We start from the raw sequence: 126,417 nt of genomic DNA, 5'->3' as shown, positions 1-126,417 counted from the left end.
AGGGAGCCTTCATACTTTTGCAGGTCAGGCCTCACAAAATGGGAGCTTGAAACAGTATCTTCTAGCTGTTGTCCAAAACCTTTTAATCCTCACAGATGACAAATAAGCTATGCTGGGAAGCTGCTGCTATTGTAGAACATGCTTTTTTTTCTAGGCTATGGAGAGGTAACATTCATCAGAGGCTGCAGCACCAGGAAAAGGCCATGAACTGTTCCCATCAAACAAATATGACCAGTTCTCTCATCGCTATGTCATTTCACTTGATCACATGTGAATCTTTTACAGTTAATAAGGAGCCAACTCATTTATTGCACATCAAAGGGAAGACAGTTGCAGTCCCAAAGGGAGGTTTTCTGCTTGTATAGTAGTCACAGGCTGGGTTGTTTGCAGATAGGCAGAAAGGGGCCTTAGTAGACTGTTGTCTTTAGATGCAAGTTCAACAATGAAAGCAGAAAATGCAGGGATGAGTGATAGCCAATGTGGATTTGTCAAGAATAAACTGTCAAATTGAGCTCATTTTCTTGTATTACCAAGGTAACAAGTTTTGGGGCTAAGGGAGAAGCAGTCATTGCCACCTCTGGAGTTCTGCAAGACTTAATTAAAAACAGGAAAAGAATATTACAAAAAAAAACCAACTAAAAGAAAGATTGTTTGGCTGTGCTTCCTTTTTCTGGAGTCAACATAAGGTACTCTGAGAGCTCTTCACCCTTCCCCGATGGTGCAGTCATTCTGTAAGCAAGTCAAAAGAACTGCAGAGCTTGCTTCTGCTTCTGACAGTGATACTGCCAGAAGACTTTTCCTCCTCCCCCACCATCTTCCCCTTGTCTTTGATATAACTAGTGAAATCCACATGCAGAATGACAACCTTCTGACTTCTCAGCAGCCAGCCCTTACAAGCCTTTTCAGGCAAAATAACTTGGCAACCCTCTGAAAGCTGATGTTATACTGGACAGCAGGATCTGCAGAAGTAGTGCTCCTTAGTTTGGAAAACGCCTTGAAAACAAAGTGTGTTATAAAACCACCACCTTAGGAACTATGTGTGTAACAGCAAGCATTTTGTATGGAGTGTTTGCCAGAAAAAGTGAGGCTGGCTGCTTTGGGAAGCAGTGATGCTTTCTGCCGTTCTGTATCTGCGGGCTTGCTTACTGATTGTAATGGGTTTTGTTTTTCAAAGGTGTCTTGCCTGTGTACACCAGGAGGTGTTTAGTGTTCATTCACAAAACATCACCAGCTCTATGCTGTGTTATAGCACAAACCTATATCCGCAGCCTTCTGCAATGAATATTTATTCCACATTCATTTTGTAGAATAACTGTTCATTGCAGGAGGTTGGGGATATAGGTTTATGAATGAATAAATAAATGAACATAAATGTTCATTTATTCTTTCAGCACACTGGGACTGGGCTGTAGATCTGAATACCAGAACATGTATGCTGTGTGGCTCTTGCAGAGACTGAGGTTCCACACCTTGCCTGCTCTCAGATGCCAGCAGCAATAGCAGGCCCAGGTCTCCTACAGGCAGCTCACAACTATGTGGCCCTAGTTTGATGCTCAGAGTAGCTCCTCAGTGCAAGATCTGGTTGTCAAGTACAGGTGAATTCACCTTCCTAAATTAAACAAATTCAGTCCCAGTACAAAACAAATCCTTAACTCATTGCTTTTTGTTACATGAGCAAAGGCCTCACTTCAGTGAAATGAATTCTTCTGTAGTATCTCAGGGCTGTACTTCAAGCACTAAAAACTGCAGAGTTTGAATGTCCAATGCTCCTTTATCCAGTACAGCTCAGGCTTTGCATAGCACAAAGCACCACTGCTATCTCCTTCAGTCATAATTTTGTCAGGGACCACTGAAGTGTAATCCCTGCTGACTTCACCATGTCAGAAAAGAGTTGACGTAGTATTTGACTGAAGAGATGGAGCTATTTCTGAGGTGACTTGGATGTTCTCACTATGAGCTGGCAGGTTGTAACAGATGAAGCTGTATGAAAGTGGCTGAAGTTGGATCTGTTCAGCTGTAGCCGATCATGAATGTGATTTTTTGCACCTCTTGAGCTGTTAGGGTTATTTCAGGGGTTTAGATGTCTGCTGCAAGCTTTTTCTCCTCAAAATGCTGTTGAATATGAGGCCTTTGTAAAAAGAGTTAATCTAAAGTGCTGAGACTCCAAAAAAATAAAATATCAAATATCAAATGAATTCAGAAAACTGGTGGGTACGGTCTGTGAAGAGATGTCATAAAGTATAAAAGAGATCAGAGACCTGATGAAAGAGCTGGGGGCAAAGTCCCAGTAAGAAACTACCCTGCTGCAAGGGAAACAAAGGGAGCGTAAGTAGAGACCAGTAAAGGGGATCAAGAGCTCTTTGACGTCTTGAGGCACAGAAAGGAAAAATATGAAACATGGGATGGGTGTTGGAGCATTGTAGACTACATGTGAGCTTCCAGGGGACTTAAGGCAATATCACCCAACTAGAGATGGAAGAAAAAGCTAGAGAATTACAGACCTGATGTCCAATATACCTATGTAAAATCTTAAAAGAGCGAGCTGCTGACCAGTTATTCTCTAATCCCCTACATAAAGCTATAAATTTGTAAAAAAAGAAAGCTTGGAACGGGTTTGTTCATGTCTTGCTGGGGACAAATCGCATCAAACTAATTTGATTCCATTCTTTGACAGGATAACTAGCCTCACAGCTACAGGGGTCAGCCCTAGATGTGATATATCTTGACTTTGGTAAGTCTTCTGGCACTGTCCCAGAAGATGTCCTTATAAGTGAGCTGAGGAAGCACAACCTATTTAGACTGACAATACGTTGAGTTCAGTGTCAGTCAGAGAGCTTTCTGGGGAAATCTTTGCAGTGGCTGCCCAGGGTCCAGGTCTATTCAGTATTTCAATCAGCAGCTTTAGAAAATTGCTTTGCTATGAAATTTCCTGTTAATATCCAAGTGGAGGGGTGGCCCTGAGAGCACCTCTAAGGGTAGGTCCAAAATGCTTGATAGAAGAAATAGTCCAAGCCAACAGGATGAGTTTCAGCAGAGAAGCAGGCAATGACCTGCTGTGGAGCAGCTGGCATGAGTACACAAACGCAAAGTGAGATTCAACAGGCAGCAATCCAGCAGAAATGACTTCTTGGAAGCTGGAAGAGGAGAAAGTGGAGAACCTGAAGGCCTTTACCACATGCAAAATGCTCTTATGACAAGGCTAGTACCAGTTGTTTTCCGTGTCTTTGTGCATGAAACAAGAAGGAAAAAAATAGAGCACTGTTGAAGCTTTTGTGTTGAGATTTTCCCCCCACTACCTGTTTTCCATGCACCCAAGTTGTACACACTCTTCTCACAAAATGTGACCAGTGTTTCTGTAATGCAAGCATATTTTCTTAGACAGCAGACATCTTCTTGGTAAGGTATTTATAGCTTCAGGAAGGCGTTTATAATGTCACATCTTACACCATAAAAAAAAACTTCTTTGAATGGCTTATTTCTTTAATGCACCTAGATTCCATACCAGTTTCAAAGTACTTCCTAGACCTAAGTTATGTTTTTTTATTGCATTCTTCAAACTGGGCCAATATCTGAGTGCATGCCCAGCAATGAGTAGAAGGTAGATCACAGTTTTTCCTTCAGCCACAGCTCCCACTCGACACGTAGCAACAGCAGTGGTGTTGTGTGGGACATAGGTGAATGCTCACATTGAGGTGCAGCAGGAACATCTGATGAGCTCATCAACCTTAAATCATGCCCATAGGCTCCATGTCTAAGCCCATTTTACCACCCAAGGCCAAGTGTGGGGAAGGGATGAGTATACCAGTACAGCATGGAGAGGGGGATGAGGGGTTCTGATGTTGGCAGTGGGGGTGCAAACATGAGTGACCCTCTGGCTGCCTGCTGGGATGCCCCATGGGTTTGGGGGACTTGTGTGACCCTGCCAGTACATCCTGCCAGACAAAGCACAGAGCTCTGGGTGAAGGGAAGGTGGGGAGGGGCTGGTGGGGGATGGATAGATCTACTCATGCTGTTAATCATCTATGTATTTTAAATAACTCATTTAAATACTAGGAGGTGTAAAATCCTTAAACCCATCCCGCTATAGAGGCAAGTTGGGAGCTCTGTCTGCTGGGCACTAAGCGGCACTGGCACGCACTCTGCTATTAACAAGGCGGCTGCTGCTGGCACATGCACACTGATGACAACGGTCATTAAAAACATTTTTTCCACGTAATACTCCACAGGTTATTCTTGGTGACAAGTGCTTTCCATCTTGTGGCCAGGGCTGAGCAACTGCTGCTCCCGCTCGTGCCAGCTGGCTCCTACAACAAGGTCAGGGCTGCATCCGCTTCCTGGCAGAATTAACCCCCAAAAGCTTTTGTCTGTTTCTTTTCTCCCCAGAACAAGGCAATTCCGGGTGAATGATATGAGGAATGACCTGCCACCACTTAACACCAAAGTGTGATGAGGGTGGGTTGAAATTTCCTAGCTTTGAAAGGTGGCATGTACAAGCAAGACCAGATCTCCCAGATGCCTTTCTGTTATCATCTATAGCTGTCCTATTGCACTGTTGAGAGGTGCACAATGGTCATTCCTCAAAGATCCTGTTACCTACACTTTATCTCAGCAGTGCCCAGGTACAACAGTACTGACTGTCCTCCAGAATGCTTTCCCAAAGCAAAATGCTGTGCTGGTAAAGACATGCAGGTGGGCATTGTCCCACCACAGCAGTGGGCCAGGGTGGCTGAAGCCCAAGGGACACATGGAGCTGATGGGGGCTTCTTCTCACAGATGGTAAATGAGGTAAGCTTGTGTTGCTACTTTGGGACGGAGAGTAGTGGAGGAATCCTCCCATACCAGGGACAAGTGAGCTAACAAACCAGTCCAGCAGCCCCAGCCATGGAATCAGAGGAAATGTGCATCACAGAATGTTTCTGTGTTTAACCTGTGCTTGTCCAGAAGAGGTGATAAAACCCAATCCAAGAGCTGTGCCTCCTCTCTAGCTTGAAACCTTTGCTCAACAGCTCTCACAAGCATGTTGTTCTCACTGTACCATACCACAGCTGGTTCCTGATGCCTGCACACTCCTCTTACTCAGGAGGAGCTTGCTGTGGAATGGTGCTTTTCCATCCTGTATCTATGACTTAGCACTTACGGGGACTGTGATGCTTCTCTGCAGCGGTCGTAGCGATCCAGCCCCAAAGGGTCACAACCCACACGCGCCACCCCAAGCTCCTTTGCTGAAGTTCAAGCAATGGGTCCTTTCCCAGAGCTGGGGCTTGTGTGCTTCCCTGTGGGTCAGGAGCAGGCATGATGGCCACGGGTGCTGCAGGCTCAAGGAGAGCATGAGCTGGCTGACAGGGCAAGGGGTGGGCAGTGACCCCACAGCCCTGCAGTGAGATGGGAGCGTGCGGACCCAGTGGGGCAACGGCTCTGTCATGGCTCTGCCCAATGCTGGCTGCCCCAAGGGAGTGATGTGCAGCACAGCATCCCCACCTGAGCACACTGCAATGTACCATGACATGCCCAAGCCCCAATATCCCCTGGCACCCCCACAAGGAGCCCCCATGCTGGCAGGCAAAGATGGAGCCCAGGGTTACAGGCTGCACACACCCCTTTGCTGCAGAAAGGCACATGGGGAGGGTTCTAACTCAAGGCCCACTCTACAGAGCACTTTTGTGGTTAGGGGCCCAAATACAAGTGGAAAAAAGCAGTCAGTGGTGATACTTCGTGAGGAGGTAGCATGGTCCCAGCCAAACCCAGGACACAATTCCCAGCCATCTTGAGGGGAATGAGTGAGTGACTCTTTCCAAAACTCTTCTTTACCCAAAGGCTGATTTTTCACCAGCATCCATGCAGTGCGGCATCACTTGGCTGGCAAAAGCCATGGGGTGCTGGTGGCAGCAGTGGTGGGAAGGCATCCAGAGGTACTGCACCATGCATGATGGCCCTGAAACTATGCCCCCATGCCATTTCAGGCCTCCAGGATGAGGCAGCTGCTTTGATCACCTTGGATTTTCCCTCCTGATTTCAGGACACTTTATTTATCCTCAACCATAGAAGCAATGAGGCATCATCAAGGAGCAGGGATGGAGGCAGAAAAGTAAGTGGCTGCTGCCTGAAGCACGAGGGCTGCCAAGAGGCTGTTATAGCAGTCTGCCATGGGAAGCTGATGGGAGGAACAAAGGGGATGGAGCACAAACAACAGAAATAGCAGCAAAATCTCCTCTTGCCAGCCAGCCAGGGACAAATGCTGTCAGTCCTCCCAGAGTACCAAGCCAGATGGAGAAAGTAGCAGGGGAAGCAAACCACAGAGAGCCACTGCAACCAAGTCCAGGCACTTGCCCAAAGGAAAATGGGGGCAAGCAGATGATAGCTAGAACCAAAACATAAAATCCTCAGGAAAAAGAAACAAAATCCCTCAAAAGCACCCAACCTGCTGTGGTTTTGTTGTTTTTTTCCCATCTTGCATATTTTTTAATGAAGTAAAAAACAAAAATCAAAGAAAGAAACACTCCACGGATGCTGTCCCCTGGCACAGACTGCCCTGGTGCATGGAAGACAGCAGGGTCCCCATGCAGTTGGCACTCACAGGAGCCAGGCCTCCCCCTGCATCACCCCCCTGCAGTCAGCTGAAGAAGGAAGCAGTTGAAAAGCACATTGTGGATACAGCACAAGCAATAGAAGAACGGCAGGGCAGCACCCAGGCTGGGCTTTAACCGGAGGGCTCACACGGGTGACATAAGAGCTCAGCAGACTTTATATGCCCAAATTAAACGCAACAATGATAACAACCTCCCCTTAAGAGCTGCGCTTTAACCTTCACAGACAGTGCTTGGAGCTTTTGTCAGTTTCAGTGTTCCACGTGTGAGCTCTGGAGCCCCGGTTGGTGGCGGCAGCAGCTGCTCTCTGTGGCTGTTGGCACAGACAGAGGCAGAAGGATCAGCAAGCTCAGTGGGAGCCTGGCTTTGGGGTCTCATGCCCATCTTTTCCAGGCCATTTCCCAAAGGCATGGCAAAGGGAGGGTAAGGAGCAGGAGGTGGGATGCTTGTTGGCTTCAAACCCAACAGCTTCCACCCACAGTCGGCCTCCACTGGCAAAACTCCTGCTGCTCCTCTGAGAAGGATCCTTCTTCTCTGCCTTAAGTGTATGCACATTTATATAGAGATAGACATCTGATAAACATTTAATATGAAAATAAATATTTCATCTGTGTGTTAAGGACCATCATCATTCCCATCTAGTCATCTCCTGCTATAATGTTACATCTCTTCTTGTCCATGACAGAGTTGTTACCATTGCTTTTTCCCTATCTTGTGGACACCTCCTCCCCGCCTTCTGGGGCAGCAGCAGACAGAGGCAAAGCTTCCAGCAGCCTCTTTCCTGCTTGCTGCCTCCAAAGTCTGGCTTATTATAGGGAACTTTATGAAGAAAATGTTTCCCCTTTCAGCAGCTGTTTCTTGATCGAAGAAATTACCTTCATTTTGAAAATACTTTACAAAGAGTGAAGTTTTAACATCCTCTTCCAGGGCTCTCAATTAAGAAATATGTTTCTAGATATCACTATTTTTATAGATATAGGCATAGTTTTTATTTATTTTTATTACCAACCCAACATTTCTATTTGCAGCCATTGATGTAATTCATGACACACTTTCGTGGTGGTTTGTTTGTTTGTTTTTCCTTAAAAAGAAATGCACTTCAAATGAGAAGGATGCCTCTTTGTCTATCTGGTGTTCTTAACGGTACTCAAGATGATCGAGAAGTCCTGACACGGGTGGCAGTTTTTAAGCCCATGCCTTTCAATGGCCTCAAGACCACCAGCGAGATGAGGGTGCTGTGAAAACCGGGGTACTAAAGGAGTGAAAGGACAACCACACCACAGCTCGGGCAGGCTGGTGCTGGGAACACATGGGCACACTGTCCAGGTGTTCCTGAATTCATTTCCACCTCTGAGCAGAAGGACTGCGCAGCGAACCCACCGCCACCACCATTCCAAGGAGCTGGTGCTGCTTTCCTTGGACACCTCTCTCCTTGAAGGGGAGGCTATTCCTGGGTAGCCATTTATTTCTCTATCAGTTGAAAATGAACATAATTTTTCTCTCCCTGCAATATCACAAGCTAGAAGTTAATTATACAAAGAGAAATGCCATAGTCAAAATATACATGGTACGTATTATATTAGAGGGCTGGGGGGGGGGGGAGGGAGGGGTGTCCTCCTTTTTTCTTAGCCCAGGCAGGTGATTGAGATGCTACATGCTCCAGCCTTTGTCACTAAATGTGTGTCTGTGTGTCTCTGTATTAAAAATATATCAGTCTTGTGATGTTCTTGGAAAGAAATGGAAGGCGGCAGGGGAGGGAATGGGCAATAGTGAAAAAGTTCTTTGACTGTGTCATATTCTTGTGTGGCTTCAGAAAATACACATGTTCAATTCCAGCACTGACGGCAGCTCAAAGGTTCAGAGTTTAAATTTTTAACATTTTTCTGTTTAAGTAGTAAAAAAGGGAAAAAAAATGAACTCGAGCAGCGGCTCCCCCCAAACTGAAAAGCAACGAGCAAATGGAAAGAGAAAAAACCCACAAATTCCTCATCAGACTTCTGCAATTCCCAACTAGTGAAAATAAGAAAACATCTCCTTACAGCAGAGGGGTGCTTGGGAGGAAAGGAGACAAGCCCCTGTGGGGAGATGGCCTTCAGAGATGGCTGAGGCTAGGTCATCTCACTGAGCGGGGTCAGTGGCTGGGTTTATTGTGGTTTGTTTTATTTCAACACTTGCCATTGTTGCTTCCTTTCCTTTTGTATCATTTTGGGTGGGTTTTGTCTGTTTGGTTGTTCTTTCACGTTGTGATGGGTTTGCCCTTCTTGGCACCCAGCTGTGTGACCGCCTGGGCAGTGGCAGCCTTCGACGGGCAGCCGTCGCCTCCCATGAAACCATGCTTCCAGGACCGGTGTCCAGTGAGGTAATGGAGGAGGGGTGTCCCTCCCCCTGGAGGCACCGTCCTTCCACTGCCTAAAACCCCTTGATGTAGCAATAGGCCTCCAGGGTGGCGAAGAGGATGTACAGCAGCCAGAGGCTGACGAAGAGAAATGTCGTGGCCAGCTTGCACCCCCGGGGGCCACCCAGCTCCCCCCCGAGGTGGGGCCGCCGGCGGTAGAGGAGGACACTGATGCAGATGAAGGCGAAGATGGTGAAGAGGGTGACAGAGAAGGCCAGGGTGCCCGCTGACACCTGGAACTCCTGCCCCTGCGACGCCCAGTAGATTGCTGCCACTGACCATGCTAGCCCGATGCCCAAGAAGACGTTGACAGCATTGCTGCCTGTGACGTTGGTGATGGAGGCATCGGCATACAGATCCTGAATGGCTGCGGCTTTGCTGGCGAACGTGTCTGCGGTTGGGGGAGGAGGGAAGGAGAAATCACTGGGGGTCCAACAGGATAAATGGTCAACCCTTCATGTCTGGGACACAGACCTCTCCTGATGCACAGCCCGCCTCCTGGGTCCAAGGACCCCATGTTGCCACCAAGCGGGGCACAGACCTTGCCTTGGGACAGGGCTTTGTAGAGCCCCTTCCAGCCTGAACCCCATCCCATAACAGAGCTGCTCCCCTGCATGCAGGAGAGCCACCAGAGGACTTTCCTTGCACCCCATCCCCTGCCCGCGGCCACCCCACCTGGTACAGAAGTGCCAAAGGCGACAAAGATGACGGCAGTCACTGAGTCCTTGAGGCCAATGGTGCAGCCGAAGTGGGAGGCGAGGTCACCGATGACAGCTGTGAGCATGCCAATGATGAGGATGGAGACAATGAAGCAGGCCCAGCCGTTGCAGTACTCAGTGGGGGGCACGCAGGCAAACAGCACCTTCCAGAAGACGGTCAGGAAGTGCATCACATAGTCAAAGCAGGATGGCAGGCGCTCCTCACCAGACTCATCCTCATCCTCATCACCTGCTGCAAACAACATGGAAGAAGAGGTCCAGCACACATGATGGGGCAGGTCAAGATTACAGCCCCCCACCCCAGGGCTCTAGGGATGCTGCCCTCATGGGGCAAGGTGGCATGGTGCCAGCCATGGCAGTGGACTCAGGGCATAGCAGGTCCCTCAGTGATGGGTGAGGCTTGTTAAGAGGGGTGCCTCCCAGAACACCTCAGAACCTGCAGGGCAGGGGAGACGCACAGGGATGTGTTGTACCCACAAAGGGACAGCCCTGTCCCCATCCACAGGACGTTGCATAGGAATTAGTTAACCTGTGGAGGTCACTGCTGAGGGGCACCATGAAATTATTGTTGTCCAATAACTTTATGCCAATATCAGCCCAAAATACTTATTTCTGGGGGGTGAAAACCAGCAGAAAGCTATGGAATTGGGAAACTGGAGAGACCTCTTGGTCTTCCTGCTCCACAGCACGGGCTGGTCACCAGCAGTGCCCCAGCAAGAAATTTCGCATCTCTGTGAGGGATCAGCAGCAGTGTTGCAGGCTCTTGGAGGAGTCTCCTTCTTAGCCTGGGGCAAGGTCATCCCCAAGGATGGAGGCATTGCCAGTCTTTGTGCTGATACAGGATAATGGAAGAGAAAGCAGGAAGGGAACACAGGGCAGATGGCAAGGGGAGGAGAGAGACATGAGAAGAGAGAAGCAGGCCTGGGAAAAAACATGGACCTGCCTATAATGTCTGCTCCACAGCTGCATGGCTCTGGAAGGGGTGAGCTCTCCCAGGCTCCCTGGACAACAGCTGGCAGGTCTCTGGGCTTTTCCCTCCACCAGCAGCTGCCTCATGGGAAAGTATTTCCTATCCGCATGTGGTAACCCTCTCCACTCCCAGAGACTCTACTGGCCACAGCAGACAGGACATCTTCCACCAGCAGGAGCTACCTGAACAGGACAACACGAGGCAGGAGCCAGGAGCCCAGTCAGGATGAGAATATGCTGCCTATACACAGCCCTTCAGACCACCGAAGCAGCAGGAGCACCACCAGCAAACGTAAAGTCTTTGAAAACTGGCCTTCTGGATGTCTCTGTGCCCAGAGATGGATCTCCTGAGCTCCTGGCTAATGCATCTGCAAAAGTCCAGTATACTTGGAGCAGAAAAGCTCTTTGAACTGGCTTTGCTGACAGCCACAACACACGCAACAGCTGAGCATCACTGACCAGGCAGATCCTGTCTCCTCAGCCTAGACAGATCTCACCTCAGGCTGAATGAACCCTACAGATGCTGGTGTGGGTTTTCTGATGTCCCCTCACCTGCGCTGACGGTAATGGCCTCCATGAACTGGTCCCTCCAGGAATGTGTCCCTACAACCAAAGCCAGGTTTGTCTTCTTAATCAGCTTGTCCACAGTGTTCTGTTGGGGAAAGAAAGATGCACAGCAATAAACCAGCTGCTAGCCAGCAAAGCTGATCTTGCAGTCCTCGGTGGTCTCACAGACCCTTCCCAAACCGTGGAAGTGCCACAAGTACTCCCCTACCAGACAGCTGAGGCTGTGACTGGAGTTGGACCCACCTTCTCCCTGGACAGGCTGACTCAAACCTCACCAGTTTGCCACCCCTTAATCCTTCCTCACCAGTTTGCCACCCCTTAATCCTTATGAGGCTCCTTACCTCACCCCTGCCTCACCAGAGACAGCTTTGTTCCTGCACTCTCCTGCACGCTGGCTGCTTCTGCTTCCAGCAGGGGTCCCTTGTCTTCCTCCCGTCACCTCTCCTGTCACCAGCTACTTTCCCGGCATTTCTTGTAGGTTTCCCCTACCCTTTATTCCATCACATACTCCCTTTCCTCTTCCAGCATCCCTTCCCTGCCTCCTCAGTCCTGATCTCCATGGCTGCTCTTCAGTGCCACATAGCTTTCACCTCCTGGAGGACCTCTAGGACAACTACTGACCTTGAACTCGTAGGACTCCTCAATGATGACCTCTAGTTTGGGATGCTCGCCGAGTATTGGCTTGCCCATCTCTGCAATCCTCTTGGCTTCCTCCTCTTCAACTGTCAGCTTCCTCTCAGCCACCTCTGTGAAAGCAAGGTCAACACAACTTTAGACAGCAGCTCTGGAGCATCGGGGCACCATGGAGGCTTCTGCAGCCCCTTCACAGCTTGCCAAACTCACACAGCAATATGGGGGCAGTGGTGGGGTGTTGGACCACAGAAATAAAGGGCCAAGAGTTTGGAATCTCAGTCACCAAAACCATACACAGCATAGTTTTAATTTATTAAAAAGAAACCCAAATAGCTGTTTCTCTAGCCTGCATTGGTGCTTTTGGATGGCGTACACCCTCCCAACAACCCTGCAGCAGCCACATCTTTGGGGAGACCAAGGTACAAATTCATTCTGCCATTTGGCACAGTTGTCCTTTAAGACAGCTTTAATGCCCTGGCTTCTTTCCTGATTCCAGGATCTTTTTATTCCCCTTTGATTAGATCACTATCGGCACCCTGTGCCACTCAGTGCTTGATCTAACATTCAGACAGACACACACAGTCACAACCACAAGAGCACATTCCTAATGAACAATGAACAGGAAGAATTCAGGAAGCAAGTGGGGATTTTCTTTCGTATCACTGCATGTTTAGTTTCTTCTGGAGGAAACTAAACCAGGACTCCAAGTCAGCAGCATGCCGAGATGGCCCTGTGTCAGGCTCATCTTGCTGCTGCCCCAGCAAACCCAGCCTAGGGAGGTTCTGGTTGTGTGGACAGGAAGGAGCCCCCCAGCTATCATGAAGGGTGTCCTGGCACTGTCCCCAGCCCCAACCTAGGTCTGCTTTCCCATACACCCAAGCACAGGCACATGCAACGGTCTCTCTGAAAAGCCTTGACATCCCAAGAAAGAAGCTAGATTTCCCAGATTTGCTTTCCTGTGCCTGACCAGTCAGGGTATATGGAGCTGCAACACGGGACCCAGCTGAGCCTGAGAGCAGAAGCTGCAGCTCTCCAGAATGTGGGGAGTGGAGTATCCAGAGGCAGAGCATCTTCTTGTGGCTAAGCAGAGGTCAGATGTTACCCAAGGTTTACTGTAGAGGTTACAAACACCCCAGGTAATGCCTAAGATGGGATGAATCCCTTGTGGGCTCCAACAGACCTCATACTCCACACTAGATATCACAGAAATTATGAAGTTCCAGTGAAATCCAGTTAAAAACTCTGCCTTCTCTCCATCAGTCCAGCTAGATTGATTGCAAAAACTGTAAGCCTTGCCTGCAGAGTTTATAAGATATAGAACTCCTGTGGCAGGTGACATTATTATAGCCATCACAGAAGCAGAAACCGCTGCATCCATCATTTGAAATCAATGACTTACATCAAAACCATCACTGCCTAGCTCAATGACAGTGTACTTCGGATTTAGGAATCCCAAGTTTACAAAAAAATGATAGATAGGGGAGCACAGCACCTGGAGGAGAAGAAGACAGGCAATGCAGGATGCTGAGGGATGTGGGACAACTGCAGGTAAAGTCAAGCAAGCACAGAGGGGAGGAGGCAGCTGAGCTGGAGAAGTGCAGAAACAGGGTGAACTTGGACAAAATGGCCTGCCTTATGCTACACTCAGAGGTATGAAATGATGGTTATCAAGATTCACTTGGGCAGGTAGTTAGATGAAATCTGCATCTCTTTTTCCAAGACAGAGATTGACAAAGTCCAGTCTCTGCCTCTACCTGGAAGTGTATGAAGATGACAAGCTGTACCCATCATTGACAGTGCCAGTGTTAGCACATATAGCACATACGTGCTTGCTGAGCTGCCTGAGCTTCCCCATAACCTGTAGCTCAGGGGAGGGAGATACCCTCAGCGCTGCAAGGCCCAGCTTGGCAGGTGAGCTGAGCACATGTTGACGTGTGCTGACAGCACTGAGCTGAGCTAAAGCAGCCAGCCCAGCAGGGCTGCAGAGCCCAGATGTGGTGATGGCCTGGCTCACCACTGCCTGAGCTGGGAAGTAACTGCATCTGGAAAGCTGCTGTCACAGCTGGCGGCTCAGTCCCCTGGGCTCTCGCCCACTGGCTGCAGTTGTCTGGATTCAGAGGAGCCGTCCTGAAAACGGAATATCAGGCAGAATTTCCTCAGCTTAACAACTCCAGGAGAGCCGGTGCAACAAAACCTCAGTCCCTATTTCAACTGATCTGACAAAAACCTTTGGCATGGTAAGACAACATGGAGCCTCATGTAAATATTAACTATCTAGGCAAGGCTGAGCTGCAGGCAGGTCTGTAAGCACACACAGTGCAGAAAGCTTTCTCCTCACTGTAGGCAGAGGTATCCAACACAGCTTTACTCCAGAATCTGGCATCTCACTCGTGCTGGTTTATGTACCTGTGCCAGGCAGGACATCACACGACTTGAAACCCTCCTCTGTGGAGGAAGGTCTCCTGCATCTCTTATTACTGTGACCAGGTCCAAGGCTGTTAGCCATGCTGCATGGGAAGGCCTGCAGGATGTTCAGCTGCTAGCAGGTGGTTTTGTTGTCTCTGCAAGCCACATACATATCAGCTACTGATTTGATGAGCATGGCAATCACTTGCCAGGCAGCTCTTAGAGTAAATTAAGTAATACATCCATGTCCAAGAATGGATAGATTGCTCTTGCAGCCTGAGGCTGGATGCATCATGAGTATGGGCCCAGGCACTGCACCAAAGTGAAGGTGCTGGCACTTACCACAGCACTGAAGGGCGGTGGGACTCGTGCTATTTCAGAGAGCACCTTGCCAGCAGAATAAGCACCACCAGAGGTACCTTTAAGCCCTAAATAGGCCACTTGTGGTGAAGGGACAAGCTGATCAGCCTGCTGACAGCATATCCACCGAGACATGAATAATGGAGACCCTGCTGTCACCAAGCAGCTCTTCTGCAGCAAATACAGTGAACTGGGGCACAGAGAGAAGACACACAATTGCCCAAGAAGCCACGTCAAGGATGTCCTATGGGGGCAGCTGACTGAATGCCACTGCCAGGCTACACCTTTCAAAGTCAGCAGCAAACCACAGGAGAACAGGCATAGGCAGAGCGTTCAAATGGGTACCTTGGGGAAATGTTAATAGAGGAAGCTTGCAGATAAAGCAAAACTGAGGTAATTCCTTCATGCCCCATTGAAAAGAAGTCACAAAAACCTAACAAACTTCACAGGTGCATATAAAAATATTTAATCTGCCATTGTATTTTCACTGAGCCTCTCTCCTAACGTAGGAGATAAACAGATTAAGGCTCACGTCAGTATTGTGCTCAAGCACTCATGCAAGTGAGATGTAGGTGCCAAATACCAGGCTAATGATGGTCCTCTGAAATTAAGGCAGTGGTATTTGTGGCAGGAAGGACAAGCTCAGGAGCCCAGTTGACCAATCTCTTGCCCCAGCCTATATTCACCCTACAGTTAAGGGGGAGACCTAAGCACCTCCAAAGAGCAGTACAAAGCACCTACATGAATCAACCACTTCTCCCCACCTACCTTTTAGGACACCTGAGCACTCTGTAGCAAGAAGCAACGCCAACCTCTGCAAAACACTAAACCCAAATCAGAATCTGCTCCAGGCTTGCTCGATCTATCTGTTTCGATGGGATGCTGAGGACTGAGTTGAGCCCCATATGTGCAGACACAACAGCTGATAGGGAATCAACTCTTGTAACATCTCAGTGGCAGGGCACACTCCCGATGCTCCTGCCTTTCAGGGAAGAACTTCAGCCAGCATCCACATGCACTAGCCTGCCTTTGGAGCCACAGGAGGCCACTTCAGCAAGCGTGGGGCATGCTCTCACATCGTGTATGGTAGCCACAGGGCCCCACCTCCTGAGGGACCAGGTGGTAGGGCCAGGGACTCGGAGGGCTCTTCCAGGAAGCAGGGATAGGTCCTTGGTGAGGTGTGTCACCCTCCCCCCCCAGTGCAGTAGCCTGTAAAGGACACTACCAAGGGCTGTGATAAATAAAACACAAGGGGAGGGGAGAGACAGATTTTTATATTCGGAAGGTCAAGTCTGTCAAGGTGAATGCTGCCAAGCTGCAGCTTAATTATTAACTAGCCTGATTTCTGTTTGTATCAGCATCAGTACCTGCTTTTCAACGCAGATTACACCCCAGGAACTTGGGTTGACAGGATTCCATGCTAATTAAGCCTGATAAGGTCTGGCTATGCCCAGCAAGAACAAGAGCTTGCCAGGACATTCTGGGCTGCTGCCACTTCCTCCCCGAGAAGGGGAAAGTGGTGAGAGAGGGGTCCCCTACATCCCACCTACTCTGGCATATAGGTGTGTGCTATCAGTAAGTGCTAACAACCTATCAGGGCTACAGGAGCACACACAGGGCTGCTGTGCCAGGTGCTACACCAAGGTACTCTGCTCCTCATGCCAGGGAGCCCACAGGTTAGAAGAGATGCTATAAGCAGGGGAGACAACATCTGGTAGGATCAAAGGCTGGGTGGGAGGAATGAGAACGAAGTCTGCTTTGGGCCAGGCTGTAGCAATGGCCACAGCTGACTCTAGCACCTACCTGCAGGAGGCAAGCAGAGGGTTTTGGTTAAACCATTCTGTGTCCTCACTTTGCTTCTTTCAGGGTCAGTTCAGACCCTTAAAACTGGGACAGATGAGGGGGCCAGCAGCCCCCAGTTACAGTCCTACCACTGCCAGGCAGCGCTGGGCACATCCCTGCTATGCTCACTGCTCAGCTCTCTCAACAGCACAATGACTTACACAGCGCAATGACTTACACTTGCAGCGCCATCCAGAGAATTGATCTGAAGCCGTTTTCAAAGTGCTTTCAGACCTACACATCATAGGCAGTTTCTTGGGCTTGAAATGCTGTAAGCAGATCTCCTCCTCCTTTTATTTCTCCCAGGAGAATGGAGAGCACTGAGCAGCATTCCCACATCATGCATTGCTCCTGCAGGGTACTTACTACATGGATGCTCGCCTGTTCAACCTCCTTCAGACCAGAGGGACCAAATTGGAACTGGACATTGCATGTGGCCTCCAGGACACATCATATATCAAAGTTAGATAACGTGGCCACTGCACCCTTTGAGCTGAAACAGGCAATGGGAAGTCCCTGTAACATCATCAGAGAGGTAGATACCCATCACCTAGGCAGTGCTGCAAGAATGCCAGCCACAGACCAGTTTGTATTTCCTGTCACTTGCTAAATAAATCGGATTAAAACCAGCAATATATTCATTGAAGATTGCTATGAGAGCCATTTCACACCCCTCAATCTCCATCCATTTCTAGAGAGAGCATGTATCTGCGTGAAGGTCACCCCTTCTGGGGACTGAGCTGCTAGGAAGAAATTAAAACAACAATTAAAATGGGAACTTTTTGTTGCTGCTCAATAAAATATAATCCTGGTAAACAAAGTAAGCAGTGAGCATGAATGAGTTCCTCTCTCCAGAGCGCTGTCAAGCTGTCAGTCACAACTATGGAAGACTGCTGGCTAAAAGACATTCTGGCTTTTGAGGTTAGCATATGGATATGCCCTTTGCTGAAACACATGCGCATGCACAAGCACCGCCAGCTTGGGCTGCTTTCTAAAAAGGGACGAATCTGCTTACTTAGCCCCGAAAGCTATTTTTGAGACATGATACATCCACTAAACATGCCCCAGCATCCTTAAAGCTAACTGGGAAATGCTGCACACTCATGAGAGGGAGGCTAAGGCACAGGGCTGGAAACTGCACATTATTCCACCACTGGCTCTGCCTTGAAATTGCTGTTGACACAACCATCCCCAACGGGCCAGTCAACTGGCATCACTGCTCCCCAGCCTTTCCCACTGTGGACCCAGAGGTTTTAATACAGAAATGAAGAAACATATTTAGAAATACTTTCTTTGATGTGTGTGAATACATGGAAATGGAAGTAGAGCAGCATCTACCATTTAGGTAATTCCTCATTGCTTTAAAGATGTGGACTTCCTGAGCCCAAGAACTTGCAAGCAAAGACTCTACTCGGACTTTCAGTGACTTTTGCAAAGGTTGGGAAGACCACCAGAGCAGCTTGTTCACTGCTGGCAATAGCAGGGACAACTGGAGCAGCTATGGATTTTGGTATCAAATATTTCCCTGTATAAAGAATATACAGAGAGATCATTGCCAATGACAAAACAAAAGGTTATGCAACAGAGGAGTTAAAAAACCCAAACAGGTTTGACTCTCAAGTCATTCCACAGCCATTCAATACCACTGTGGTTCTCTGCAGTCCCAGCAGCAGATACTGGACACTTGGCCGACCAAGGCTTTCAAAAGCTTTGCACAGCCTTGCAAGTCTGGCTTGGAGAGCCTGTTTGGAAGAAGCAAATACTGAGCTGAACCTGTGCCAAAGGTACTCCCCTGCCCAGTTACTTTGCCTTGTGCGAAATTCATAGCCCTCTTTCCCAGGGAGGGTTCTACAAGGCAGGGGCGCAGAGCCAAGCTCTCCCATTTACCTCCGAATAAGGGCTTCTGGGACAAGAGGGGCATTTTCACTTGGGCTTGTTCACTGGTGCACCCCAGGGCTTCTGCCAAGGAGATGGAGCCACTGCAATGACCTGGGCCTGAGCCACTTGTGGCCCTGTGGGGGCTGCAGAAGAGGTGCCATGGGAGGGTGAATGCCCCAGGGCTGCAGAGGAGAGCCAGGGCACCCAGCATTCCCAGGGACACAGCCCTGGGGAAAAGGGACACTGCCTGGGAAAAGCTGTGGGAGCAAGGGGACGAGGAGCAGGACTGACAGATGATGCAGGGGTTTTTACCCAGATTCCTGTGTGCCTGTGTAATCTAAATCTAACATGACACAGACTAAACGAGGACATCACTTCTCTCCCCGCTGATTAGCTGTGATTGCTGCTGAGTGACACTCGCTCCAGCACGTGCCTCTGTGGCCAGCGAGTTCTGCTCACTGGCCGGCTGCTGGCTTGAAGCAGGAGCCAGGGCCAGCACCATGAGCTCAAACTTCAGGCCAAGCACACACTGCATGAACAGAGGGCACACCAGGGCAACCCAGCAAGGGGGGCACCCCAGGGATCCTCCTCCCAGAAAAGACAGAAGCTTTTCTTTATTAACTGGAAAGTCCATAGCTGGTGACCAAGTCCTCCAATAAGAGCTGCCGAAAGCAATCAGGGTTGGATCACAACAGAGGGAAGAAAGGTATGTTATTGTAATAGAAATTATTTGATTTCTGGGGTTCTGATCAAATTAGGCAGCTACTGAATTAAAGCAATGAAATTACTGGGAAGGAGGCTGTGCTCAACTTATCTCCAGTCCTCCCAGACCTGAAGAAGTAACAAAAGAAAATGTCCACAGTTCCAGTAAGTTCTCTGTAAACACCCTAAGCTGGTATTTGGGGAGCTGGGGATTTCTGCCTGCCACTAGCAATTTCCTAATTAGCCCAATATCCAGTGGGTTCAGACCATTCCCTGCACAGCAGATTTGGCATCCTCCAAAAACAAGCAGAGACTGAAGCTAGGGTGGCAGATGCTGTTCCTCTGATTTGCAGCACAGCTCAGGCATGATGAACGCTTTGGGTTCCAGCTCTGTTTGCAAACCTGTCAGACTCAAGCTCCTCCCTGCACCCTGCTGCATGCCCTTATCTTTTGACAAATGTTTCTTTAGTGCAAATTCAACTGTAATCGTATCAGGAATTGAAGGAATAAGAAAAATACAGTTGGCATACATCGCACTGCAGTGGGATCAAGGGAGACTGGCGTAACTGGGATTTCAGGCAAGGAAGGGGAGACTCAGTATAAATGCATGTAAAATCTTGCCACAGGGAGAGATGAAGAGTGCAGAACTAGAGCTGAGGGTGAGGAGGGAAATGATGCTGGTGCTTGTCATGCCCTGGCAGCACTGCCCTGTCGCTGGTCACACTCCTGGGATCCCCATGGATGGGAGTTGGGGAGCACGTGGGTGTATGCACTAAGGGGTGACACATGGCTTAATCCTCTATGGGAAGGGGACACCGTCACAGCCCTGCACCCTTGCCCACCCCAAGCAACACCATCCTGCACCCCAGCAGAAAAGCACAACCCAAGCCCCAGAGCTGCCCAAGGAGGGGGTGGAGTCATGGCCCCAGACCAGCCAGAGCTCCATGATCTGCTTTGCAACCCTGCCTGGGTCATTTCCTAAAGCCACAGGGAAGAATCTGGAATATGGGAAATACTCTTAGATGTCAATCAATCACTGTCATTTCTTAATGCATTGCTCTTAACTAGTTCCTGCTGGACACAAATACCGTGAGCTGGGATTGTCTACAAATCAAACACAAACACAGGGGCTAACCAAAGGGGACAAAAATAGAGCCAGAGCAGGCAAAGGAAAGGAGAAAAAGCACTTACCTTGGGTGAGCAGCAAGGCTGTAGGGAGAGAAGAAAATAAGACAGGGAAAGAGAATAAAAGAGGGAATAAGTTAATATCCAGGGGGAAAAAGCTGTTTTGCAGATGATCGCTGTCAGTGAACAATGGACATGGTGCAAGGCAGCGTGTGAGCTCACTGGGGCTGCATGTTGGGCACAGGCTGGGGAGCAGACGCTGCAGCAGTGAGATGGGGAGGAGGCTTGTGAGCACCAGGGTGCTGGCCCCCAAAGTCACACACACCCCCTAAGTGAAGGCAGAGGGATGGGATGCACGTGGCGATTAGCGAGGAGAGGAAGGGAAGAAGGGGAGGGGAGTGGTTATGCTTGCCATCGGGCCCAACACAACCCAAATTGATCTGAAGGCATAGAGCAGGCCCCAGCTCAGCCAGAAGTACGTGGCTGTGGTGGGGCTTGGCACAGTTGGGGAGCCCTGGTAAACCAGAGGATGACTGAGAAGAGAGGGCAGCCAGGCGCTACTGGCAGCTCACTGCAAAGACCATCATCAGAGGAAGGTGTTGATAAAATGGGCGCTGGCCTCCAGCGTGGAACAGGGCGTTCCCCAGGATGCCCTAGCTCACCTATGTTTATGCCACACACACAGGTACCAGTCCCAGAGGGTCAGGGGGAGAATAGGCACACATCACTGCTTTGAGTCTTCCTGGCTGTCTTTGCTCTGTTGCTGGCCTGCCCGACAGTGCTGCATGTGCTGTGCAACCGTAATCGCAGCAGGATGCAACTGCCACCCAGGAAATGTGACCACATGGTCCCGTGAGTTAGGGAGGAAGGAAGGAGAATAGGCAAAGGTCCTTGCAAGGGATGGACCTTACCCTGAATTTCCACACCGGCACAGTCCAGCCCGCCAGCTGCCTTGGGCAGTGACCTCCTGGCCCTCCCCTGCCTTGATTTCTCCATTCCTCAGAGCTGTCACAGAAACCCAACTGGCTGGATTTCTCTTAGGCGTTGCCCCTAGAAAGCCACAGCCTCCATCCCAGTCTCTAACTAACTACAGAAGGGTCTGTTGAGGAAAAAGTACCAAACTTCTTTAAGAGGTGCCATGCACCAGCTCTGTGCCTTACTTCTGACTTTTACCTGTCTTTCAAACAGCAAACTAGTCCCTAAAGAGTTGGTTGTGTGCAATCACCGTCTTGTAATTAGTAACACTATCATGCACTTCTAGTCTCAGAAGCTTAAAACTGTAGAAAGACTGAGTCAGTATTAACAGCCTCATTTGACAGATAGTAAAGCAAGAAAAGAGAGGCTAAAGGGAACATTTTGCAAACTCAGAAATGGGCTGGAGTCCAAAAGAGCTCATTTTCCCAGACTTGCCAGTTCAGGCCTCTGAAAAGCAGGCACTTTTATACAGATACACCTAACTGTATCTGTGCTGTTTGAAAGTGATTTCCTAAGCGATTTGTCAAAGGTTGCACAGCACATCAGCAGCAGAGCTGGGGAAATTCCAACTTCCCTGCTCCATTGAGCAGCATCCAGGAGCGGAGATTTTCTTCCAGCCTGTGGAAATGCATTGGCTTTGTCAAGATCTTCATCCATCTATCCACCTCCCTAGCTGGAAATACCGTGGGCAGTCCGGGAAGTCTGCCTTGCACAGATGGCAGATGGAGGTGCAGTGAAAAGGGAAGGGACAATGAAGAGGCTCCTTGCCGAGTATCCTTTCTATTTCAGGGTCGCTTCCTTTGGCGAGTCCAAAACTTTTGGGAGAACCATTCACAGATGTGTTCTGCAGCATGTACAGTGCCACAGAGCCATAAGAAGCAATAGGATGCTTGCTCTGTCCTCCACACGGTTGCGCCTGGAAGTCTGCTCCAGGTTTGTCACTTCCCCTTGTGGCATGAGTCTCCTTCTAGCTCTATCCTGCTGCAGCTCTATGCTGTCCTGTGGCTTCCTCACTATTCTGTGGTCTTCTGGTTCTCCAGACAATGTAGGGAAATTTAATTTGCCTTTTGCAATTACAGGCATTAGTACAACGGGTCGAATTGGTGTTCAAATTTAATATAATGAATTATTACTGGGCCCCTAAGCTACTGTGGTTATTAAAAAAAATGTATCATTGGTTTCTCATGTTCTTTAAAACCATTATTCTAGTGCTCTGGGATTTGATTTTATTTTTTCCCTCATTTGCTTTTCAGCCTGCAAAAGAACTATTTTTCTCATTTTCACTTATGATACATGAATATTTGAAGAAGCCTATAAACCTATGAACGAAACATCAAGAATACAGATGCAGAAAGCCAAGGGATTATTTTATCTTTATATTTCTGTGTGAATGCTGTGCATGCAAGCAAGAAAATGATTTTCCAGACAAAAAATTTCTTCCTGCACATACATCTGCTGATGTGTCCTTAGCTCTGACATGTAATATTTCTCCGATCTGTAATGTTTCCTGTAGTCCATATCAGGATGCTGTACCTGTACCAGTCCTGCTGACAGTCCCCGTGCTGTTCGCATCCCACAAGCCTCCCTCCGCTTCCCCTCAGCCTGGGCTGTGCTCCTCTATCCCTCCCCAGGGCACCTCTCCCGCTCCTGCACTCCTGCTCTGCATGACACACTTCCTGTGGGGCTAAGCCAGGCCACCTCATTGCTGTTGTCATCTCAGGTAGTTCCAAAGGCTTGACATGCATAGTCTTACAGGGAGCTGCTAAAATTAGTTCCACAATCAAATCCAAAATAGCAGTTCCAAGTATCCCTTACCTAATCCTTGCATGACATGAATGCAGACAAACCTGCATACCCACAGACAAGGTAGATGGCACTGACTCTCTCAGAAGACCCAAAGCCTTCATCTCTGGTTCCCAGTTTCATCCTTTACTGGGATTTCTCTGCCCTGCAGGCCTGGTTTTCACCAGGTGAAGCCAAAATTGCATGCACAAACTCTGCTTCCCCTACTACCCCTGGGACTGGCGAATTTAGACCTGAACTTAGCTACTAAAAGCTATTTACTAATAAAATATTTCATCTGCATGTTTTCAGTGTACTTTGGAGCCATATCCTGCTCTGACACCTGCGCTGGTGTGTGTTAAGGGGCTGAATTGCCTCCTGCTTTAACTCTACCAAAACCAAAGAAGGTTAAACCAAGAGGAACCAGGCTTGGGAAGGGAGCAGAACAGCCATTGGGGGCAATCCTGTAGTTTACAGCAACCCAGTGTGCTAAATGTGTATCTCAGCCTTTTTCATAAATACCTTTTTTCTGCTGTTTACCTTGCAGAGATTTGACCATGCATGCACTGCATGCTTTATTCTGGATTAATTCTTCATTAACATAAATCTTTTCTAATCATTATCCCTAAAGGCTCCAGGAAGCCAATGAGTAATCAGTGGATCCTTGTTAAAGGCCTGGAATTTACAGAGTGAGGCTGAAATGAGGAAGAGGAGGCTGGATTTTGATGAGACCCTCAGTGACACAGCAGGGCGGTCACAGGCAGCCAAAGGCAAGGAGAATACATTGCTTACACTTTGCACACACCCAAAGGAGCTCAGTGACCAAGCAAACTGTGGGCTCAGTTCCCCAGAGAGGTAAGGTTCCCCCATCTTCCAGACGTAACTGTCCACAGGCTCTGCCTCCACTCACTGAGGTGAGCAAACCATTTCCCTAATGGACTGTGAAGAGCTATAAACATGGTTTTTATAGGCTAAACAACACAGAGATTTTGCAGCATTAACCTTAATGCTGTTATTATTGCAGACTCCAAGAGACTCTTCTCCATCAGGAGAATCAGCAGAGTTCAGCTTAATCATAGAGCTGTAAGCAAATTATTAAACCTTCGGGAAGGAGGTAACAGCAGTCTGACATTTCTTTGCTATTCCCATCAGCAGCTGATGGAAGAAGGAAAATGCTAAGAAGCATCTGCCCACATTTCAGAAAACTGCAGCGCATGTGCTCATGTATCGATGCTGCTTAACTTTTACAGGCACTGACCTTTGTACCAAGTCACATCATTCCATCAATATTTGATACAGATAACTTGCTGGATCAATCCAAGCTAGGAATCTTTCTTCATCTGCAGTTTAATCCTCACTCTGTGACTCCTAGCCACATCCTTCCTCTGGAGCACAACACCTTCCCATCAGGGGTGCTGAGACTGTGTTAAAAGGAGCTGTGTTGCAAGATATGTCCAGAGCAGTTGATTCGTGCTAGGAGGGCTGAGAGGACTTCAGACAAAATCTTCTCAAGCCAGGTCATGCCAGCAAGCTGTTCAACAGTGCTCACCAGCCATCTGTGCTCCAGTTTCCAGTGAAGTCGTATCTTGTGGGAGACATGCTTTCTGAAGCAAAATTTTGCATGAAGGATGTTGGTCCCTTTTACAAAGCACAACCATCAAGACTCAGCCTTCATGCACCAGCTCTGAGGTTGAACTGTCCACTGCTGTGCTGTGAGCTGAATTCTCATGAGCAGATGCCCAATTACCCTCATGAAACATAATTTTCCAATTTTTCACTATTGTCTGAAATCGAGTGAAATCTTCCGAAGTAGACCCACTTGCCATTCAGGCTTCATCAACACTAAGGTTAATCCCCGTTTAAGCAGCAGACTGAATTTACCCAGGTAAAGCAAAGCAAATTTTTCTCCTGTAATCCAGGACTGAAGAAAAAGTGTGAGAGCTGAAGTGTGAAGAAAATATGTCTCAAAAATCCTGCTGGGCTGACAGCAGCAAAATCCTCGTTCTGAGTTGTGAGCTGACACAATACCAAAGCTGCCATGAGAGCAAGAGTCAAACCAACAGGCAATGTCTTGTCATAAAGGAAAAGACTCATTTCACTGCAGGAGCACTTTTAAAAGGTGCTGGAAAAAGGATGGCCAGGAAGGTGGCTCAGGGTGCTGGGAGCTTTCAAAGCTCCGCAGTGCTCAGGAGACAGGGATTCAGTTTATGTGACTGCACATACGGAGGAAAGGTGAGACAAGAAGGATTCAGAGATTAATTTCTTAGAAATGGAGAAAACAAAACCATCAGTAAATCTGGGAGATGGCCAGGAGGATACAGAAAAGAAACATCTGCCATCTTTGCCAAGCAAAGAATACGAGTCTCTGATTTCTTTTTACTCATTCACTTCAATATAACAAGCTTGCAGCAAGCACCATCTTTGCCAGGGCTCTTTGCATCTGATACGCTGCTACCAAGTCAGTATTGGTCTTCATCACAGACTGGGCTGGCAAGATACCCATCTCAGATCTATTCTCATCTCTTTGAATTATTGGAGCACATCAACAAAAAGAGCTGCTGAAGTAAAACTACTTGATGTGATTTGTTCGGGTGATCAGAAAGGCTTTGAAAAACTCCAGCTGCAAAAAGCAGTTGGTGAAAAAGAATAAATGAGCTGCAAGACAAAGTTTGGTATTGTAGGTGTAGCACTTATATAACAGCAGTGAGTGGTCTGGTCTCCTTATGGCAAGGTTTAACAACCAAATGCCTCAAGGCTCAAAACAGCACAGCACTAATATAACTGGGGGTAAATAGCGAGGAGCAGCATCTGCAGATGGTGCAAGATGTGTCAATGGAAAGGCTGTACCAGTGGCTGTTACATGTCGTGCAAGTCCGGAGCAACATGAAGACAGGAATTCATGTTTGAACCACCACATCCACCTTTCTGGGTAGAGATGTTTTTTTCTTCTGGTAAGGCGCTAACAGATGAAAACAGCAAGAGCAAGAGGATGAATTAATGCTGAGCTCTGGCCCTCACAGAGACTTTCCTGGAGATACAGTCTTCTGCCCCACAGCTTTTGTCAGGGACAAGGAAATGTTCCCTTGACTGGAGGTGCGTGCTTTTTATCGGCATGTGCATGGAGCAGCACAGTCAGCAATGCGAGCCATATGGTAGCAAACCCTCCTCTTGCCTGGATCTTCTTCTACTGTGTGTCTATCAGAAACCACTGCCACTGCAGCCAGCAGCAGCGTGGTACCCTCAGGGACAGCACACTGGATTTGAATAACACTGGGCTCAGGACCAAGTTCTGCATCTCAAAATAAACCACCCAAACTGTGCTCCTGGCTGGTTTGAAAAGCACCCATCTACTCATCCCTCCCTTCAGCTCTGCCTTCCTTTCAGGGCATTACATTTCATCGCTGATTTCATCACTGCTACCTCACTTGTATCCTTAAGATAAGCTAGCAGCTTCCCCCTGCATGCGGAGGTCCTGGGGCAAGAGCAGGCCCTTTGCACAAACCTATGGTAGTACAAGCATGACTGTGATGGACTGGCTGCATCTGCATGCCCCAGATTGTAGATTACTTCCAAACATGACAGTCAGCTGAGGTGCCCAACACTACCCTGCTCCCAACAGGAGCCAAAAGAGCAGTTTTGAGAAGAGCTGTCTGAGAACATCCAATAATCCTACAGGAACAGGCTAAGTGCAGCGTAACAACGGAACAACAACACACCATCAAGAAAATCACATCTTTTGTGGTGTTGGAAACAAATGAGTGGGTAGCTGAAACCCAGAGAGACTCTTCATCAGAAGTAACCTAGCCTGAACCTCCCAGAGGAGGCAAAAGCTGCGCTTTGCCCTTGCCACGAGTTGCTTGGGGTCCATTCACCACTGCAGCAAACCCAAGGGAAGTCCCAGCTAGGCACCTGTGTTTTGGGCTGTTTCCTCCATTTGTGGGTGCGGGGCAATGGCAGTACCCGCACACCAAGGTGGTTGCTCTGACCTTCCAGCCTGCAGGCTGTTTCAGTTGAATTCATGCTTTGCAATAAATAAACCATCTGGAATCTGCCCCTGCAATGGTGTGATGACAGCAAAACACATGTGTAGCAGTCAGCATGAGCATCCCTTCCCAGCACTGTATGTCAGGCTGCATGCTTCCTGATTGCATCCCAGCCTGCTGCCTCTCCGCCGGGAGCCAGCTGCTCTCATGTGCACCCCGTGAAGATGCTGGCGACAGCAGCTGCTCTCGATCACTCTTGATGGGAGTCTCGCATAGTTCCTTATTCTTCACCCCAGGCACAAGGTATGCTTGTTGGAGATGCCATGACATGCAGCACTACAGAGCTGGGGATCTTTCCAGATGCCCTGCAATTGGTGCAGCGACTGTGCCACCTTGTGCCAGCAACATTTACAAATGCGTTCTAATCTCCTGCCTCGGATTTTAATCCCACAGTGCTCTCACTCTGACTTTTCTCTTATGAGGCCAACCAGGGCTCTGCATCTCCTCTTCAGCATGGTCCTTTACTTCCTCCCAGTAAATAGGGTCCATCCGAGGGTGCACCCTGACCATTGGTGGTTGAAGCTCCTAGCCTGCGGGCTCTGTGCTGCAGATCATTCGGTCCAGCTCTCATTTCCACTCTGCCTGTTGCAAATCAGGAAGTTCCACTGACTCCAGCTGATGCTGGTGTAAATGAGAGACACACAATACAGCAATCTGGCTGTACTAATAAAAACAAGGACATCTTACAACTGAACCATGTTAGGAGCTATTTGGATTTTTTTCAAATATGTGTTTTTATTCAGCCAGATGCAACATGGCCTATATGGGAAAAAGAAGTACAGGATTTCAGGGTTGGAAACTTTGACCTAGGTCTGAACACTTTTCTGACAGATTCAAAGAGCTTAATCTCCTTAAACTCACAAGAAAACATCCAAGTGTAATATGGGTATAGTGAGCAGATTCTTCACAGAAGCTGTGGCATAACATACAGTTCTGTCATCTGACAAAGAAAAGTAGGAAAATGACTAGAGGCTACAAGCCAAGGCCAAACAACTTCTACCTAGAAGCTGTGCTCACATGTTCACCCTTGAGGCAATTAACTGCTGGGATATACCCTCACTGGATATGGCAGCTTGGTCACTGCTTCCACTCAAGGGCAGTTGGACTTTGGTGAAACCTGAGGGCCTGAGCTCAACAGACACACAAATCCTAATGTCCTTCGTGGCCTACAGGCTTCCAGAGGCAGTCTAAAGGCATTAAACTATGAATCCTCTTTGGGTTTACATTTTACAAATCCAGGAATGCTGTATGACATTGTCATGCTAATGCAAGCTGTATCTATCCCAGTTGTCCTGGAGAGCTCTTCATGGGAGCTCGGACTGGCCAGAGGGCAGCTGCTGTGCTGGCGAGATAAGAGATGGGAGACGTTTCAGCAAGGGAAAGCTGTGAGATGCATGAGCAACTGCCAGGAGCAGAAATCAGCTCACGGGTGCACACGTCTGTCTCCACTTTGTATCAGACACTCAGAAGGTGGATTTGAATTCCCTCATGTAAAATGCTTCTGTTTAAAGTTTGGCCCTCCTGGGCCACCTCAAAGCTGGTGAATCCAATGTCAAGACCCGCTCTGGGAGAAAAAAGTCGAACACAAATTGTACAAAGACAAAGATATATGTAGGCAAGGCAAAAAACACAAGTCAGGGTTTACTCCCACTATAATCGTGCTCTGCTGGGAGATCCTGGGTCTCACTGCTGATGAAGAAGGACCTCAGCAGAGCCCTGCACCCTCCACATGACAGATTGCAATTGTTTGTGCCACATTAAGGGGGTTTTCAGATGAAAGCCATGGAGGACCTTTTTTTTCTTTTTTCTTTTTTAAAGCAAAACAAGATACCTCACACATTCCCTCTTCTCTCACGAGCTTTTCACTGCACTGAGTAGGCACCCAAGAGCACCAAGGCAATGCCCTGGCATGCAACAACAGAGGGGAGGACTGGGAGGGCATATGGGAAGAGCTGAAGGGGCAGCCATGCATTACACCCTTCTCTTGCCTTTCTCATTCCCCAGGGTCCTGGCAAAGGAGCAGGAGAGGGGAAAACAGCAGAGGTGTGCTCAGAACAAAGAAACATATCAAGACAAGGAAACCCAGTCAACATAATACAGCCTCCGAGGCTCAAGCATTGCACAACAGTAGGATCATAAGTAAGCTGGGCTCTAAAAGGCAGAGATGACACCAGAACAGGGTGAAAGCAAGAATACAGGAGCACAGAGAGTAAAAACCGATCCATCTACAGGAGGAGGATAAAAGGAGGGAGGAGAAAGGAGGAGAAAGAAGGTTATATTTTCTGGATTTGGGGTTTGGAGACTTGACTTTGATTATTTCTTTTTTCATTTTTTTTTTTCATAAAGGATCTCACACCTGATATTCCTCGTTCCATCCATCTCGGTTCACCAAGAGCAATGAAGAAATTCTCCTGCCTTTCGTATTCCTCCTCATCTACTATCTTAACCCTTACGGTCTTCCTGTAGGGACAATAAGAAAGACAACTGTGTACAGCAGGTCAGCTGGCTGGAGGTGAAGTGGCAGCAGCAGTAGCAGTGGCGGCAGCAGTGCAGGCTCCTGGCACGCAGCCCCTTCCCTGCCAGAGCGGTGCACGTCGGCCTGCCTCTTGGACACGGGGCATCCATCACAGCTGCTCCTTAGGGAGCGGGAGAGTGTTAAAAGGAGAGGGAGCTCATGAGGAGGTGAGGAGGGAGAGAAGGAAAGGGGGAGGAGGGCCTGGCTGATGGTTAGTGGAAGGCGACTTCTGCAATGCATTTGTTTTCAGTGTCAGATGGTAATGGAAAGGGTGTCGGCTGCCTGGAAATCACCAGGGACCACCCTGAGGTACCCACTGCATTTTAGCTGGAAGATCAATTGCTTCTACTACCCTTAAAATTAATAATAAATCTGTAGAGATTCTGGGCTGGAAGCCTGAAGAGGACAGAGAGAGATGGGCATTCACAGACACATTCCCCAGTGGGGTGAAGTGGGATTCTGCCAGCAGGCTACAGCTCTGTCAACTGCAAAGGAGGCTGATAGTTCTAATTTCCATTTTTAAAATGGCACATCTTACTGCTTTTTCTTCTTGATAGCATCTTCCTTTTCCCCCTGACATGTCCCACGAGTGAAGACACAGCTTTCCCAGGGAGCAGACAGCACTGCTGGGACCTGACAAGGGACACAATGGCACTAAAATACCTCTGAGGCTCAAACAGAAATACCCTGGCCACTGGAGTGGGGCTGGCCCTTCTCTCCTGGCTCCCTCCAGCACCCCTGCAATGCACACAGCTACTGTGACCCCTCAGGCAAACCGAAGTGGGGCATCAGCTCTTCCTGCCCTCCCAGAGCCGCTCCGCAGCAGCTGGACTGAGGGCTGCACAGCCTTTGCAAAGTCCTTCTCAGAAGTTATAGGAGCTGCTTCTCTACCAGGCCTTGATTCCTGTCTTTTTCTAACATGGGTCTGACCAGGACACACCACAGGACCAGGGCTGGGTGATGATCTCCTGAGATGCTGGGTATGTTTCTAGCCAGCATCTTCCCACTGACACCATAAAATTTGCTTGGACCCTAGAGTGGGCATGGCAGAAGGTCCATCATAAGCTACCACAGAAATACAGACAAGCAGGACTGCTTTCTGTCCTTCTCTCTCTGCACCCCTGGCCACTTTGCCTCTCCTACTCCCAGCATCACTCCCCCTGCCACCCCACGGGTACCATGTGACACAGTGTGCGAGCACAGCAGTGTTTAGGGCAGAGCGGTTGGAGACAGAGAGACATCAGAGGAAGAGGAGGAGAAGAGGAAGGAGATGGAAAAGAAGAGGAAAGAACGTTAATGTTAGTCTGCAGGGCCAGTACTACACCTTTTTGTAAACTCATATCCACCATGCGGGGACTCATCAGCTCAATGAAGAAATTCTTGGTTTTTTCATACTCCTCATCATCAATTACCTTGATGTGAACTGTTTTGCTGTGGATGGAAAAATAGTAAGGGTCATAAAGAGGAGAAGGGAACAGAGAAGCAAAAGTGAAGGAAGGAGACGAATGGGTGCATTAGGGAGTCAAAGTTTTCTCACCCACTGAACAAGCTCAACATGGCCCTTGAGAAAGACTAAAGCCCCACTCCTGCAAGTGATACTGGCCAATTTTCTGTTTAACCCAAAGGCATGATGGCATGCCACACCGTGCAAAGCGAAGTCAGACAAAAATATTGCTGATTCCCCAGCAAATCAGTGAGGGGCTCAGGAGTCACCAGCAATGAGGTCTGATGGCCAGCAGGGAAGCAGGTTTCCCTCACCCTGCTACCCACCACACACACACACACACACACACACACACACGCGCAAAAGCAGATACACAAGCACACACACCCTGTGGGCACCATGCTGCTGCCTCCCTGACAGCAGCACACGCTGACCACACGGACTGGGAAGGACCCTGCAATCTGCAGCTCTGATATCATTCATGTCAGAGGTAACCCTAGGTGATGAGGGTTTATTAGCATCATCAATCTGCTCTGAGAGCTGCTGGCTGCTGGAGCAGTGGGGCAACATATCCTACATCTCTCCTTCAGCAAATTTCTTACAAGTTATTGAAGCATTTTGCAGAAGAGCTCATTGTGCTGTGGTTTCCTCTCATGGCAAATACATGCCTTATGCAGAGGTCCCCATCCCTTGGCTTTCACACACAAACAGAACAAGGGAAATGAGTTGAAGGCGCTGCCAACCTGATGCCTCCTTTCTGCTAGGGTTGCACTGACTGTCATGGGATGAAAGTGACCCCTGCTCTCCCTTCACTTTCTTGGTGGCTGCAAAGCTTCATTGCAATCTCACCCCTCACTTGTGACAGGAGGGATTGATGTTTTTATTCTGGGCTGATCACACACCCTCTTAAATGCAGCACTGTTTGCACGTGCATTGATGAGCCCATATGATTACATGCTGGTATAAACGCAACTGCTCTAAACAGGCATGTGCTTGCCACCTTGGGGCTCCTGGACTTCCAGTCAGACTCAACCCTAATCTGGAGCTGCATTTTTTAGACAAAAAGCCAGTTCCATACAGAACACATTTCTCTTACCCCAAAACATCTGCCCCGATAGCCACGAGGCCAGCTGCCCCTCCTGCCAGTGAATACCCCCCTGCTTCCCACAGCTCTGTACCCATGCATAGCCATGTGACTGTGACCTCCCCTTGATCCCTGACCATCCTCAGCATTCAGATCATGCTGTGCACAACCAGTCTTGGCTGGGGATTGAAAAGAGGTGAAAAGCCGGACTGGCAATCACAGAGTCTGGAAAAATAGCCCCAAGCTTCAAATACCTATGCCCTTCATCCAGTAGCTCTTGGCACTTCAGAGAATGAGCAGTCCAGCCCTGTATCCTGGGGATGCTGCCACTGCCAGAAACCCCCTGAAAATCACCATTTCGCAATGGAGAATAAGAGAGTCAATTAATTGTCGTCACTGCAGCTTGCATTCCTACTGATACTGTTAATGACCAGAAAATTATCCAGTCATCCTACAATTTGATCCTCAAGTCATAACTGCTCCTGGAGTTTGACTGTGGAAATCCCATTCCCTGTACTGGCTCTTGTTTTGGTCTTAGTCCCAAAACCTGTCTTTCAACTGATGGCATACGGGATAGAGGGAAGACTTTGGACAAGCTCTGTTATATTCATCAGTGCAGGAATATGCAAGAAAAATTGCCTCCCATTCTTCTTTCTAAGCTAAATCAGCTTTATTTTTGTCAGTGCTTGCTCTAACCATACCCTGCACTAATGCTAGCAAGGCTCCATTCCCTGCTCTAGACCCTTTCAGTCTTCACTAATCCAGCCTGAAGGATGTAGGATTTTACATAATACGTCTCCAGTGTAAATGTTGGTGCTCTGCTAAAGCTTCATTGGGATGATTTTGTTGCATTTTCATTTGAGAGATTGACTGAGTTTGGCTTTTGAACCAGGTGTTGTGTGGTGATACTTTGGAAAGCTCGTTCGATTTGCTGAGTTAAACCTTCAGCTGATTCACAGCTCTGAGCTTTTCCTTGCTCATACACTACAAAACAAAAGGTGGGATTTTCAAAGGCAGCCTGTGCTTCCTGAACATGGGTTACTTTTTAAAATCCTATTTGTAATTACCGTTGCTTATGTTTATTTTCCATTCTAGGAGCTCCAAATTACTCAGTATTGTTTGTCTGCAAAAATGTGGAAAATAACCCCACAGACCCTGTTTCCCAGGAGCCAGGTTCTGTATCATGACAGAGCTATTCTCAGACTTCATGCAGTGAGCATCACACATGCACACCATTTGAGTTTGCTTTCATACAGCAACTGTCCTTTTTTTTTTCCTTCCTTCCTTCTTTGCTTCCTTCCTTCCTTCCCTCCCTCCCTCCCTCCCTCCCTCCCTCCCTCCCTCCCTCCCTTCCTTCCTTCCTTCCTTCCTTCCTTCCTTCCTTCCTTCCTTCCTTCCCTCCCTCCCTCCCTCCCTGTGGCTCTCCCATCTCCATGAGTGGTGTGTGCATGTACCAGAGCAAAGAAGAAATGCTTGTTTAATGAGAGGGAGTGCCCGGCCAATGATCTCCCCAGCCATGGGCTCTGTGTATGGAAAGCCCCTTACTGGTGCAATGAATACTCAAACCTGTGAAGGAATAACGACTCTTTTACCTGGCTCTGAAACAACAAGTGAGGGACAGAACTTCCACAGACCAGAGCCGCAGGTGCCTTACACCCCTTGCCCAATCCGACTGAATCGCAAAAGAGGATGTGCCCAACCACCTCAGCTTTGCTGAGGGGCTGTGAGTGCTCAGCAGGTCTACTGCAGCAGAAAAGCTTTGGGGACCTAAACGTGTGAGGACCTAGGAGCACAGAGGTGTGGGCTGCGTGGCAGTGGGAACCTGTGGTGGGGTGGTGCTGGATGGAGGGCTCCAGCCAAACCACAGCCACTGCCCACTCTTGCTCCAGAGCCAGTGCCGTGCCAGACCTCCCTGTGCAAGGAGAAAAGGAGTGCCCTTGTCCCAGCTGCCCCACACAATGGTCAGGGCTGATGGGGGGTGACTGCTGTGGCCCATCACGCCACCCCTCACAGCATGCTGTGGATGGTGGGGGCTGCCCTTTTCCAGGCAGCCTAGCCACTGCAAGCATATCTGTTCTTTCCAGGACTATGAAAGCAACCATAACTACAGCTGCGTCCTGAGCTGTCATATATTGTCTGGAGGCCAAAACTCAGATTGCTCCTCGCAATCTCATCTCTTACCTACAGCCACACTGAGAGCTACCTCCTCAGAATGCATGGAGAGTAGAGGAGATGGATGGGGAGAAGGGCTGGAATGTAACACTGCCCTGGGAAGACATCACGTTAATGTGAGAGATGTGACAGGAGGACACCAAGAGGCAGAGAGCGTGCAAAGCAGAAGGCTTGGGAACATTTTGCTGCAAGAACATCCTGACAGTTTCTTGAAATTAATGGAGGCAGAGGCAGACATGAGAGGGGCTGGAGGCACAGCAGCCCTGACAAGCATGCTCACTGCAATGGAAAGTGAGAGATCTGAAGCCCACCTTGCTCAGCCAAGGAGCTTTCATTCCCCAGCCTCTGGTTGCCTTCCATGAGGAAAGGATGACACTTCTTAGCTTTCCCTTTTCTCTCTTGAGCTTGATCACAGCCAAGACATAACTCAGCTCGAAAGCAGAGAACAACAGGAGCCATTCAAAAGCCTCTTCTGGCAGCAAAAAGCCACTCTGCAATCCACAAAACCCCCACCACCAAGCCACAGCACAGTCCGATCTCAACCCCTGCATGGGTACACTTTAATCCAGGCCTCGGTGTTTTCAGCAGACTGAGCAATGCTTTCTGTTTGGGCTAGGACACAACAGGGCAAGCCAAGAGCCAGGGTTTCCAGGGAACATGTGGCCATACAGAAGTCATGATAGCTGCTTTTTCTCTCCTTTTTCTCTGGTCTTGTTGCTGAGCTGCCCTCAGATAATGTCAGTCAGGACTCTCCTTTCAACATGCACTTAATGAAAATCAGTGGGTTTAAAACTTAGGGATGGGAAAGCTCCTCTATGGAGCAACATTAAGTAGGAGATTTCCCTGAGCAAGCAACAGAAGATGAAATGAATAGACATCAATCTTTTCCTAAAGGACTTTGTGCACATGATGTTGCTAAATTCCCCATCTGGGAAGTACAGAGGATAATCTGTAAAATCATTTTATTTGACAACACGTCCACTTCCAATGCATAAAGCAACAACTGGATGGTTATTTGATTAATGTGCTAGAAAATATAGAGTATCTCTCTGTGTGGAAACTCTCATTTGCAGAAATTATTGCTGAGGATGTTAAGAGGATATGTCTGCATGACTTTGGAATGTGAAATAAGGCTCAGCATTAAAAACAGTGTAAGTCAGGAGATGTCACATAGTGTACAACACTGAAACAGGGCTGTGCAAGGGCAGGATTTACAGTCCCTGGTGGGATGCTCTTAGCCAGCGTGGAAAACAGCCAGGACAGCAAGGTAATCACCCCTGGGACAGTGAGAAGTACCAGGAGACCTTTAGTAACTCATTAATGTGAATCATTAGTGCATACACTTTGAGTCAAGCCACGGTGTTCTTGACATATCTTGATATATCCAAATCCACATCTGATTTGCTGTAGCTGCAGGTCTTTGTGGCATGAAGTTCAAGCAGATCATACCAGCCTGACTCTTACCCAGAGCTCTGCACTGAGCTGGGGTATCAACATGAAACTACAGATAAGACTTATTCGCTCAGCCAGAAAATCTCATTGAGAAGTCAGCAGAAATGCTGACTAGGTAATATGCCAACATTTGAGGGGCTTAAATAAGTCTATGCACAGAGGGGAGCTGTCTTTGCCCAGCTCAACAGAGGAGATTTCCCTGAGGGGAGATATTTAACAGAGCAATGTGACAGTGCTGGCCTGCAAGGTAAAGAAGCCAGCAAGAGAAGCCCCGATATGATGGGCATGGTCATATGGAGTTGTGCATCAAGTAACCTAGACTGGGACAACCTGAGCCATTTTGAAGCAGAAGATTATGCTATCACATAGCACGAAAGCAGGAGGTATTTGAGGGAGATAATCATTAGATCCCAAAGTGGATTCACTAAACACTCATATAAAAGAGATGAAAAGAGATGCTGAGTGATCTCAGCTTCAACAGAAAATCCTGGTAATTTAAGAACCTACCCAGAATATGACAAGACAGACAGGCTGCACATTTAGCTTAAGCTCATGCCCATGAAAGAAGATTTTTTGGCTCCCGCAAAGTGGAAGAGGTTATGAAGCGTCCAGCTGAAACTAATGGTGATGGTCACAGTTTGTTCTAGATGGAGGTTAGAACTGAAGATGCCTCTAAGGTCAGAGCAGACATTAGTACCAACTCCCTAAGCAGATGTCAACAGGAAAGACAAACTGTCAGGATAGCGTTTCAAACAGATCACAGGTATGCAAATTGCTAATGCATGAGTTACAGAAGAACTGGTACTAACACAGAAACTGGAGACAAGCCATTGCAGGCCTGTTTCCAGGAACTGGCTGTGTCATTCATGAGGATCTTGGAAGAACAGCTGTGCAAGAGCCATCTCACTTTGTGAAGCAAGCACAATGGGGAAGAGCCCGAACTGTTTCACTAGACCAGTCAGTTGTAAAGTATCATAGACTGAAGCCCCCACCAGAAACTGGATTTTTTTCTCCTTTGTTTTCAAGTCAGCCTAAGGGATAGCCAGTTGATAAACTAGTAATCATCTTATCATTAAAATAAGGTTCTCAGCAGTGATAATGACTATACAACCTATGTATTTACCCAGGCAAGCCTGAAGCCATCCGATCAAGTCATTGATACTTCTGTGCTTCAGTTTCTATATCCATGCGGTAGCTGTGATCCTTATTTCTCACATGGATTTGGTAGGGTACAGTCCCTACATGCTTTGAACTCCTAGTGTGGAAGTTGTTACAGTGATGTAGCCATGAGAACAGTGAGAAAAGAGAGCTTGGTGTGGTGGTGGAAGCATCACTTATTCATGTATCAACTTATTCTGCTTCATCTGATGCGGTTCCCATTTAAGGGAACTGTGCAATTCTCTAGGGCACCTCCTCTTCTTTGCTAAAGTTCCTTTGTGCTATTAGGGAGCAAAAAAAACTCAGAAAATAGGGCTCAGAGCAACTGTTAGTAGCCAGCTATCATTCTGCCTCTGGGCAGAGCCAGTCCCACCAAGTTATTGCTGGATGCTAGGTGTTTGCCCAAGTGGTTTTTGAAAACTTCACAGTAGAGATGATTTTCTGGACAATCTTTCCCCATATTTCAACTCCTTACCCCTAGAAAGTCCTTCATAATGTCCATCCAGACTGACAAGGTGTTACTTGCTTGGGAGGGGCAAGAAGCCTTTGGCGCTGGCTCCTGACTCACATAGCAAGGAGGACTCCCTATGCCCCTGCTGTCCCACCTTACACTGGCAGGCTCTGGGACCTGCCCAGGTGTCCTAGAGTCCTTCTGCAAGCTCCTATCCGTACCAAGTAAGCAGCACATGGGGAACCTCTGCTCCATTCCTGTGAGAGCCAGGGCCAGAGACATCCATCTCTATTGCAGCAGGTCACAGGGAGGGAGAAAGGTCCACTGAAGAAGGCACAATGCAAAAAGTGGCTGTACCTTGAGGTGGAGACAAGGGTGCCAGTCCAAAACCATGTGTGCCCTTCCATGCTCACCTCCCCAGGCCTGCATGGGACTGTCTGGGACCGTAGGAGCTCCTCAAGGGCTGTGCCTGGTTGACTGTAGGCAGTGAAATTTGTTCACGTCACACCAGGTCTTTGTAAGGGATAAAGGAGAAATATTGATGAGAAAGGCATTTTCCCTTTGTGTATTCCCCATGTAATCTTGGCTAATTAGTAAATTGGCTCATGTTTCAATTAGAACTATTGAAAATGCTTTTGTACCTGACACATGATAATTCAAGGGACATAGCCAAGACTAAAGCCATGCTTTTTAAGTCTTGCATTAGAAAACTTTAAAGTGCTACCAATAAAAGATTTACAGTAATAGCAGGTAAAAAATTAGTCCAAATAAAAAAGATACTAAAATGTTAAATATATATATTTATATATTATATATTACATATATTATATATAACATATTCTATTATATATGACATATTATATGTATTATATATTATATATTACGTATTATATATAAAAAATGCTATAAAATATACACCCTGGATAGCAAAACTGAAGAGGTCACTTTGCAGTTGTGGTCATCTTCACTTTCCAATTTGGCTTTTTTCTTGCACAGCGGTTCAGCCCACACTTCCCACTGCCACCCAACCCTGCAAAGAAACATGAAATGATGCCTAGTGTTCCACACCTCCTTTATACTGGTGCAAGCAACTGCACCAGCAGTGAGAAATCCGAGCTCCTAAGTTGCAGGCAGGTGAGCCAGGCAAAACCAGGACACACTGTTACGCATTGCAAACAACAGCAACAGCAACAAATAGTACCTGTTATGTTATTCAGGGCAACTCAAGAGATGTGGTATAACCACGTGTCAGCCTTGGGCATCGGCACTGGAGCTAGTAGATGGCAAACGTCTCACACTCAACTCGGAAGCTGTGGAAAGCTGGAAAATCATGGCGGGGAAGCACCAAAGAACATTCCAGAAGCTTCCTTAATGCAGTCAGCCCTGCCAGACAAGCGTATTTCCAAAGCAGTCTGAATTCCACTTTGTTCAAAGATGATGAAATGTTCTAATATGCAGGGTTCTTCAAGGAAAGATGCCACAATTTGGCATTAAGAATTTTTGCAAAGATGGCAAAACCACAGTTTGTTAAACCTCCTTTCTCTGAGCTGCTGAACAGCTCAGCTGAGACATTTAAGTTGAGCTTATGTATAAGCTATGTACAAGAGTAGTAGCACAGCTCCACAGGTTTTTTGCTTTATTAAATTTAATAAAGCTACATTTTTTCCCCATTAAATATTTTCAGGTTCCATTGTAATCTTTAAGTTCCTCTTTAAAAAATATTATTTTTATATAAAACTTTTTATATTTTTTTTTTTTTAATTATACTATGTGCATCACCTTCCAGGCTATTGGCTCCAAATACCGAAGCTGTGTGTACAGACACAAGCAGGCCCTTGCCTAGCCTGCTGCAGGTCAGCTTTTTCTTGCCAACCTTGTGAGACTTGATGCTTTAGGGCCAGGAGAGAGCAGACAAAAGTCTCAGCAGCCTGTGGAGCTATTTGTTTAGGTCAGTACAATAAGCACTTGTCTTTTGTGCAAATAATAATTGAACTTGGCAGCCCACAAAACCAGACAGTCCTGTTGGGTATCAGCCTGGTGTAGGTGCAAAGCAGTGCCAGCGCCCTGGGCATGGACCTTTCTTTCTTCCCTATGTTGGGCAGGTTCCCAGGGGAACAGCTTCCCTGAGAGCGTGCTGTGCCCTTTTTCCCTCAGAAAGGAATTTAAGAAAAGAGCAAAGCCTCAGCCACAACGCCACTGTGGTTACAGTACAAAAATTCAGAAAAAAGAGAGTGGAGAAAGAAGGAAGGGAATTCATTCCTTACTAAAGGTCTTTGAATTTTTCTGCGTCCAGCTTAGTCTAACACACCACAACAAGAGCCTGTGATATCATGTTGATGGACAAAGTACTGGAGATGCTTCTGTTTGCTCTAGAGAATGACTCTAAAACCTGAATGGGTGCAGGAGTGGGAGTGCCTTGGACAGGAGGGGGGTAGCCTGGACTACCTCAAAACCCCTTGAGATGTCTTATGCAAACATGAAACTGGCATTCAGCTGGATGTGACCTACCACAGCACTCCCAAATTCCATCCATAAGACATCCCTCACTGGCTGCTATTAGCAGACCAGTGCTTCAGGCTACCACCCCTGGTTTTAGACATTTCACTGAAGGCATGGAGATTTGGAAGCTATATTTAGATGTCTTCTCTATTCTTCAGCAACAGGGTTGCCATGGAGATGCTGGCAAGGATGAGAAGGTGGAGATGGAGGGGGAGAGGAAGTTGAGGAACAAGAAGTGTCAGATTCAAAACAACCTTCACCAGTCCCAGAAGACTTTAAATTCCTCCTAGGGCAAAAAATTGCTGAAGCTTGTTAGCCCAAGGGAGCCCCCAGCACTGCCCATTGCTCAGTGCTTTGTCACAGCAGGTTTGAAGAGACCCAAGCGTCTTGCCTTCAGGCACTGCTCCTCTGGGAGAACGTGTCTCCATTGACCTGAGCTTGCTGCCCTAGGATGTGCGCTTAGCACTGATCCCTGCCTCAGCTCATCATTCCAGTGAGTGCTGATAACAGTCTGCACCTTCAGGCCTTCCACCCTGCAACATCAGAAGACAACCAGCCACATTCTCCTCTCTGGGCATGGCTCTGGAGGGCTGTGTGCCACCCCCTGCTGTTTGTAGCTCAGCTGAGCTCCACAGTTTCTTTGATCTCTCTTCAAAATTCATTTCTCTGAATTCCCAAAGAATTTGCAAAAAAACATCTGACATGGGGTTCTCAAAACCAAACCTGCGGTGTTGTGTGGCACCCAAGGTTGTGGTGGAACTGAAGGTGGGTTACAGGCAGGGATTACAGTCCTCAGTCTACACTGTGGCAATCCTCTGGTGTCAATCCTCTGGATTGGCATCAGCCACGGTCACAGCCCAGATGTGCTTCTGCAAGCAGGGATTTGCACCTACTGCCCAAAGCACTGATCTTTCCAGCACAGACAACACAAGCAGAGAAAAAGGGCTCCTCTTAATGTGGCTGTTCTCAGAACTCACTGTCCTACACTTACTGCACTGGCAATGAAATTTGGCTTTCCAAGAAAGGTCAGAGTAGTCCTCCCCCCCGCCCCAGTTCCCAGCATGGGAGGTGGCATTATGTCAACACCCCATGCCTGCCTAGACCTCCCTCCTGTCTCCTGCACATGACAGCATCCCCAGATTTCAATTCTCAAAGCACATCAAAAGCAGTGGGCAGTGAAGCAAATTTTTCATCACAAACCTATCCAGACATCATCCTCACAAGTCCCTCTTTCCCCTCCCTTGCTCTGCTGTTCCCGCATATCCACCCCAACAGTGCTTTCAGCTCAGCAGGGCAGTGTTCAGCCCAGTCATTGGAGTTGCGCTATGTTCAACAGAGCAGCAAAGCAGCAATCTGTAGGAAATTAATGAGCTGCAAACAACACTGTGCAGCTGCCAGCCTGAAATGAGCCCACTTTGCACGCTGCAGATACAATTATTATATTTGAACCAAAGGAGCTGGAGACAGAGCCAGAAATGGGGTGCTTTGAATTTGGTCACAGGCTTCTCGTGACCAAACTAAGGGAGAGCATGCCAAATTGCCACAGCACCATCAAAGTTGTATATCCTACCATTTACACAGAGCATCTTTATCCAAGGCCCTGTGCATTCAACCAGGCTCACTATTCTCTTCTGTACCACTAAAGACAGGGTAGAGCATACTCGGTTTCACCATTTCATTTCACTCATTGGGAGTGATTTAATTCTATATCTTACCTAATAAAAACACCCTGGGAAAACTGAACAGGACCATTCACTACCTCCCAGTATTTAATTCCTCTGGAGGAGCTGCAGGTTCCAGGGAGAGGGCCAGCCCTGCTAGGCTTGCACTTCCAGAATCCAGAGCTTTGGACAATAAAAAAAAGCCACCTCCTTATTCATAAACTAAACAAAAATTATGTCATAAGCCAGCTTTCAGTGGAGTGTTTCAGAAGGGTTAAATATAGCAGCAGATAAACCTTCAAGCCTCACTTAATTTTGCCAATGACCCGGTTTCAATTCCCAAAGACCTGACTACTGGATGTCCCCCTGCCTCACCACAGCCAGTCCCTTCCTAGGACAGTCTGGCTCAGCCAGGGACAGCAACAAGTGCTGCATCACCCACCAAACAATCCAAACACATCACAACCTGCACAGCCTTCATCCACCCAAGCGGGTCTGCTTTAATCAACAACAATCCTCTACCATCTTCCTGCTGTAATTTCCACCCTAACACTTAGCCCCATCTCAGCCTTCACAGGTGGATCCCACTTTGTGGGAAGTCCTTTTGGCAAAGCCTGATGACCGATTCAGGCTGGTCTCATGCATTTCTCTCCATCTGTTTAGAACCGTAGCCTGATAACAACAAATAACCATTCTCCCAGGCTTGGTCTTCCACCCAGCTTGATGGTGGGTGCAACACCCTTCACCCCAGCATCAGTAAACAAGTCCTTGAGGGTTCAGTAACATGATACAACTGCTCTGAAAGCTAAAACCTTACTCAGACCTCTACAATGAATCCCCTGTGGTTTCAGATGTGTGGCTGTTTAATGACCTCCCCATTTGTCCTCCCACCTTAAAAATGTAACTCCCTGACTCCATCAAGAGTCCTTGCCATCACAGCACTTAGACAACATTTTAGGACTTGAAATCCCAAGATAAGAGCTTCTGAAGAGAAAGGAAAAGCTACACTTGAATTTTTTTTTATCTGATTTTGATTTTTTCTGAAAGGAGGGCCCATCCCAGCTCTCTGTGCAGCCAGAATGTAATTGGGTTGCAATGCCATTGGTGCCTGAGCATCACTCCCTCCCTGCTCCAGCCTCTGCTTTCTTCCAGCTTGCTTCACATGTGCCCTGCAGTGAGCGTCAGCACTCTTACAAGGAAACTGCTATACACCAGGGAGACTGTCAGGAGCAGGAGTGTTCTGCTCTGTTTACCGGGACGTCTGTCAGTGTTTATCAGTGGCTTATTCTATTTTTCAGATGCTGTCCCAAGCTCTGCTCCCTGCCCTCATGCTGCCCACCCCACTTCCTTAGCCACCCCAGAAGGGCACTGGAGTAAAATGTATGCTGAGAAATAGACTCTCTCTAGATGCTAAAAGCCTCCCGAACTGATGCCATTCACCACAAATTGGATCTGAGTGTGCAACTCATTGGTCTGAGGTTCTCCCCTGGCTTTACACTTGCGGGTAGGCAGTGCTCATCTTTGCTTTCCAAAAGCAGAGAGATGGTATTAAAGACTTACTGGGCTTCATAGATAGGAATCAGCTGCAGCATGTGGGAATGCAACACATGAGCAAAAGCCCCCCTGCCCCTAAACAGTCACCCAGTCTCCCCACTTCTGGGGAACACTCCTCGCACCCAGGGCTGCTGCCTAAGCGATGCAGTGCTTGCTCCATACTGCAGCACAGCAGCTTGTTTCTGTCCTATGATCTATCTGCAGCAGCATTCCTGGTGCACAGAGGCTGCAAGAGCACAACAAGATGTGTCCTGGGCCCTCCAGGTCCCTACTCGTGACCTCCTGGGTGGCCAGGTGGCACCATGCTCACCAGCTTGGGTCATTGAACACAGAGTCAGGGCTTGAGCAAGAGTCAGAGGAAGACACTTAGGGCTTTCTGAACTAGTCTTAAAAGCCCACTTGAGAGGGGTGAGACTTACAATCATGACAATAGATGAAGAGAAATGATGCTGCCTGGGCAAAACACCGCTTGCCCTACTCTCATAACAAGACTGAAGGCACGTTGCACTTCCTACAAGTGTAGAGGAGAGCCTGTGAACAGCTAAAAACTGCCTTTTTCATGGTCCTAATGTTGAGAAGGGTCTGCAGAGCCAGCCCTGAAGCTGGAAATGCATGCCCATGGAGGTCTTAGAGATGGTCTAGAGCAGAGAGAGAGCCCACATCTGCAAAAGCTGGCTTTGTCAGACACACTTGCCTACAGAGAACCAGGTCTCATTCCATTTCCAGCAAATTAGAAATTATCCTGGGTTGGGTTTTTTTAAATGTTTATGCACCAGTTGGTGCCTCCTGCAGAGATGGACTTTTGGAGATCTGTGACTGTGGAAAAAGGAGGAAAAAAATGCTGCTAATGATATTGACACCTCTTTAAAAAGCAATGATAGTAACAGCCCTTACTAGCCTTCAGAGCTTCACATATGACTCTGCTCTGACGGAGTGTGACTGTGCAGGATGGCAGTGCTGGGCTCTATTTAATTTTAGCCCAAGTGCTCCAGATCAAATTTTCTCAGCCTCCAAAGAAAGAGATGGCTTTTATTAGAGACAAGAGTTATTAGTTTACGGTCAAGCTGGACTCTTTCCTTTTCGTGCCTCAGCACAAATAACAACAGTTTTGAAGGCTAAATGAGGCTCTTCTGGCCATCTGTGAGACACATGGAAGACTGAAAGATTGCCCAGTTGCAATTCAGGGTAAAATCTGGGGGGTTGAGTATTTATCACTGCTGGGATTCAGTGCTAGAGATGTATAGGGAGGACCACCCCAGGATAGCCAAGAAATCCTAATAGTGCTGAGGCACACTAAACCTTCCTTTTTTTTTTTTTCAATGGCCAGCAAATCTGATTTGAAATGACACAGACTGAACATGTAGGATGGGGTTTTTTGTTTGTAATTGTGGGGTTTTGTTGGTGGTTTGTTGGCTGCTTTTTTGATGCTTTGGGTTTTTTTATTTTCATAGTAAATGCAGATTTCACATTCTTTAGTGCCTCGTGTTCCTCAACAGGAGTATGGGCTCAATTCCAGTCCTTCCAAATATGGATTTAGGAAAGACGGCACCCAAGATGGCATTCATCCTGAGAATCTATGACGACATGTAGCTCCATTTCCTTCTTTTGGGGGCTATGCGCTTATATGTGGCATCACACTCCCCAAAATATTCATGGCTAGGAGTGCAGTGCTGGTCTTCAGCTGTGCTCAGATGAGTTTTTTCCTATCCTTCCAGGTGTTAAGGTTCTTCTGAAGTCAAGAGAGATTTGTTATCTTTAGTCTAATGTGAAGAGAATCCTGTCCTTTGGAGGCCCTGGCCCTCCATAGAACCATGCCACAACCCAAAAGCTTGCTTGGTCATTAAAGACCACCTCCACATGCTGCATCTCTTCCATGCTCAGCTTTAGCAACACCAGGGGTTGCCAAGGGCTGCCTTGCCCAAGAGAGCTTTCCTGAGCAGGACATGTCTTTTGGCCATGGTGGTTCCTGGCAGGTCTCCATCAAGGCAAGATGTAAGGCACATCCTGGGGTCATCCTGCCCCCCTTATGCAACCACTGCTGGCTAAAAATACAGCCACAGCCCCTGCCAGGCGAGATTCAGATTTAATGAGGCTTCCATGGCAACGGACTTCACTTCGGCGGGGACTGGGATGCAGGGCACAGGGATGCCTGGGGGGAGAGGTGCTCCTCAGCCAGGGGAGAGCTGCACAGTTAAAAGCTCGAGGCAGTAGGGTTTGAGTTTTTTTTCCCTCACTGGTGTTAATAAAACTGCCAAGCATTCAGTTCAGTTAGAAGCAGCCAAAGAGGCAAGCTGTGGAGTATTTTTAACAGACAAACCTGGACCTATTTCTGTCATGAGGATAAATATTTACTAGTCAGCCTTAATTAAACTCAATCACCCACAGGCAGAAACCCTAAAATAAGGATAAATCAAAGAAGTCTGTTTCAGTCTACCAATACTATAAACCACCTTTTCAGTAAAAATGGGCTTCTGCCAGAATTCACAAAATATGGTGGTAGAACTGGCTGATATGGAGCCAGGAAACCTGAGGACAGCTAAGGTCATGGAGGAAGTGGTATTGGTTTATGTTTCATGGATGATGTCCTCTGTGCCAGTGTAGGGGGCAGAAAACCACTATAAAAAAAACCCTTGTTGATAAAAAAATCTGGGCTAAAAAGATATAAGCTTGGCTTTCAAAGAATAAAATGGAGACTATTGCCTCCTGTCCTCCATACTGATCCTCCTACACTGTGTGTAAGAGTATACACACTGGCCAAAAATCCCACTTTGGTGTGCATAGCAGTAAGTATTAGGTCAGCAGGGGCTGTCCTGTAGCTGATGGGTGTTTAGAGATCCATGGATTATTTCTGTGAAATGTGGCAAATACCTCAGAAAAGCTAGCCTGTTACTAGTCAGTTAAATTTCCTATTCAGAGGGTGACACCTTTGCTGGAAAATGCTCACTGGGACACATATCAAAGCCTCTGTTTCCATTATGAATGAACAGTATTTTTCCAAAATGCAGGGTTTGGCTTTCTTTTTCCTCAGGAATTTATCCTTATTTCCTTTACAACCATGTACAGAGACACCACTTCCTATCAAAGGACTGAAAAGAATAAAAGCAACTCAAAAAATAAAGATAAATATTAACATTTTCACTTCAGTCATGAGAAACTGATGCATGGAAAAATAGCATGGGGAAAGGGAATGAACAGCCTTTGTCCAAATTTACATATTTGACACTGGGAACATAGAAATCAAGGCCCTGAGAATTGCAACTTCTTAATGAAAATTCTGGCAAAAATCAGATGCCTCTAAAATAAAGCACACCTAAAATAAAGCACCCCATCCAGGCGTCCAAACCTGGTTAGAACTCCATAAATCTGAATGTTAAAATCAAAACCACTGTTTCTACTTCTTTTGGCTCAGGTTCTTGTATGCAGGCATTCTTCAATTCAGAGCAACCTACCCAGTACTCTTCTCTCCAGAATGAACCATTCGTGTTGATGCAAAAATTCATTACTTGGAGGCACTGAACCCTTATATAAGCTGATTCTGTATATATTAGATCCCATCAGTTATGTCTCTCCTGCTAAACCAGGTTCATGTCCTGTTATAAGCCTACTGAAACACAACATGAAGCATTTCACAAACTCTAATAGAAAAATCACCTCTCCACCCCATGGAAAGTGCCTGCTGCTAGGATTAAACATGGCATGTGTTAACCTACAAACAGTACCAAAAACGATGCCACAAGTTAAGATGCCAAAGCCACCAGGTAAATTTAGGGACCCATGCAGAAAACTGGCCACAGTGCTTGCTAATGCAGCAAGGTCTTCAGCACTGCAGCAGCCCTGGTCCTGACTTGTTGTCTTCAAGCTGGAAAGAAAATGCTGCCTCTTCAGGTATCCCATTTCCTTCCTTCCTGCTTCTCATGTCACAAGGCTGCCTGGCTGTAGCTTCACTATCAATATCCCCCCAAGCTGCACACAGAGGGGTTGGCCGAACCACCCTGCCTCTGTAGCACTGGATCTCACACCGGTTCAGTAAAGCCAGTCTTTGAAGCTCACTATTGTACATGTGCCATCTCCTCTTTGGAAAAGTGATGGATGTACAGGTTAGCCTATACAGACCTGCTTTCTCAGTGAACTGTAGTCTGAACCACAAGGTTATATGTCCTCACGATTTTTCTCCTTTCCCTTTGAGAGCTTTCTAAAAATAACTTTTGATGTGAAATAGGCCTGGGCAGTCATTCTGCATTGTACAGCGATACAGTCGAAACCCCAAACTCATTACCCCAACGAGTTCTGAAATAAATGAGTGGACATCAAAGCTCTGTATGCCCTTCTCCGAGATGATGGATGGTGTTTCCAAGAAGGAGCTAGTGCAGCATCTTCTTGATCAAAGGATCCTGGGCTGTGGGAATGCAGCACGGGTGGGGAATGGGGAAGTCAGCCATATCCACACCTTCACTTAGATGAAGGGCAAGTTCTGTTGAAAATTACAGCACAATCCAGTATCATTCCCCAAAATGCGGAGTTCAATCATAAATGGCACATAGTGAGAGCATAGGCCTCTTCCTTTCAAGCTCCTTAGCTTAACCTGTATTTCCTAATCAGAGGAATCACACTACTGTGAGGTGCCACCATTTGATCCTTGCTCTGCCTCTGCCAGTGTCCTCCTTCATGACTCCAGAAAAGCCACTACTTTTCCTGCTTGTAAAATGAGAAGTGCTCCTTTGCCTCTGAAGCACGTCATGAGCATGAATGCATTAATATTTCAAGATGCTTCAATATTATGGGGAAGAGAACGCTTGAAATGCATAAATAAACAGAAGTAAGGTTTTTTTAAGAAGAGGTAATACGCCTTACTAGCTCAACTAATCTTGCTGTATGAGCTTCTGAGCATAAGGGATTTGTGCCCAGAATGTACTCACTTTCAAATTTAGGTTTTGTGTTTAAGCCTGTAAAAGGGTTTGCATTGCCTCAAATTGCCTTTTCCTGGGAACTCATACCAATCAGCTGGGCTCATACATCCTCTCCCTAGAGACTTAGCCACTCTCATATCCTTAGGCCATCACAGTTTGCAACAACATAAATAGCTAATTAACTTTTTACTTAAAAGTAAGAAAGCAATCAAGCCAGCATCATCATCAGCTTCTGGAAACATTTCAGCTTTCCGCCACAGCTCTGGCTTCAGACAACCTAGGATGCAACCTAAAATATTTGCTGAAACAATACATTCCTCCATTATTGCACCATATTTGTAGCTACAGCCATAACGATGGCAGCACACAGAGACATAATTTGCCCTATAGTCACCCACCTCAATACATAAGATCATACCACCTGGTGAAACAAACACTAACTTAAAGGAAACGGCAAGACATGGTACTTACAAGGCCAAATCTTTAATAAGGTTCTTGAATATCTCTTCAGTCCTCAGCAGGACCTAGGAGAGCCTGCCTGAGAAAAGCTGTAAAAACAGACCGCAGTCTCACAGCAAGGGTCGATGTTAGCTTTTAAGAAATACAAAGGTGCTCCTAGTATCTTTAAAAGAGCAAGAGCCCAGGTGAGTCTACCAGGGACATCAGAAAAGCACAGTATGTTTGGAGATGAGCAATCACACTGCAGGAACTGGAACCATGTAAGCCATCAGAGAACCCCCCATGCAGAGCCAGGACCCCACCCTGCAGAATGGAACAGAAGTTGCCCCAGAGGGAGCATCCCAAAGCACCACCTCTCCTGCCTGCCCTCCTCCAGCCATGCTGCCGAGCACTGTCTCTCCCAGACAGACTGGAAATCTTGCTTTGCTACATACACAAAAGAAGATAACGCCTTTTCTGGCTGCAAAGCAGCTCTCACAGGCTTTGCACGTGGGCTGTTTTCACACCTCACAGTGAAGCAGAGAACTCTGGCAGGTTTCCAACTCACCAGGCAGCTCTGCAACTTGGCTTCACACATCCCCCATGTTTTTTGTGTTCTCCCCCTTTCCAGGATTTTTCCTTAGGGATGCTCTTAGCAGGGCAGTCTTCCTGCATACTGGCCCCATTTTCCTTATATTACCACCTTTCCCCGCTCTGCTCCCAGCAGTTCCTGTGCAAGGCTCTCTGGACCCCATGGAGGACCAACGTGGGACTAGACAATAGTGCAGAAGCAGGCAGGGAGCTGCCTGTAAGAGGGATGAAGCTGTCAAGACGGGATAAGCTTGGCTTCCACTGACATTCTCTCTTTGCTGGCAGGAGGGTATCCAGCAGCATGACAGAGAGGCAGGGACAAGTGGTACATAACCCAAATGGAGGCTGGGGTTGGCTCAGCTCCTTAGTCCATTTAAGAGTCCTGCTGCATCCCCAGCTCTCACAAACCAAAAAGACAGCAGATCTGTCAAGAACGATAAAACCTATAAATGGATTCTTAGACCTCTGCTTGTTATCAGCTACAAAGCTCACTGGCAGATCTTACAGGCTTGCTGTGAATAGGAAGGCCACAGCTGTTTCTAGCAACCTGGTCTCTCCCAGGACCCCCGATGCCCTAATATCTCACACACGTTCATGCATGTATCCTTGCAGTGTGCCAACGAGACGGGAACCAAAGGAGATGAAGCTCTCACACACAGTGCACAACAGGACTCACAGAGCTCCTGGCCACCAGTTCCCATGTGGGGAAAAGACGCTCCTACAGACAAGGGTTGCTGTAGATGGCAGCTAGGAAAGGAAAAGGATACTGAACACCGCCTGGGCTTGATACATTCAGACAGATTATTCAGAGAAATTTCAATGTCTGGAACTCCAACCCCATATACAACAGAATCAGAGAATCACAGAACAGTTTGGGTTGGAAGGGACCTTCAAAAGTCATCCAGTCCAACCCCTCTGCAATAAGCAGGGACATTTGCAGCTAGATCAGGTTGCCCAGAACCACATCCGGCCTGGCCCTGAAAAGAAGGCCCTGTAAAAAGAAGTGTGTAGCTCCCCATGGCTGCACCAGCCCATCAGGAATGAACCGGAGTGAACAGGAGCATGTTGGCTCCTCACAGAAACCTGGTGTAGCCAGGACCACCAGAGTCAGGGTTGATCTTACTGAATAGGCATGTCTTTAACACTACCAGCCTGCTTCTTGTCTGGAGCACTCTAAGCTGGGCCCAGGGCTTAGAGAATGTGCTGCAGTTTTGAACCGCTTGCAAATGTATCACTACTACTTCACTGCGCTTCAAAGCCTAGTAACATGTGGGCAAGGAAGAGTCAAGCCTTGCCTTGTATTTGGCTTGATTTTCAAGAGCTTGTAAGATAAGACTACTACAAAGATAAAGAGTAGCTAGTGGGTGGGGGGCTTGTCTCATGAATAGGCCCACAATCTGGTGTGCCAGCTGCAGAGGGAAGTCTGTAGTAAATTACATCCCTCCTTGCAGGCTGTTGTTGCATTTGAGTCAGGCAACAGAAATGGAGAGAATAAAATGATTGCACTTACCCTCTTCCCTCCCCCCCCCATACTCTGGATTTTAGAGAATGAGCTACAGATAAAGCTTGTGTTAAAGCACACTTAACAAGCAACACTAGCGTGCACCTTATGTGTAAGTGATTCTCTCATCTGAGTCTTGATCATGTCTGGAGAACAGCACGCCAAAAGTACCAAAGGTGGCAGAGTTGTAATGTATGCCTTGTATAAAATCTTATTTTCTGCATAAAGTAACTAAGAAACAATGCCTAAACTGAGGCTTGTCTTGTTACCCAAAATGAAGACATTTATAGGCAGAAGAGCCCTGCTAGCTATTGTTTTGTGAAAGCGAAGGAAAAATTACCTCTGTGAAGAGCAGAAAATATCAAAGACTAAAGCAGCAACTGCACAAAACCTACAGGCTGAGTGAGAAATGGGATTCAGTCTATGTAAAGATGGCTCTCACCATATTCTCTTATCTCAGCCAGCTCAATCCTGAAGCCAGGGAGCAAGAGATTTGCTTTATTTTGTCCTTTTGGGGTTTGTTTTCCTATCTAACTGCTCAGGTTAAAAGGGGCACCATATATCTAAATTGTCAAAAGGAAAATCATCACCTTGAAGCCCTAAAGACAACACTCCCGAGGGCTTGTACCAGCTCCCATGTTACTGCTAGCATGCCACGCTCACTTCCCACCCCACATTACAGACCTAGCCCCTGCTTTAACATTAGTTTCTGAAGAAGCTGAGCATGAATTCATGAAAGACACCCTGTACGTTAAGCTCAATAGGAAGGTAAACATCTCCCATAAATGTAGTGAAGTTGCAGCCGTTCCTACATACACCTAAGGAGCTTGCCACGCTCCCTAGAGTAACTTCTGTTTGTCGCAAGGTGGATCTGCAGTCTCTTTTCTCCTAAGTCTCAACAAAATAGGCTGCAAGGCTGAGTTCATTGCTCTGAGTGGTATCTTCTCGTTTGGCTCTAATCCCCTCCAATATATAGGCAATATTTCAAATGCTCTTGCAGAGATGGGACTCTTCTGAAGACCTGACATTTTTATAGTCCTGGCAAGCAATCCATTTCTATTTAATTTAGTTCTTGACACAAATAAATATATGCACTGAGATTTACATATGGGTAGGCTGGCCAATATTTTCAGGTTCACATACTGCAGGCTGCATCTGTATTGCAATCACTGCCATAACTATAGGTGGTGTCAAGCTACTCATGTTGGCTATCATCAGCTAGACTGGGGGTTGATAGCAACATAGCTACAGCAGTACAGAGCTCCTCACAGGCTAAAAGCAAAAGCAAATCTGAGGAAAAAGTAATTGTATTGCTCTTCAAGATACTGCAATTGCTTTAAAACTCTCATGTCTCCTACAAACAGCTCAGATGTGTCCAGAATTAAAGGCCCAAAATAAAGGTGTTTTCCCCAGTCATACCCCAAAGATGCTGAAAAATCACAACTCTCACTTCATCTTCCTCTTCTTCTTACCTCTGCCTGAGTGTTTTGACTGTAGCTCTTCCAGACTGCTCGCTAAAGTACACAAAACCCCTGCCAGCCCAGGATGGAGGATCTAACTGCTGTCAGGACCCAACTGGTGCCTACATCACTATGGCTGCCTCTGCTATCACTGCAGCAGGGGAAGGGAGGGCTGGAGCCTGCACCACTTGATCTCTCCCCAGCTAGGACCAGTTAGGGCAGTCCCTGACTGCTCCCAGCTGGACTATGGCATGAAAAATAGCCTCCATGGAGGTGATGGGAAGGTCTACCCAACCTCTCCTCACCCCACAGGGTTGCTTGAACTCTTAGTGGGCTCTCTCTGGGTTGGCATTTTCATTTTCTGGCTGGATATAAAACTGTTTCTTCACAGAGCTCTCTTGTGATCCCAAGTGCAGAGCCCCACTGCTACAAGCTGGAATTTGCCTTGCTGCTAGCAGCACTGCACTGCACAGAAAGGGACAGAATCAAAAGGAGGGTCATGTCTATATGAAAGATGGGTACATAAGTGATTTCCTAGGAAAAGTGCTAGACTGGCTTTGAGGAAAACCAAGGAGATAGAGCTCAAAGCTGTAGAAGCAGAAGTCTAATCAACATACAGACTTCTCCTGTCCTGTGCCCTCATCAACTGTGTTTAAGACTTTAGACGTAATCCCGAAATCCTGCCAGTGTGATTCAGAGTTGCCCTTCTCCCGCAGCTCCTGGGGAGCACCCTCCAGGCAGCAGCCTGGCATGGGATGACGGGCACTGGCTTGCCTGCATATTAGCAACTATTTCTTTGCTTTGTGACCTTTACAGAGCACAACAGTTTAGTGAAGGATGACCAGCTGATGAATACGTATTTCTTACACACTGAATGTTTTACGGTGGTGCGGGTAAATGTACTGACTAAGACTGAAACTGCACCTTGGAAGCAACAACCACAGGTCCTTGTACATGCTGAGGGTTGCCTGGCTGGAATGCAGCTTGGCAGAAGACAGCCTGGGAGTCCTGGTAGTCACGAAGTTGACCATGAGCCAGCAATGTGACCTTGTGACAAAGAAGTCCAATAGTATTCTGGCCTGGATTAGGAGGTGTAGTGCCAGCAGGTTGAAGGAGGTGATCCTTCCCTTCTACTCAGCATTCTTCAGGCCACACCTGGAGTACTGTGTCCAGTTCTGGGCTCCCCAGTACAAGAAAGATATGGACACAGAATCTTAAAATAGCTCAAATAGAAAGGGACCCATAAGGATCATCAAGTACAACTCCACTGTTCCTTGCTAGACATACTGGAGAGAATTCAACAAAAGGCCACAAGGATGATTATGGGACTGGAGCATCCCTCCTGTGTGGAAAGGCTGTTCAGCCTGGAGAAGAGAAAGCTCAGGGAGGTCTTATCAATGTATACAAGTACCTGAAAGGATGGCACAAAGAGGATGAAGATGGGCTCTTTTCAGTGATGCCCAGTGACAGTATCAGAGGTGACGGGCACAAACTGAAACACAGGAGGTTCCCTCTGAACATCAGGAAACACTTTTTTAGTGTATGACCAAGCACTGGCACAGGATGCCCAGAGATGTTGTAGAGTCTCCATCCTTAGAGACAGTCAAAAGCTGTTTGGACAGGTTTGTGGGTAACTGGCTCAAAGTGGCCCTATTTGAGCAGGCGGACTGGGCCAGAGGACCTCCAGAGGTCCCTTCCAGCCTCAACCACTCTGTGATTCTGTGAAAACTGTGAATAAGCAGGATGCTAAAATGCCAACCATTCTAGTAATGGGCAGTGTGAGATTCCTCTCTTCAACAGAACAACCATTCCTCAAGGAGCACAACAAACCCGAAATAGCACAACAATGGTGGCATATGCTGCGAATACTGTGAGAAAGCTACTACAAACAGAGTACATGCAAGCCGATGCTGTGTCTGGAACTCATGCAAAGGCCTATATGACTCAAGCTGATGACAGCAATGATGTCTCTGGCTGCAAGCTCGGATGCACTGGCTTGCATATGTTTAATCAACACATTGGTACTTACCTCCTTCAGTTCTGAAAATGCTTGGTGTCCCATTGGAAATGGTCTCTCACCTGCTCACCTGATTCAGTGACACATGAACAGGCGAAAGAGGATTGGTGACCCCTATTCTGAGATGGGCTAAACCACGATCTGGACTTCCACAAGCAGATTAAGGAAAATTACTTCCTATCCCTCTGTTCTGAAATGAATATACACCCTGCTCATTATGAAGGCTGAAAATTGTTGAGAGAAGAGTCAAACCTTGCACTCCTGGGATCTTGAACTAGAATGGCCCATGCAGAGGGGTAAAAGGATGCTAAACATTTCAGTGACTGAAAGAACACAAAGGCCAAGTTATTAAAAATCCACGGTCTGTGGGGTACCAGTGGGCTGCAGAGCATCCCTACGTGGTCACCAGACTAGCTGCTGTCACAATGGCAAAGCATCTGTCACTTTTTAAACAGTGACCTGACCTGCTCTTAATACTCCCGTCCAAGATTCACAGTTTCCCAAGACTATTTTTGACCAGCTGGGCTAAAAGAGATCCTGAGCCTGTCTGCGCCAGGCTCTTCTACAGCTCCTTTTGATGGCTGGTTTGAAACATGTAAAGGAAGCCATAAAAGATGCCAGGCAGAGGACTACAAACCATACAAAGAGCACTGCAACTCACCTACCAAAGTGTCTGTAAAGAAAGTAAGCAGTGTTGGTGTCATATTGGGCAGGGTACTCTAACCAGGCATCTGTGCCCACTGCTCTGAGAAAATTCACCTCATACGCTTCCTATGATGTTCATTAATATTTCCTTTCTGGATAATTAGCCTTAACATTGCGGTTACCTCAGGGAAGGAATGGGGTCAGGACCTACAGGCTGGAAGAGGAGAGAAAGATGATGGGGAAGCCAGAAATATCAAAAAAAATGAGCTCAGGGCACTCCCCCAGCTGCCATCCTGGTGAATGATTTTCAAAAGCAAAAGAAGGGGAGCTCCCCCAAAAAAAACCTTCATTTTCAGCTCACTTTGAAGAGCTCCCTTACATGGTTATCTTGAAGAGAGGCATCTCTGATAGAAAAACCTGACCTGAAATCTTGTAAGAACAAAGTCTCTTATGCTTCTTTAACTTTAGGGCTAGAAAATCCACATAAGCAGCCTTCATCTATTCAGGGTCTGCAAGTGCCTTCTAGCCCTTCATTAAACAGCGTGCCTAACGCCTGTCACGTGTGCTTTGTTATCACTCCCATCCTCCCCGCAGGCTCTGGATGCAGAAGGTTCTGATTGCAGCACAGAGTTTTGTCTTGGTAGGGTTTAGAGGCTCTCTTTTCCAAGGTATTTGCTGCTGTGTGGTCCTGTCAGCTGCAGGAAAGTACCCTGCATTTGCAGAGGGAGGGGGCAATGCCTGGGGGAAGTCACTCCACTGCCTGGCATGGGCTGTACCTGGCAGACCAAATGTCACAGCGCGTTCGTATTTACAGTTCAAGCCTGGGGAGAGTTAACCACAGACATCATAACATGTTATTGATCCTGAGCATGGAATTAGAGTAGGATATGCTTCTTGGTAGGACACCTATACCTGACAAACCAGACTATGTTCCAGGATGCTGTGCCAAATAGCTCATGTGGCTAAGTACAAATGGCAGTGGGATAATCACACCTGGCACATCAAAACGGGTCAGCTCAATGTTAATTAATTCTTGAATCTCCTTCCTGATACACATAGTTTTAAATCAGGCATCTGAATGAAGTCAGGGCTGCTAAGAAAGGGACCTACCATGTGGGTAGCACTTTTACATGTTTGTTTCTTTCATCTCTGTGTGGGCAAACATCATTGTGAAAATCCCAGCTGCTTTGATTTGGTGACTGGAGGCACTAGGTGACCTTATCTTTCAAATAATCTTTGCAGTGGTTCCATCTCCCTTCCCCTCCATGCTAGGGATGGCAGAGCAGTGCCGCTGGCATGCACAGTGAGTCAGCAGCCCCGCAACTCCCCTATCATGGGAATGCTCCCTCTCCTGTGGCCTTGCTGCTGACAGCTTTGCAACTAAGACAGAGCACCCCAGCTTTGACAAAAAGATGCCTTACACAAAGGCAGGTCCTCTAACGCAGCCAACATGCCAGTCAAAATGGCTCTGCCTGGGCCAGGGTGTTTGTAGAGAGCTGGTCCTCACTGCAGGCAGCCTGAAGGAACTTCACTGCGGATTTCCCTCTCCAGCCACCAGAGAGATGAGCCACCTTTCCTGCTGCTCACAGGCCTGCAGGGCTCTCCAGGCAATGGTGGGATGGTTGTGCAATATTTCTGAGAAGCTGAAATCGGTCAGTGAATGAATGGTGGTTTTAAGTTTCTCAGCCAATGCTCAATGTTATTAAAGCAAAGGGAAAAAAAACGCTCTCTGAACTTTTGTTGCTAGCATCTGAACTGAATCTCACTCCTGGGATTTCAAAGGAGTTGCTTTAGCTTTTTAACTTTTCACTGCTCTTTGCTTTTCCATACCTGGACAGTGAAAAGGCTAAGTAGACTAACACTGTTGTCACAGTGTGTGGATCATGTTCAGCATCATCCTGGCAAGGCCATGCCTCAGGAAGTGAAGTTCCAGTCTCAGCCTCTTTGAAGAAGCCCGAGTTTGTTTAAAACACTCCAATTCTTGCTATGCCTTTAATCAAATCCTTTGAGATCACCTTTAGGGTTCACTGCCTTTGTTCTGCAGACAGGAGCACATCCCATGCCTTTATGCTGTTCTGACTTCAGTCACAGGCAGTGGCTCTTTTCAGAATGAGCAGCACTACCCAGTAAGGACCAAACCCAAGGCTTATGTATCTGCTTTGTATGATACCAGCTAGTCCTTCATATGAGGCCTCCACTGCACTTCTATCACAGCTCAGACACTGTGCATCACTGCTCCTTTAATGAGGAACTTTCCAAGGGGTGGGCTGAACTCTGCCCCGTCACTGACCGTGGACCTGTGGCTTTTTGCCTACTTCTCTTGACATCCTCTGTTAGGTCCGGATGCCTCTAAAAGGAGTTGGCTCCCTGATGAAGTTCTATGGTTTCACCTCCTTCCCAGATTGGCAACCAGACAGTGTCCTTTATTGGCCACTCACCCTCTCAACTGCAGAGAAGTCACCAGGAAAGCACACTCCTTTATATCTTGCACAGGAGGTGTTGAGAGTCTTGTACCATTGATTCAAGGAAATAGTCACTACAGAATTAGACATACTACTTTCAAGTAATTTGTGCTCATTCTTACTGACTTTGTCCACACAAGAAATTGTAGCGGTTTAATTAAAGGGTGTTAAAATCTGATAGGCTTAAACTGATGCAAACCATAGTAGAGAACTAAGTAGATCCCTAGCTCACATACATATTTAAAGAAATTAGTTAAAAATGTGGTCCTTGGGTGTACAAGCAAGCTACAAGGCTGATCTAGTATTAATATCCAGATTTTCAAAAAGCAGTAACCTGCTTAAGAGTTATTTTTGCTATATCTGACTCTTTATCACCCTTTTGGATTCAAACAAAAACACATTATGATCACTATCAGTAGAAATGGATATATAAAACAAAAATATTAAAATATTCCCATCAGTCTTTAAAGAGACTGATTATATTTTTGAAATTCATATTGGTCTCGGAATTCAATTCTACATATCCATCCCCTGATGTAAATTCACTCCTGAAATCCAATCTGTCAGTAGTGTGGAGTTTAATTTGATCTTGTGACTTTCTCCAGTATTTGGTACTATGCTAACACATTACATTCTGGACAACATATTAAGCTGTGATATAACATCAGGGTCACACAGAAGTGAGTAAGAAGCAATATGAGAGTCTGTAAGTACTCTGATCCTTTTCTTCTGCCCATGCTTTGAGTTACTGACATTCTGCAAGGGCAGAAAGATGATACAGATTTCTGCTTAGAAGCCTGAACTGTGGTGTGATAATCAGATGCCAAAGATCAGTTTTAGTCCAGCAAAGAGGTGGCTGCTGAGAAATCACCCAGAAAAACTCCAACCGAGAGGGCTGGGGAGGAAAAGAGATGCACCTGGTGCTCAAGCACAAGCACTCCAGCAGGCTGCACATAGGAACCTTTGGCAGCTCATAAAAAGCAGTCATCTACACATACGCCTACTCATCCCTATGGTGCAGGCTTCCAGAAAAGAGGTGGTTCTTCTCTATAATACAAATGATAGGTGTGGAGATACGCACAGCCATGCAAGCTAACAGAGTGTACCAACACTGATACCTACATGCTTAAACATCATCCTCACCAGGAGACATGGGATCTCCTGCCTGCCCACACTATTTCCTCCAGGAGAGGATGTGCTGGTGTGCCCACCTGCAGCACCTCCAGTGGCAGCATCACCCATGAATAGGTGAAGGATAGGGACCAGTCTGGTGTTGGGGGTGAACTTTAGCAGAACTTCTTTTCTCCTTGTTCCTGTCCAGGAGGCCAGGGTGAAGATGATGTTCAAAATGACAGCATTTGCCATCCCAAGTAACCATTACACGTGATGAAGCCCTGCTTTCCTGGAGATGGCTGAACACCTGCCTGCCCATAGGAAGTGGCGAATTAATTCCTTGGTTTGCCTTGCATGTGTGCAGCTCTTGTTTTACCTATTAAAGGTAATTATATCTGTCTTACCTCAACCCACGAGTTTTCTCACTTTTACTCATCTGATTCTCTCTCCATCCCACAGAGGGGAGCAAGCGAGCAGCTGTGTGGTGCTTAGTTGCCAGCTGGGGTTAACCTGTGACAACCCCGCAAGAGGAACAGCATTCCATTCCCCACAGACAAGAGAGACGTGGAAGCCTTGTCCCCACTGCCTACACCAGGAAAGAGTTTGGACAAAGCTGAGTTATTAACGGCTCCAAGAAAAGGCTCCCAGAGGGCTCCTTCCACCAGCTTTCAATTGGGATACCTGCCCAGGAACAGACAGCACTCATTCATGCAGATTGTTACTCCCTCTTATCATTTATTTAGGACTCTTCTTTGAACAGCCTCTCTCCTCAGTCATTCAGAAAGGAGAGAGCCCACAAAGATAACCACAGCGCATTTTTCAGATGCAGAGACATACCTACTGGAAAATCAGAGACTGCAGATCTCATGTTTTGATTCTGTATTTCAGCACATGAATGCTCAGATCTGGATTTAGAGTGGCCAGAAACAGGGCTGTTTGTTTCAGCATTGCTCTGTTGGACCAGAATGTGACAGTATCTGCTCACTGCAGAGTGAAGCAACCCTTGCTTGTGTGGCCCTGGACACTGCAACTGCTGGAGATCTGGGCCAGGCACCGAGAGACAGAAATGAAAGCACTCTCTGGAGCATCTGGCACCTGGAAGACTGAGAAAAAACAAAGTCTTCTAACAAGCTCCTTGCTAGCTTCTCCCTCTTGGACATTTTTGGCTCTCATGAATGTGAAATAAGCCTTTTCTATGAAGATATAGATAATGCAGCTAGCAAAATCCTTCCTTGAGCATGGGCAGGGAAAACTAAGAAAGCAAAAGAAAAACCATCTCCACAGGCTGCTTTAGTCTTTTTTGCATCACCCACCACAGAGGGTTTGGAGCAAGCTGCCCCACCTCCCATGCTCCAAGCTGGCCAGCCAATGACACCTGCTATGAATGAACAAGCAAGAAAGAGCCTCAACAGAGCCTCCCAAACCCAGCTCTCCTCCAGAGCCTCAGCTGGGACCTTCATCCGCTCCTTCATTGGAGAGCTGTCTTTCACCTAAGGCTCTTACCCCAGTCCCTGCCTGAGCTACGCTGCAGGTGTGTGCATTACGGCTGTTTATGCCCTGCCAACACAGCCTGGACCCCAACCTGCTCTCCATCCCTGTCTCAACACAGACCTCTCCTCATGCACATCACAGCTTTTCTATTACCAGGACATGCTCAACCTGAGCAGCTGATGTTCACCAGTGACATTACACACTACCAAGCGGCTCTTTCAGGTCCAAGCACATGCAGGTAGCTTGTTCTGCCTTCTGGGCATCAGAAGGCAGAAAGCTAAAACACATATGGACACACATGCTTTATGCTGCATCCTCCCACATGCCCAGCCAGATGACCACCCAGAGCAGTAAGACAGTCCTTAGAACCTAGCCTTGATATTACTTATCCCTGGTTTCCAAAGGAGATAGATACCCAGTCAGGGAGTGAGTGATCCTAACAGGTAAGGTATCCAAAGGTGCCTTCAGGAAAACAGGACATTTATAAGACATAACTGTGTGGAATACCAACTGTATCACACACCATCTTGCTAGCTGCTGCTTGCTCACACCCAGGTAAACAAAGAAGCCAACTATGCGCAGCCATTTCATTTTATTAATTAAAGTGACTGGCATTTATACAGCACCAAAGCACTTTTCAAATCTTAATTAAGCTTCACAGCAGCCCTGCGAGGTGAAACATGTTCCCATTTACAAACAGCAAAAAATGAGACACAGTGAAGTGAGTGACCTGCCAGTGCGCTCAGGAGATCAGTGGAAAGAATCCAGGATCCTGCCACCTTCCCACCCCTTTCCCTAGCCACTGCTCCCCCGCAGCTCTAACCCTGACCAGACACCATGGGGACCTCTAGCTCAAGCAGCCATACACAGGCGGGAGTAACACCAGCACAAAGAGCAGAAATGTTCTCCCATGCCTCAGAGATGCCTCAGGGATCTATAAAAATTTTATTATTTTTCATATATTGGAACAGGTGGAGAATCTACAGCCAAGCCTTCAGTACGCCTCCAGAGCTCATTTCACACCACCCAGGGCCACTGACTTTTATTGCACTAGCGCTGTAGAAGACTAATGCTGGGTGTCTGGGCACAGAGTTATTGCCCACAAAGAAACATCCGCAGCAGCCAGGGGGGAGCCAGGGAGACCCTGTCCTTGCCAGCTTGCCTGCCCTGTCCCAGGGGGAGCCCACGCACATGCTCCCCATGGTCACACCAGTGTCAGGGCAGCACCAGACCTTGGGGCTGCCTGCAATGGCCCTGCCCAGGCACAGCAGCCACCTTCAGCCATCGCCATCGAGGGGCAGATAGCAAAGGGGGTGGCTGAGGTGCAGACAGGTATGGGGAAAGGGGGAAACCGACCACTTGAAACAGTGTTGGAGAGGGGGAGGCAATAAGCAGCTTGACAGTTCACGGCTGTGGCAGGGATCTGTACCCATCTCTCTTAGTCTGGAACCTTGCACTGGCAGAGCAGCACTCTGGAAGCAAATGTCTGCCTGAGGAAAAAGAGCCTGACAGCTATTTTGAACAAATAATTGAATTATTTTTAGATGCTCAACACATCCACTTGCAAGACAGCTAGCCACGCAGAGACAAACAGATCTCACAGCCCCTTACTAATCCATTGAAACAGCTAATCTCCTTAACCCTTGTAGCTCATAAATAATGACAGACACATGATTTCCTTCGAAAAGGCATTGTGCCTTACTACTTCTACCACAGACACTGTGCCCAAAGGAGAGAGCTGCAGCAGGGCTTTTTTTTCCTTTTTTTTTTTTTTTGGTCTGTTTTTATTTTATTGAAGGGAAAGGCAGGTGAAGGTAGGATGCCAGTGGAAAGGAACCAGGACTATGCAAGTGGGGAAGTGCTCCTACAGCAGAGATCTTTCCTTCCTTCATTCCTTCACTGTTTGTTACAACTTGACATATGCACAGGCATGATTCATCCCTGCCAAAGCAAAACAGGGTCAGCAGCAGCCATCCCAAAAGCACTAAAGCTGCGTTGAGGGAGGAGAGGTTATTGTCCAAGTGTCTCTAAGAGCCCTAAGCTTAAAAGCCAAAAGCTTAGTTTGGTTGAGCAAGGAAAAGAAACCCCTGCAGTCACCTTCTGTTTTTCTTTGACTTTTCATTACTTTTGCTAGAATAATCAGAAGCATCTTATTTTGAAAGACAGCTCTGTCTCGGTGCTCTGTGTATAGTGTAGTTCTGCCCTTACAAGGGCGAGGGTAGGATCCTTCACAAGACAAAGTGTAGGGTCTGATTCCCAAAGGCTGTATTATCAGCTTTTTGTCTAGAGTGCATGCTTTAAATGGCAGGTCTGTAAGATCTTACCACTGGAAGTAAACCTGAGATAAACAGCATATGGAAATAAAGGTCTCTAACTATATGCATATATATGCTTGCACAAAGCTCAGGGGAGACAGGGACTGTATCTTGGGCTTTCTTTTCTCCAGGACACAAAGATAATATCCTCATATTTCAGTGCTGCTGAGAAAATATCCCAACAAATATGAGTTTGGTTGTATTTCAACCAGCATTATCAGCAAACCTGCAAAATTCCTGGGATTGGGACAAAAATGATCACACAACATATTCACAGTGGCAAATAGACACTGCTGCATCCAGAAGACATGTAGGAATTGCACAGCCTTGGATGCTGGTATGGCTACATCAATTCTGCTGCTAAATGCTTTACAAAAAACCTCCCAACTGCTGCAAAACAGAGCAAGTTGTGCTTTTCAAAAGCCCTCATTGCATAATACTTCCACATAATCACATACCTGGGTGAATTTCTAGCACAGTTTGGGCGTAGAAGCACTGGGGGGAGAGGGGGCGGGATATTTCTATGTCTTATGAAATTTGCATAATGGATCCACAAAAGGCTATGATTTATTTTCACAACATGCCCCGACCTGAGCATATCCCTGCCCTGCTGCTGGGAGAACCTGTGCTGAGTTCAGCCAGCCCAGCCTTGCAGTAGCACTGCAAAATGAGTAATGTCAGCACAGACCAGTGAACAGGGGAAGGCACTTCCCAACAACTGGCCACAGCACCACAACCCTGCTTTATCAACAAATATCCACCAAAAAGTCTCAAAGTTGTTCGAGTCCATGCTCAGGCCAAGGTGCGCTGAAGTGAATGCCAAGTTATCCCTGACTTCTGCAGAGACAGCATGAGAACCATAGCTGGCAGTGGGTCTGCAGCCACAAATCTAATTTATAGATTACTTTCCCAAATTCAGCGATATTTTTAACATAATTACAGCAGTACAAGGCTCAGTGTTCATGTCTTGGAAGATCTTCAGGAATCCTAGGATCTGTGTATGTCTACTGTTATCCCTGCTGCTGTGGAAAGTGCACTTTATGGAGGGCCTCTTTGCCAACAAGCAGTTTTACATACTCTGGAAATCTTGACCTGAAGAAAACCCTCTGAGATGTTGTGCTGACAAATTAAACTGCTCCCTCTGCAATGCTTACATTTTTTCTCCCCTAACCAGGCGGGGGGAAAAAAGCCACTGCAACAAGACAGTGGTGAAGTATTTTTTAAAAGCTTTTCCATACTGTTCAAAGAATCATCAAAATGGAAGAACAGGTGAAACAAACTGTAGATTTTCCACCAGTTTGCAGAAGAGCACAGCAAAACATCTGCTCTGCCCTTCCCATCTCAGCTTTGTAAGACTAAGACCTCTAAGAAGATTGCAGCTTGTTAGGAGTGCCACAGTAGCACCTCCCACCACCGCCAAAGTCAAAATTAAATATTAACGCTAATTTAACATTCAAGTAAGTTATTCTATTCCATGCTTCTCTGTTTGTGAGAAAAGCAGGGTAATCTCTGAGGATTTCCAGTCAGCTTCCCCTTCCAGGGCATCTGCTAGATGAGAGCAGATACTTTCCAGCATTTGATCTTATTTGTAGTGTTTGTCAATCTGCAGCATCTGGAACACAGCCAAGATTCTTCTTCAAAGAAGTCCTTGCTTGGGACCTCTGAGGGGGGAGCACAGTGGGAATTATAGTTTTAATTTACAGAATTTGGAGCAAAGAAAAGTTATTTTTCCTGTTTGCCCTTTCCAGCAGCCTGCCCTGTCTGGCAGTGTCCCAGTGAGAGTCTTACTCACCTATCTGAATGCCTGTCCTGGCTCCCCACTCCCCCTCCTGCTCTACCTAAGCTGAAATGACAAGAGCAAAGTCTCCCTACTCACCAACCTGCTCCCTGCACAAGGCTTCTTCCCACACCTTCAACCCACCAGGGTACTGCTGACACCTTCTGACCTTGCTCACAGGCAAAGGAAATTGAAATGTAGAAGCTGTGACTCACGGGGATATCAAAATGTGATGCTGCCTGCAGCTCACTGCTTCCCCAGCCTTGGCGCACAGCTGGATCACTGGGGAGCAACGAACTAGACGTTTCCCTGTCTCTTTCATAACCAGGTGTCTCCCCTGTGAGACTGCAATATTTCCCCACTGGAAACCTTCTCTCCCACAGTGAGAGGGAATAGTGCCAGTGCACACCAGCCACTCTAGGAGACACTCTGAAGATGATGTAGCAAAAGGACAAACAGTCCTAGCCAAAAACAACGCTTGGTTGAAGCCATGCAAAAACCCCTTTCAGCACAACTGTTCTGCAGCATCCCTAAAAGCAAACCCCTCCTGCATGCTGGATACCTCAAAGGCAATCTCACATCTCCCCTCCCTGATCCTGTTAGCACAGGCAGTAGTATATGTTTGTATATGCCCTCTTCCAGCATACATTCTCCTCCCAGGAGGACACCCTACCAATGCAAACTCAAGGACCCCTGCCCCAGACCCCCGTATCTCTGTGCACCAAGCCCCAGCTGCCTGTTCTGGCATGTGGCACACAGCATCTGCCCTGCAGTAATGAGACTGCAGTCAGAAACGAAGCAATGGCCTTTGACTGGAGGCACTGGGGGCCAGCTGGTCAAGCTGTGCTAGTGTCCTGCTGCACACTGACCCTCTTCCCTGCTGGGGAGAAGCAGCTCTCCAGAGAAGTCTCCTGCTCACACCCTTTTCCCAGAACTAGTGTGCAAGCTCAGGAAGATGCAAGGCCAAACCCTTCTCATGCTGTCATGGCAATGCAAAGCCTCCTCCCTGGTATGCAGCATTGTCAGCGAGATGCCCACCTTCTTCATATCCCAGGTGTTCCCCATGAAAAGCCCAACTGGTCAAGTCATCAGGGTTAAACAGCACTAGGCCACTAAAAGGTTAAAGCCAGAGAATGTATTGCAAAGGAGATAGGTGATGAGACAGAGCTCAGCCTTAACACACTGAAGTGTAAAAAGGAAGGTTTTGCTGAAAATCCCTATAGCATCAGCCCATCCAGAGGTCCGTGTCCACATATGTCCTGGGTTCAGCAGTAGCAGTCATGTTTCTCCTTCGTGGCAGCTGGTGCAGTGCTGTGTTTTGACTTCCAGCCTGGGAACAGTGCTGGTGATACCGATGTTTTCGGCTGTTGCTAAGTGATATTTACCCTGACCGAGGACTTTGTGAGGCTCATGCTCTGCCAGGGAGGAGGGGAAGCCATGAGGAAGCAGAGACGGGGCGCCTGACCCAGGCTAGCCAAAGAGGTATTCCATACCACAGCACGTCATGGCCGGGGTGGGGGGTAACTGGGAGTTACCCGTAAGGACACGGGCTTCCGGGTGGGACTCGTTTCTTGGCCGGTGGTATCGTATTATCTTCCCTTGTTATTTTCCCTAATCATTGTTGTCGGTGGTGGTAGCGGTGGTGATTTGTGTTGTACATTGGTTGCTGGACTGTTCTTTCTTGTCTCAACCTGTGGGAGTTGCACTCTTTTGATCCTCCTCCCTGTTCCTCCGGGAGCAGGGAAGGGGAGAGCCCGGGGGAGGGGGGGGGGGCTCGATTGCTCTCAGCCCAGCACCACTCACTGGGAGTGAACAAGCTGCTGTCTGGCTAGGGCTTAAACCACAACAACATATCAGCTAGCAAAGGGGCCAGATGCCCTCCTTTCACTTGGCTGGCTACAAGGACATGTCCCCTACAGCCCGGGGGGAGCCCACAGCTTTGCCCCCTCCTTGATCTACTCTGTCTCAGCAGGACCCAGGTAGCTCCTATCTTTCCCTGCTCCCAGCTTTCCCAGCTCTGCAGCTTGGCTGGAGGCCCAGATTTTGCCTTCAGACTGCCCAGCATGGGGCACAGGTGAAATTTCACTCATTGCAACAGCTGTTAAACAAGATCCAACAAGGGAGTTCCTCTCACAGTTCTTTCACTCCCTCCTCAGCTCCAGCCTTCTTTTATTCCATGGAAATAAACCTGCAGGGATCATTTCATTTACACCTGTCAGCACTACCAACTCAAATAATGTGATTCTTATTTGCATCACCAAGGGATGTAAATTTGCCCCAAAGAGCCCATGATCCACCCACAGAACTGTCCCCTGAGCCAGACGGCAGAGTAGCATAGGGAAGAAGATAATGGCTGGGACAATCTGGAATAACAGGGAAAAATCCCGGAGGAGAAAGGACCGTGAGGAACAGAAGCAGAGACAATCTGCAATGCTAGCTCATGGATTCTTCAGGTGAAGCTGAAGAATGCTGTATTTCAAAAACCCCCCTGACTTGGCACACCTCTAGCAAAACACTGTGTTTTGCCCCTGGACTCCTGCTGCATTCTCAATAAAATGTGAACAAAAGCATGGAGAAGTGGCCTATGGAGCTGGGATGCTGGAGTGTCACAGCTCATCACAGGATGGAGAAAAAAAGCACCCCAGAGCTCTGACAGCTCAGCTCTGCATGTCACATCAGTGTCCATTGAGGAAAGCAAGCACAGGAAATGTCTCTGTAGGAAAAACACACTATACAAAACCAGCCATGTCTGTGGGAGGAGGAGGGAGCTCAGGGGGCCAGTGGAGCTATTTCAGAGAAGAATTAAAGGTTCGGCTTCAAGCTACCTAGGAGATTGAAGTTAAAAAGATCATATCTAGCTGTACAGCTTCCTATCAAAGACTGAAATTCCTTTTCCATCACATTTTCTAGTGATTAGTGTTGATGGCCAGAGTATCATGCATGATATTTGTGTGCGGCTAACATTTCTGAGAGGTGGGGAAGCACTCAGGTTTGGAGCAACAGGCTCAGGTCAGTGTGCACATCTGAACAGAGACACCAAGTTTTTGTGACCCAGCCTGATTTCCTGAAGGAGAAAATGGCACGCCATAGGCTCAGGTTCACACAGAGCTTGCTTTTGGCTAGGAGCCACTGATATGGTGAGCGTCCTCAGCATCCCTTTTCTGCTGAATTGGAGCAAACAAACATCCCCTTTCAACAAAACAACTGAAAATGGATGCCCACAAAACCCAACAACACATGATCCTTTCAGGACCTGATGAGGGAATGAACAGAGAAAAGCTAGTGCTGTTCCTCATCTCTTTCAATTTGGGGGCCAAACAGTTACAGGTCCATTGCAACATCTCTCCTCCTGACTCCAGCTCCTCATCTGCATGTGCCATTGCTACTACCATACAACATTGTCTCCTTTGAGCTTCAGGCATTCACCATATAAGAGGACATCATGAGACCCGAGAAAAGGTGACTGTTTTCAGAACTGTTTCCAGGGCCTGGGTAATTCAGAGGGTTGCCAGCAGATCTGGGGGATTTTCGTCTTGAAGTTGCTGGTTCCTACACAGCTTCATTAGAAATAGCTGATGGCCAGCTTTGGGCCCATCTCACACACAATAGATAACTATGACATCCCAGAAAAAAAAAAGAAAAAAAAAAAGAGCAAGCTTCAAAGAGGCAATAGACATGCTGAGAGTAACGAACATATGCAGCTAAAAATAACTAATGCTAGAAATGCTGTGTAAAGCAAACATTACACCAATCTCCAAGAGTGACATTTTAGAAGATACTTGTAGAAGCAGTCCCGTATATAGCCACAGTGAAGTTTCATGCACTTCCCTATGTCTCAGAGGGGCAGAAACAATTCTGACATCTCTGCCTGGTATTTTCTGTTGAGGTAATGTCTCCTAGAAGTGCCACCTGAGATCTTCAAAAAGGCAGAGTGAAGGCATCCCAGGCAATCTCTCTACCTCTTCATCTGCTGTTGTCGTCAACAGCTGTGCCTGCTTTTCCAAGAGGAAAAGCCAGCTAGAATTCCCTACTTCCCAGAACACGATAGACAGGTCCTGTCCTTACCCTACCTCCTGTCACAGAATAGCAGATATCTGCCACATCGAGTGGGTAACCTGTTTGATCCACCCCAAACCCCTGGCAGTGCCTGGCTCCAGCTGTTTTGGGCATGGTGCCTGCAGCACACCCACCTGTGTTAAAGATCTCTGAACAGTCTTTGCTTTCTTCTGGCCCCGGCTGCAATTCTGCTCTTATCTTAAAGCTTGAGGACTCCTTTCATCCTAATTTGTAAACTGGTATTGCTATTGTTACTCAGAGAAACATGTAATTAATGGAAATGTTAAAAAATGGAAGTGAAAAGCCTTGTGCACTGGAGAAGGAGCTCTTATCAAATACAGGGTAGCAGATATCAAACAGCAGAGCTCACCCTCCCTTCCCATTGCAGCCCCATCTGTCATGGCTTAGCTACTCTGGTGCTGTTGTCCGACATATCCTACTCCCTCCTCCATATCTTTTTTTACTAGTTTCTTTCCTTAGGCTATCTCCAGTCCCCAGGCAGATCCACAGACAGATCTAACCCTAAAGAAGAGGGGAATATGGGAGAGGAAGTGCAACTTTCAGGCACAGCATTCAAAGATGTAAAAGACTTATCCAGGAACAACCAAAGGAAGAAAGGATCTGGGAAAAATGTATTTCCTCTGTCCCCAGTGGACAGAATAAACAGTATGAGGCTGGAGTTAGAGCAAGGCAAACTTAGCTTAAAAATTAGGAACCTAACCTCATGGGTTAGGGTAATGGAGTCTGAATACACATTGCCTAGGGATATTGTAGATGGCTCTGCTCCAGAGATTTTCAAGAACAGGCTGAAAAAACCATTGGTTAGAAGTGACATAGGTGCAAGCGGCTCTGCCTTAGGCTGAGATGATGTTGCATGGTGCATCTTTGAGATGGCCATGTTCTGCCCATGTTTCTCAGTTGAGCAAACAGCCATTGTGCTTAACTGGGACAGCAACAGAGAGATACTCCTCTCTTCAGAGGGATCACCTCTTGACTATCCTAATGCTCCACAAACCGAATTGCTTCTCCCAAAGGAATCACCAAGAGTGTCCTTGCCTGCTTATTCTCCCCATAAGACAGGGCATTGCATTGACTGCAGTTGCTGGGAGGCAGGCTGGTAGTGGGGAAGTGAGAAATCTCTTCCAAGTTAAAACAAGCATTAATGGTGACTGTTGATGTTAAGCTACAACAAGCAGAGTAGTGGCATTCTTGTCTATAAATACCAGAGCCAACAGAGGATGACCAACAAAGCTAACCTCAGAACTGTCTAGCTGGAATAAGAAAAAGCTCTTTGCTTACCCAGCTTGACCTCAAAAAGCCAGAGCACTACATTGCATGCACTGTGGTAAAAATGCTGTCAATCACCTGCCCTGCCAAGACATTTGACCCCACTGAGGTGAGACAAACTATGAATTAAGGATGTGAGAACTGGTTTCACAGAGCTGAGATCCATGTCCATTTTTGTAGCATCACCAGTTTTAGAACATCATTAAGAATCTGACATTTTTAACATTTATCACCGATTTCATTTTCTCTTGCCAACAAACTGCCACATCCTGGCCAGAAATGCAGTCAGTGTGCTGAAATCTAATTTGAAAAGATAGTCTTGCTTCTAGCTGAATTACTGTAAGAAGCATACGAATTTCATGATAGAGACAGGAACATCCCTTCCAAGTTTGAAGCCTGCATACAGGCTTTCAGTCTGTATACAGGTCTAGCATACATCTATAGGGGAGAAGAAATAAAAGGAGCATAAGGGGGAGTCATAAACCTCTGTGTGGGTGCCTCCTGCCCAAGAATGGGGGTGTCAGAATACAAGGATGCTTCATTATATGTGCAGAGCCACATTCTGAAGGGTTCCTTAAGGTGGTAATTAAGAGACATTAAAGCCAGATAAGCCACATCAATAACTTTTATGCCATGAGTTATAAAAGCTGGGCTTTATACCTTAAATAATAGAGAGTCCCTTTACTAGAGTTAGATTTTTGCTTCTACTGTTCATTTGAACGACCATAGCAAGAAGTTACTGTCATTGCTAGAGGGGCCACAAACACTTCTGTCACCACACTGAGCTGGGATTCATGCTCTTTTTAAAAGACAGCAGGGAAGAGCTCACAGAAGCAGAGAGATGGTGATTCTCATCTAACCTGAGGGACCTACAGCAGTGGGGTGGATAGGAAGGAAATGACATTCACTGAGAAATCCAAGGAAAAGGTCTCTTACAGGCAGATCCCCCTCTATTATTTGTCTGACCTGGACTGCAGGCTAGAGGTTCTATGATTTACCACCATCTGAGGGCAGCAGTCCAGCCTTACCCTGACAGCAAGATGGTGCTAGCTGTAGGGATCCCTGGAGTTCACCTGGTTGACACAGTTCTGATGGGCCATGGCAAAGCCAAAAGAGAGAAGACCTTGTCATTCTTCCCAGGCTAGAGGAATCCATGTGACACACACTCCCTACCATATTCTTACCAATGAGTCTGAGAAAACATCTCTGAAAGAAAATCAGAGGAGGTTGTAGTTACATATGCATGTGCTAAAGTTAAGTGTTACACTGCAGCCTTGCATTTAAATGTGATGAAGTGGGAAAATCTTCACAGAGAACCCTGATAGATTTACTGCCTAATAGCTTTTTCTGAAAAATGTTTCTAAGTATTTCAAATGCTATTTCAAATGTTTTGCTGTGTATTAAATACTTATTTACTACAGGATCATACAGTGTGAATGAATGTTGCTGGGAAGGACTGTTGACACCTATGCTCAGAGCTGGCATCCATGTGATGACCCTAAGCTTTGACTGCATTAATGCTTTCTGAAGAGATATCCAGGGGCTGTGCTCCAGCCATGGTGCAGGAGGAGAGGCACAGTGCAGCACTGTGCATAACTCGGCATCCCCTCTCTCCCACCCCTTCCGCTGTCCCGGCTGCACCCACAGTGCTCTCAGAGCCACAGCCTGCATCCTTCCAGGACACACGACCACTGATGCTGTTGACTTTGCTCCAGCTGTGACAGTGCCCTCTCCGTGCTGCAGGAAGCACTGGTGCTGAAGGGCAGGAATCTCATGGGGGAAATCTGAGAGAGCCCCTTGCCAGCACTGGAAGCAAGCTCCTCCAGGCAACATGAATTTTACCTGTGCCACTCCTTGACACAGAGCCATCTAATTATTTTTTAAATCCTCCAATGATAGAGACTACACAGGCCCACAGGCTATTCGCTCTGGAGTTTAGACATCCCAGCAAAAGCTGGGGAAGAACAGAGATTTCACTGCCATCACCTCTAATTAGGCACCACTGTATGCTGCAACACCGGACTGCTGGGGCCAACCCCACCAGGCTGTGGGGAAATTGTCACGCACCAGCCCCACCCACTATATACACTGCTTTTGAGAAACACAGAGAAGGATTTTTTAACAGGAAAAATTTAGTAAACCCAAAGACCAAGATAGTTTGGACTTTGGGGCTGTAGATTTTAGGAAAAACATACTGACTAAAATAACACAGCTGGCTGGTGACCCCCTACAAGCCAGGAATCCGAGCATCACACTGATGCCAGCCAAGACATTTCAGGGTAGGTTTTTCTTTTATCAGATTTATATCACTCCCAGAGTGCTGAAGATGCTCAAAGACACACTGACTCAAGTCCTGGAGATGTAGATGACCAGTCTCACGCAGCTGCACCAAAGCTGTAAGCCCAGATCTGTTGAAGCTGAGTTCTGTCTACCAGTGGATCTGTGGAGCAGCCATGATCCTCCAGAGACCAGGCTGGATCCCCACCAAGGGCTCAATGATCTGCTTATCGATGCCAGCCCACCTCCTGCTTCAGATTTACTGCTACTTCTGGCAGTCAATAAAAGCCTGCAACGCCCTAGGCAGGAAACCTCCCCTCTCCATCCCTCCCACTCTTCCAGAGAGAGAGATCCAGGAAGATTTATTACAGCAATAAAAACAAAAGAGACAGAAAGATCTGGGGGAGTCTCTGAGGAAGGCAGTGCTTCAATAAAGCCCAAGCAGGCTCTTGGGGAGATGCTGATCTCTGGGAGAGACCACACCAAGCAGAAGCATGTAATTCATCTGCTGGAAGCGGAAATGTCAGCCCACGCTCATGTGATACCCCAGCGGAAGGGCAGGAGAGATAATACAAACAGAAGGGAGTATTAGGCTCTGGGCTTTTAAAGCTTCTGAGTGGAAGAGCAACCAGATTGGAAGGGAGATGCTCAAGCAGAGGAGACAAGAAGCAGACACTCAAAAGCAATTCCACCCTCCTCTCATAAATGCATCTCAGACCCAGTCCACAGTGATAACCAAAGTTTCACCCTTCCTGCCAAGGCTCTTCACCCAAACACAGCACTGCCCACTCTCCCAGGGCAGGGTGGCTCTGAGGGGCTGCACGATCCCCATGTCACCATGTGCCTTTCACTGCTGCAGGCAGAGATAATACAGAAAATCTTCTGTGGAAATCTTTTACTTACCTCTGCTCCTACTTGGCAGGGGGGACACTTAATAAAACCTGAACTCCAGTCCTGCCTTTACAGCCCCCAGGGTCCATTAATGAGGCCCTCAGGTAGGTGGGACATGAGATCAGGTCTCCCTGGCTCAGGGTATGCAGCTCCTGGCCTCCCTTCACAAAGCCCCTGTATGTCCACACATTCCCAATACCCACAGGCAGCCCAAAATTCCCTGGGAAACACATTCCCCACACAGATTTCCATCACCCTCAGCACCCAAATTAGCTCTTCATGACCAAACTGGCACCCACCAACCTGCTTCCTGGAGAGATGCCATATGTGCTGTAAAGCCACAGCAAGAGCTGTGCTTTTCCATTTAAGGAGAAGGGCAAGAAACCCTTTAAGCCTGAGAAATAAAGCAGGAAAGAGAAAACATGCTCTTTCAGGAGGACGGGTTATTTAGCAGAGAGAAGCCCTGGTGACCCTGGAGGCTTTGTTTCCATTCTTCATCTCCCCTGAACTTCATGGTTTAACCTCACAAAACTGTCTCCTTGTCTTAGTTTCATCTACAAATTAGGGAGTTAGATCTGTAAGGAATGCTAGATGGTGCCACTGAAGATCAAAGTTACTGCTCTTACGCTGAAAGGCAGGCCGTCTCCCTGCCTGCAGTAGGGTCCCTGCTCTGCTGCTTCCCAGCCCACAGCAGGTGCCTCCACAGCAGGGCATCACACTGGGACTAGAATACTGAGTCCTTTTACTGCTTGGGATTTTCACACCCACAGAAACAGATGTTCCCTAAGTTTAGCCATCAGTTACCCTGAAATTGCTTCTAACTCAAGCCTGGATTTCTACTCAGTAAGGCAACATACAAATCTCAGTTAAAAGCTATTCTATACCCCAAATCTTTCTCCAGATACAGATGTGCATTCATACCTGCATTTTCTGACAACATAGAAACACATAACCAACTTGTACTTCCTGAATGACTCAATTTATATAATGAAGTGTGTCTAAGCATCTACACTGGGGTTGTACTGACCAGCTTCCCACCCCATCTCAGACCTCAAGATACAACTCCAGGACGACTGCATTTTAACAGAAAAGGAGGAAAGAGGTGGTACTTTGGAAGGCACAGCACTAAAATGCAGTAACCATTTCCAACACTGATTTACTTGATACTGTTGACTAGATAAGAACAACCACCAAAAATCAGTTAGAGAATAAAGGAGGAAGTGATTTTTCAGTCCTCATTTTCAATAACTAAATGTATCTGTGCTCAAAGCCTACTGTGCTCTTAAATAATTGGCTAATTCTTTCTCCCGTGCAAAGCTTTTCAGTTTAAAAGAAAGAGATGGATGATGTAGAGTCCAGCATCCCAAAAGCAAATCTCGGCTCCCCACGCAAGAAGCAATAATTCAGCACAGCTATGCTGCCATCAATCATGCTTCTCATCTTCCCAGTGCACCTTTCCTGTCACTCCTTGGCAGGGGGAAATGGATGGTAGATGCTCCCTGCTGTATCAGTTTTGGGGGTGGGAGAGATAGGAAAGGGGTGACCTTGCAAACACTGTCAGCAAGTCACACATGTCTAGCTCAGAAATGGCTGATGGTCTCCTTTGTTACTGCCTAGCTTTGATACTTAGATCTTCAAATGTTAGAAGGAAACATATTTAGCTCCCCGAGAGTGTGGTTAGAGGAACTAATTTCAGGGAGTTTTGCTGCTCTTGCTGGGAGATTTTTTGTTTGGGTCCCACCCCCCACCCACCCATGCTCTCAGTTACCATATGAAATAGGCTGGTTTCAACTAAAAAGATTGTTATTTTTATTTATTTATTTTTAACTACCACTTCTGCAAGCTCAGCCTAGGACCTGAAAGTCAGGCAAGGCCTTATCTGCTTTCCCCAGTAATAAAGGTCTTGTGATTATACAGGAAAGCCCGGTGCTGATCAACAAGCCAGAAGGCATCCCAGTCTTTTTCACAGCTACCCTGTTTTTGGAAGACTGAGAATAGTTTATCCATGCTGTCTGCATGAACACAGGCAACTCACACAAAGAGACCAGGCTTTGGATGTAATCCCACATTAAAGCTGAAAAGCTGGTGGAGAAAGGGAACAGAGTCCTGCATCCATCATGTTGCTTGTGGCTCTGTGTACAGCATAGCTAGGGAAGCACACCATGCCATGTAGTCAGGATCATGTTGACAGCTCTCCCAGAGCCACCAAGCACACCTCCAGTGGTAAGAGCCCATCACCGTAGTGAAGCCAGACACTGAGCCTGGAGGGCACCATTGCCCACCACTTTTCCAGCACTTTCACATGGTGGAGAAGGGGCAGATCTCAGGGGCTGTGCCCTCTGCAGCAGGATGAAGCAGGACCCCATACCAAAAAACATGCATACCAAAACCTACAGGGATTTTCACAAGGCTTCAAGTTCCTACATTAGTGTCTGCTTACCCCATCCAGCCGTCTTTTAAACCAAACACAAATGCAGTCCTTCAGCAAATAAATGCTTCTATTGATCAAGCCTCTATCTGAAGAAAAGGCTTTTCTTCTGCCTTTACCTCTGAACAAGCCCATTAACTTCATTCCAGTCAAACCTCATGCGTGTGGACATGTCTAAGCTAGGCAATATCTATGCAAGGAGAGTAGGGAAAATACAGATCCTTACAGTAGCACATGACCTTATGCAAGTGATGAGAAGTAGCTCAGATTTCAAAAATTATCTATTTTATTTACACACAGTGAGATTTTCAGTCTGTTTTCTATAACATATGTAGGAACATTCAGACAGTTGTTCAAACTCTTGTTTCTTTAAGTAATACAGTATTGACATTGCTAAACTGGCAATACTGTGAAGGTAAAATTTAAAAGATCTTTCCTTCCATCTGAAAGAAAATGTTCTTCTATGCTTAACATATAAATAAATACATTAGACCCATGGGTGTAATGCAGCAGGCGATTTCACTCAATTCAGCCCAATGCCAAGTGATAGGTTTCTGCATTACTACTGAAAGATGCTAAGCTGTAAGCTAATGTATAGTTTGACGAATGTACTCGGAAAACCTATTTGGTCCCTGGAAGGAAGAGCTTCTCAGTCCTTTGTGGACCACAATACTGAAGATGCCTGCCTTACATGAGTTTTGGATTCTGCATTCCCCTTAGCTCAGCTCATGCTGCAACATATATGTAAGGATCTGATCCTACATGGAGCTTCACTGACGCCATTCTCCTACCATGCTAGCACCCAATGCAGGACAGATGCCTTCAGCTTTATCCCCATCTGCAGCTGGGCAGGCTGCTAAGGCAGCTGTCTCTTCTGTCTCAGTTCCACCTTCCTCAAAATCACTCTGACCCTTCTTACACGTACCTTGTCAGGGTAGAGATGCTCAGTCCTCAGTCTCCCTGGAACAGAGCGGTGCAAGAATTGACTGGGGACAAGACCCAGGGCAAGACAGTTACCATGGTAATGCAGCATTAGGAAAGGTAATGGCTGCTACATTATCCCCATTTTGCATGTAGAGAAATTGAGGCACATAGCAGTGATGCAGTTTCCCCACAGCTGCACAGCAAACCAGAGGCAGGTCCAAGATAAAAAGCCAGCTCCCTCAGTATTAAGTGCTATAAAGGAATAGTTGGAAAAGGGAACCAGCCAGGCAGGTCAACAGTAGGCATAGGCATTTCAGCAATAGATTTAAACAGATCTTCCTGCTTGCAGCTGACCCAGCTGTCCTGTGAGAACTCCCAGCTCACAAATTCTAGCCAGCTGATGCTAAACCAAGAACCTTGGTCCTAGGCTGGATTAGGCACCCCTCAAACACCCCTTCACCACTGTTTTGCCACAAGGACTGCTAGAAACTGAGGAGAGAGACTTCCTAACTATTCCCCTTAAAGCTGTATAGTATACAGCTGTTAAGTACAACCAAAAGATACTCACTACTGGGAAAAAAACAACAGAAGTTACATCCAATCTAATCCTAGCCTACTCAGTTATGGCAAATGGACCCATAATAAAGGTGTGATTTTTGGTTTTGCCAGCAAAGGTGGACTTTGCCCTAGCAGCTTCTGGGAGCACAGCACAGCAGACCCATGTCAGGCTGAAATCCAAGCTGTCCCTGCACTGGGTGCCCTGCTGGGCACTGATAGCACTGCTGAACTGCTCCATAGTTGCCAGAGCTTGAGGGCCATCCTGGGTGCCCCAGTATGAAGGTACAGTCCCAGATGGTGGTTCAAGTGGCATTTGACAGTGGCATTTCTTTGAGGACTGCAGACCTGTCTGTTCCCCTTATCTTCTAGGTTTAGCAGGAGGAAAGATGAGCTTCAGACATCATGTAAGAAAACTGTAATCCAGCAACACTGGAAAGGGCTTGTCTGCCTGAGGATGCTCCAGAAAATTAAGCTGAATTAATTAGGAATGGGAAGTTAAGGCATGAGGAAGTCCTGTGTGGACACTCATGCTCTGAAGTTCAGTTTAGGCTTAATCTTCTTGTAAAAGCAATTAGACTAGAGCAAGGTCCCGAGAATAAGCTCATCCACAGAAGAATTTAACAGACTAAACTATCCTCTGCAGACAAACCCTCAGTCTATGAAACTACAACTCCAGCCTGGTTTTGAGAGACTTGAGTTTGACCTTGCTCAGTGCACAACCATCAATCTAGACACCAGTGGCACCGTGCTCCAGTTCTGTTCCAAGTTTTCCACAGTTTCTGGACATATTTTCCTCTCCAAGAACCAGATATTGTAACAACTACTAGAAACTTCATGTCCACCATCAGAACAGAGGCAAGAGCCATCACTAACTCTGGATTGCAGCGTGGCCATAGCCTGGACTCAAACACTCCAAACATACTGTTGCTATTGATGCAGCTATGGGGTGCTTAAATAGCTGTTAACCACTGCAGTAATGCTGTACCCCGCTAGCTCTGGTCAGCACAGAACATTTCTAGATGCCATCCTATCACTATCATTTGGATTCTATTTTATTATTCTGTTGCTTGTTTCTTGATTTCAATAGTAAATCAAGAGAAAGATAGATGTCTGCCCTCATCCATTTGAAAAAAAGATCCCCACTAAAAATTGTGGTTTGGTTTTGCTACGGAAAGTGATGCTTGAGTCTGCAGCCTTAGCTCAGCAGCATTCAGGCACGTATACTACAACAAGCAAATTAAAGGGCAATATCAAGAATACTATGATGGCAGAATTAATTTTGTCCCACGGCATGACAGAGATGCTTACCCAAATGTAATTCTTCATACACAGAGCAGACATCAACAACATAACCACATCTCGTTATTTAAATACCACAAAGCCATATTATATTGGTAAGTGAATCTCTTTATGCACTAGAGACAGAACTCCTCAGAGTCATTCACAAGAGTTTAGTAGGCTCTTACACAACATACTAGAAATTAAATATAACAGCACATAATAAGAGAACCACTGCAGGCATATTTAGGCCACCTAAGTTTTGCAGCTAAAATAACTCCAAAGTTCACCATTTCACCCTCCAAAGTGAGTGCTAATGGACTGAATGGCGTAACACAGAGCCACTGACTTGGAAGAGACTTTTTGCCTAAAAGGCTTAAAGCAGCAGCTTTCAGCCTGCCATTTTGATGGCAGACTGTGGACTGCTCCTGAGGGATTCACAAAAGGTTACTATGAAAAGCAAGATCGCTATACACTATAAAACAATGTCAGATGTTTCTAAAGGGGCCTATATACATCCCAACAATATTTTGAAGGCACCAAAAACTGAGAAGGGCTGACAACCCCTGTATGCAGGACAAACTCCTTATTTCATTTTGCCTGGTTTGCACCAGTGTAACTTTTAATGCAAAGGGAGCATCTTCCAATATATACCAGTGGCTCAGTAAGAATTAGAAGAGAATTAGGCATGGGTCAATTCAGCTACACATGTCAGAATCAGGATAATTAAGCTGGTGAGAGTACAGTAGATGGCAAAAATGTGACAATTCACATATGAAGCTCTGCATGTAGAAGACACTGAGAGTACATTTGATTATCAGATAAACAGTTTGTAATTGTGTAATTAAATATCATTTTATAACTATAAACACTGGGGGCAGAATTAATGTTCTGCTTGGCATTTTTGACTTCTAGGACTTAATCATGCAAATGCAGCATTCTCTTAACGAGATTTTTTAAAATAGCCCCTCTTGGGTTTAAATTGAGAATGCAAGAGAAGAAAGGTGGTTCTCCTTCCCAGGGAAGGGTTTTGCACAACAATACCGTCCCTTTGATGTGCTATGTGCTCACCCCAGGCAGCTCTGCTCAGGAGGGACAGAGGTGCACCCCTACAGACCCCTTAGAAAGCTCCCACTTTGGGCAGCCTGCGCGCGCATGGGTTCTTGGGGCACAGAGTAGCCACACTCACTCAGTGTGGTTTACTACAGAAAAGAAGTCATCCTAAGAATGGAAAGGAAGCCTAAGGAGAAGCAAAGCGGGAATGGCTGCAATACATGGTGTTCATGAACATCTATATTAGAAACCTAGCTTTGTCCAAAGTCTCTGCTTCATTCAGTTCTCATGGCTGAATGCAGTTCAGCACCCAGTAGTGCAGAACAAAGCCATGTTCCCTGCCTGATGCCAAAAGTACCATCAAATGTCTGTCCTGCTTACACATACTGAACATTAAACACTACTTAGCTAGGCTCAGCGATGTCCCAGTTTGCCACTAATGGTCCTGCGTCAGGGTGCGGCACTCGTGCTCTGCACAGATAACTTGTGATGGCAGGGAGTACCTTGGCCATGCCCAGCATCAAGCCTAATTGGAAGAGCAGAAGGCAATGCAATGGTCTCTCCTCTGGATTCCAGCTCCCAGCCACCAGAAACTTAGGGACCATCTGTGCTTTGGTCTGTATCCACCACAGTATGCTGAACACAGAGGGCTATGAGTGAGACTGCCCTTTCTAATCTCTTAAAACTCACTTACTGGAGGTGACATCAGCATTATGTATTACGTTCCTCAGCTTTTCTTATATTTGCATTATTTGCCAATCCTGGCTCCTTTCTCCAAGGACTTTTAAAGCACATGAAGTGAGGTGCACTTGGAGGCAAAACCACAAGTGAATTGAGAAATGAAGGAGGGCTACAGAAGAAGAGGAGATAAAATATGCATATAGGAGTATACACAAAAAGAGAGAAAAGAATATGAAACTCCATCTGGCTTCTTTCAAAAAAAAAACAGAGGCTTGGTCCTATTCCCAACTGCACAAGCCCCTATTGTTTAATGAAGAATCAGTATTCCAAAAGTGAGCACAGTCAGCCCCATTGTACAATATCCAGTTGTTCTCCATCCTCCCAGAGCATATTTGATTGATTCAGTCAGTGCTGCTAACCTTAGGCTGGAGCGTGGGTGGCTCTGTCACTGGATGGCACAGCTTACACAGGGACAGTGCCAAAAGCACTAATTTCAAGACTGATCTCTTATAGAAGCAGTCTGACCGCAAAACATGCTTCCATGCCAATACCCAGTACCCAGAGCATCTCCTCTGGGATTTGGAGGCTGCAATTAGCAGGTGAATCTGCCACCTTCCCTGGGGCTGATGAAAGCACCTCAGTCCCTATTGATTGCCAATCAATAGCCACTTCACATATCTCCCTCTTAGTTTCTGCAGTAGCAAGTGTTAGTAATCAAATAAGAGTGGCAGGCTGATAAGATCCCGTTATCAGTGCACCAGCAAAATGGAATTCGAGATCTAATCTCCTCGGTCACACTTCTAACCCTGATCACTGATATTTAACCCCTCCAATGACAGAAGTATGTAGCCACAGCTGCCTTGAGAGAAAACTTCACAATCTCTATCCAGGCCAAAAAAGGCAATGGAAGAGCCAAATTCCTGCTTCCACTGAAACCCAGTGAAAGCAGAAAAAAAATTGCAGGAAAGGCCCCTTACAGTAAGGATTGCCATTTACTGCATCTTCTCATTGCTTCCTATTGTCCCTCCAAGTCACCAAAAGAAACAAAAATGTCATGCAACCAAAATGGGTCTGAACTGCTCCTTTATTCAATTTTTCAAAGAAGCACTACCAAAACCAGAGGTTCTCAAAGAATATTTCACACTTTTCCTCTGAGCTTGTAAAATCTCCACACCCTCTCAGCAAGGGAAAGAAAGTCCCTCCACTCCATAGGGGACTTAAATATTTCAGTGCTTACTTGCACTCCAGTCCTGGCAGACCTTGGTTAAAATCTCGTGTAAATAGCCCGATTTCATGGCTATTTGCTGACATGTCCTCATAGCACATGGCCATCTGGAGACACCTGGGCTGCCCGAGAAGGGAAGTTTTAAATAAATTGCCATGACTGCATGGCTTCTGCCCTTCCAACCGATAAAGTCTTAATGATGTGGAAGCAACTTTGCAACGAAACAGCAAATTCCAGTGAAGAGATGTTTAACACAACCCCCTCTCTCCGCTCTATGTGAGTCTTTATCACATATAAGAGGCTTGAGCTCAGGCCCTCAGAGGACTACTTTATTTAAAATTGAATGTTAACAGAAAAAAAGAAAAAGAAATCAGACATCGGGGTTGGAAAACAGCCAGGCTGGCTGTTGTGCTACTCCACATGAAATACATATCTGAGATCTTGAGAAGATGGTGCTTCTCCCTTCCTTATCAGTAACACTTGTTTTGTTGGGTTTTTTTTTTAACTTGTTTCTGGAACATTTCTCCTGCTTTTTCTCCATTACTGACAAATCTCTGACAAATCTCCTACAATGTTGATGTCTTGAAGAGAAACCTGCTCTGGGGTCACCACTGTTGGGGCTCCAGCCAGCATCACACAGTGGCATATGCCAGGGGTGCTTTCTTCTGCCCCACAACCTCAGTTGCACCAGACTACTAAAATTTACAAATACTGCCCAAAGGTCAAAGCAACAGATGACCAGGAGAGCATGTTGCTGCATAACTTCAGCCATTTCCAGCAGCCAATAACATCTGTGTACAGCTGTGCAGAGGGAAAAACAACACACTGTGAGTACATGTCACACATGGTTATCATGCAAAGGGACATCCTCTAACACTACCCAGGGGTTCAGCAAGGAGGGCACTTGCCAAAGTGTTCTCCTCAGGAGCTCTGCTATGCATTTAGTAACCAACACCTCCGCTGGTCAGCATCTAAGAACACTCGTCTGTTTCAGATAGGAAAAAGGCAGAAAATGGACATTGGGTGGGAAATCCTACCTCACCAGGTTTGCCTGGACCTTTTCTGGAGCAGGGAAGAAGGTGGGTAGCCCTGGAAGACCTTCCTTTGACATCCCAGTCACAGCCAGAGCCAGTTAGATCTTTTCCAGGGAATAAACCTCTGCCACTGCTTGCAAATTCCCAAGTCAGTAGCAGTGACTTATTGGGCTAACATTTAAGATGTGCTATGCTTTGCACAGGGCCACCCTGGGCAGCAACAGCCATTGAGACAGGAGCACCACAGGGGCACATAATTGTGTGTGTGAGCATAGTTTCTTGGGATCAGTTACAGAAGGGTGCTTAGAAATTTGTAGTTGAACATCAGCATCGCATAGGTGTCCAGCACTTGTTTTCTCCACTGTGTTGCTGACATTGATCCTCCTTATAGAGTTCACTGATTGCTGGTTAATTATGCATTGCTGATAAATCAATGCACTGCTTCAGACCTGATTTGGTGGACACTGCACAAACTGAGCCGTTTTTGCCCTGCAGCACAGTTCCTTCCCTGCAGAGCTGCTCCAAGCCAGCTGGCTCCAGCCTGCACTAGGGCAGCAATGACTCCAGCCCAGGAACCAGATGTGCATTTTTCTTGTCCAGCTTCCCAAGGCCCCTGTTGGCCACTTTCTACTTCCAACAAGGCCCCACAGGCCAGCAACTCACACTCCAGTGTACCAACCCTCTCCTTGGACCATAGTCACCATGGGCTCATTGGACAGGGCTGCATGTCACCTGCATGTCACCACCTCACATTCGTGGTGTGGATGAAGGTGCTGAACTGTTCAGGTGTTATGCTGACTCCTCAAGGTTGTGACTAGGAATTTGCTACCCATTAAACCTCAAAGCACTGACCATTACCTTTTCAGCCTGACAGGTTTTTAATCCTCCTTGTAGCCACTGACTAAGGCCCCAGTCTGGCTATAATGATGATATGGGAGAACACGTTAAAAAAACAAAAGCCAAGGTAAATGACACCCACTACTTTTCATGACCACCAACTTAAGCATCGTCACAGAAAGCAGTCGGGTCAGTCAGGCATGATCTGCTACAGTAAACTCAGGGTGACTGTTCCCAGTCACCTTCCTGCACGTACAAATAGCACAAGCTAACATATATCCACTTCGCTGTAAAAAAAAAGCTTTTCCTTTTAGGTTCTCAGGCTGTTCAAGGCTAAAAGCAATTTAAAGTTGCTAAGGGACCCTAATTGTCTCTGGAAAGAAGCTTGAGTGAGTAAGGGCTTATTGCACAACCTGAGATGGGCACATACCCATGTCACATATCCTGACATCAGCTAACAAGCAGCTTGTGAGCAAGACCCTGCCACCTTTATGAATGGGTCTTCAGTCTCCACAATTCACAGAAGAGCTCACCAGGGTCTGGGAACAGGTCCTTACTGGAGACAGCATGGGGAGCACGAGTGGAGAAGTCAGTGGTACCACCTCTTACCTACAGCATATGTGATGTGAGAGAGGGAAGGGAATGGTGTGCCCAGTTGTGGGAGACAGGTAAAAGCAGATAAGTATTTCCACAGCTGCTAAGGGGCTAGCAAGAGGTTGATGCTTTAAATGCAGGGCTCTGGCGAGACACCACATCCCTGCAGGAGCCTTGCAGCAATAGCTGACATTCAGATCCAAGCCAGCTCTTGAAACAGGCCTGTGGAAGCCCGGGGTGGTGGGGGCAGCAGTGCCACAGCATAACATAAATCCACCAGATTACCTCTGTTCCCAAAGATGACCAATGTGCTGCATCTGGGCATAGCAACTGAAGCATCTCGGAGGTGACCCTGGACAGGCCACCCCGGAGATGCTTTGTCCCTGGTGCCTGGTGCTACTCAGCAGCCGTGTTGGAGGCAGAATGTGACTTCTGCAGCAGCTGTGCACTTGCTGAAGGAAAGTGTCCATTTTGAGTCCCTGCACCCCAGCTGTGCTGACCACCCTGCTCTTTGGAGCCTGCGCTTTCAACTGAGCGCTACACAATCTTCCAGCACTGAAGGATGCTCAGTGCCCAGGTGCTCACCCCTCATTCACTGCATGCTCCCCAAGAATGATGCAGCCTTCCTCATGGGACAGACACACTGCCGCCAACCATGCCAGCCTCAAACAAGGCCAGGACAGGCATCCCCTCACCTAGATCACCCCCATCCCCCAGAATCTCACAGGATTACAGGCTGCCGAACACAGGAGAAATATAAATGCAAAGTACCTTTAAGTCCTATGGGAAACTGCCTGAGGTAACCAAGTAATATTACCACAATGTTCCTCAGGCACTCTCCATGCTCTGTCTACAGGAGGTCAGCTAACCTTGGGCATTCAACTGTCCCACCACCTTATTACAGAAAAAGTATGCAACTGTTTCTAAGGTCAAGTGAAGCACAAGCTAGCTGGTAAAAGGGAAGAGAAAACCAAGGAGTTACCACACATCGACTTCCTTCTGCAAATGCAGGCGAGCAGTGAAAGCTGCTCCAGAGCTGAAGTGAAAACACAACCCTAATGCAGTCAGGGAAGAGCTTGCTATAACTGTTTGATCAAGTCTCCTTCTAGACAAGGATATGGTGTTTCAGAGCCACCAGGTTCTACATGATGGTTCAACATTTTCTTTCCTGCCAAATCTCTCACTTTTCTGCACTGTTTGGAGTTGGGGATCCTCATTACAGACACCTTCGTGCCAAGAGGGAAGAAGACGCACATGGAGAAGAACACTGCTTCTCTCTTTGTCCCAAGCTATACTCAGTTAAAGGCAATGCTGCCTAAAAAAGATCAGATGGTTTCCCAGCATGACCTGAAGCATTCACTGGCAATAGGTAGTGGGAAGAAGTAGGTTCCAAAGTGCTATGGGTTTCTGGGGGGTTGTTTTTCTTTTTTGGGGGTGGGTTGACAGGACAGAGTACAGACAGTAGCAGGAAAAGAGCAGGAAGCAGAAAACAACTCCTTTCCTCAGCTTGCCTCAGCAAGGCTAAAAGTTTCTTTCTCTACCAATTAGTGGAGGAGGAACTAGGAGATAAATTTCAGCCTACCTCTAAGGCATCCCTACTGACTGAGAAGTCCTGGCTGAAGTACTGGCCTTGCAGCAAGAAACCAAGCCCCACATTAGGGGAGAAGACTGAGGCCCCATGGCTCTCAGCAAGTAACAATTCCATTTCTTTTTGTCATTCTAACCACATCTCTATCTGACTTTCTCCAGATTACTTAGGATTTCACAGCTAAGCACCTTTGAGCCCTGGACATACCCCACAAATGCTCCACTGTCCAATGATTCCTCATGTAATTGTCCCCAGGGAGACAACACCATCTGAACACACCTCTACTCCATGCTTGCAATTCACCCCCCAAATCCTAGACAAGGACTTGCACTGAGATGCAGATCCATTGCCTTCAAGGTCAGCACAATCACAGAATCACAGAATCACAGAATCCTAAGGGTTGGAAGGGACCTCAAAATATCATCTAGTCCAACCCTCCTGCAAGAGCAGGGTAACCTAGAGTACATCACACAGGAACGTGCCCAGGCAGGCCTTGAATATCTCCAACGTAGGAGACTCCACAACCCCACCTGGGCAACCTGTTCCAGTGATCTGTCACTCTCACTGTAAAGAAATTTTTCCTGGTGCTCACATGGAACCTCCTATGCTCCAGTTTACACCCATTGCCCCTTGTCCTATCACTGGACATCACTGAAAAAAACCTAGCTCCATCATCCTGACACTCACCCTTCACATATTTGTAAACATTGATGAGGTCACCCCTCAGTCTCCTCTTCTCCAAGCTAAAGAGACCCAGCTCCCTCAGCCTCTCCTCATAAGGGAGATGTTCCACTCCCTTTATCATCTTTGTGGCTCTGCGCTGGACTCTTTCAAGCAGTTCCCTGTCCTTCTTGAACTGTGGGGCCCAGAACTGGACACAATATTCCAGATGCAGCCTCACCAAGGCAGAGTAGAGGGGGAGGAGAACCTCTCTTGACCTACTACCCACACCCTTTCTAATGCACCCTAGGATGCCATTGGCCTTCTTGGCCACAAGGGCACATTGCTGGCTCATGGTCACCCTCCTATCCACCAGGACCCCCAGGTCCCTTTCCCCTTCACTACTGTCCAGCAGGTCAGCCCCCAACCTGTACTGGTACATGGGGTTGTTCTTCCCCAGATGCAAGACTCTACACTTGCCCTTGTTGAATTTCATCAAGTTCCTCCCCGCCCAACTCTCCAGCCTGCCCAGGTCTCACTGAATGGCAGCACAGCCCTCTGGTGTGTCAGCCACTCCTCCCAGTTTAGTATCATCAGCAAACTTGCTGAGGGTACACTCAGTTCCCTCATCCAGGTCGTTGATGAAAATATTAAACAGTCCTGGTCCCAGCACCGACCCCTGAGGGACTCCTCTAGTGACAGACCTCCAGCTAGATTCTGCCCCATTGACCACAACTCTCCGCCTTCTTCCTTCCAACCAGTTCTTGATCCACCTCCCTACCTGATCATCAAGCCCACACTTCCTTAGCTTATCTATGAGGATGCTGTGGGAGACAGTATCAAATGCCTTACTGAAATCAAGAAAAACCACATCTACCGCTCTGCCATCATCCATCCACCTAGTTACTTGCTCATAGAAGGCTGTAAGGTTGGTCAAACATGACTTCCCCTTGGTAAAGCCATGTTGGCTGCTCTTAATGACCCCCTCATCCTTGATATGTCTAGAGATGGTGTCAAGAATAAGTTGTTCCATCACCTTTCCAGGGATGGAGGTAAGGCTGACCGGTCTATAATTACCCAGGTCCTCCTTCTTTCCCTTCTTATAGACCGGCGTGACATTTGACATCCTCCAATCCTCAGGCACCTCACCTGTTTCCCACAACTTACCAAAGATGATGGAGAGTGGCTCAGCAATGACCTCCGCCAGCTCCCTCAGCACCCATGGGTGTATTCCATCTGGACCCATCAATTTATAGATGTCCAGGTTACTTAACTGATCCCTAACCCAATCCTCATCTACCAAAGCAAACTCCTCCTTTATCCTGACTCCTTCCGGGGCTATAGGAATCTGGGTCCCCCGGGGAGAGTCTGCAGGAGTAAAGACAGAGGCAAAGAAGGCATTCAGCACCTCTGCCTTCTTTATATCCTCTGTCTCCAGGGCACCCACCTCATTCAGCAGTGGGCCTATACTGCTTCTTGTGTTAGTTTTATTCGCTATGTATTTGAAGAAGCCCTTTCTGTTGTCCTTGACCCGACTTGCCAGATTAAGTTCCAAGGAGGCCTTAGCTGTCCTAATTGCTTCCCTACATCCTCTAACAGCTGTCCTATATTCCTCCCAAGTGGCCAGCCCCTCCTTCCATAATCCATAGATTCTCTTTTTCCATATGAGTTTGCCCAGCAGTTCCTTGTTTAACCATGCTGGTCTCCTGGCTCCCCTACTTGACTTCCTACTCATTGGGACACCCTCATCCTGAGCTTTGAAGAAGTGGTCCTTGAATGCTGACCAACTATCTTGAGCCCCTTTACCACCTAGTACCCTTTGCCATGATACTTCCCTTAGCAATTGACTGAAGAGGCCAAAGTTTGCCCTTCGGAAATCCAGAAATGTGGCCTTGCTAGGTATTCTATTCCTCCCACACAAGATCCTAAACTCCACCATCTCATGGTCACTGCAGCCCAGGCTGCCATTGACTGTCACTGCTTCAACCAGACCCTCCTTGTTGGTGAGTACCAGATCCAGCAGCGCTCCTCTCCTAGTTGGTTTGTCCACCATTTGCATTAAGAAGTTATCATAACAATATTGTTCTGCCTCCCAGCAGGAGCAAACCTCACTAGTCTGCTGCCTCTGTCACCTCTCAAGGGTCTCTTCCCTGCTTCCATCTCATATTCCAGAGGTGTCCAGCTCACTCAGAGCTTTGGTATTTGAGGGCAAAAAGGCATTTTGAGGCTGCCAGCCAGCAATGCAACAGCGCTCACAGCAACTGCTTGTGACAAGTAGATGGGTTTATTCACGTGGGTGGACAAACTTTCTGGGAAAGCTGTCTGAAGGTGCTAAACTACAGCAAGGCTGGGGGCAGAACAGTCTCAGCAGCGCACCATCAGACCTGTACGGGACAGGAGTATCCTTCAGTCATGAAGCAATTAATGCTGTTTCCCAGCAGACGATTTCTGTGATTTCTTTAGGTACCCAAAGTCACTCCAGACCCCCACCCCATCTTCCTTCTCTGGTTTTCTGCAGACTGATTTAAGCTGATGCCATTTGTGAGAAATAATTGGAATGACAGTATCCCATGGAAGTCCCATACGTGATGGTCAAGTTTGGTGCTCTTCACTTCCAGCCTTAAACCATTTCAGATGCTGTGATGCTGCAGTTCACACCAGAGCAGCTTTATTTAAACTGGCACTACAATTATTTCTCCCCTCAGATCATCCTAACTTGTATCAAAATTTTACAGGGTATCAGCAGATAACACTACTTATTATGGAGCTAAATCCCTTCAGCACACTCTGTATCACAGATTATTACCACCAAACAAGGAGCGAGAACACAAGTTAAAAAAGTTAAAGAAAACTTCCTATCCTTCAAAACTCCCAGGAAGCTTCAGAGAGGACAGCAAGAGCAGAGGCAAGCAGCCCTAGATGGCGCGATCTGAGGGTTGGGAAGAAGGATGCAGGGGCAGCAATGTTCACATGCTGCTAACAGGTTTATTCCACTGGCAGGGATTCCCTTCAGAAGCATTTGGGTAAGTGCTGTACACTGCAGAGCTCAATCTGCGCTAAGCAGATTAGTTCCTTACTGGTGAAAGGTTCTGGGCAGCAGCAGAGAGTTGCTCACCATGTGATAGGAGGGGGCTGTCATTACGCTTCATAGATATGATATAATTCTATGCTCCCTGGAGAGTACTTCTAATTGAATTATAGGGTGTCCCACAAGTATGCTGGGCAACAGTTCAAGGAAGCTCTCACCACCCAGAACAAGACAGAGATACCCTTGAATTCTATTAGATGTACCCTCCAGGGAGAAGGGGGTTACTCTATGCAACAGTTCACTTACAACATAAATCATCTCCCTCCCCTTGCCCCCAACCCCCCCAAATTGGAAAGGAGAAAAGGAGATACCCTTAGCAGAAGTTTGCTGTTACTGCATACTCCATAAGCTCACAGCTCCATGAAACTCCCTCATCTGCTGCCTGGGACAGCCCTGCACCACAAGGGAGAAATCCCTCACCAAGGGCAGTTGTCATCCCATGGGCTCCATCCCCAGGGCAAGGCCAGAAGATACAGTACCACATGAGATGTCATGTGCCAGCTAGAGGTATGAGGAAGCCTCAGCCTCCTTAGGAAAGGCCCTGAGAAGCAGTCCCCAAAAGCAGCCCCAAGACAGTCCAAAGAGGGGCTCCCATCATTACAGCAAGGTTACCCCTTCAGCCTGCCCATCCATTTGTCCTGCCTTCAAACGCTCTGGAGTCATGAACAGCTACCGTGGTCCCTCAGGGACAGCTGGAGCAATCCTGGGCAAGGCAGCTTGCTCCCCTGATGCTGGCCATGGTTCCACCGCTTGGGCACACAAACCTATACTCCCAGAGGCCTATTTCAACCCCTGGATTTTGCTCTCCAGTTTAGCCTGGACTCATTCAGTTTAGCCTCATGAATCAGATCTTCCCAGGGAGCTGCAGCACCAGGCTTGCAAAATCCACTGCCCATTGTACCAGCAAGGCTAACCTGTGAGCAGTGTACTGGGGACTGGTACCCCCAAACTGCTCTGCACTATGGCCCCTCATCTCCTCAGGCTCCCTGCTGGCCAGAAGCACAGCACAGGAACACACGTGAAACGTATTGCTCCCCACAGAGCTCAGAGAATTAAAAAGCCCCATCTGACCACTTATTGATGCTCTCACAGCACAAAGGCAGCAACTCCTTTGCTCTTTATCCTCTCCTCTGGGGCTGTGCACCAACAAAATCACCCTGCATTTCTCTTCTGCTCCACCACTGCTGCCTGCAGCTTACAGTCAAGCCAGGGGAGATGTCACATCTGTTATGCCTTTTTTTTGCTGCTCTGTACCATACAAAGGGTGGGATAATCAGGCCCCTAAGCCTATCTTTTTTTTTAAGTCACCTCAAGGGAAAGACAGCACCAGCTGCCCACCACCAAGTCTAATGACGTACTGAAGCTGCCATCAGCTCTGACTCCCACAGACCACATCTAGCTCTGCTCCACTTGTCAGGCCACAAAAAGAGCAAGAAACACAGCTATGCTAAAAAGTTGCTAATTATAGAAAATTAAGACCTTACAGTAAGCACCACGGTCACTACTGAGATAAAGCACACACACAGCTCCTCGTGCTTCCACGGTGCTACCAGCAGTAGCTGGGCATCTGATATGCTCCACCCTGCCGCAGCTTTCAGGTATTGCTCTGCAGGATACAACTGATGAAACCCTAGGAGCCAGGCTGCTATGCAAGCAGTCATTGCTCATACATAGTCCGTTCACTGTGCTTTTGCATTATTCACAGCTCTGCCCACCTCCAATGGTGTCAGTAACAGGACACATCTGGGAAAAACTGCCAATTCACACATTCTCTCTCCCCAGCTCCACTACAGAGAGACAACACCATGCACCATCAAAGCTAACCACAGTCTGCCCCAAAATAGAACAGCATTGCTGATGTCTTAGGAAAGAGAGCTTAGTGCTTATTTATTCTGGCACAGTCATTATACTGGTCCTGGCACATCCTTCCTGAACAGCATCGTGGTCCAGCTGTCTTTATGGAGGGAGGTGGAGATAGCAGTATTAAGCCAAAACTCTCAAGCATATGAGGTAAAGGAGAGACCGACCCAGGATGCAAGACCCATAAAGCAGAGATAGGCAGAGCAGAAGTCCTACATCAAATATTGATAGCTTTATAGAATCATAGAATCAAAAAATAGTTAGGGTTGGAAAGGACCTTAAGATCATCTAGTTCCAGCCCCCCTGCCATGGGCAGGGACACCTCACACTAAACCATGTCACCCAAGGCTTCGTCCAACCTGGCCTTGAACACTGACAGGGATGGAGCATTCACAGCTTCCTTGGGCAACCCATTCCAGTGCCTCACCACCCTTACATGAAAGAATTTCTTCCTTATATCCCATCTAAACTTCCCCTGTATAAGTTTTAACCCATTACCCTTTGTCCTATCGCTACAGTCCCTAATGAAGAGTCCCTCCCCAGCACCCCTATAGGCCCCCTTCAGATACTGGAAGGCTGCTATGAGGTCTCCACGCAGCCTTCTCTTCTCCAGGCTCAACAGCCCCAACTTCCTCAGCCTATCTTCATATGGGAGGTGCTCCAGTCCCCTGATCATCCTTGTGGCCCTCCTCTGGACTTTTTCCAACAATTCCATGTCCTTTTCATGTTGAGGACACCAGAACTGCACACAATACTCTAGGTGAGGTCTCCCAAGAGCAGAGTAGAGGGGCAGGATCACCTCCTTCTACCTGCTGGTCATAGAAGGCCACCAAATTGGTCAGGCAGGATTTCCCCTTAGTGAAGCCATGCTGCCTGTCACCAAGCACCTTGTTGATTTTCATGTGCCTTAGCATGCCTTCCAGGAGAATCTGCTCCAAGATTTTGCCAGGCAGAGGTGAGACTGACTGGTCTGTAATTCCCTGGGTCATCCATTTTCCCGTTCTTGAAAATGGGGGTTATATTTCCCTTTTTCCAGTCATCAGGAACTTCACCTGACTGCCATTATTTTTCAAATATGATGGACAGTGGCTTCACAACTTCCTTCACCAGCTCCTTCAGGACCCACGGATGGATTTCATCAGGTCCCATGGACCACGTTCAGGTTTTTAAGATGGTCTCGAACCAGATCCTCTCCTACAGTGGGCCCAAGGTCTTCATTCTCACAGGCCCTGCGTCTGCCTTCCAAGACTTGGGTGGTGTGGTCAGAGCTTTTACCAGTGAAGACCAAGGCAAAGAAGTCATTCAGAACCTCAGCCTTCTCCAAATCCTGTGTAGCCAGTTCTCCCGAGAGCTTCTAGAGGGGGCCTACGTTCTCCCTTGTCTGTTTTTTATTTGCTACGTACCTGTAGAATCCCTTGCTGTAATTCTTAGCATCCCTAGCCAAGTTTAATTCTAACTGAGCCTTAGCTTTCCTAACCTGGTCCCTAGCTTCCCGGACAACATCCCTGTACTCTTCCCAGGCCGCCTGTCCTTGCTTCCACTTTTTTATAAGCCTCTTTTTTCATTTAAATTTTCCTTAGCAGCTCCTTATCCATCCATGGATGCACTTCCTTCTAGTTGGGATGCAACACTCCTGAGCTTGTAGCAGGTGATCCTTGAATATCAACCAAGAGTCTTGGGCCCCCCTGCCCTCTAGGGCTATATCCCATGGAACCTTACTAAGCAAGTTCCCTCTTCAGAGGTCAAAGTCTGCTCTTCTGAAGTCCAGGGCAGTGAGCTTGCTACACGCTCTTCTCACTGTCCTGAGGATCTCTAAAGGATAAAAGCAGAGAGCACAGCACTCAGGTGGGGATGTTTTATGAGGGTAGGACACATTTGGCATGCTTATCTCATGGAAAGAAAACCAGAAGCACGGAAGTTAATTCCAACCCTATTTCACTTTAACAACATACTTCTATATGGAGCACCAAAGAGGCACAGCAGCAGATAAACTATCTGCAACGCACTCAGCACAACAGCCACAGGACAGGCAGGAGCAACCACTCCTGGAAACTGTTTGGAGAGGCAAACTGGGGAGAGAGAAAAGGCTACTTTCTTCCCAGCACCTAAAAACACCAAAGGCAATTTTCCACTGTCTAAGAGAAGGATCAAGAGATCAGAGCCATAGCTTTTGCTCATATGGGGAAGAGCATCAAGTCCAGGCCCTTTATTAATAACTGGAAGGGCTCCACACCAGGATCTGGAAGGAGAGCAGCAGGACACAGTGGAGGCTGTCATGGATTTGATATCCAGAGGAGGTTTTCCAGCTTTGGGGCTACACCATGCTCCATGTGAGGCTGCTCAGGCTTCAAGGCAGCTCATCAGACATCTCCATTGGCCTCCTACGGACAAGTCCCGCAAACCCTAGCAGAAAGAACTGGCCATATCCAACGCTCAGACTTCCAGACCACTGCCCTTCCCTTCCAGAAAAACACACAGGCAGCCAGGGCTTGCTCAACACCAGGACTGGCTTCAGCTGAAATGTTCACAGCAGTACATGCTGGCACCTAGGCAGAGACTTGAGGGGCCTCATGTGTCAACAGCCCATCTGCTAAGACAGCTGTAAATATGTACTGGTCCACATTCCTCCCAGCTTTAAATCTGCTGTTTTCACTGAAGCTAAACAGAGGATGAACTTCGTCCTCAGCACTCCTATTAGCTAGCATAGCAAATTCTTTTGTCACCTTTTATTGTGCCATGAGGTAAATAAGAAACAAGCCATGCTGCTAGAAACAGGTAAATCACCTCTTATTTGAAAGAGCTGCCACCTTCCACCAGGATCAACTGCTTCTATTTAGCCACATCAATAAACGTGCTGGAGGACCACTGGGCTGGGGAGATTTGACTCTGCTGTTCTTATCCCATTTAGAAAAGGTAAGTCCATATTTAACTCAGAAACTTTGCTGACACTCTGATCTGTTAGAAGTCACAGACACATTACGGTAATGCTGTAGGCAATGTGCCCGCTGTGGGTTAAAAAAAAACCTACCATGTACTTGGAATGATATATGGTGTATCAAGCCTTGCCATCAGCATCTTTTCTTATCCCCTGAAGCTGCATCATTCAAACTGTGCCTTCTCCTCCTTCTTATAGGTGGGAAGGAAATATGACCTGTGCCTCTGCAAACTTGTCTGTAAAGGGCATATTGTCTAAGCCACTCATTGGCAAAGGTGGTCCATGCAGTAATGCCTGAGTAGAGGAGGTAAAGCTCACCCAAGCCACAGCAGACTTCTCGTATCTTGGATCAGTTCTTACCTGTTGTTTTAAACCCAAAACTTCATTGTGTCATTTGGCAGGGTGAATTCTCTAGTTTGTTTAGTTTAAACCAGGAAAATTACTGCCCTCTCTGATACCTCCAAGAACATCCCTTCCAAGAGCTTCCTACTTCAGGAACCCGTGAGCTTCCCAGGGGCTTCTCTGCTAGATCAAAGCACACACCAGTTTTGAAGAGTCAATTTCAACTACATGCTTCTCTTTTCAGCTGAGGTCCTAGACCATCCCTGTTCGATGCTGTCACAAACTCATACAAGTATTTCCTTTGATGGGCAAGAAGTCACAGCCTCTGAGACAGGACGTAATTTGTCTTTCTTCATGGACAGATGGCAAGTACGTCCCCCCCTTACACCTGCCAACAGGACTATCTGGGAACGTGAAGGTCAGCTCAGGGCTCCTCTTCTCCCCAGGATGGTGTAACAGTGTCACTTTTCTGCAGACTGATTCTATGTACGCTCCAGAACAGTCCCCTGATGCCTAACCCTAATCCCCTGCAGGTCACAGCACCTAGAACTCACAGGGGCACTACAGCAGAAGCCCAGCAGGTGCATTTGTGTAAATGACTTGAGTTAAACTAGAAACTGGCACCGTTAAGAACAGCAACATGAAAATTCCATTCACAGCAAGAAACAAATAAAAAAAAATCACAGCCTTTCACCACTGACAACACAGTGGGGGAATGTGGTATTTGTTGGTTGGGGGGCTTTCCAACGGAGAACAGCTGCCACTGTTTTCCCTTAATCCAAATTAAAACAGGAATTAAGAACTCCTAATTTACTTGAAGGTGTAGGAAAAGAAAGCCAGAAGGAGCTTACCCACTGATCAAAACAAACTGGAGAAGAGTTTGGGGATTCAGTCTCAAATTCTGTCTCAAGAAGGCTCTAGCAGGAACAAAGCCTGTCCTGAGAGAAGGATACCATCTTCCTCACACAACAAATTCTCATTGCCTGGAGTCCTACTAACTAGTCTCAATTTCTTGAGGGGTACTCTTCTCAAAATCCAAAGCCCTAGGGTCAGTGCATGGTACATGGGAGCTGTTGAACAAGGGTTCAGACTAGGTTACCAAAATAATTGTGTTATAACCTTGGTCATTAATTGGAGTCATCACAGCTGGTATAAATAAACTGAAGTCTGCAGATGCAACAGACCTCCATGTCATGTGATCAAAATTTAATTTAGGAAAATGAGCACCCAAAACCACAGTTACTATTGACAGCGTGGGAGAATAGCAAGATGTTGCAGCTACTGCATATACGTGTACCAGCCTGATTCACAATGGCTGGGAGAGGTCAGTGAATCTGCATAATTTCACTGTGGTTCTGAGTAACAGGAAATTACAAGCTTGATGTGCACAGATCTTTTTCTGGATAGAGCACAGGCCAGCAGTTCAGGGAGATCAGGTTTATTCCTGTCTTTGCCTCTGACCTGCTGGGTAATCCATCTAGAGGGAATAGAAGTCACTTTCTCTGTATTTTTTCCCCCATCTGCTAAATGGGAATAGGATCTGTCAAACTTCTTCACAAAGTGCTATAAGATCTTCTGAAAAAAACACCATGCAAAAGAGCTAAGTATCATTAATAGCATTCCCCTCAGAAGGCCACAACCGTGACTGTGTAGGTAATCAAATTTAGAAATTAAGTTGATAGTTTCCTCAAGCGATAAATGGTGAAAAGAAAGGACAATTAAGTACTCCAAACGCCAGTGTGATGTCTTCCAACCAGAAAACCACTATTTATCTTTCTCCACTAAGCTTCACCAGATCTGCTGGTGGAAGCTAATGGCTGCCACCATGGCAGGACCACAACCAAGGGGCTGGGGCCCAGATATCTCTTCATCCAAGCATGGGTGGACAGGACAGGAAGGAGTAAGGGATAATGACCTTCCCACCAAACAAGGGTGGCACAACACGCAGGAGAGAGGGCAGCAGCAGCAACATGTGGTGGCTGCCAGGGACAGTTATTAACCACCAGCCTCGGGGCACAGCACCAACCTGAGCTTGAACTAGACAGGAGCACCTGTGGCACAGCCATGAGCTGTGCACACTCCATGAGCTCCTGTGCCAGAAAAGGCCTGAAGCCCCTAATGGGAAGAAATGCTTGTGGTTTTCCACTGCTTAGTATGACAGGAGCACTTTGCAGGACCAGCTCCAGGAAGGTAAATACAGCCCAAGGCTCACAGTGACCCTGTGGAGCAGCCACAGCCCTGCACACAGCAGCCTGGGGGCTTCTCTGGGGAGAAGCAGACAAGGAGAAGCAACATGCAACTTGCACACAACATCCTGCCCAAACCCTAAAGTAAAAAATCTCACTGCCTATTAAGCCTTTAATACGTTTGTCTCCAGCAGTCTCTGAATGGAGGAGACAGCCCTTCTGTTACCGAGAGCTCTGCCTAATACGCACATTGGTGACTGTAGGTCTCCGCATGTTAACGAAGTTCAGCCATGCTGACTTTCCAAAGAGGATTTGCAGGACATTTAATAGCAGTTTACTACCACAGCGTCTCTCAACACCCATTTCCTTTCCAAGCCATAGACAATATTCTGAGAGCTACGGACTCAGGGCAGATGGCTACACCTCTAGGAACCTTCGGGTGCTGCAAGCAATTGAGCAACCAGCAACAAAGGCAAATAACAAAGTAGAGTTCTTGGCCTAAACCTTAACTCTGTATAGCTGATGCAAGGGACGTTGCCACAGCAGAACTTGCCACTCAATTTTCTAGCTGACATACCAGTTAGCTGCTGGTAACTTGTATATCTTCCTAAACTTTATAAAGCAAGACCTAGAGAAATTTCCACATGAATTTAAACAGTTTTAAGCAGAGGAAACAGTTTAAACAGAAAATTTAAATTAAACATAATGACTTGCCTTTATTATGCAAAAAGGAAAACCTTTAAAACTCAATTCATTTTTTGCTGCTGACTCTTCATGATTTCTTTATTGCTTGGATATGATAGAGCAGCTGGGTCTTCTATGTTTTCATACATTTAAGAACCTAACATTTATTTCCATATAAAATCACTTAATAGAAAAGCATTTGGTCATCTTGAAAAAAAATAAATAACTAAGTCTAGGACTTGATTTTTTTGAGTTTCCTTTTAGTCAACAAGAGAGCTAGGATTCTGCTTCAAGCACTCAGGTTGTATCTGACCCTCACTGGAGCAGGAGTTCAGAAATAACCAGTGTATTGAAAAAGAGGCAGCATAATCAAATATTTGAGATCTGATCAATTCCTTGCTCAACAGATGGCAGCATTCAAGATCATATGGCGTGGATTTACAGCTATCCAACACCCATGCACATCCATACACACACACTGCATGGAACCATATTTCAGTAATAACAGCATTGTTTCAAGACTCCTCATCTCAGCCTGCTTTCTCTTGTGCTCCCACCCAAACGTGAGTAAGGAAACTTTGACCGTGTTAGTCTAGAAAGAATCACAGAGGCAAGAAGCAAGAGCCGGTGGCAGGATCCATTTCCCTCGCATTCTGCAATGTTTGCATCAACTCAGCTTTTTTAGTCCCACATATTTTAGGGAAAGCCTCTTAAAAACAGCCCCAAAGTATTTTATCTTGTTATATTTATGTGAAGACCCCTTCTCCATTTAGTTTTCAGGAAAGTATTTATCCTTAGCCCTACGGATTTGGTAGACAGCAGCAACTCTCCTATAGTTTAATCTCAAGGATGCTGTAATCCAGTGCCTCTCAGATTAATCTAGCTATTGCTACACTTCAGGAGACTGACCTACAAACTACTTACAGATTGCCTACCGCTGCAGAACACAAGCTGAAGTTTTTAATTTGGTGTCAGACAAGCTGAGAATATGAAGGTTTTACTCTCCTCCAGTTCACACTGATCAGTGTTTCTTCAGTAGCTGCAGTTGTGTGGATCCTTAGCATACATGTGTGGCCACAGCAAAGTTTAGCACTGTTTTATGTGTCTGCAAGATGTTGTTAATTCATTTCCTTCCTCCATGACTCAAAAATGTTTTCAAAGTGACCCCATGAGGAGAATGACAGGGTTAAAGCTGTGAAGTAGGCAGGATGCCATTCATGAGCAGCTCCTACACCAGCATGGAAACTTGAACCCAAGCTTCACCTTTCCTAAAAGAGAGCCCAATCCGTAGGCTGAAATGGGGAGCATGTAACTTCTCACTTCTTCTCAACCCCCTGTCCTTAGCTTTATATACTGACCACTCTACTCTTCCTGCTTTCTCCTCTGCTCCACCAGGCTTTGTGGACCCTTGGTTCCCCCTTCAGTGCACAGGGGATGTCAGTACCTCGTGGTGGATTCCCCTCAGTGGCAAGGCATTTAAGAGGCAGGGCCTCAAATATTCAGCCAGTCAAGCCTCTAGCTATTTATTGACCCAGTGTCTTCATACAGCCTTGTACCAAACAACACCATGACCAGTTGCTCATACGCTGCCCTGTGAGTCAGCAAAACCGTCCCAAACATCCTATCCACCCATCTTCCCTAACTGGGCTGATCAAAATCAGATAACATTTGTTAGAAGAGTAGCATTATGGGTCTGAACTCCAACTTCACACCTGAATCACCTCAAATTTGTTTGCAGCCTAAATATTTGCTCAAAATTGTCTTTCTGCATTCAGATTTAGAAGAAAGGAAGGAGATGAAACTGACTCAGAGATTAAACCAATCCATTACTTCCCCCGGGTTTCTACAGCTGCTTCCACCTGCACCTCAGAGAAGAGCTGGCAAAGTATAACAACTGACCTCTGTTCACTGAATTTAAAGGCCAAGGGCTGATTACTGAAAACTACACCAACCTGTTTCCAGCCCAAAACTCCATTCCCAGAAGACTTGGATATTTAAAATGAAACCTGCTGGCTGACATGATCTTCCTGCTTGTTAGGATTATTAGTTTAAGTGCTGTGTTGAGCCAGCTATGCTAATTCAAAGGAAATTGATCTTTGCTAGCCACATGGTCGCCATAACCATTATGCCTAGCAGGCTTTTTTTCCAGCGGTCTCCTGATGCAGAAGCGTAAGTCACATTAATTCATTAAGCATGAGCACAATTTTAAGTACACCACAAATCACAGAATCACAGAATCCTAAGGGTTGGAAGGGACCTCAAAAGATCATCTAGTCCAACCCTCCTGCAAGAGCAGGGTAACCTAGAGTACATCACACAGGAACGTGCCCAGGCAGGCCTTGAATATCTCCAACGTAGGAGACTCCACAACCCCCCTGGGCAACCTGTTCCAGTGATCTGTCACTCTCACTGTAAAGAAATTTTTCCTGGTGTTCACATGGAACCTCCTATGCTCCAGTTTACACCCATTGCCCCTTGTCCTATCACTGGACATCGCTGAAAAAAACCTAGCTCCATCATCCTGACACTCACCCTTCACATATTTGTAAACATTGATGAGGTCACCCCTCAGTCTCCTCTTCTCCAAGCTAAAGAGTCCCAGCTCCCTCAGCCTCTCCTCATAAGGGAGGCGTTCCACTCCCTTTATCATCTTTGTGGCTCTGCGCTGGACTCTTTCAAGCAATTCCCTGTCCTTCTTGAACTGTGGAGCCCAGAACTGCACACAATATTCCAGATGCGGCCTCACCAAGGCAGAGTAGAGGGGGAGGAGAACCTCTCTTGACCTACTACCCACACCCTTTCTAATGCACCCTAGGATGCCATTGGCCTTCTTGGCCACAAGGGCACATTGCTGGCTCATGGTCACCCTCCTATCCACCAGGACCCCCAGGTCCCTTTCCCCTTCACTACTGTCCAGCAGGTCAGCCCCCAACCTGTACTGGTACATGGGGTTGTTCTTCCCCAGATGCAAGACTCTACACTTGCCCTTGTTGAATTTCATCAAGTTCCTCCCCGCCCAACTCTCCAGCCTGTCCAGGTCTCACTGAATGGCAACACAGCCCTCTGGTGTCTCATCTGTGCTCTAGGGCATCTTCTGTGGGTCACAAACCACAGTGTTAAGCAACCTATGCATACTTGTTTTCTGGACTGCTTTCATTTTCATTAGTCTGTGCCAGAAGGATGCACATGGTCCTGCTGAATGAGATTTGTTTTAACTTAAGTGAGCAACTATGTGGGTATGCTCTGACCTTCTGTCACAGTTTTCAATGACAAAAAGCCTTCTACCAGCTGGAAGATGAAAGAAAGGGACTACATTCTGGAGGAAGATGGCTCATGAGTTTATTCTCTGGTAATCCAAACCTGCCTGCCTTTCATTGATGGGTCTTGTTCAAGCAAGAAAAGTCTCTTCTTTCCAGACCTGGCTGAAGCAAGGTAGTAGCCATTATATTTTAGACAGTCTACTCATAGGAGACTAGAATCACACATCTAACATTCTTCTTCACTTTCTCTAGAGACGTGAGCTTGCAGCTCAATTAAGGAGACTAACCTGTATGGCCTATCTCCCTGAAAAGACAGATGAGGACAGCTGATCCTCTTCCATCTCTGACAGTGGCTGAAGCCAGCCAACCAAGAGCTCCTCTTCCTTAAATAAGAAAACGTACTTATAATCAAGCATTGAGATTGTGGATATTAGCTGGATTAAATTGTTTAGTGGGGTAGGACAGAAGGTGCTCTTGAAACAGGGAATCCCTACTCCATAGCATTTAATACATTAACATCCTTTTGGGTACTGTATCCGGCGGCTTGGTACAAATATTTCCTTTCCCTGGTACCACTTGCAAGTCTGCTCAATTCTTCCTTTGATGGCTCAAGTGATTAGATGTTAACAAGAGGAATTTAGGCACTTAACATTAGGGAGTTTTAGCACCAAGCTCACACCCATCTCCCTATTCAGCTAAGGGATTTTTCTCATTCCTCACAAATGTTAACAGCAGGTACTTAGAGCAATTAGACATTATCACCTCTCTGGTCTTTATTACTTCCTACCTTGTATCAGCTATTTTGTAAGCAGTAAAAGAGCTGAACTGACAGGATGGTGCAGGCTATTCTGCTTCCTTTCCTTATTCTGTATGAAAACACTGGGTCATGGAGGCACATGGACAGGCTGTGAGCTGCAGTGCTTTAGACCATTATTGCCAATTGCCATGGTATTTTACAAGGGGAAAAACCACAGGTAGTAAAAGAACAGACATACAGAGATCATAGAGAAGGTGATGGGGAGAATATTGGTAGACCATAGGGACATAAAGGCTGGAAGGATTTCACAAGTCCAGCAGAATAGCTTGCAGCTGTGCCTATACTGTGAATTAGCTGCCACACAGACCTGCAAGTTGCACAGGCAGCCAAGGGACACAGGTATGATGTATTGCTCCTGTGAAAATAAAGCCCCAATGTCTTTTGAGCAGCTCTTGCTTGCCTAGGAATAACTTGTCAACTTTTCATCTAGGGATTGCAATAAACTCCTGTGTGCTCTATGCCTGGTGTTCAAAAAGAGGCTTTCCCATATATTTGCCCAGTAGGTAAAAGCTTGCTCTTTTAATTCTCTATCTACCTTAACTCTTCACTAACCCCTAGTTTTAGTACAGGACCTCAAAGAATGATATATTTTCCCCCTGTTCCCTTGAACCCCCAGTATTTCTAAGCCTTACTTTGTCATTCCCAAGAGGGAACGGACAAGAGCTTTGAGCTCTTAAATCCTGCTGTCGGTTCTTGCCTGAAAGAGGTAGGGAAACAGATGGAAAGCTGAAGAAAGGAGCCTGTCCCTTGTCAGCATTCACCTGTAATGGATGCAAAATGTGGGGTTAAATACCAGAAGCAGACCCAGGAACAGAAATTGGGTACTTACACGGTTTCATCATTCTTGAACTCCAGCTCCCCATAGGTGTCTTCAAAGTCTTCTCCACCTCCTTTTGCTGTCCCTTCTACTGTTCTAAATGGCACTATAACTGTACCCCGAGCACCTGATGTCCTTAGGACTTTGACTTCCATCACACCAATGCTCTCACTGACGTGTATAACATCACACTCAAATGTGAAGATGCCAGCATGGTCATCATCCAGTATGGTCACTGTGGCCACACAAGGAGAAGCCAATATGGCCTTTGGGTATGGGGAGTTACTGAGCTCTGGCGGTTCCTCAGTCTCCACCACACGGAGGTTACTGAGCCGCACAAAGAAATGCTCATCTTCCTCAAAGATGTCATCATCAATAATTCCCACTGAGAACTCCTTCTGGGTCTCCCCTGATTTCAAGACAACAGTCCCCTCTGTGAACTCATAGTCAGCACCAGCATTGGCAGAGCCATCCTCTGTTTTATAGTCCACATAGATGGTCTTGGACATGTCCCCTCCTTTCCGCACCACTGTCAGGAGAACAGCACCACAGTTCTCAAGACACTGGTAGGAGCATGGGTCAAAATAAATTTTGGAGATGAATTCCTCAGGTTCATCTGGCTGCACCTCATGCAAGCTGGTGCTCTTCTTGGCTTGCTCAGCTGCGTGCTTCTTCAGAATATTGCCAGCTCCTGTCATCATTCTGGTAGCTTGAATGCGATAAAAGGCTCTGCTCTTTTGCTGATGAGACAAGGCATAGTAGTTAGCCATCTCTACCAGCTGGTCCAAGTCCTTTTCTGGGTGCTTTTGCTTCAGGTCCTTAAGGATACGGATCATCTCTTTGCGAGATTCATCTACCTCCTTCCCCTCCACAGTCACTAAGTTTCCATCTAGAAAGTGAGAGTTCAACATCTTGCCATCCATCTCAATTCCCTTAGGGTGATCACCTTCTGATTCTATGATAATGCCCCTGTGCTTGTCAGTACGGTACTTTTTGTGCATATACTTGTAGAAAAGCAGACGTCTATCTGCTACCCAAGCCAGAAGGACACAAAGTGGGAAGAAGAAAAGTGTGAGCAGACCTTCCCAGACCTGAACCACACCTGGAGAGAAGACAGCCAGGATCATGTACAACCAGATGTAAGCAAAGATGCTCCAAGCAGCTGTGACAAAGAAAACCCTCAGGTGTTTTATCTTTCTGGTTTCCCCATCAGGGATCACATAGACACAGATGGCAATGATGATAAACATATTGAAAGCAGCGCTGCCAACAATTGTAGATGGCCCCAGGTCTCCAGCTACGAATCCATGCCCACACACTTCTATCAGAGACAGAAGGATCTCAGGAGCAGAGGAGCCCAGAGCCATGAGGGTCAAGTTGGAAACAGTTTCATTCCAAATCCGAATGGTGGTCGTTGTGGTTTCTCCATTGGGTTTCTTAATCGTTATTTCTTTTTCTTGTGATGTAATGACCTCTATAGATGCCATGAAACGATCTGCAATGATGGAGACTCCAAGGAACATGTAGATCAGTGCTACAAAGTATACAATAACACGAGCAATTTTGTCCCCAAGGGATGGGTTTTCTGGGTACCATATTGGCAGGATAACACCTTCCTTGCAGTCAAAAGATCCTGAACACGAGCTGTTTTGTACTGAACTGGTTGAGTCTCCCGTCAGGCCAGCATCCACCTGCAAACCATGCAAAAACAGCACAAAAGTAACCAGCCCAAAATGGAGGAAGGCCGAGGTGACAGGCTGCAAGCTTAACCACGCCATACACAAGATGCAATTTCCACTGTGTAGATCCAAAAAGGCCGAGAACCTGAAACAAACAAAACAGAGAGGGAGGAGGGAAGCATGAGAGAAAAGGAAAATGCAACATTTACCCAAACGCACTTCAGTATCTCACCACTGAAGAGTACTGGTAGAGGGTTGTCTCTCTGTCTCTCTGTCACTTTGAAGAAGGTATTTAGCAGGGACTTTAACAAACCACAACTTTTACATGCCCTGCAGATGAAGATCAATTGCTAAAAAAGTAACTCAGTGAAAACACTTGACTCTATATATACACTCTATACACACCACTCTTGACCTAGAGCATGTTCAATAGGAGTACTGAGTGCTCAGCTGCCACTCAGCTAATGAACCTGTGGTGCTCCCCAGCATAGAGCACTTCAACTCAGCACAAGAAACCAAATCTAAAGACTCCCCTATCTCATCATCCAGGAGATAAGACAAGTCAAGGAATTACTTGAAGCATAAGAAGCACCATTTGAGGCCAGTGAGCAATCTCCAAATGAAGTCCATTTGTAGGACATAATTCAGTTATGAATTATGGAGTAACTTCGTGGCCAAACCTTCCCCACAGTCAACCCCTCTTAATAGGCTGCAGAGTCTCCAGTAGGGTCCTAGGGCTCCCGTAAGCTTCTGAGGCACAGGGTCTCCACATTAGGAGGTAAAGATGTCAACCCAGAAACAGGGCAGAGGACTCTTGAGCTCAACAAAGTGTCAAAGGCCATTTTTCACCAGTGTTTCCATTGTGACCTGGACAATCACATGTTACATCAACAATCCTCCTTTTAAATGGTCACAGAAACCTGCAAAACCTCCACGGTTAGAAAAAGCTGTGCTCATGAACCCAAAAGACAGAGCAAAATTCATGTACCACTAACATCCCTAAGAAATTGATATATTTTCAACTACCCTCTAAAATTAACCTCTAACATTAAATACCATGCAAAACCAAAAAAGCTGGTCACATATCACGTAGGTTCGGCATATTACTGTCCAATAATGCCTCCTATTACTTAGGGACTACTTTGCTGTAGGGCTTGCACCACTTAAAATTGGATTCTGATCACTTCAGTGTCATGGATCATACTGTTCTCCTCCCTATATACCAGGTCTCTGGAAGAATTTGGTCTCAGGCTTAAAATAACAAATCACATTTCTGAGTCCAGACGCAGCCAAGTACCTCACAGGAAACATCAAACTTAAGAGCAGCATTATCTACAACACTTGGAGGGTTCAAGAGTCTTAACTCCCAATGGCTTTCAATGAGGTTTGTACTGTTGGATCAGTAGGGCTGGGATTCGTTTCCCCTACTGTACCTAAATCTTGGGCAGTAAGTCAATGAAGTCACCTTGGCTCCCTTTGTCAGAGGAAAGACAGTTGTTTCCAGGGGATGATCCTTCCTGTCCCACTCTGTTCTGACCCAAAAGATGCATTTAAGACACACATCTCCAGAAGGGGTTTTGTCCCTTCCCATTTCTCTCCATGGTCTCAAGAGGGTGCCCAGTCAGCCAGCTTACAGCAGATACTCAAAGTTCAGATGGCAGCAGTTCAAAGAGATGAACTGGCCCCCAAACACTTGAAGAGATCCCTTCCCTCTCCCTTGCACTGTAAATATTTCAGGCAACATCTTCATGTTATCAGCATTAACAAATGCATCTCAAATGGCTATTTTACTATCATGTTGTGTCACTCGCCTCTTTCCAAAAGAGGGTGCAATCTTTCCGATAGCAACAAAAACATTTTCAACCTTCAGATAAAAATCTATAAAGACAAGCAAAACAGGAAGGAAAGCATGAACAAAGACTGCAGATGAACAAAATGAACAAAACGGCTCCTGACAAAGCATAGCAGAGGGGAGAGAATTGATTATGCAGTATCAGGATCACAAATCCATATCTGACACCCTTGATATGAAAAAACAATACACTTCTTCGTGCTACCTGGACTAATTCAGAAGAGCAAGATTCTCTGCATTAGCCTACTTACCTTCTCTCTCCAGTGCCTACTCATCTGCCTGCTACTATAGCCTCAGTGCCTGGCTGAGCCCCTCAGCCCCAGTGAGGGCTGTTAGCCAGCCCCAGCTCTAGTATTCTGGCTGTGGGATGGTGGGAAATCCCTGAGGAAGGGCCAGTGAACATGTGCAGAATGATGATGAGCAGCAAGGCCAAGATCTCTGGGCTGCAAGGCAGATGTGTGCAGATGCATAGTGAAGTTGACATGTTCCAGGTGCCTCTGACTCAAGGTGCATGCAGAGACCAACTGCACAAGCACAGCAGCTCCAAAACACCCCAGGCACATCAGATCATCCTTATCTGTACTGCAATTGCTGGCAGGTATCCACCAACTTCTTGACACTTCCAGCTCCCAGCTCCTACTTAACTGTACCGCAGCCAGTAAGTGCCGTGTCTTCCAAGATCAGCCAAGAAAAAATGGCTGACAGAAAGACAGAAGTAATTTCAAAAACATCTATGTGACTCAAGCACCTAAATTTGGTTTCAAAAACGACTTAAGAGTAAAGTATCACTTAAATTCAGAGCCTTTTCTAGGAATAGTACGATGACTAAACTGCCCTCTGAAATAAATCACTGCTACCAACCTCCTTCTCTGTGGGACAACCACCTTCTGTAATTAACACTATCTGTCTACCTTCTGTAATGCCATGATGGTTTCTATTCTAGCCTTCCCCAAATACACTCCAGGACCTTGCTGTTCTTTCTCCTATTTTTAATTTGATTTTAAGTTTATTCCTGAAACTAATAGTATATTATTTCAAAAGCAACCTCTACCAGGGTAGCCTCTGTTTATGTGTTAGGACCTCCAAAGTCAGGCAATGGGTCACAGACTAAAATCTCAGAATTTGGGAATATGTTTATTCACTCTTTTTCAATTCCTTTGACAAACATTTTAACATTAAATGGAGGTCAAAATAATTTTCTAAAGTGTTACAATAATGACCTAATCCTGCAATTCTTTGACACACGTAAAATTCCCCAGTGAGATCAACAGGAACTTTGCCCACAGATGCACTGTCTAATAAAATCTTAGTATGTGTTCATTAATATGAAAAACATTAACCTAACTAATCTGAAAAACAGTGAAGCATTCATACTGTCATTCCCCTCTTGGAAACTGATGCAAAAGTGCTTTACAACATAGAATATTACATTTTAAAACTGCAGTTAATAAAACATTGTGGTAACAGCTTTAACATTCAGATGACAGAGGATAGAAGAGCTAAAACTCACTCTGTAGCTCTAGGTCAGCAAGTTTGTTTATACAAGCTGCAAGTTTTCACTCAGATATATCTACTAAACTCAGTCCAGAAATTACTGGAGGGGATCTACATAGTTCTGGCCTCCCCAGAGTGAAGCAGACACATCCCTTACCCCTCCTCTAACTAGCAGCAGCTGTGCTAACTGTGACAAGAGCCACCCTTCAGCACAAGTCCCACTCTGAGCCACCAGGCAGGCTTGCAGCACAGTCCTGAGTCACTGCTAGTCACCCAGGAGGAGGTGTCACTCCTCTGACGCCAGTGCAACAAAACGCATCCACATCTGGCACAGAGAGGTGTCATTCCAACAACGTCACTGCCCTGGCCCTGCAGGATGCAAATGACAGGAGAGGAGGCTGCAGCAACAGTGGAAAGTCATTTGGCATGGAGTGATCTTCGCCTTTATCCTATGAGGATCCTCATTTCCACTGATTCTTTGTTATCAGATGGGATTTTCTTCCACAGCCCTCTGCCCCACTACTGCTATTGCATTGAATGTGTGCAAGTAAGGGCATTAGTGGTGAGAAGACCAGACAGTCTCCCTACCTGGTAGGCTAAGTTCAATAGTAAATTTGAAAATTCAATCTATGCAAGGAAGAGACAAAATGCTGCAAGCATCAGTGCACCAGACTAAGCTAGCTTTAAATAGCAAGGCTCTGGGAAGATGTGCAACAGTTATTTTAGCAGGGGCAGCTCCTTCTTCTACAAGAGTTAACAATGGCCATGTGATCCATAAATCCATAAACAGAACCCATAAATAAAGAGATCAGTTCTTGAAATACTTCTGGAGACAGTCCAGAAAGTAGGATGGACCACGGTTGTCACAATGAAGCTTGCAATAGAAAATTACTTTTAGGCAACTCTCAAGCTCCTTATGTCTTTTATAATAGCTGAATTTCAGAAGACTGATGGTTTGTCTGCTGTAGACCTATAGCAAGGTACAAAGCTGAGGAGGCTATTCTGATCCCTTATAATTAAGCTTTTTGTGTACTGATGCTCACATGACTCTAAAAACAAGGATATTTTCAAAGAATGCATCTCAAGAAATAAAATCAAGAGGCAGCATAACACAGTGGTGTTCCCAAGATCTCTCCTCAGTAAACACAAAACCAAAGGCAAATCTCTAAATCCCTATCCATTTCAAATTTAGGCAAAATTCCCAGTAAGCCACCATCAAAAACTTTGGATTTGTCCAGCAAATAGGATTAGGTTGTCTGGCACCTCCTTCTCCTTCCCCTCTCCCTCACACCCCTCAAATAAATCAGACACCCGAGTACATCTGTGGCCATATATCCTCTCTCCCCTGACTCTAGACTAGCCAGGAAAGGCTGCTGATGAGACCTGAGCAAAGGGTGAGCCCCATTCAGGTGTGGACACTGCAGAAGTGTCAGACAGAGACATCTCAAGATCAAGAGTTTTGTTGACCTGACAATCATCCATCCCAGAACAGAGCAAATGCAGTGCTGCTATTACTGTCTTCTTGAAGTCCCACTCCAAAGCTGGAGGAGCCAGAAATAAGGTTCAGCTTATTAACAGGACCTCACATTCCTTAGTTCTAAAGCACATAAAAGCTTTTGATTGAGTGCATGTGGTTGTTTTTATAACCATCAGCAAAACTTGAAATTATAGCCTTTCTGCCAAAGAACACAAACGAGTTTTCACAGAAGAGGTATTATACCTAATTCACACTCCTCCCTCCCACAAAATAAAAGCTTAACAAAATATTTAATACAAAACAAAGTATATTTTTCAATCATCTTCACTCAAATGTTACTGAGCCCTATGCTCATCATGACAAGAGTAGTACCCAGCGTGTAAGTTAAGATCAACCTGCAAGCCAAAAGCCAGATCAGTGTAATTAAATTCATTTTGTCAGACAAATGCAAGTTTCCAAACACAGACCGGGCCTTAAACCATCATACTGATGGCATGTGCCTGACCAGTATAAGTACAGCCAGGGACCCCAAGCTGAAGTTACACAGGTTATTGCACAGCAGTAGGTAGTTTAGCTACCTACTAAGCACCAGCTAGGTTTCATGAGGAAAAGGCACCATAATTCACACTTAGGCTATGACACGTCCCTGCAGTTTGGCTCTATGGAAAAGTTATGGCAGGGAGCCATAGGTGCTTGTTGCTTTGCACTTCACAGTAAACATGTCAAAACCCAGAATTAGCTGCCTACAGAATAAACCCCTTGGTATGTGTCAAAACCAACCTTTTTTTCCCTCTCAAGATCATGTAAAAACCTACCATAAAAAAAACATCTCTGGTAGCAGATCTTTCAGTATTTACAGGCACTTGTCTCAACTAATTTGAGCAGCTCCTATCATTCTAATGTTAATTGAGATAAAAACTCAAATCTACTCATTCCCTATAGAAATGCTGTGATGGGATCCAGTTACATTCAGTGATTGATCCCAGCGGCTGACCTAAATGGAACGAAAGTCTGTGTATGGCTAGGAGCAATCTCCAAACTCTCAATACAGTTACAGGCAACCTCCAAACACTCAGCTCGCCTCAGGAAACTGGTCCATGATGGTTTTTTTTCTGTATTTTAGCATCCATGATGCTCCTGGAGAAGAAGTCATAAATAGCTAACCCATAAAGATGCCTGTACTTAGTTGTCCCCGTCCAGTATTGCACCGGCTGCACTTGACTGGCTGGGCATTTTATTTCCTCACTCTCACCCTAGATGAAAAATGTCTGTACAGAATACACTGATAATATATGGATATAGGTGCTGCGCTTTATGCTCTGCGCACAGACATGTAAAGGAAGAGGTGTCAGACACTAAAGGAAACACTTTGGTAGATGGCCACAGCCGTGCTCTTAGAGTCACTCTTACTTATGGTGTGGGCTAGCACAGCTTCCTTGGGAGCCGCAGTGTGCTTTCTCTTCCATTCCCCATACACATCCATCTATCTGAATTCCTCAGCCTAAGGGACAGACAGCATTATCCTTTTCATATTTTTCCCCCAGAATTGTAGCTTTTTTTACATTCAGAAAACAAAACCTGGTATTTAGGCTGTCATATAGATTAGAAGAGGCCATCCTCTGGCTTAAAACACAGTATTATATATAGTTGAGGGGTTTATCTTTTCATGAATATCATATAATCTCGCTGTTGGTTTTTCTGGGACTTTCAAGCAGCCAGTTCACACAAGGAGATAGCAGGGACCTTCAGAAGTCATCTAATACAAGCCCCCTGCTCAAGCAGGACCACCTGCAGCCACTTGTCTAGGACCATGACCAGTTGTTTTTTGAATACCTGGAGTATGTTTGTGGATGAAGGATGGAGTCTCCGCAACTTCTCTGTGAAATCCAGGGCAGCACTCAGTCACCCTCTTTTCATCTATCTTTTCAGAGTAAAGGATGTGAAAAATACCAGGTAGCATGTCCAGGCCTGCTTGTGACAACCATGTCCACATCAGTGCATGGGAGACCAGAACAAGCACACCCTGTGTACAAATGGCATCGGGAGCTCACTGCAGTGCCTTGGTAGCAACCACACTTGTATTTGGCAAGAAGTCACCACCATGACCTTTTAGAAGTCACTAGGAAGCCTCCATTGCACATTTAGAGGCAGATCTTCAAGCACTGGTCTTTTTATGGCATTTAGAAGTACTTTAAAACACAATTAAAGCCTTTAGGCACTTGAACACCAGTGCACATCTGAACACACCATTCTCCACAATCTGAACAGTTCCAAATTGAGAGGGAAGATACATATTTCCGACCCTTGATTTTATGCCTATGATGTGAAAGGCCCAGTTAAGAGGCTGAAAGTTCTTCCTTTGTGGTTTAGGAGGTTGAGCAAAATAAAGAAGTGGACTTACTGGGTCATCCACTCAGTGGCCCCCCTCCCTCTTCCATGTCTCCATGCAGCTGATTGGAGACAAGCTGGAGAGGCCACACGACAACACTTGGGCTTGCAACAGGCACTGACTCCTCCTCTGCAGCCTTTCAAGGCACTGTTTTTCATCACTCTCTGTCTTTCTGTTTTTAAAGAGCAGCAAACACAATTCGGGGAACAGGTGGGAAGGGAAAAAAAATTATTCCAGCGGTGTGAGGAAAACTTCTTGTCAGTAAAAGACATTTTATGTACTACCCATGGCAGCACACACAGTGTGTTATTTACTGCTCCTGCTTCACGGACATATTATACTGCTGGTTCAGGTGCCACCATCAGAGTGCAACTTATCATGTAGTGACTCATGGCATCCTAGAAGAAAGATGACAGAGGCAACTCATGACATTTCTTTAGCACTGTGGTGACAGATCTCCAACAGCTATAATCAAAGGCCCGAGGATTGTTGTCAACAGGGCACTTGTGCTGCACAGCCATCAATTATTTGTACACAGAGGTGGGCTAAGTGGTAAATAAGAGGGAAAAAGATGTTGTAGTCATAGCTCACCCTCTTTAGATACAGAATTAGTTAAGAAAAACACAAGTTTTCTGACAGAACATGTTCATTAGAGACAAACAAAACAAACCATGCAATGTGCTGGATTTCACACAAGTATTGCCCTGGGTTCAGCAGTAGCAGTCATTTTTTTCCTTCTTAGTAGCTGGTGCAGTGCTGCGTTTTTGACTTTTGGCCTGGGAACAGAGCTGATAACGCTGATATTTAGCCTGACCAAGGACTTTGTGAGCCTCATGCTCTGCCAGGGAGGAGGGGAAGCCTGGAGGAAGCAGACACAGGACGCCTGACCCGAACTGACCAAAGAGGTATTCCATGCCACAGCACGTCATGCCCAGGATGTAACTGGGAGTTACCCGGAAGGGCTCTCTCTGCTCAGTCAGGCTCGTTTCGGCAGGTGGTATCATATGCTCTCCCCTCGTTATTTCCCTTATCATTATTATTATTGGTGGCAGCAGCAGTGGTTTGTGTTATACCTTAGTTACTGGACTGTTCTTATCTCAACCCATTGGAAGTTAACAATCTTTCGATTCTCCTCCCCATCTCTCCAGGAGTGGGCTGAGGGGAACGGGTAGGGAAGAAAGAGGTGGGGGGAGTAGAAACTGCGTGGCTGACTTGCCGACAGGGCTTAAACCATGACAAGTAGCTAGGCAGTGAGCCCTTCCCTGGCTGGCTCATGGGCTCTTGGGATAGCCACCCGCCAGCCACGCTGGGTGCTAACCCCTGCAGCTGGGGCGCATGTTGCACACACTGCTCTGATCCTCTAGAACGGGCCCATTTATTTATCGACTTCTCCTACAAGGAAAAACAGAAATAAAAGTTCTATTTTTTTTCCCCTAATACAGCAAAAACTATGTGTTTTACCAAAAATGCCACGTCACACACAACAGAAATTATGTGCCCGCCACAAGTCTATTCAGAAGGGTTCATTTCTGGCTCAGTGAGAAAGAAAATATAAAAAAAGTGAATAGAGGCAGAAGCAGCACAAATGGGGCAGTGAGAGACCAGGCAGAAAACAGGGAGGAAAGAGGAGGAGGAGAAGCCTACACTTAGGAATCATTTTACCACTGCAGCAAAGAACAAGCAGTTTTCATTTGTCATGCTAGGCTGAAGACTTCTACACTCCTCTGTGACAGGCGCAGAAATGGGGTATGTAGGAAAAGCTCACACTTAGTCCAGTTAGCACAGGTTTCACTAATTTCAGAATTAGTTAGACCAGAGCCAGAGAAGTTGTCTGGTCCATGCTTCAGGAGCCACTGCTCCATTGCTCCCCTTGAGAACGTAATTTCCCAGTACTTTGTCCAGCCCAGTTTTAAATTACCCAAGTGATGGCATTTCCACAACTTCCCACAGAGACTCTGCCACGATGTAATTTATCTTGGAGGTTTTAGCTGTCTTCCTTATATTTAGGATGAAATTAAGAAAATTTATACTGCTAGTTCTCATTATCCTGTCCTTGGAGTACTCTCAACCATTCTCCTCCCTGCCTGAGATTTACATGCTTCAGATACTTGTAAATAGCTGCTCTCCTCCATAGTTACTCTTTGGCCAAAGCACACAAATTTATTTTAATCCTTATAAATTAGTCCAAGCTGCCTTTTAATCATTAATCTTCATCTCGTCTCGATTCTCCATCTTCGAGGCAGTCAGAAGCAGCGGGGTTTCTGGGAGCACTGTGCCTCACCACTTTCTCTCACCAAAAACAGCAGCAGATCTGCTCATGTTGAAGCAGGAAAGCAGAGCCAGGGCAGGAAAGTCTCACCCCTCAGCTCTGCTGCACAGCAGGTTTTCATGAGGTACTGGGCTGTTACAAAGATTAAATCGAGATGGATATACAGAAGCTCACCGTATTGCTCACTTTCAAAGGTCTCCGTGCCTGTTTGCTGCATCCCCAGCGCAGTGAGGCTTGCATGAGGAGCGCTGTGCTGACTGGCATGTGTGGAACAAAAATGGGAGATTTCCAGAGTTTCAACCAAAACGCCAGAGCCTCCAGCTGAGAGGAGGGAAATACACCGTAACGCACTCACTGCGTCTGCAGATCTGAGCACAGCAGGAGGCATGAGAGATGCACTGAGCTACGGTTTATCCTCAAAATACCTCCCACTTCACTTGGAAGGTGCCAAAACCTGTAAATTAACCCATTTGAATACAGTTATCAAATAAGATCTCACACAGCTCTCTCACCCTTTACTGACACATATGCCCATGTATCTCTTATTGACATTTTAGATATCTTAATCCTTCAGTGTTTTTTCAGCTGCTAATTCTGCACCTGCTTTAAAATAAAATAAAGCCTCACATCTACCATGACAATTCATTCTTCCTAAGTCCAGGCTGTTTACTGCTCTTTGTTCATTTATGCACTAGCTTGTTTACAGATTCTCTCTTAATATTAGCTCTGTTATTTGCTAGAGACTCAAGTTTTATTTACCATATGGTAATTGCAGAGATGACATGGACAACAAACAGTGGACGCTCAGCTGCTGCGGCAATTACAGCAAGTGCCAGCAGTCTTCAGACTATCTATCTGCTGCTCCACCTTCATTTCTTTTCCCCCCACCCTCTGAAGGCTTTCCTTGTGGACTGTATAAAGCCATATGCCACTCTGATTTCTACAGTAAAGATAGGTGGAGATCTGTCCTTCACTATGGCATTACCAGACAGGAATATTCACCTTTTCCCTCTCAGTCTGTGTTTCGACTACAGCTCTGCCCTGCTCACTGGCTGCCCCACTCTGTCTTGTTAAGGGTAAGTAATCAGAAATCTGAAGCTAGTCAGCCACAATACCCACACTTTCTCTCTCACTGTTACAACGGCCCTAACTTTGTCCTCTGCTCTATCCATAGCCTCAACATCTCTCAGCTGTTTTACAGAAGGAGTCACAAAGGAGCAGATTTCACAGGGTAGTTAGAAGCTTAACAAAGCAGTTCTCTAACCTGCATGGATACCTGGACCCCACTGAAATCACAGGTTTTCCACTGAATCCACATGATTCAAAATTCCTGCAGAAGACCAAACAGATGACTACAAGAGGCCACTGCTGTCTTCTCCAAGGAAAGGCATTAGGTTTATTTCTTGGTTCCTGCCAAGAGCGCTGGGCAGGTTCCACACCCAGAAGGTATAGAGCTAAACCAGGTAAATGTGTGACTTGATCCTTCAAGGAGATTCAGAAACTCAGGATTACTTATATGTGTATCCCAGCTTGGGAGCAGTGCATACAACAAAGCTCCTTGTCTGAAAAGGATGAGGCTCCTCTCTTGTCATTTCCACTATGCCAGCAATGATACTCTTCTAATTCCCAGCAGTCAGCAAGTCTTAACTTAGAAGCTAGTGAGGAACATTTTAAAACTGAATGCAGGGCATTGTGTATCTGAAGAATTTCCTGGCAAAGTATATCATAACCATGCTGTTGTTCATCCCCAAGTGGAAGAGATAGGATTCCATTGAATTCAGAGCACTACTTACATCAGCTTCCGTCCCTTGGCCCTCCCTTCCAAAAGCCTCCTTTTACGCAAAGTCATCCTAAAAATTAGGACTATCTTTCCAGCCCAGTCAACCTGCATACCATCAGCTGGCAAGAGAGAAGCAAGAGAGGATCCTTATGAACAGATTTTCTCTGGCGTATACCAGCATAGGTCCAATGAGCCCAAGTCAGCAGAGCCAGCTTATTCTACTGTAAGAGCAGCCTGAGGAGCTTTTTGGCAACATTTCATATAACATAAACCTCCAAAAGGAAAGCTTCATCTACTTCCTCTTTGCAACTTGCACCACATACATCAGCTGAAGGGCATCTTCCTGCTTCCTCCACACCAAATGCATTCCTGTCCTTCCCAGCCTGGTTCCTCCCTCCTCCCAGTGCTCCATGCTGGCCATGGATTTGCTACAACTAGTCCTGCCAACAGGAGCAGCTGAGTCATGGGAGGTGACCACATCAGCCAGATACACTGAAATGAGACAAGGGAAAGAGAAAATGATCCCCGTATCACCTTGGATCAGCATCCTCAAGTGCCCCATCCTGAAGGTGCAATGACAGGCTTAACACAGGAGCTTGGATAACATGCTCAGCCCATGCAGCTGCCCAGCCACCCACTATACGATCTATTTAAGCCACCAATGCAAAGAGAGAGGACAGCCTCTATCCTGCTTCTGAGGGACACAGCCTCCATATGGATGCTAGTTGTTCCACGTCTCCATCAGTTCTACTAGGAGCTTAAGCCCTCTTCAGGCTCTGGAGAAACTATCTTTTCCTCCACTTCTGCAAAGAGATGATTAAAACTGAGACTTAAAATTAAGTCCAAATCTCTCCTAAGACAAGGCTAAGGCAGGAAAATAGCAAGGTCTCTCTCTTGCTGAGAGTTTCAGTGGAGGGCTGACTTGAGCAACAGCTATGGCAGAAATGAACAATCTGTTTTCATACCCTTACTCCACACTCAGCGCCCATCGCCTCCTCCCTCAGCCCAGAAAGCCTCTCCTTGCCAACCATACATCTGCGGTGGTGCCTTGAACCCAGCTCTTCCTGACCATACTGGTAACAGTAACTCCTGTCATCTTGGAAACCTGTCACAAGTGATGGAAAAACGCTTTGCCCAGAAGAGAAGCAACAGCCCCCAAACACCAGTGGGTGAAGAGCAGTGGGACAGGAAGAGCTTTACCCCAGGCAGATCCACCAGTATACTATTTCATTCGTGTCAGTGATGCAGACGGGTAAAAGAACAAGCACAAAAGGTCTTTGACAAAAGGATGGTCACTTTCAAAGACAAGCAGAGCCTTGAAATTAATCCATTTTACTGTGGGAACTCAATGAGCAGATAAATGAATAAAAATGGGTTTTCAATTAATTTGAGCCCTGTATCCCAACAACCCTCCATGCTGCAGTAATATCCTTCTTCAGCCCATCCTCCCTGCCCTCTGCTCCCCCCTGCACACATGCAAACAAACACTTCCCCATGCCCCTTCTCCTGACCCTTCCTCCCACAGCACCTGTGGTCCTTCCCAGTGACCAGCCAAGCAAGAGGCAGCAGGCACTCTTCTGGCCCTCTGTGCTGAGGTAGTGCTCTGGCCAGCCCATCAGCAAGCCATCACCACTGGCTCATGTTATGCTCATAAGAGCATAAGAATGTGACACCTGAGAGACCACCACCCTTATACCCTAGGTGACAGCAGCCAGCCAGCAGTGCTTGACAGCTGTTGGCTCCCGTGCAGACACTTGCAAATTACGACCATGCCACCTTTTCGTGCTCTCTTTGCAACAGTAAGCAGATGAGGTTTGGAATCATGCACAATCAAGCACAACTCCCACATTCCTTTCCTGAGCCTTCTGTGGGGAATCAGTTTTTGTTTGAGGGACAGTACTGGCCAATGAGGTGAAAAGAAGTTCAAGGCTAACACCAACAGAAAGCTCCCAGACTCAGGGCATTTTATCTAGTGAGCGCTTCCTAAGCTCTATGCCACACATTTGTGCAACCTGTGGAACTCAATGCTAGAAGAAGTAAATAATGTATTCAAAGACTCAAAGGAAAAATAGATGTGCATGGAAACACTCAAAATATTCATAGATTCACCAGCCTCTGGATGCTTCCCTCCTCTTGCTCCAGAGCATATTTCAACCTCACCAGCTTTTGTGGAACTCACTAATGTGCATGTATGGTGAAAGCTGCAAAAGCCCTTCTTAACTGAGCATCTGCTTCTTGACCTCTTGCTTTGTCCCAGCAGTAAAGTTCATATGGACCTGACAGACGGGCAGAAAGCCATGGAGAGAGGATAAATGGGGGGTTGAACACATGAGGGATGCTGATAGAAGACTGGGAAGCTAGAAGGCATGGACTTGTTGCAGGAATTGGGTACTTGGGGCAGTTACTGGAGAATCATGAAGAAATCTATTTATTTATTTTAGAAGAAAAAGCAGAGGAGGGAAATGGCCAGATCTGGGGGATGGAGGGTTGGTTGTGTCACACTGGGATGCACAAAGCAGCAAGGACACGGATCTAGCCTGGCAACAGGGAAGCCAGCAGTTTTTTGGGAGGGATGTAGGTGAACTAAGTGCAGCTGCGCATCTCACCTTCAGTCTCCTGGTGCAAATCCCCAGAGGGGAGGCAGCTCCACCGAGCTCTGAAGGTTAAACTGTGCCTTCTGCCTGGCACAAGAGCACAGTGCAGCTGATGGGTAAAACTGCCTACCTACTTAAAAGCAAACCCCAATTCTGCCAGGAGGAACGGGCTTTATTTTTAGCTGGGACACCAGCAGGGTCACTGCTGGTGCTGCATTGTCCCACAGAAGCCAGGGTTTCATAAAGTGTACTGTGCACGCAGGGTCACCAGGGGAAACATCTGTCAGGTCAGCTTTGAGGAGATGGATTAAATATTTAAGTTAGAGAAAAGGAAACATTTACCAGAAGAAGTGAACCTGAAACTAATCTGGAAGATTAAAATGAAAGGGAAAAAATTATGTTTATAGAGTCAGAGCAGGTGGTAATTTATGTCAGGGCAAACTCTAGTGCATTCTCTAGGAGAATACCCCTTCACATCTAACTCCAGCTGCATCTCCTCTGCTTGCTTTCTGTTTCAAAAAGCTCATTCTTGATCAGGGGGCTGCCAAAACAAAAGCAGCATCATGCTATTATCCTTCATTGGGATCCTTTGCAAAGGAAAAGCACACACAGAACCTTGCCTTGCATCTTGAAGACAACAACACTGAGACCTCCACCTTGCTTTGGTCCCCATGTCTTCACACAGGGGCCCCCAGTTAGCCTTAAAGCAGGCAGCTCTCCCAGGACCCACACACTGGCCAAGCGCAGCACCCTCAGTGAGTGCAGGGCAGCAGCACAAACTTAGCCCTCTGCAGCCTTATGAGGACAAGGAGTCAGGTCCTTCCCTGCTAGTGGGTTCTGTGGGTGCAAACCTAATAAAACAGCTGGCACCACTCCCACTTGCACTGCCAGGGAATGCAGTCTGGAGGCTTCAACATGGAGAGATTGTTGTTGATGAAGTGCTGAGTGCTACTGTGAAGCTTTCAAGGGACTTGAAGGAATTGAGAGCGGAGAGGAAGTTCTCATTTTATCCTCTTCTTGAGGAACCTGAGTCCACTTGGCATGTTGGGCCTGTAAAACAGCTTGGCCTAGGCTTGCTGTTTGATTTTTCATTTTTTAAATCAGGATCAACTGCTGTGCATGTTCTTGGGAAGATTTTATATTTCAAAACACTTTATCCTTTTTTTCCCTGCTGATTCTTGGGCCTCTTCATAGCTTAAGAAGCGCTTTGCAGACCCCATCACTCTTAGGTTCTTTGCAACTAATTTGCATTCAGGACTATCCATCTCATCAAGAGCAGACTTCAGGGCTGAACCAACTCCAAGCCTTAACTGCTGCAGGCAATCCAGGCGGCAGCTTTACAGGTGGAAGCAGGGCTTCTTAAGCCAACCTGAACATTTTCCACCTCCAGCCATTTGTTGCCACTCTTCACTAGCTCTCCCCTTTTTGTTAGCACAGCTGTTTGCATGGTGATGCCATGAATAAGGACCAGGAGCTGATCTGGCTAAAAAGCAAGCTGAACCCAGGCCACCCACGCCTCCATGCCAGTACCCTGCACGGGTAGGAGAGGAGCAGGAGCAAGCAGCCAGGGTGGGAAGAAACCAAGGTAAAAATGGCAAGCATGGCAGGGGCAGGTTTGCCTCTTGCAGCAGTGAATTCTGCAACACCTTCTGAGCCATTTAACAGCCTCATCCTGCTACACAAAGAAAGAGACACATCTTCACCTCCATTTTTCCCAACCAACATGTATGTTCAAGAGTCACTGAGTAATCCCAACCAAAACTGTGGAAGAGGATAGAGGATAAAGGCGCTTATTAAGGTGAACTTTAGGCTCAACCTCAAAATACTATTTCCCACCAAAGAAGGTCCACCTCAAGGTGACACCCAGGCCTCAATGTCCCAAACCTAAGTTTCTTAAGAGCAAACAGTATGGAGGGCAAAAGGACAGCCTCTTCACACAGATCATTACTCCAGTATGTGTTTGGGAAGCTGTGTCCCTCGGGAAGGAAGCCAGCTTTCACCATCATGCAGCATGCAGACACATCTGCAGGGCGCTTGGCACTATCAACACTGTAAGCCCCCACTCACTCCTGGACATATCACCTTCAACATGACCTCAGCAGTCAGATGTAAGTGCCCTCTCACAGGTACATACCTACATCACTACATTTCTTTTGATTGAAACCGTATTCTGTGTTGATGCTGGAGAGTGCTTCCATTTGCTTTGAGATAGCCTCCCAGTACCAGCCTAGGAGAGGGTGACAATGAAAGCACTGGCAATGCAGTTTCATATGTCTATAGCTTCTAAAACTCTTTGACGCTTCCCTGGTTGCAAAACATGCCCAGCAGCACAGGATATTTAGTGCTTCTGATTGCTCTTGACCTGGCTGTCTCTGCTGCTGTCCTGAGTTAGGAGGCTTGGGTAAAAAGACAGCAGAGTAGAGAAGGCAGCAAACACAGCAAGTCCAGTTTTTCAGCCTTGAAATAATCTGCTACTGAATGGAAATGCTGAATGGAAACAGAAACTTCTCCCTAAATCTAGGGTGCTCTGGAAAAGCTCCTTGTTTTATTATGATGGAAAATCCTCATTGGAGGATTTCATTAGAAAACAAGTTATCATAAAAGAAATGTTAAGAGCCCTAAGCACCCCTCTCTCCCATGATGTCAACTGTCAGAGACATCAACGACAGCTCAGCTGTGTGATCAAAGGCTCCAGCAAGCAGATTTAAAGACAGAATTGCCAGAAAACTGAGAGCTGAAGGAGCATGGGGGCATGATCATCACCTGTTTATAAATGCGCCTTATGGGGTGAGGTAATTACTTTATGATGCTGTACCACAGGAACAATGGCATCTGGGTCTTCTCATTGTGACACTGTCATGACAAGATAGGAGGGGGGTAGTACCTTCAGGATGACATGACTCATCCCTGCCACCTAATGTCTTGCTATGCCTGCAAAACCGTGTGTCAGAACTGCCTGGAGGGGAGACCGGGAGGGCCACGGTGCTGAACTTCACACACAGACCTGTGACTGCGCTCAGCCACAGCCCGTGGTTTAAAGCACGAAGGCAGAAAGAGCAGAGGGGAAGGAGGGAAACCAACTACTGCCTGTATTATGTTAGTCCCCAAGTGGCGCAGCAGCCCACTGAGCCTACAGGAGGAATCATGTGAGGTGGCTCCTGGATTTCATCCTGGTGAAGCAAGGACAGTGAGCTCTTCACCCCAAACCCCACAGCCCCACCATCACTGAAATCAGCCAATACAGAATCACACTCTCAGAAGTACAGAGGTGTTTTAAGGTTGCCCTGAGAACACCTTGTGATCTCGTGTATCTTTCAATGCATGGAAGACTCCAGGACAAAGACTATAATTTATTAGACATTTGAAACTTGGGCCCCCAACCAGGCTGATGCTTTTAGGAGTTTCCATTATCTAAACAGCAAATCAACAATTGTATTAATCTATGCCACAATACCTAAACACAGTGGGTGATGGTAGACAGAGTGTCACAACTATCAATTTCCTGGTTTCAGAGATATTTTTCTCCCTATTAAGAAGATGTTTTTATCTGTGTAATTTAATTTCCTTCATTGGCTTTTGTTTCTTTTTTTTTTTTTAACATAAAATCAGATATTACTACCCGAGTTAAAAAAAAAAAAAGATAAAATTTTTGGCCAGCAATCAAAGCTTTTTTTTTTAACTGCTGAAGCACATGAAAGGCATCTGAAACGCAATAGCAACAAAGAACAAGGAACTATTTGTCAACGCCACTTGGTCATTGGGGAAGCTTAGGGGAGGAGACTGATGCTGTTTGTTTAAAACAAGCAAACAAAAACCTGACAGACAGACCATTTATCTATATAGTGCTTCACTTGAAAATATTGGCAGAGGGAATACATCTTAACTCGGTTTGTAACAAAAAGTGCTGACACACTCCGTTATGGCACTTCCCTGCCTTGGGGCTAGAGATGCCTGTCACAGGGAGGACCCTGCGGAGCAGTGATACGTGTGGATCAGGCACAACACAGCAGCAGGTCATCCCAGGCCCTTAGCAATCCCTCGACCTGTCCAACCAGCAATGTCATAGCATCTGCCATGCTCAGACCAGCCTCATCTAAGTTCAGTCCCACTAGCTCCAGGGGAAAGCAAAGGAAGCAGGGAGGCTGGATTTGTCCATGCGTACCTCTTTCCTTCCTACAAGTCAACCAAGCTGGCCCAAGTGCCCTTCGACCACCATGCAGAACAACTGTTCATGACTCCCCACAACAAAGTCTGCTCCAGTGGGACGGGGCAGCTCTCATCCTCACACTGTCCCAACAATAGCCTATGGGGCACAGAGTGATGCATGCCCCAGGCCATGCTCTGCATCCAGCTCCCATCCGTTCCCCTGTTCTGGGTACTGATGTTCAGGACACCACAGATCATGCTTCCCGCACTGCCTAGAGTGATGGAAAAGACTATCCCACCTGGCAACAGCATCTGCTATCCCAGGTGCCATCCTGTCAGTGGCAGCTGTGCAGAGGAAGGGGGCAATCTCTCTGCCAGGCACAAGCGCTACACACAGTGGCATTCAGGTGGCTATGCATCTGCCTTCCCTCTCTCACACTCTCACCCACTAGTTATTGCAACCATGTCCTCAACAAATCCCCACACAGGTAGAAACATATAATTAACAATACAAATGAGACCCAGGGAGATGAAACAATGTGCCCAGCAGGAGCCTACCTGCATTTCCACTGCTCTCACAACAGGACCTCAGTGAGGGATTACCACAACCTGTCATACCTTGGGCATTTGGGGAATGCTTGAACCACCCACTTCCTAAAGCAATGCTCATATATGGCTTGGGAAAAAAAGAAAAAAAAAAAAAAGAGGAGACTGCTGTACTGCACCTTATACCCAGGTGCAGTATCTCTATCCCAGTCTTCTCCTTCCCCACCCTGGATGATATTACACCCTTTTATTTACAACAGGGGGCAACAGATCTGACTACCATCACATTGCACACTTGTGGCTGAACTGAGGGCTCCTTGCTAGCCCTCAGCAGTAGCAGCATGTGCTCTTTCCCAAGATCACTATTTCTGCTCAGGAAGTAAGTCTTGATCCAGTTGACCACAGGAGACTGAACATAAGCACCAAGCATGACTGTCTCAGCTAAACCATGAGCAGGGTAAACAAACGCCTGCAACGCCAGTGGACAGAGCAGCATTAGGGACTCCCTAGAAATGCTTGTGCCGTGGGGGAGCGACGCCTTTCCCTGCTGCACCAAACCTACAGAGCATCTTCAAGGCATCCGTGTCTTAGCAGTCCCCCAAAGCCAGCTCTGCTCTCCTGAGCCTCCAGCCAGGCTACAGGGAGCACGGGATGATGAGTACTCTTGAATGGAAAGATGCTGCTGACTGTTACCTAAGTCTTCCAGCCCTGTCCTCTCCAGAAATAAAAACCAGCTCAACAAAATCACCCTTTTGCTCTATAAAGGGATGTGGGGAATTAAAGGAACATACATATAAGCACGAGTAGCGAAGAATGTGCCTAAGGCACCCCTTCTCACCCCCACTGCTCCTCCAGTGTCTCACCTTAAATCTGAAACAGATTTCTAGGGTGAAATCCCCAGAACAAGCCCAGAAACAAAACGAGGAGCCAGGAGCCCAACCATTACACTACAGATCCACTTGGGGTGTGGGTGTGTGGGGGTGTGGGGGTGTGTGAAGGGGGAAATGGCCATAGCCTCACATTTTTAAAATCACAGTTGAAAACCAAAAACCCCAAATACACTTGTAAGGGTTTCATCTCCCACACTGGGTGAGCAATACTTCAGACACAGGTGAAATAAAAAAAGGAAAACCTGAAGCAAGGCTGGGAGGGAGGAAGAGCATGGAATAACCCAACATTTAGGTCAGCTCGTATGCGTGCATGCGTGTGTATTGTTTCTCCCCCTCCGCCAGTCGGGGGCTGCAGGGGGCCCCGCAACCGGCCCCGTGCCCTATTTAGAGCAGAGCCTGGCGCAGCAGCTATATTTGACACCCGGGATAAACAAGCTGGGCCCGGCGGACGGAGCGCGACAGCTGCCTGGGACAGCGGCGCGGCCCTTCCCTTCCCCCCCCCCCCCCCCCCCATCCTTCTCCCCCCGCATGCTCCCGGGAAAAGATGAAAATTAAAACAATTAGAATAAATAAAAAAATAACGGAGGGGGAAAGGGAAATTTATAGCACTGCATGAGACCCGCTCACCCCTCCCGGCAGCCCCGGCCACAGCCGCCTTCCCCCTCCCGGGCTCCCCGGCATCCCTGCGGGCCGCGCCGCACAGAGCCGAGCCGCACCGGGGCACCCCCGCCCGGCGGCGGGCGGGATCCCGGGGCCGATGCACACGGGCCCGCAGGTTAGGGCTGCTCCCACCACCCGCTCCCTCCTTCCCTCCCTTCTCCAGGCCCCGGCCCCGCAGAGCCCGGCCCGGCGCCCCCTCCCCGGCACGCATCCATCCATCCATCCATCCATCCATCCATCCATCCATCCATCCATCCATCCATCCATCCATCCACCCACCCACCCACCCACCCATGCATCCCGCAGCGCCCTCCCCCCGCACACACACACACACACACACACACACACACACACACACACACACACGCACGCACACGCACATACACACAAACGCACGGAGCCGCCGCGGCTCCGCGAAAACAGGAGCATTGAACCGAGCTGCCAGCGCCCGGGCAACGTTCAATCCCCTTGTGTCCGCCCTCCGCAGCTGCGAGAGGAGCCTGGGAAGAGCCCCTCGCCCCTCGGCCATCGCCATGCAAGGCGTGAAGCCCCTCTTGACAGCAGGAAACTTAACCGCCAGCCTAGCGTCTCCTACGGAGCAGGGGCAGCACCCTCTTACTTACCCTTCTGCTTGCTTTCCTGACTTTTTTGGAGGGTCGGGCTGGGGGAGGTGGGGGCTCCGCTCTCTCCCCAGTACAAATCCTTCCGGTTCCTAACGGGAGCTCATCGCATCTCCCGGTGATTCACCGACGGTGCGTGCGGGCATGGGGGGGTTCGCCTTTGCATGTCAGTCCAAGTTGCCTTGCTCGCTACAAAACCTGTGCTCTCTTTTGCAGCTGTCAGGGTGAGCGGGGAGGTGCATCTGGAAAAGGGGGTGAGGGGTGGATGTAAAATGTTGATAAATCCACCAGCCTTGATCTTCAGCTCCGTGCGGTGGAGTTTGGGGAGGGAAGGGAGGTCTGGCGGAGGGGGAGGAGGATGGAGATGAACGGGGGTCGAGGGAGGGGGAAAGAGAAAATGGATTGTACCCCAGATTGCCACTGAATGTGCCGGGCTTCCCCCGCTCCCGCTCTCACGCCACCGGGGCTCCGTCCAGGCTTCCCAGCATTACGGAGCACGGCAAGGCGCTGAGCCGGGTTCCTAGGAGCCAGCGAGGTTTGCACAACTGCAGCAAGAAGCCAAATCAAAAAGCCAATCTGCGAGCCTCCAAACTCCACGTCACCCTATCAGCTGGGAGCGAGAGCTGCAACAAATTACAAGCCATGCATATTTATTCTCCTGAACCCAGGGGGAGATTTTCAGATCATTTAAAAAAAGGCAAGACGAAACCAGAGCAACCCCCTTCCTAAATAAATAAAGGCAGAGCATGTTTTGCATGTAGCATGCACACACTCACACACTCACCTCTCCGGGAGGGCTTCGTGGGTATATATAGATAGAGATGTGCACTTACTGAGCGGTGATCACTCCTGTACCCTCCTAGTATACTGACTTGACTTCATGTATTGCAAGCAAGAGAGGGGAAGAACAGGTAGCCAAGCCTCAGAGCATAAGAAATTGCATATCTGAAATTTAAAGCATCTGCCAAACACTTCTGAGAGATTAAATATAGGCAGTGTAATTACACAGGCAGAGTTGGTCCCGGGATCCATTTGAAGCTGCATGCTTTGGTTTGTGCTTGCAGAAACCACCCCATCATTTTTTTCAGCTGAAGTCAAATAACAAGTTGTGAGACATCAAGTCATTTTAAGGTAAAAAATACATGTTGCCTCCAAAGCTGCTGTTTGACTTTGGCAGAAGACGACTGAGGGCTGGTTTCCGAGGCCATGGAACAGGACAGTAGCTTTATACCTTGCACAAGGCACATCAAGATGTTAGCACATAGGTTTGTCTCCACTCTGTCCTTGACACAGCAGTTACAGGCAGATGTGTGCCTCCAGGAGATTTACCTTCTGGCATGGCTTCTCAATTCTTTAAAGGACCTGCAAGCCTATGTACTATAAGGCAAGGATCCCCAATACAGGGCTATACTGCCAAAGGATGGGCTGTTCCATTCCCCAGAGAGCAGCTGTCCCTACTCTGTTATCCCTGCTGACTCCCCTTACCCCAGGAGGTGATGAGGGAGCAGAAGCTTTCTGGTGAGACCCAAGCACATGCACAAGTGCAAACTATCCCTGTCAAAAGCAGCTGTGTAAACTGCCATGAGAAATGTGAGCCTGAGTCTCACACTGGGCAACAGCTTTTACCTCGGCAGCCCTTGGCTGCACACCTCAGCAGCGCAAAGGATCCAGAGACCTGGAAGAGCAGTTACCCATTCTGGCCTGGCTACTTACTGTTATTAGAGCAGGGCATGGCAACCCAGAGACAAAGGGGCAGGCAGAAGAGGCCACAAGGGGATTCAGTTGCTGCCAGGTTGGGTGAATGAGTAGGAGATGGTGGCATAGAAGAGTGCAGAACATCCTGTGGGTCCTGGGCTCAGCCCTGTATCTCCTCACATGCTACCTGGCACTCCTGCTGTCCCCAAATAACCCAAGCAAGGCAATGTATGAGGTGGGAACATGGCATAGGATGCACATGGATGCACATGGGCCAGAGAACAAAATGACATTGAACATGTGCTGAGGTGCCTGAGCTTGGGGTGCCACCCAGCCCCACATAGGGCTGCATGGCTGGATGATGACCCTGTGTGACTTCAGGAAGGAGAAGGACTTCCAAGTGCCTCAGGGAACACAGTGCATGTATGGCCCAGGGCATTAAAATTCTCAGCAGTACCACTGGAGCTGTGGAAGAGCCCTTATGGACAGTTCGGCATCAATGGCTAAAACCAATGATGCATGCAGGGACCCTGATGCTGTCCAGTGTCACCCAATCTCCAGGTGGTCACCTCCAAACCTCACACCCATGCCAGGGGGCACAGACCCAGAGGGTTGCAGCTCTCCAGTCTTCTCCAGCACTGAGAAGAAGAAACTGCCCCGGCTCATTGTCATGATGGCAGTTTCAAACAACCGCTCATGCTTAAGGCTCGGTGAGAGCAGGTCTGGACTCAAGGAATGGTGGTACCAACTGCTTGTGAGCAGGCACAAGGCCTGGGGGTGACACACAAATTTACAGTTGACAATAACTTAAGGCAGAGCTCTTTATTGTACACAGAAGTTTCATTTCACTTCATCTCCTAAACTCAGTTTGTAAAATCATGCCTAATTTGTTTAAGAGATGCTCCCAGGCATTTCCCTCTTTCCTTTCCTTCCATATGGCCTGGTCTTACATTGCTCAGCTCAGGTAGGAACTGTTCATCACAAGAGGAAGTATAAGAAATTTTTCGTCTCCTTAGTCTTAAAGGTGTCCTTGCAAGGTACTAAGCTAGGATGAAAGCATCAAAACCCTTTATATAATAATACTACGAAAAATACCCCCCCTTGTTTATGTTAGTTTTAGCAAATGAAATACAGGGATTTCAAACTCCTGGGCTGCTTAGCACAACCTTGCTAAGCAAGCCTGGATGTCAGTTTTTAAAGAATACCAAAATCATTTGATGTTTCAAGCATTACCTCACCTAAAACCAAAACACTGGAAAAAAACACCAGATCACCAAAA

At 46.9% G+C, this 126,417-nt stretch overlaps 1 protein-coding gene across 11 annotated transcripts; it reads right to left on the bottom strand.

Moving 5' to 3' along the window:
* Nucleotides 1-8,552: 8,552 nt before the first annotated feature.
* Nucleotides 8,553-124,085, bottom strand: SLC8A3 (solute carrier family 8 member A3). Of its 11 annotated transcripts, XM_061463227.1 has the most exons (9): nucleotides 123,852-124,077; nucleotides 123,447-123,685; nucleotides 101,060-102,871; nucleotides 30,820-30,926; nucleotides 20,247-20,264; nucleotides 11,856-11,980; nucleotides 11,220-11,319; nucleotides 9,655-9,930; nucleotides 8,553-9,370 (listed from the first exon to the last, which is right to left on the bottom strand). In XM_061463227.1, exons 3-9 carry the CDS (start codon nucleotides 102,823-102,825, stop codon nucleotides 8,994-8,996), a joined length of 2,769 nt encoding a protein of 922 aa, XP_061319211.1. In that variant the 5' UTR covers nucleotides 102,826-102,871; nucleotides 123,447-123,685; nucleotides 123,852-124,077; the 3' UTR covers nucleotides 8,553-8,993. The 11 variants fall into 11 exon arrangements, with proteins under 11 accessions (XP_061319211.1, XP_061319215.1, XP_061319214.1 ...); XM_061463231.1 differs by lacking the exon at nucleotides 30,820-30,926 and adding an exon at nucleotides 29,337-29,440 and having other exon boundaries at nucleotides 9,655-9,927; nucleotides 123,447-124,085; XM_061463230.1 differs by having other exon boundaries at nucleotides 9,655-9,927; nucleotides 123,447-124,084.
* Nucleotides 124,086-126,417: the final 2,332 nt, after the last annotated feature.

This window comes from Pezoporus flaviventris, unplaced genomic scaffold (assembly GCF_033815535.1).
Source record: "Pezoporus flaviventris isolate CSIRO_AGI_PZ_B2104156 unplaced genomic scaffold, CSIRO_AGI_Pfla_v1 ptg000036l, whole genome shotgun sequence".
NCBI lineage: Eukaryota > Metazoa > Chordata > Aves > Psittaciformes > Psittacidae > Pezoporus > Pezoporus flaviventris.
This window is presented reverse-complemented; position numbering and strand designations above follow the sequence as displayed.

Bases quoted from the DNA above. Each gene is read 5' to 3' on its own strand.
- SLC8A3 (XM_061463228.1), bottom strand. From the start codon at position 102,825: ATGGCGTGGTTAAGCTTGCAGCCTGTCACCTCGGCCTTCCTCCATTTT. The intron at 30,927-101,059 runs GTAAGTACCCAA...TTCCATCCACAG, and splicing joins TTCAAGAATGATGAAACCGT to CAAAACAGTTCACATCAAGG. The intron at 9,371-9,654 runs GTGGGGTGGCCG...CCCCAACCGCAG, and splicing joins CTTTGGCACTTCTGTACCAG to ACACGTTCGCCAGCAAAGCC.